This window comes from Tachypleus tridentatus, chromosome 13 (assembly GCF_004210375.1).
Source record: "Tachypleus tridentatus isolate NWPU-2018 chromosome 13, ASM421037v1, whole genome shotgun sequence".
Taxonomy (NCBI): domain Eukaryota; kingdom Metazoa; phylum Arthropoda; class Merostomata; order Xiphosura; family Limulidae; genus Tachypleus; species Tachypleus tridentatus.
Window position 1 is genome coordinate 127,834,778 of NC_134837.1, and position 144,179 is coordinate 127,978,956.

Consider the following 144,179-nt stretch of genomic DNA (forward strand, 5'->3'; position numbering starts at 1 on the left):
AAAGGAAAAGGCGGGGCTTGTTCCAACCAATCAAAACTGTTTATTACGGTTTCTATAAGTCTCAACAGATGGCCCTCCAGTGGCATAGGGGCATGTCTACGAATTCATACCGGTAGAAACCGGGTTACAATTCCCGTTGCGGGCAGAGCACAGATAAATCTGTGGGTAGTTCTATGCTTCATAACAAACAACTTATCAGATGGCCAGTAATTTTTCTTTTTTGGAACCCGTTTAATATTTCCAGTAATTTTGTTGTTAGCTCGAGATAAGTAAATAGCCTGGAACTGAATTTTTTTTTCTAGAAGTTTCTCAATACAGCTGGTTAAACGGATTGATCTGTAGCTTTCGGATCTATTGGATGACTTTCGTTCTTTCAGAAACACTAAGACATGAGCTAGATTCCAAGCTGCTAGTGTGTAGCCTCATTTGAAGGAGAGGTTTGAGATGGCGGCTGAATGCTACAACAATCTCAAAAATACCCCACTGGGACAGCAGTAAGTCTATGAATATACAACGCTAAAATCAAAGGTTCGATTCCCCTCAGTGGACACAGCAGGTAGCCCGATGTGGCTTTGCTTCAAGATAAAAGCACAAACACAAAATCGCAAATTTAAATTAGTACCTATTGTATTTTATATTGTTCTATCTTTTTGAGGATATCTTGCATTTCGCTTGTAGTTAGTTGTTTTATGTTATTTCGACTGTTAAAACTTTTCGGTTGGGTCTCTCGAGTTACGACTACGAAGATAGATGTGTATAAGGCATTATTGTGTTAGCTTGACTGTAGAAATGTGTGTTCATTATTTATTTTGGTGTGTTTTTGTTTATGTCGCGCAAAGCTACACGAGTGCTATTTGCGCTAACCATCCCTAATTTTGCAGAGTAAGACTAGAGGGAAGGCAGCTAGTCATGACCAGCCACCACCCGTCACATTATAACGCCCCCACGGCTAAAAGGACAAGCATGTTTGGTGTGAGAGGAATTCGAACCTATAACCATCAGATTACGAATCGAGCGCCTTAACCACCTGGCCATGCTAGGCTTTTAAATGCATTGTTGTTGTTTGTTATTAAGCACAGAGCTACACAATATTTCTGTTTTGTGTTGACTATGATGTTATTCTATTCAAACTTAGGTGAAGTGATTCTCATAACCACGAAAGGCTCCCAGTCTGATGGATTTCTCACCAGACAAAACAGTGTCAAGTATTCATGAGAATGATTCATTCCAAAATATCCACATGCATGGTGGGTGTTCACTTGATAAATTATTGAGTGCAGCAAAATCACTGTAAACTTGACACAGGAATAAGTTTTACCACATTTTCTGATCATAACAACTAAGGGTCTAAAACTTTGACAGAGCATTTCAACTATCTTAATGTTTTAGTTGCAACACCTTTGATAGTATCATCTGACTATTTTACGTACTAAAGTAAACTGGAAGTAAACAGGTTGAACTTTACTGTGTTATACCAACTGTGATGGTGTGTTGGTAACTTAATATCATAGACTGCATTCTGTTCAACAGGTGTAAAAACAGTAACGTGAGGTGTCCAAACGCCTAGTGCCAAAGATTAATTTTGAAGGAGGAAATATGTCGGAGTAAAGCTCCCTGCTAAAAAGCACACTTGGTATATGTTTGTTTGGTACTATTTTAAGGGGTTGCTTCTAAACGTTAAACTAGTTTCAGTCATCATAAATTAACTAAACTTTCAAACAAAACTGAGAAATAAAAAAAAGCAATATATATTTCCAATAAAGTTAGCTGAAAAAATGCCTTAGCAACGTATTGTGCTAAATTGTATTAAAACAATGGTCGATAAGAGCTACTCGGTACTAGAACTAACTGTTCAGACACTTTTAGGTGGGCAGTTTTTACCATCTACCAACATGGGTGTGAGAAATGCTAAATGAAGTGGAGTTGAACGTAAACAAATGGAAAACTTACTTTATTTTTTACAACAATAGCGTGGTATTAAAGTAAATTGGTGTCCACAGGTAAGACATAGAATTAACAAAACGCAAAATCCAAAGGTATTATGCAGGTAGTTATGATAAATTCCGATAGACAAATGACACAAGTGAACAAATAAAAACACACATTCATCTGACACAGAACTTTCCAACTTTTATTTTCTTTGGGGCTTTTCTCTGGCTTCTGGGGTAAGTGAACATTTTCCAACTGTGTCTGTATAGGACAAGGAAAGAAGCAACATTTATGTAATACTGCACTTTCAAGTAAAACATATGCCCTACTTTAGTATCCCACAATCCTTAGGTTACCCTTCCCAAAATCTATTCCTGATGACATACATTAAGAAGAAAACTTCCAATTCATACAAGTATCTCTGCAACCCTTTGTGTTGGGCTTGCACCAACCACTGTATATGTAACCTATTATGAATAGTATTAGCGTACTTTTACAACATTGTAAACACACCGAAAAACAATATAAATAATCATGTTCGTAACACCTGCAACAACATTTGGAAAATTGCATGAATATACCTTTCTACAGATGTATTCTAATGGAGTTATGGAAAGTTTAAATTAGTGGTTATTTGCACTGTCAGAGTATTATGAAATTTCCTTCCAAACATTTAGAGAAAAACTTGTAACTTATAATTCTTTATGCTGAACTCAGAGATGAACCTTAAAAAATTTGAGTGTTTATTCTCTTGAAATGGCTGTAGGACAACTTTCTCTTTTTCGTAGAAAACTTTTACGCAGGGCAACTGCCTCCCCAAGTCATATCTTCTTTATATAACTTCGCATAGTTTAACATTTTTATTTCTTTTACACCTCCCCCACAGTGGCACATTGATATCTGCGGACTTATACCTCTAGAAGCTGGATTTTTATACCCGTGGTGGACAGAGCACAGATAGCCCTTCGCGTAGCTCTGTGCTTAATAACAAACAAACAAAATTTAACACGAAAACTGTTATTTTCTCCCACTCAAACATGTTGCAGTATTACATAACATTTTTGATTTTATTAAGTTTTAGACAATTCATACTTCTATAAAATACAAGTAATGTTTTTAATCATCTTTACTCAAGTAAAGCCTTTACAAATATAATATAAACCATAAATATTTTAAACAATGACTGAACAAAACTTTGTATCACAAGCATACAAAATCCACATTGGGATTGAACGTAAGTAAAATTTTTAAAAACTCTAAAGCATGAAAACAACAATTTAAATTAAATCATGTAATAAAACTGAACACTTCTTATAATAAACTTAAAAAAAAATTGTACAAACTCAAAATGACATGAATAATGGAATAACTTCCAACATTGTTGAACACAAATGAAATAACTGAATATGCAATAATATATATTGTTTGTTTTGGAATTTCGCACAAAGCTACTCGAGGGCTATCTGTGCTAGCCGTCCCTAATTTAGCAGTGTAAGACTAGAGGGAAGGCAGCTAGTCATCACCACCCACTGCCAACTCTTGGGCTACTCTTTTACCAACGAAAAGTGGGATTGACCGTCACATTATAACGCCCCCACGGCTGGGAGGGCGAGCATGTTTAGCGCGACGCGGGCGCGAACCCGCGACCCTTGGATTACGAGTCGCGCGCCTTACGCGCTTGGCCAATGATATATATGTATATATAACTGTGACTGTTTGGAAGAAAGTCTAGCTTTCCTGGAGAAACCCTCTCAACAGAAACATAAGTTATCAAAGTTAAAGACAAATATAAAGTAATATTACAAGGATGTGACTTCTTGTCTTCAGCTGTGTAAACACCTTGCCTTTCAATGATATCTTTACTACACTAGTGTTAAAAATGTATTAATAAAAACAGTATGATTCTCTGGATATTTTTTACTTTGCATATGTGCATTCAATCTTAACTGTCAACCTTATTTTAGGTATGACACTGGCAACTTTTTGTGAATTTCACTTCCTTCAGACAATCTCATCTATTATGGAATATTTACATTTTATACGATTATAACATTTCTGCAATCCCCTAGTGAAACAAGTCAAACTATATTTTCTTGCTAACATACTGTTAGTCTAACCATTATTCTTATTTCTTCTATGAAAATTCATTACCTGCTGAGCATTTCACAATATCAAAACTGAAACATTCTTTCACAAGGTTTACTAAAAATATGCTTATTTTCATATAAGAATATTAACATCCAGACCAAATCCTCTACTTTGATCAAAGTGCTGTGTTCTCTGTAATTGATTCATTTGTATAATGATGTATTTGTGGGACAAAAATCACACACATACTGCAATATACATGTTTAAGCATTGCCATTACCACATACACCAGTAGCTATTCACAGACTTCATTCATCTTCATGCACTATTAGCATAATAGCCAACTACTTCTGTAAACTATATCTCGATAGCTATGGTATTGTAACATGCTACTATCTGTGAATTGGAAAATTCGAGTCACAATAAATAGTCACTGGAAGAATTCAGCCAAACAAAAAGTTTCCACTTGGAATTCTCAAAGCCATGATCAATATTCAAGCTGTCACTGCCTCATATATTAAGTAGAACCTTATACCAACCTAGGCTAAATAGATTAATCTAAGAAAAGTGAATTTAGTGCCCTAGACAGTTGTCAATACTATACTAGCACTCTAACAGGCAAGATTCTGTATCACTATTTTAAGGAGTTCTATTTTGTCATTGGGTTTGACCTACACTCATTACAAACAGATTTATTACCAGAATATTTTGTTATATGCATTTGTGGATAAGGTTTACCTGCCACTAACTTGAGGAAAGTTACATAAAAAACACTGACACATCTCAAAGACCAGGTAGCATGAAACATTTATTAAATTGAAGAAATTTCAACAACTTACATTCATGAACAATTCCTCTACTATACTTATTAATATCTCTAATGACAATTAGTAAATTGTTAAATAGTTTAGATGTTACTAGACCCTTTATCAGGATACACTGTATACTAATTACATTGCCAAAATAGAAAATGCATTTAAAACTTATGTAAGTTCAAATGGAAAAAAGTTTTTACAGACGTTAAGGCTATCATCTCCTGAGAAGTTTCCTATTTATGCCATCAATTGTTTCATTGTTGCACTAACCCTGCAACTGTTGGAGTGTCTTGCTTGTGCCCCAAACCATGGCTTCCAATACTTAAACAATTAGGTGTTGATATTGTTTCAGGTGTAATCAAAAACCTAACCACACCATGCACTTCTTAACTTTTTTGATTGGTTGTTGATACTGTTCTAAAATGAACCACAACCATAACAACTATTCCTGGGTTCCAATTGGTTATTCCTAAGGTACGAACACAACAGGGAACCTATTAGTCTATCTTGGATGCTCCATTATACAAAATTGAAATGATTAAAAAAAAAAAAATCTTAAATCCAGCCTTTGTCATTCATATACCTCTCATGCTATGGGGCATATTGACAACACATTTTAATTCTCAATTTTATTAGAGTTTGGTGTGTATCCTAACACGTCTGAAGTACAGGTTGCTTTGTCTCCACCCTGTATGTGTTTCCTTCCATACACCCCCCAATCTGTAGGACTCAAGTTAAGCATTTTTATTTCAATATCATCTTCACTCTAAATTCATCCCTGACGTGGTGTGTGATATCCAACAATATCTTTGCAGTACATCCTAGTCTTCATAAACCTTTGCCAACTTATTGATTTAATGGCTTTCTGCTGGTAAAATGAATTGCTGGTTTCTCTCTCTTTTTATCCAATGATACAAGCTTGGAATGTATTTTCCATTTAAGCAAATGTCTCATTGCTCCGAGTTTCTTCATGGCCTTCTTCAGCAACCCAATCAGTTTGCATTTATCAGTTTAAACATTTTTTGTTACTCTGTTTGGTTGACATAAATACTCTAGTTTTCTACAGCATTTTATTCCCTTTTATTATCACCAACCAGATTTTATACTAAACATCTGCCAGGAAAGAATTATTTTCCTATGCATAAGTTGATCCACCTACAACAGTTGGCATTACAGAAAAGAGAGGCAGATCCAATGAAACAAGAACTATTCCAATCAGGTTCACAGCGACTCACTTTACAACGTGTTGATAAAGAACAAACTTGAAATATGCTACGAAATTACAGCAAGTATTCCAAAGATGGTTCTGCAGAATCTTCACCACTTGGCTCTGGTGTTTATCATCAAATATTAGTTGACTACTACACTGGGACAAAAAAAACAAACTGCTTGATAGCTTGGAAAGGAAAGTAACAAAATCCTTCTAGCTAGCTTTCAAACCCTGAGAAAATAATAAATGCCTTCAGTTATACCAAGTTATGATGTTCAAAGTATTACATCCACTAATGTCAGTTGGTCTGTATAACAACTGAACCCTTATCAATCAATATTTGAAGAATAATATATTGCAACATTTCTTGATAGCTCAATGTAAGGGTTACAAAGATAATCAATTGTGTGATCAACAACTTTATTAAAATTTAATTGTGATCAAATGTAGTAGATACAATTTATGATCATCTTTATTTAATGGCTTGGAAATCAAGGAATCCCAATTCCTTTGTCATTGATTTTTCAACCATCAGCTATCCAAAATTATTATTCATTGCATACAGTCACTAATTAAATTCACTACTTGTTGGCTTAATTTTGAAATGTTAAAAATGACTTTCAGTAAATGAGCAGATGCTCAACATGTGATAAGACAATTTGTCCATGTTTTGATGTTGTATTCCTGGATAATGCCATATTACTGTGTCATATTGCTGAAATGTTGCAATCCAACATGCTGTAATCCCTTTTGGATTCTTAAAGCTTAGGTGCCAGTTCAATACTTTTATTGTTATATAGGTAGTGTTGCTGATGCTTTATAAATATAATAACTGCAAGCAATTCTCTCTTTGTCATGTAGTGTTGATACTCAATGTCCACGAATGTAGAGCTCATGTATGTTATTGCATGCCTTGCTCCGTCGTGACACTGCAACCACACTGCTCTGATTCAGTTAGAGCCTTTTTAGTGTGAGCTCTATTATCTTTCCAAAAGTGGTGGAAGCATTACTCAAAACTCATATAGACTATCATGTACTAAAAGCAATTTTGAATCTGATCTCATCATCCAGCTTAAATTCCCTGTATCCAGATAAAAGTCTAAAAGATTCAACCATTTATCACCTTTCAAAACATCCAGATATCCGTAGTTTGTTTTTAGAATTTCGGTGCAAAGATACACGAGAGCTGTCTGCACTAGCCATCCCTAATTTAGCAGAGTAAGACTAGAGGGAAGGCAGCTAGTCATCACCACCCACCACCAACTCTTGGGCTACTCTTTTACCAACAAATAATGGGATTGACAGTCACATAATAACAAGCCATGCCAGGCTTATATACATCCACAGTAATGGGAAAACATTAACATGCATTATGGCAATATCCTGTCAGAATCTAACAAAATCCTTCTTTCTCATAACTATTACCAGAGTGGACCACACTCCCATGCAATTGCATTCTTTAATATCCAATATGTCACAGCACTAGCTACATACCTAGTGCTCCATGGAAACCTACAGAGTAATATTTTATTTATCCTTTCCAGATTCTTAAAGTTCATGATCCATTTCATCATTGGATGGTCCTTCAACAACAAAACAAAAGGTAAACACTCTGCCATTGAGAGTGCTTTACCAAGAACACAACTGCAAGCCATTCCTTTTTCATTGTGCAGTATTGGTACATAGAGATAATGATCATATTGCTTACATGCTTTATAAAACACTCTACTCCATCCTGCAACAACACTGCTCCAATCCCATTGTTGTTGGTTTCAAAATCAAACAATAATTCCCATTCCTGTTATGGTTATACCAGAACAAGAGTTTCCATTAAAGCACATTTTCGGGACAAAAATGGTTACTCCCATTTATTGGTACATACAAAATGTGTATTAAGTTTACTAAGAACAGACAATGGTGTAGTGATTCTGGAAAAACTAGCCTTGGTAATATTAAAAAAAACAACAGAAAATAACATTCCCTTCAATTCATCACAGGTAAAGACCAGTCTCAAACCATTGCAATTTTTGCAAGGTTAGTAAATGGCTTCTCTCCACATAATGTACCTAAGAAATTATATTTGTGCATGCATAAGAACATACATTCTTGCTTTCAACTTCAATCCTGACTCACTCATTCACTGCAGTACCATGGATAGGTTCGCAGCAGCAGATGCAACAGTGGCCAAACAACAAAACATCATCAGCGTGAACCAAGCATCTCCCTATTGCAGATTCTTAAGTATAAAGTTTCCGAAGTGGTGGAAGCAGGCAAAATGGCATGGCTCCAAACTCATGTACTGAAAGTAATTTTGGCACTGCTTTTCTAATCTAGCTAGACATGCCAAAATTTAAAGTACTGAATCACTGGATGCCATTCATTGCATGCATGAGCAGGGTTAACCACCACATTCAGTAGTACAAAACTGTTTGCTACACCTCGTCATGTTACTTGGTAACCACAACTCGTTAACCACCACATTTAGTGGTATAAAACTGATTGCAACACCTCATCAAGTTACTTGGTAACCACAACAAGTTTCTTGAAATGAAGGCAGCTGCAATTACAGCTTGTTCCTGGTCTTCTTCTGCAGTTGGATTTGTCTAGTAGCTCAGGATACCTTGCTGTAGGACAAGAAATGTACAGTTCACCACAAAGTTGCCTTGCAGTCCACACCCAAGTCACGTGCTTTAGTCCTCCTGGGCATAAAAATTACTGACACAAGCATGATGAAACTTGCCCATTTACTGAAAACCAGTATGTATGTGCTGCAGTTTTGAGATATACTGATTGTTACATTGCCTTCACTGGTGCTCAACTCAATGATGAGTACAAGCCCAGCCACTAACTTCTTCTGCTGGTTTTCTTTTCTTTGACCTGTTTAAAGTCACCATTTTACTATATACATTGTCTCAAGGAGAATATCTCTAACTACGTAGCATCTACTGGGGAGGCATTCCAATGCAACTGGTATAGAGTATTGATACAGACATTTAAGTTCTCAGATGAGCCTTTCTTTCAAGCCTTGAACTTAGCTTGATAAACAGCTAAGTCTTACAACAAATAAAAACGGTTGTGCAACTTCACAGTGAATATATTTCAGTCCCAAAGTTGCACTTCACTCAAATGTTAAACAGTGTTTAGGGTTGGACCATCTCATAAATTAATTTGGATTAAGAAGTAACCTGGGTAGGTTTTTTCCTATTCCCTTAGAGGTGGGCTGAGATTTGCTTCAACATGACACTAGCTGTGATTTCAGCACAAGACTCCTTTTCACAGACTCTCAGACACAAGAATGTACACAGGTGTGTGTTTTCTTATAGCAAAGGCACATCAAGCTATCTGCTGTGTTCACGAAGGGGAATCAATCCCTTGAGTTTACCATTTTAAACCAAAGATTTTCTTTTGTCCCAGCAGAAGACTTGTAGACAGAAACACTCAATGTTTAGTTGTTTAAACATAAACTTTGGATAAAGATTTACAGAATTGCTACAAGTTGTTTTGAGACTCCGATCTTGAAATCTCGTTAATGCCTTGTAATCTAAAACAAATTTTCTAAACTGAAATAACTATAAAGAGAAAATAACTTCAACAGTCACAAGGTGTGGATGCAACCCATGTAACTAGAACTCACATTTAAGAATAAGAGCTATTGCTCCCTTGAGGCATCATCCCACTTGCCAACAACAATGGCATGTATTACAGACAACTGTTTTGTCAGCAACTTTATGGGGCATCCTAGTTGAGAAAACCTTAGTTGCTCCCTTGGTGCTATTAGAAGCTAAACATGCACCTTAAGTACAAGAATTTTGAAAATTCTAGATCAAGTTAAGGGTGTTGAAACCACATGGCATGCCTGCATACCACAAATCTATACAACGTCTTGGATTTATTAATTTCTTCTATTTCAATTTACTGAAAACACTTGTAAAAATGCATACAGCAATACAGGAATTGACAACTTTATTACAAAACAATTTTGTGTCCAACCAATCTGCTGAAATGTACAGTAACTGTGCTCATATAAGATAGTTTCCACTGCAAAGTTAAGCAATGTAATATCTGAGGTGTGTTGGCTATCTGCACTAGTCATCTCTAATTTAGTAGTGTTAAACCAGCTAGTTATTACCACCTATCACCAGACAGATAATCATGCAAGTTACTCTGTAAGAAAGATGTAAATTCTAAGGGTAAAAAGCATTTTATTTATGTCAGTTGAATGTTTCAAGACATATTTGTTCACCAACAAATCCTGAATATGAATTGTATTGTAGCAATCAGTTCAAATTAAGATTTTCACTGCAGCTGGAATATATATTTCTCAGTGCAGTGGGAGATGTATGTCCCAACCACAATAAAAGCACAATCCAAATGGTGTTAGAAAAAGGATAAACATCTGAATAAACATATTAGAAAATAACTGTAAAAACTTGATTATTAGTGACAAGTAAACATTAAAGCAAACAATGTTTTATTTGCTCTTGGATTTTGCATTGTTACTTGAGAACAATCTGTGCCCTCAATTTTTGCTAATTTAGACTTGATAGAGGGAAAGCAGCTAGCACTAACTGCTAACTATTTGGCTAATCCTTACCAACAACAAGTGGGATTGGTCTTCACATTACAATACCCCTTGCAATTTAAATGGGAAACACACATTTGGTAATGGGATTCAAATTAAAAACTGTGGCCATTACATATTCAACAGTTAACAGTGAAAAATCCCTCTACCATTATGTATTCAACAGTGAAAATTGTGAAATCCCTTTATTTATTTCTACAATAAGTGTTTATTACAAACACATTTTAATCACCTTATTCATAAAATATTTACAAACTTCTCAAAACATTTAACTATTAAGTTACAAATTACACAAATCAGAGTTCAAAGTAAATGTTTTAATACTAAAGATTTCTCATTTCTTATGTTACTGAAATTTATAATATTTTGTATTTCGAACTAGCAGTTTTTGAAATTTTCTTAAATTTTACATTAACAAAAACAACCTCTGGTTTCTGACAAAGTATTCTCTTCTTAAAATAATCTTTTATGTTATTTACTTACAACAAAATCGATCTTTTTGGTCAACATATTTTTATACCTTGAACCCTAATACTAGTGAAACTAAACACTGTCAGTAGATTTTGCAGTGACCTACCAACATGGAACTATAGCAAACAAACATTTCAAAAAAAGAGAAACTCTTGCCCCATTTGGAACTTTCATGCAACTCTCCCTAATAAAATAATGAAAGAAAACATCTTTTCAGCATGTGATAGTTGTTGATTATATAAATAAATGACAATTTGACTTTAATCATTTAATAACTTAGCACTACCCAATTTGAACTCAGCCTATGTGACTGAATTCTAGCATATACGAGTCGATAATCATGAATGTAATGCTTTCACGTGAAAGTGATGGAGACAACATTTTAAAAGTATTTTCAGTATTTATTTTTCATATTATGCTACAAAATTTACACCACATAACTACTTTTTGCAAAAATTTTAGCAGAAAAAAAAAAGATATCAGAAGACATCTATTACATTTTGTTCTTTGCTTCCAATCTATTTCTTTTTAAAAAGACAAGGATATCCTCCCACCTTCTATACCCTATTTCCTCACTTATACTTTGTTATAAAACTGATCAAGACAGCTAAGTAAGTGTTTAAAATAACTGTAAATACCATTCATTAACTGTAAAACAGTTCTAGTCATGTTTAGCTTAAAATTCTGTAAGCTGAACATTTGCTATAGCCAGTAATGTGTAAACATAGCTCACTATCACAACTTTGTATTAAACAGTAATGTTAATGTTTTCACTGATGTACCATGGTCAGCCATTCTCAAATTTAATGTCACTTGTAGTGTGATGACTTTGAAGTGTTCCAAATCAACACTTTCAACATGTTAAACAACCAGTGCTATCTACATGACAAAAACTAGAATATAGGTGTTTTTGTTCATACTATTTATACCTTTTCTTGATATATTTATACCTTCCAATTTATATGTCCAAAAACCTCTATACCATAACAAATCAGCCAAAAACTTGAGCTTGAAACTGAAGTAACACTAGAAACTTGAAGTGAAACGTCCCTATTTTCTACATTCGATATTTATCAAAATGCAAAAATAATAGATGCATAAGATATTATATTATGTTCTTCAAGTACTGGAATGTCTAATAATTCATCAATTATATACACCTGTACAAAAATGCCCAATAAGCAAGATAGCTGGAAAAATTAATACATAAATATTCCTCACCTAACATTTTAAACAAACATTGTTAGTTCAACAGATTTTGCTCTTCGGTAACCTTGCAGTTTCAAATTACTTTCTGAATACGACCTTCTAGTAAGTCAAAGATCTCACGAAAATTTCAGGCAGCAACTCCAATAGTTAAAAACTAACAAACAAGTTAAGAGCTGCAACTACTTCAGTATGAAAGAACAAAGAAATAAATGTTGGATATAAAAAGTTTGGAAAGATGCAAGTACATGATATATATTTTTGCATTTCTAAAATATTTCACAGTCTTACATGGCTTTAATATGTAATTTGATATGGAAATAATTACTAAAATCAGTGAATGAATGCAGTATTTATCAGAATATAGTAAAGAAAAATTTCTATGTAAAAACAAACAAAACAAACTTATGTTTGTTCATATCATTATCAAACAACAGCCAATTGTTGATTTTTAAATTATTATTACTGATTACCATTAAGCAAATTTGGTAAAAATATTATCTTAAGGATCATGTGTATATATAACACAACAAAAACTGTTAAATAAAAAGTACTTATTATTTATTATTACAAAAATTGTTCAAGCAATGGCATTTGATATTTCTCTAGATTACAGTGTGGTAAATCTTAAATATTTATAACTTGACAAGAATTCTAGCCAGAATGGAGCATGGCCAGAACATACATTTTATACTTTATTGGACTTAAATAAGTAAATTCACAATAAAACTGTACCATCAAGTGACGACCGATGCATTCTGAAGACTTCTTGAAGTAGCTGAAACAGGAAGTGTTTCAGCAGAGGAAAGTGTTCCATCTCCTTGGAAAGATCGAGAAGAGAGTACAGGAGACTGGCCCACAGATGAACTATAAGAAAACCACCTTTCATTTAACATATTGCACATTGTTTGTTTGTTTTTGTGTAACTGTAGCAATCACACAATAAAGAAATTGAAGATTTATGAAACACAGCAAACATATAAATAAAAAACTTGTGTAGTAGATTAAAAATATTTACCCAGGAGAACAAGAAGGATTTAACCAATGGACTGACACCCCTGCTGGAAGTCCACTTTGAGAACTAGTGGTAATCTGTAAAGCAAGTTTCAAATTCAGTATTTAAATTACAGCAAACATAAAACCTCAAAAATATTAATTAATCATACACAGAAATAAATATACCCTCAACCAAGACTTCTATAATTCTTACCTAAATTTTTCCACCATCTCAGACTGGTTGACAACAGAACCATAATCATTCAGCTTCACACACACACACACAAACCAAAAAAACAACTCCAATAATCAATAAATATACAGTTCTGATGATCACAAATTCACCTTTAATTAATAAAGTTTGAAGGCAGCTTCAAAAGTCAATGATGAAAACTTTTCTACAAGGTTCTGTTACCACTTACACCCAATGATAATATTCCAGCCATTTCCAAACTTAAGTGTACAGTTTCTTTTCTCTATTTTTCCCTTACTCTTCCACTTCCCACCCCTTCTTTCCTTTTCTTTCTTCTATGTTTATTTCCCAGTAGTTATCTTTTGCTACTTTTCCAGGACCTAAATACTTTCTGGATTTCTAAAATCTCAAAATTATTCCTGTATCTGTTTCGGTACTTATTTGGATGAAAACAAACAAAAGATAATTAAGCATGTTCTTCCTTATACTCACAATAATTTTAGTTACATAACATTTTTCCTTAATCTGTTAATAAATAACTTCACAGAGAGACATCAGTATTCACATCTCATTCCTCTAACAAAGCAGTTCTACCCCTGAACTGAACTTTACTCTTATAAAAGTTTTGGCTTTTTTTATAGAAAATATAAAACAGAACTTAACATTCATTAAGACAATTCATATATACAATTAGGTGGTACAGCTAAAATATTACAATAGACAGGAGCTAACCCGACTACAGGGACAGTAGTTATCTAGTAGATGTTGGTAAGTATAACACTAAGGTATTATATACTAAAGTGTAATAATAGACAGGAGCTAACCCGACTACAGGAATATCCGTTGTCTAGTTGATGTTGGTAGGCATAACACTAAGGTATTATATACTAAAGAGTAACAACAGACAGGAGCTAACCTGACCACAGTTGTCTAGTAGATGTTGGTAAGTATAACACTAAGGTATCATAGACTAAACAGTAACAACAGACAGGAACTAACCTGACTACAATTGTTTAAATGTTGGTAAGTATAATACTAAGGTATCATAGACTAAACAGTAACAACAGACAGGAGCTAACATGACCACAGTTGCCTTGTTGACATTGGTAAGTATAATACTAAGGTATTATATACTAAACAGTAACAACAGACAGGAGCTAACCTGACCACAGTTATTTAGTAGATGTTGGTAAATATAACACTAAGGTATCATAGACTAAACAGTAACAACAGACATGAGCTAACATGACTACAGTTGTCTAGTAGATGTTGGTAAGTACAACACTAAGGTATCATAGACTAAAGAGTAACAACAGACATGAGCTAACATGACTACAGTTGTTTAGTAGATGTTGGTAAGTATAACACTACTTTGAGTTTGTTCTTTTATAGCATGACTTTTTGTAGTCACTATTTGAAGTTCTTGTCTTTTTTTTTTTATATATATAATAAACATATACTTTCCCCTACACCAGTATTAAAAAAGGTATCCACAATTAGATTCAAGTTAACATTAAATGAACTAATGATAAACCCAGGAATAGCAATAATATAAGTGAATTTCTTTTCAGAAGTCATAAGTGATTATTACTTGTTCTGTTTATACCACACTAATTATATTACCTGTTGTTGTTGGAGAATGGCAAAACACTGTTCTAGACACAAGAGAGTTGCTTGAGATGTAGCTTTGAGTAGTAGAAGATCCTATATAAATAAAAAACATGATACTAACAAGACATAGTGGATATTATGTAAACCATGACTGTTAGTCATTCAGATTACCAGAAACGTACAAGATGAAATGATGGTAATAATTAACCTGATACTAATTTGACAACAGCACGAGAGGTTCCAATTTGCTGTATTACACCAACTATTTTCTGCTTTGAAATGTACATGATTACTTGAATGTTCTGAAAAATACACAGTCCAAGATTAATTAAGATTGTTTAGTTTATTTAAAGATCTACAAATTGTTGCTCTTAAAAAATATTAGTGTTTCATCCAAATGTTTCACGAAATATGTATGTATGAAAAGAAATGTCTTGTAGTGTAACAACAGTTGATTTTGACTGATGAACTTTGTGGTTTAGGTAGGATCATATTATATGATCAATATCAATAGGAATAAACTGCAGATCAACAAAAAGTTTTGAAACATCTCTCTCACTTTGTATTTAAACTACAAGGAGTAATGTTTTTATACTGTACCTTCTCTGTTAGGATGAAAAAATACAATAAGAAACAGTTTTATTTAAAATTATTTACAACATATGTCCATTTATGCTTGACGTAGTGTTGCGTTTAACTGTCATGTTTCTAATTAGAACACTAGTTGATGTGAATTCCAACAAGAATTGCAGTAGTCTCTTATTCTAGTTAGCATGTCAGTTGTCACATATTCTAATTACAATATCAACAGTCATGTACTCTAGTTTGAATGTCAATAGTCAAGTGTTATAGCATAGTCCTGCAGTCTAACTAGATTAACTTTGTATAAGAAACCTATAATAATTCATCAGTCATAATTTCTGGCCATTTTCAGGATTTTTAGGCTTATAAAGAATGTTTTTACTGCAATTTCAAAATATTTTCAATTTCTTAAGACTAAATTAGTACAATAATTATTTGTAAGGACATCAAAGATTAAGTACATCAGTATTGTATATATATAAAAAATAGCTAAAATAATAACAAAGTAAAACATGAACGTAGTAGTTTGAAATAATTAGAATGTGAACACTTGAGTTTGAATGCTTTGTTTTGCTTTTAAAACAATTCAGTTTTACAGAAAAATTAAAGCAATGAAAAGAATAAAAACAATTAAAATTTCAACTCACTCGGTTATATGACTTCACACAACTGACTTTTATTGGTATTTCCTGAAGAATAAAAGAGCAAGCATTTGAGTTATTGCTCATACTGTAAATGAACTATTGCAATGAGGTCAACTACACGAACATAATAAAGCGAGTTAAAAATACATCTCAAAATGGCTGGTATGGGTATTGACACTTATTGATAAGAAGAAAACAACCTAATGATGACTTAAAAAAAGGTTGAAATGTTGTTCCCTCCTTATCATTAAAAGTGTACTGGCCAGAGAGAAAAAAGGAAAACTAATGTCACCTTTTATTCAGTTGGATACTACCTGTTACCAAACACGAGTAACAAAATTGTGTGTAATAACTTCAATGATTAGACATTTCATTCCAAGCTTGAACTCTGACCTTTAACTTATATCATTTGAAGTTTCTCTATCATAAAGCAATTTGAATAAATTTGTTTGTGATTTTTGTTTAGATATATAATATAGTAAAAACATCAAATGTCCTTCTGCAACCTACTTCACATGAAACTTCTGACAAAGATTGAAACACCATATTTCTAAAGACAAAAGATTGCTTCTAAATTTGAGAAACGTATGTTAGTCTCCATTTTCAACTTTCCATTTTGAAAGAGCATTCCTTTGTCATTTACTGACTACAAAATTTTATTGAAGTTTAATACTTTTCTTTTCTTCTTCTTTGGAACTTCACATAAGATTGTAAAAATGATGCTCAATCAAACTGAAATCCTCAATGTAATATTGTAACCAAAATATGAAACATGTCTACATATCACATTATGTTTAGGATAAGGCCACTGAATGACACAAACAATCAAATCTCTTTCCTGTAAATGCATAAATCATCTCTAAAATAAGTAACACGGTGTTAATTCTTCATTTTGGAATAACTTCATCTACACTGCAGCAATATTACCTACTATAAGCATGGTCACCTCACTTTTCAATATTCTATTTGTTTTCTCACTAACTATTTAGTATACCTGTCACAAATACACTTGAAAATTATTTTGTATCATCACATAAGAAACCATCTACACTGCTAAAATGCTCTCAGAATGCAGTCTTTTCTTCCTTGACACTGAGCACGAGGAGTGAAATGCACTAGTTAGTCATGGCATCTTCACCTGTTTTAGACATTTTTGATAAGAGGCCTCAACAACACTGATATTACATGTTTGTAGGAATATGGATAATAAATATTCAACATAAATACAAACACACAAAACAGACAAGCAACAACTCAGTTCCTGTTGTCATACAGGATGACAAGTTTAAGTACAAAGAACTTTTATAACAATGCATTTAACAAAACCAATCTGGTAACAAGAATACAAGACTTCCACACTTTTTACATCTATGCAAACTCTGTTGGAAATTATTTAGTTTTATTGTATTAACCACCACAATGGTTTCACTTTTAATTGCATTAAGCTCTTATTATGAATAATTAATACTGGCTACATAGCTGTTCCATATATACCATATTAGTTACTTTTTGACAAATTATTTTGTCACCACATGCACAGTTGTAACTATCCGTTTTTAGGCTCATAGTTATTTATAGTTTCTTCAGGTTTACTGCATTAACATTTTCACTTCTAAAGAAAATTCAGGTTCATGTATTACCTCTACTGCTTGCTCCACACGTTTTGTTAACTCTTTCAACATGAGCTTTCATCTCTAGGACTAACCAACCTCATAACCATTTTGTGCTTGTTACAGTTTTCAAGCTATAACTTTTAAATTAGTAATGGTATGTTAAAGAATTTTGGTACATTATCAGTAAACACTGAGATGCTTTAATATGTAAAATATATATATATATTTTTTATTAAGTCTTAAGGTTTATTCAGTAATGTTTTTCTTGTACCTTCTCTTTTGTTTTTGAATGTTGCCTATCCAATATAAAAAAGTAACTTTCATTTTAAGATTAAAAATACTTTTATGTATCAAAATTTTCAAATTTCACATTCAGAAACTTTATAATGTTCAGATAGTTATCACACGTTTCTTAAGAAAAAACCAGAAAATTAACAATTTTCTTAATTGTTAATGCAATTTTCATTAACAAATCTCTGTATGGGTTTGGTAGAATTGACTGATCTCACAACCGCCATAAAAATTAGGAAATATAAATTACTTTGTTTTCTTTCTAGAATGACTACAAATTATGACATGAAAACACATGTTTAGTGTAAATAGTTTAAATTTCACAACATTTCAACCATGTCTGGGTACCAATACAGAATTTACAATGATGTTACATACCTGCACTCATTATACTCGATCCAATAATACAAAACTGACCTTTAGTCTTTACAAAATGACACGTCTTGGCTGTGTTTTAGTGGACTGGTATATTATAAGATGCAGTAACATTTCTATTATAAACTGTACATGTATATCAATTATTACTATTTATTATTCTTAAAACACAGAACTGTGAAAAAACAACATAAGCAATTATCTCTTCTAGTTATAACCTTTGCACTTGGTTGTTGCTTCATGTAGGCTGCTAAGACTTAAAATTTTGCTGGTGTAAGAGAGGAAACAACATTGTTTTAAGATTTTCTACATATAGTTAAATGATCCAAAACTTATAAATTACAATATCAATACCATAGAACTCCACCACAATTTATGAAGCTTAGTAATTAAGCTGTATTTCAGTTTAAACAAATGATATTTTGAGTATTATAAATACAACCTACTCTGTTATCATAATACAGCATGTGACAATTTTACTTTAGACACTGCCATTACACACCCTCTATGGTTATACTCACAATCACTCAGTCTAAATTTATCTCTGTCTTACTAACCCAAACCATAATTTAGTACACATTTATGGGCTGACAGAGGTCTTGAACATTCTCCAAACAAGATATTATGATGCAATAGTACTAAGTTGAATTGAGAAGAAAAATTTAGAATTTTCTACTAACATAAAGCAATAACACAAGCACCAATTCACGACAATTGAACTAAACAACATGATTCATAAACAGTTACATAAGCAAACCTGTGATAGACTACCACTTCTAAAAATAACTAAATTTAACACTCATGCTATGCTTAAACCATGTAAATCATAATACCTGCATTAACTTAAACAATCATGAATATTAAACACTGGATCATTTTTGGAAGACGGTCTACCTTGCTTAAACTCAGTACCCATGTTCAACAAAGTCATACATTTTGCATTATTTACTCCCAAAGAGGTCTAAAGTTAGTACTTATCAGAAAAATCAAAGTCCAGTTTTTATTTTAGGTCAGACCACAAAATTTTTGGACAATCCTCATATGTTCTATAAAGACAAGCATACAAAACATTGTTAGCTTACCTCAATAGTTTTGACGAGATCTTGGTGATTATGTTCTGTCTGAAGAAGCAATTCCCTGACAGAGTTAAAAGCATCAGAGACTCTAAATACTGGTGAGATTACAGTAGACACAGAGGTAGAATGAGAAGAACCACATGAAGAGGTGTGCCAAACTGTTTGGGATTTGACAGGGGGTGGATGTGAACTACTTCTCTGTTCTCGTGTCGAGAGAGGAGGATTTTTCTGTCAAGTGACACACAGACAGATATATATGGTATTAACATTGTCTGAACTCCAGAAAGTTTTATTTGTGTGTGTATATGAAGTTATATTGTTAATAGTTCCACATTACAACGTTAGTTAAAACAAAAGAGGTGTGATTTATACGAATATATATTTTATCATAAAGCATGGCATATTCATAAATGTCGAGGACAATCGTTTCTTTTCCTGAAGTACTAAGAATGCTGTTAATGATTGTGATAAAGAATAGTAATCAAAACAAATTTACTTGTAGATACTACAACTTGTTTACTGCTATAACACAAAAAAGCTGCACATATGGTTAAGCACATAAATGTGTTCATACTTGACTGTTCAAACATTCCATCATATTAGTTATTAACTATTTCTCTCCTTTAAAATACATGTATAGGCCACCAAACAAAGAATAAACACTCAAGTACTCTGTTATTAGACTTTTGCACCACCTATTTATATGTGGATTATCATATTTTATGTTAATACTCAGAAATCTACAATCTTGTACAATGTTAAAGACATGCTACTGAAGAAAATGTTAAACTGAACACAAAACTATAGTTTTCATTTAAGCTTATTTTTTAATTTAAGATTTTTCAAATGTTGATTCATTTACCATTATAACTCTATTTTAAGCACAAAATAAAAAATTTATTTATTATGTTTTGATCAATTAATATATTTAATGACCTATTAATATCTTAAACAACAATAGTCCTTACTTCAGCTACATGTTGATTTTGGTTTTCGACAGCAGATCGAAGTCGATTCACCCAAAACTGTCTTTGCTTGGCATCACTAGCTGAAAAAAATTTTCAACATTAATTAATTTCATTTTATTCTGTATACAGAGTTAACACATTTTATAGACAACCATATAGAGGTATATGTCGACAATTAGGGTCAAGAACAGGAACTAGTGTTTCTGGGTTCACTAACTAAAGTATGCTATTTGGTTTATTTATTGCTCTTTTCATTAATAATATTAATAAATTATTTACTGCATCAAATACAATTATTTTTATTTTATTTTAATTTGTTGTTAATTATTAAATTTGTATTATAAAAGCAATGTTACTTTGTTGGCTTATAATTTGCATTTAGTAATAATCTAAGTTTCCTAAACTGATATGATTGGGCTTACATCAAAAAACAGTTAATGTCAAGAAATTTGAATGATAAAACATATTGTAACCTTTTATAAGTACATATATAATTAAAGAATATTTAAATCATTATGTTAATGGCTAGGCTCGTTTCACTTCAAGCATGCAGCGTACTTCAATCAAAAGCTATTATTACTTGGTTTTCACAGAGTTCTTTAGCAATCAACAGTGCCTAACAACCCAAGTGTATTTTGGCTGGAGGATAATCACAAGTTTATATTTGAAAAAGTAGCTTGTATTGTGAAAAGGTTAAAAGATGCAGAACCAAAGACTACATTTTCAAGATGAGAACTTTAAAATTTTACTTGTAAAGAAGAAAAAATATCAAAGCATTTAGAACTCCAGTATGGTTTCAAACTATGCCTCAAACTAATCTGAAAGAACATCAGTCCAAAATGCCATTCTAATGAAGCTGACATATTTACTGGTATTGTTAACAGTCAAAATAACAAAAGAGAAACTTCAATAAATTTATTTGTGAAGCCTTTTTCTTTTTATTAGCTATATTTCTGAGCAGCAGAAATACCAAGTGTGGGATGTGAAAATACCAGATTTTGTTTTATTAGTCATCAGATTCCTTGCAATCCTACCCATAAATCAAAATTCTTTTAGGCAGAATTAATTTGTAAGACCTTGGGCATGATTAAATATACCAAATGAAAGGGATGACCTCCCAAGTCCAAAACTGTAATAAGCTCTTAAATCAAGAGGTTTCAGAGCTATGAGCTAAAAGGTTGTACTTGAAGAAAAAAAAAACTCAGAGCCATTCTATGAGCCAAAACTAATTAACGGATATTTCTTTAAGCAAAAATCTCTACTTCTTTTGTTAATAAAATTCAGTCCCCTCTGACCTTTGTACCCCCAGCTTACTCTTTTCTCACCTTCTGTCTTCAATCTTTATCAACTTACTATAAACACACAACTAAGCCCAAATATGTACCAATAGGGATGTAAGCAGCTAAGAAATTGTTAAAACAATGTTTATTATGCAACGAGAAGTAATTTTCAATAATGAAATAACAATGCTTAATTGTTTACATCTTTCTCTATAAGTTCAACATATTTATAAATAGAATGTTTGCAAGACAAACTCATTTTTTAACTCCAGTATTTCATTTTCATAAAAGAAAGGTGTAAGATCTCCATATTGTAAAGGAATGTAACCTTAGAAAGAAAAAGAAACACATTTAAAGATCTCAAGGAACTAGAATTCTGATAGATCAGACAAAGTGAAATACTCCTTATAAGTCATTCTAGTAACAGATGTTGACAGCATATGTACTTGAAGGATACAATGAACATGGCTTGTTAAAATTACCAGGTTACAATCGAGGAATTACATTAACCAAGAATAATTGTTTTAAAATAGGTGTTCCTAGATCCTTTACATACAGTTTCTAATGTTCAGATCACCACTGCAACTTCAAAACATGACTAGGAGTAAAAGTGCTTCTATTGTGTGGCTTATCTTAGCCACTACTAAACCTTAACACTAACACCATCTTCTGTGTTAGGATTAAGGGAGGGGAAAAAAAGCAACTATTTTATGTTATTATTCACAGCCCAATTTTTTAAACCACTTTAGTTTTTCTCTATTCTTGTTATAATAAGGTAACTGAACAGAGCACTCTATTCAGGAAATCTAACAATAACAGGATACTTATAATTTATAATATCTTAGCTATGAGGTATAACCCCAGTTATAAATTAAACATCTTCAGTTCCTTTATATAAACCCAATGACCCTTCACATGGTTTGAAATATAAATAATACTTCACCTATCTTGCATGAATATCTGTAAAAAGTAGTTTTAGATTTCTTATAGTTTCATTTAATTACGATGTATGCTTACAAACAACAAAAATGGTTTGAGAGCAATGCAGCCAGCTTAAAAGGAGCTGAGGAAAGACACTGAATTGTTAGAAAGGGTTACTAAAATAGTAGCTGGGATAGAAGGGTTGTCAAGTGAAGAAATTAAGATATTTGAAATTAAATTGTTTTCTCTTGAAAAAAAAAAAAAACTTAAAAGATATCTGATTAAGGTATTGGGTAGGGAACTGACAATGTTGATGCGTCATCTTTTTTCCTATTTAACAGTAGGACAAGGGGACACAAATATACATTTTGGCAGGATAAGAGTCATCTTCAGCTAAAATGAGTTCATTTTTCTTACAAGATGATTGGCCTTTTAACAGGGTTGCCTTCAAATGCTGCCAAAGCATTAAATTTAAATGAGTTTATGAAGAAGATTGACTAGTATATAAATGATAATTATTGGCTTTAAATTTGTTGTTGTGTTTTTCAAGTTAATTTAGTTTTAAACTGTGGAATAGCTGAGATGGACCAATGTTATATAAAACTATTTAACAACAGTTACTGAAAACCAATACACAATGGTTCAATATACCTAAACAGCTTCTTTGGATACTAATAACATTGTTCATAAACAGAACACACACTCAAGAAAATGTATTTCGGAATTCCACATAAAAAAAAAAAACTGAAGTAGCACCATCACTTAGAAACATAACACAACTAAAACACAGGATTCAACTTGTATTTATTTTATATCAAGTTGAATTAATGACATTTTCAAGGGTTTTAGAATCCTGTTCTCAGTAATAGCCACACACGCTGTCGATACATTGTACAGATATTGGTTTAAATAACCCAATTTTATCCCCTTACAGCTATTTAGTTTTTAATGAAATTCATTTATACAGGTGGGACTGTAATACAGTAAGTAATACAGGATTCAACTTGTATTTATTTTATATCAAGTTGAATTAATGACATTTTCAAGGGTTTTAGAATCCTGTTCTCAGTAATAGCCACACATGCTGTCGATACATTGTACAGATATTAGTTTAAATAAACCCAATTTTATCCCCTTACAGCTATTTAGTTTTTAATGAAATTCATTTATACAGGTGGGACTTCTTTCTAAAAATATTATAGTGGATGTTTATCTTATTAAAGTGTCTGAACCACTATACCATTGATTTAAAAGCAGTTCCACATCATGATGCTAACACTAAAACATTTGTAACAAGTTTATATCTGCTTGTTGTGATTAACTACCTTCCATCCTTCCAATGATTTGGCATGTAGATCCAGTATCCATGTCTTCTTTAAGAAGCAGTCTTTCTTACAGAACACTATAGAACACCTTTAAACTCTGAATCATTTCTTAGTGACAAATGAATCAATAACAAGGCCCAGCATCACCAGATGGTTAAGGCACTCAACTAGTAATCTGAGGGTTGTGGGTTTGAATTCCCGTCACATGAAACATGCTCACCATTTCAGCCATGAGGACGTTATAATGTGATGGTCAATCCCACTATTCATTGGTAAAAGAGTAGCCTAAGAGTTGGCAGTAGGTGATGTCGGTCTTAAACTGCTACATTAGGGACAGCTAGCACAGATAGCCCTCACGTAGCTTTGCACAAAATTCAAAACAAACAAAACCAATTAAATAATGTAGGAAGTAACACAGATATAAAATTATAAAATCACATTTCTAAATGACTAAATTTTCATCACTACTTGCTATAAGAACTAAAATTCACCACAGGAACACTGAAAATCCAAAAGTTTATAGATGGTACAAGAATTTTCAAAAAATTGTCACAGAAAATGCTCAAATATAGTTCCCACGATTCTCAATCACCATACGAAGTTACAGTGAGCATCATCTGTTCTGGACAATATTCATCAACCTTTGCAATGCCCTGCACCCTGACATACGTGTTAAAGTCAACAGTCTTATACTCTTGTAAAAACACAGAAAGAAAAACAATGCTAATTTGAGTAAAAAGTGATTCAGGTATGCAGTGTAAGATGATTTGGAAATAATAAATAAAATGTCCAAACTTTTCTGAATGATACTATGATTCTCATTAAGCCTCTGATGAAAATCTATTCCTGTAATAGTAACAGTTTGTTTGTTTCTGAATTTCTTGCAAAGCTACACAAGGATTATCTGCACTAGCTGTCCCTAATTTAGCAGTGTAAGATTAGAGGAAAGGCAGCTGCTCATTACCACCCACCACCAACATTTGGACTACTCTTTTGCTAATGAATAGTGGGATTGATCATAATGTTATAACACCCCCACAACTGAAAGGGCAAGCACATTTGGTGGGATGGGGATTCGCACCCATGACCATTGGATTGTGAGATGAGTACCCTAAACACCAGGCCATGTTGAGGCTAGTAATAGTTTCTAAGACAAACATTTTAAATATTGAGTTTCATTTATAATCACTGTGTTGTGTAAGATGGAAGACCAAATATTTGCACTTCACGTGACATTACTGATCATAACATGCTTTGTTCATAGAGTAACAAGCTGAGGCAGTGGTTTGTGTAATTTCATAAGTAGTTTTGCCTTGTTGCAACCAAAACACTACAAATTCCAGTTATCCTTCAATTATTTTGTACAGAGTAATTGGTTTTATCCACCCAAACACTTCTGATGTGAACATAAAATGTAATATTGTTTTAGAATAACAATTAAAAAAGTACAATGTCTGAAGGATTATTGAGAAATATACAGCAGTACTGACAAATGTACTGCAATAGGATGCTACAGTTGGAGAAACTATTTCAGTCAATGCTAGACTAATATGCAAGAAAAAAGAAAATTTGCTTTAATCTTCTTCTATACTGATAATTTTGGACACAGTAAGTAGACACAAGTTGTCTTTAACATACAGAAAAAAAAATTACATTGATGGTACCTTTCTGAAAGGACCAAACCTTACCTCTCAACCTGTAAACCTCTCCACAGACAGCACTGACTGTAAAAGTTTGACTGTCTTCATCACTAGGAGAAATAACTGCTCCCTGAAGGATATTAAAAATTATGGATATAAATAATAACTTCATATTGAATTACATTAAAATTATTTAGATATATCTACCTAATCAAAAAACTCAAGATTATTTTCAATATTGCACTACAAAGTCACTAAGACTCTAAAAAAGGTGTCTTTTCAGCAGAAAATTTATTTAAAAGGATGATAAAGATTAAGGTGTTAATTTATAACACACTGGATTGGAAGAAACAGTTTCAATTGAAGAAGAGACTGTAATTCAATGGAAAATATTTTAAAATCCACTTCCAAAACTGAGTTTCCATTGTGTTTACACACTGTTGATGTATAGTTAAACCAGCAACAGAAACATTTGAACATACTGATACTTCTTATTGACAAGTGATCACTGAGAAAACAAAAAGACAAGACAGTTTAAACACCACAAGCATGTTTGGTAAAAATGCAAGGTCTGAATTTGTTCATTTCTTTTTTGAAAAAAAACACAACAAAAACAGTCTTCAGATATTGTTTTTTAATGTTTTCAATGTAACAAAAATGCATTTCTACAGCTTCTAGCTGACTTGTAACTTTCATTTCTACATGGTTCCATGCATCAATAGAAGTCTAAAATATCTTTATAACCAGAGTTACAATGACAAAAAAAGAAAAGTTGATAGGTAAAACATCTCTCATATGTTAAGACTTCTTGCACAATTTTCTGATTTTTAATGAAGTAAGAAAGCATGCATCTGTAAATTCATACTAAAGAAAACAATTTCCACTCAAGCCACTATGGAAATTGCATGTACGTCTCAATACTGATCACCACATACTATCACAACTACAGTTTGTTGTATTTAAATTCATCTTGACAGGCAGTTACATCTTTTCTAACAACCAGACACAAAACACCCATGAGCTGAAAATAATTTCTACAAATAATTGAAAAATCTTTAAATTTATTTTAAATTTTTTAGGTACAAATTATATACTTTATGAAATGGTCATGAAAACAATAACTAAAACAGTAATTTCTGTGTTTCAAAGTTCAGGTTTAGGGTCCATTATTTTCAACATAATAATAATAATAATAATAAGAGTTCTTGTAAAATATCAGTTTTCTTAAATCTCCTAAACATATAAATTAAAGGATATAACTTGTCTTGATATGTTTAATGTTTTTACAGACTATCCATTTGCTGATAAATGGTACAAAACACTTCATGTTGCAACTTTCTGTTAACTTTTAGCCCTGAAAATACCAATATTCTATACTGTTAGTAGTTTTAGAGAATGTGTGCAATATAAAATGAGCAACAAATTTACTCAAAATACATTTCATCGTTGTCTGTAACTAAATTATTATGGTCAGGAGAGAGCTGTATGATTATTACTTTTGGATCTGTTTACTTATAAACAGTATTTTTTCAAATTATTGCTCATTCTGAAATTCTAGGTACATCTCTAAAACAATTACTCACAGCTAAACGGACGACTCCTCTTGGTCTCTTTTTTATTTCATCGACCTAAAGAATAATGTTTAGATACAATTAGATATCTTAGCAAAAAACAATTTATATAAAAGAATATTTTTTTATTATCTCAGCAGAAACAATTTAATTAAAAGGATATTCCTCATTATCTCATGAAGGAAACTATTTAAAAGAATATTCATAATTATCAACTTAGAAAAAAACTATTTAAAAATATATTCTTTATCATTATCTCAAATGGAAACAATCTATTTGAAAAAAATGATTACTGTCTAAAACTATCAATGTGATGCCAGAATGATAAACATTAGTTTGTAATTTCTGTACAGCAATAAGGACAAGTTTGAAGTAATCCAATCATATTTGCATGTTAAAAACAAAATAAATTCAATGCAAACTTTGATAGACAAAACATGAAGTATTTTGTAGCCAAGTGTAAACTATGAAGATGGTGTTGTTTTTCTTTTATTAAAATCCACCTATTATTTTTAAAATTTATGTATCTAGAAAGATATTGAAAATAGTTAACATGCAACCAAAACATTGATGTGTAACAATAAATACAAAAAAATTTTGGACACCTCATAGCAACCTGAAAATTCGAAAACCTAGATATGAAATTATTTGAACAATCCCTTATACATCCATACCTATTTATGTAAATCAGTGCAGATAACCCTGAGAGTCCCCCAATTCCTCCATTTGAAGGCTTTAATATAAAAATTTTGAAAATGTAAATAGACATGTTAAAGAATTCCTCAGATATTCATGCTAATTTGTGAGTGAATCTTGTTATCCAGTCCTGAGAACCTTAAACACTTCTTTGACATCCATATTAGGGCTCCAATTCTAAAACATTAATTTATTGTTTTGAATGGCTCCTTACATGTTAAAGTTAATTTTCAAGTAAACTGGTTCACCCAAACATGACAGTCCATTAAACTTCTTGCATCTCTAATTTTTGAAGGGTCCTCAGGGTTCTTTCAATTGTTTATCATTTACATTCTCTAAGGGAGAAATTCATAAACCAAAGAAATGGGAATGATACATATATACAATTGTGAAATATTTATATGGTTAGTAATTTAAAATTATTTATACATGCAAATTTAGAAATTTAAAATTGCAAAGATAGGTCTGATATTTAAAAAGTAAATATAAAATCTGTTTTATTAAACCTAGAACTTAGTTCAGTTGAGTATTTAATATTATCATCTATAACTTTACTTAAATGTACAATTAAACCTTCCAAAACTAAGATTGTAGTTCCACTTCATAAATGATACATACTGGTCACACTTTAGACTGACAAATATATATATATATATATAAAAGCCATACATAATGTTAACAATAACAGTCTTTATAATTTATTCTATTAATGAAACCTTTATTGTGCAGCATGTGATAAATTTATGATAGGCAAGTATATCAATGAAGAATGATGTTAGTTACTTTGAATACCCCAGGAAACTGTTAAACTCAGCTCCCAATAACAGTGATCATGCTTGCAAAAAGCATTCCTACATGACACAGATATTTTCAAGTATACATATATACAATATAAAATGTAAATTTTAAGACTTGTCACATGTTGTTGGGCTTACGTGGACCTTGACAGGGGAATGAGGTAATGTTGCAGGTCTTCCAACCAAGACATTCAGATTAAAAATAAAAGGAGCAGAAGAAAAAAATAATAAAGAAACTACAAACCAGACAAACCAATCTTTGTTTTCTTAATTATTTAACTGATCCTTTGTTTCCAAGCTTGCTTACAATTTGTACAAATATACTCTAAACAAAAGAAACGGTAGCACGTGGGAAGAAATTCACTTTGTAATCAACAAAAACATGTTGTAAAAAAATAAAATAAAATAAAATTATTTCTAGTTTCTAAACTCAACATTTGTTTAACTCTCACCATGTAATATTCCAAGAAACCAGCTACTGGGTTAAGGACAAACCAGCGATTCTGCCAACCTTTTACCATGTTGGTGTACTTACTAAGCAGGCCTTCTACCGGCTTCCTGAATAATGGAAAATAAAGATCACAGGTGCTTCTGTACAATTATTAAACAAATTTGTTGGCTACTATACAGTTTACATATATACATGCACTTGAACATTTCACATAAAAGGTGTATCATTGATCAATTTACTTGTACAACTACACTTAAATAGTTTTCCTGTCATTGACATTTGAACAGTTGTACCTGTGAAATTTTAAAAATATATTTAAAGATTTATTTGTGTGTTTCTGCAGTTTTCAAATTGCAATTGAAGATTTAAACTGTTTCATTGCTGCACTTGTATTTTTGAGCAGTTTAACAGTGCATTTGGAAAATTATACATTTTACACTCATTATAATGGTTGTAAAATGCTCATAACACCACCAAGTTATATGATTTCAGATTTCTAAAATGTTTGTTTACTAAAAGAAATGTAAATATGTCTGATTGTATTAAAAGTGTTTTAAAGTATTTCACAAGAAGGTGTAAGATAGGTTTATTTGATAATCTTTACAGTTGATAAAACTTTGTAGAATGGACAGCAACTGCCTGTTGTAGAGACAAGTGTAGAGGGTGACGTTTCAAAAGTCTTCAGTACACTTACGACAGAAAACTTTCATACATTGTCCCCTACACTTGTGTCTCCATAACAGGCAGTTGCCTTCCATTCTACAAATGTTCATCATGAATACTCTTGTCTAAACAATCTATAAAAGAATCCTTACAGTTCTCTGGTTAACTCTCTACCAACCTACTAAAAATGACAAAACATGGTTACTTTTCAAAAATCTTCAACTTTAGGAAAAGTTAACTGCAAAATGTGTCTTGATAACATGAGTTAGAAAACTTTCTTTAAATTATAGACCATCTAGTTATTCAATAAGTGGGCCTAGTGTGAAAATGGAAAATAAAGTTAAATGATAGTTAACAGTGCTGTATTAAAACATTTGGATGTAAGTTATTGAAAGACTAGCAATAACATTATTATAGCAGTCAGACACAATGATAAATAACTTCAGCACAGCCATTATGAACAAGAAATATGTAAATAAAACTTGGGAAATCCTTATCAGTTGGGTTAAAAAAAGTCTTTTTTTTATACAGATATGAAAGGGAAAACAATTTAATAATAAATAATGAACAGCAAGGACACAAAACTTTCTGTTGAAATGAAGTATGTCAATATGAAGTTTATAAAAGCAAATTTTTATGGCTTTTAGATCGAAACTTAAATTGTTAATGGAAAGGTTATACACTTATGCAAATTTAATTCTGTTTTTCTGAAAGCCACAGTTAGGTTTAACGTAAAGGTCCACTAAAAAAAAGTTCCTTTCTAAAGGTATATTAGTGAAAACATTACAAAGAAGTAAGAAATTTGGTTTATAGTATAAAGAAAAGAGCCAAATATGTGGTACTTTTTGGATTAGAAAAAAATTATATAAAGCGATTTCAGAAAAAATCTGTTTTGGGTACTGTATTATTTACATAAACAACAGTTGTTTATGAGCTCTAATGGTGAAATTCTTCAGGAACTTGTGAAATCAAGATACAGTAGACTGTGTTTCTACAACTTAAAACTGGAAAATTAGTTTAAAAACTGCAAAGCATACAGACATATTTAGTTAAGAAATTTATATAAGGTTTTTTTGTAGAAAGAACAAAGGTCTTGAAGTAAAATAATTTAAATGTAATTACTGATAAAATAACCAAACAAGAAACCACAGCCAAGGTATAGTATTATAGTCAGTTATAACCAAACAGTTACATCTAGTTATACTCATCCATTTTAATTATTAAAACTCCTTATTTGGCATTTATTAGCACAAAACTACTGGGCTATGAAAGCCATCTACTTTTGCATACACAAATGTAATTAAAATGTTGACATCAATATATTATTATGAGTAGACTTACTTCACTGTGGTAGGAATTTCATGAAGTTTATTGGTTTTCTTTCACTTACTTTGTTTTGTTTTCTTCTTGAGCTTCAAATTCCTGAAAACGTTTTTCCAGATTATTATTCTAAACTTATTAATAATTTATTCTAAATAACAAAATTATCTACCTTGAGGAACAACTGTGAAAGCCTGAAACATGCATGAAAAAATTTAACAAAATAGACACGTGTCCAATTAATAAATTAGGAAATTTATTGGTGAAAAAGTTCTCTTTGTATCTGTTTTCAATAAAAATGCAATTATTTTCTGAGGTCAATGTTATCATTAACCATATTTTTGTTTTGAACTGACATTTGTGTCACGAGACACAGATATTTAGATACACATATTTGAAGAACAGCAAGAAGTCCCATTCCCATTGTAGCTGTACCCTTCATTTTATGAAATACCCATCTTCCTGTGCCCAGCCCTGACCTCCAACCACACACTGGTATCTCACAAACTCTCCCAATCCTGTAATGTCTGCTATATCTGAAGAGAAATATATCAGAGGCTCCTATACTATTTAAAACATAAAATTGCATAATTTGGAAATGACTTCAACACTTCCAAATCTCAAATCTTTGTCCCCTCAACCTACCACTCTCAGCATTAAACATGAAAAACCAATGGTGCATCAATTCTTTCTGTTATCTTTATAATTTTGAACATTTCAATCAGATTCCTTCTTTTCTCAAGAAGAAATAATTTTAAGGACTTTAAACTCTCTTCATATTTAGTTCCTCCATCCCAGGAATCATCATAGTAAACCCTTTCTAACACCTCACTGTTCTTAAAAGTAACAAGTCAATGTTTGACTAAAGTATTACAAAAAGAGCCCCATTCAGGATCTGAACAAAGAAATGATAACTTTCTTTGACATATATTTAGTATTCCTTCAGATACAATATGCAATCCTATTTGTTTTATGACTGGCAACAATACATTCATTACCTAAGGCTTGGGAAACTAATCAACTGAATAGTGTTATAGAAGCCTCTTTACTATTATGCCAGTTAACTAAGTAGGCCTTTAGAATAAAACCTGTTGTAGTATTTTCTGGGTGTTTCTTACCCTTTCGCTCCTAGAGGCCTACTTAGTTATCTGGCACAATAATAAAGAGACACACGTAGCTTATGACTTGTTAATTTATGATGATTACAATTTTACCTAACCTGTGGAAGCCTATAACTGCTACCTTATAGTCTGACAGTAATTTTTTCTTTTTTTGTGTAGGTGGTGAGTCAGGGCATTCTTGATAGACCAAAAAGCCCTTTGATGTTCCATAATAAATAACTTATAAACATTTAATATTCATGAAACAATAACAAAGAAACCTCTTTTCATATTTCCACATACTAAAGTGTAAGAGCATTATTTGATATTTCTCAACATTCAAACTTGTTTCCAACTTATATATCTTACATACAAGTTCTTATGAATGAAAGATACATTGTTAGCATTAATATTTAGCGTATCAGCCTTTCCCACAAATCGTATTTTTGCTAATACCAAATAATTTTTAAAATACTACAGTCCAATTGGCTATCTAAAATTTTTATCCCAAGCGATATGTCACAAAAACACATGCTAGGAAAAAACAACACAAAAACGTTTTCTTAAACCATTACTATTAACGAGAATTATTTATCAAATATCAACTTGGTTCCCACTGAACTTGAAACAACTCTGTGATAAAGGCAGTACTAAAGTAAAGTCGAGTAAAGTACAACAGTAGAAGTTCAACTTGTTCGAATATTACTACTTTACGGTTTAGTACTTTTCTATTACTGAATTTTAATAATCATATGAAACGCCAAATAAGATCCTATAACCCAAACCTTTGCTTTAACCATTACTGATATTAAATGCTTTCTTTCTTCTTCAGTTAGACCTGGAACACAATTAGAAATATCTAATTGACGTGTACGACTTCCATCCCCTTCTTCAGCCATGACTAAACTAATGATAATAGGGAATGGCTATTTTATTTACAAAATAATATATATAAGAAAAATAATTGTCAACTGAGAAATAGCTAGCTTGTAATCAAGAATGAAAGGATAGCACAATTCCGCTACACTATATTATGAATTATAATTATTTAAAGAGAAGACTTTACCAAGAGCAATTAAGACCAACTTGCATATAAAAATAGAACGAGAAAGTCTGAGAACCATAATAATTTTGATGTTGCATTGCACAGATGTGAAGTATTTTTGCACAGGATTTACTTTAGTTTACCGAATTATTATACTGTTTGCATGTATTTGTTTTAGTGAAAAAGTTTCTTTCTAAAGGTATATTAGTGAAAATGGTACAAAGGAGTAAAAAATTGGGTTTATAATGTAAAGAAAGGAGCTAAAACTTGGCGGAAAATCGAACACCGAAATTTAGTGTTGTAAGTCAGTAACTTAGTGGTGATCCACCCGTGGACGAATTCAAACATAATTTTAGAATTACCTACGGAGTCCATATCCATCGGTTTTTTGTATATTTGTTTTACAAACCTTAAGAGGCGATTTGCTTTGGGGTCCATAACTGAATAGGTTACAAATAGGCCCTTTCAGAGGTTCAGATGGACTGGGGCCACTTCTGTCTTTTGAGGGCCTTGGCTATAATAAAAATAATGACACTTGAAAACAAAATAAGATAATTATTAGCCCAAAAGAAAAGAGAAATCATTTTGAATATTAAATTTGTATACATAACTTGCAACTCTAAGCTGATAGCATTTTGGTCTGATGGGAGGGCACATAAAAAATCGAGCATTTTAAAAAATGCATAAAAATTACGAGTATTTAAACTTGAGGCCCACATTGAGAGGAAGACCCCGGCCAAAATGCCCTCCTGCTCTACTATAATTAGCTCTAGTTACAAGATCTGTCAAACTTGTTACAGATAAACAGGTAAAGAAGAGTAGCGTCAATATTACAATGAATCCTAATTAATAATAAGCATCATCTGTATTTTGAAAATAAAATTAATAGTTTTAACCATTTATCTTATTAAATTATTTATACTTAGTGTTAAACTATGCAAAAATATGAGATTGCTCAATATGTTACTGTGGGAGTGTGCGTTCTTTTCTTTTTCTATTAAAGGCCTGGCATGGCCAAGCGCGCAAGGCGTGCGACTCGTAATCCGAGGGTCGCGGGTTCGCGCCCGCGTCGCGCTAAACATGCTCGCCCTCCCAGCCGTGGGAGTGTATAATGTGACGGTCAATCCCACTATTCGTTGGTAAAAGAGTAGCCCAAGAGTTGGCGGTGGGTGGTGATGACTGCCTTCCTCTAGTCTTACACTGCTAAATTAGGGACGGCTAGCACAGATAGCCCTCGAGTAGCTTTGTGCGAAATTCCAAAAACAAACAAACAAACAAACAATCTTTTCCTATTAAGTAAAATACCTTGTTAGCAAATAAAGCAGGATTACTCCTGTAATAGAGATGCTAGAGTATTCACTTAATATTTGAGAAATTTGGGATTCGGATCCAATCCACGAAAGAAAATGAAATTTCCAGGAAAACATTCCCGTGGAATGCAGACATATCATTCGTTTTTTATCTTTTCAATTTAATACCGATTTTTTTCGCAACATTTTCGTTTATTTATTGTGTTGTTCCCGTTAAAACGACTTTCCAATGGCGTAGTCAATTAGGATTGCTAACTGGAGGTTCGGAAATTACCGGACTACAGAGTATAACAACCTCTCCACTTCAGTGCCATAATTAGATTCAATAGTCTACGTAGGTCAAAGTGAGGTTTTAAGCTATAACGTCCAATTTATGAATGTGTGTGTGTGAGTGAGTGAAGGAGGTCAAAAAACAACAATAGATACAACATTCGTGTCCTCATATCCAGTTACGGTCATGCTCCAGACTACATCCAGGACCGTCTTGGAGAAAGATTTGACACTAATTGTTTCACAAGTTCACAAATATTTATTTACATGAAAACATGATCGCAATTTAATAAAATATGCTTTGAACTAGAACGCAAGAGCAACTGAGCCCATGAACTAATGAGAACTGTCTGAGAAAACCTCTCCATCCAGTGTGTATGTGTATGTGTATGTGTTTTGTTTGTTTTTGAATTTCGTACAAAGTTACACAAGGGCTATCTGCGCTAGCCGTCACTAATTTAGTAGTGTAAGACTAGAGGGTAGGCAGCTAGTCATCACCACCCACTACCACCTGTTGGGCTACTCCAACGAATAGTGGGATTGACCGTCACATTATAACGTTCCACCACTGAAAGGGCGATCATGTTTGGTGAGACGGGAATTTGACCAGTGTATGTGTTCCCCTTTTTATATAAATTAAACTAAATCTTAAAACAAAAATAAAACTGGGTATCCAAATTTATTGTTAAGTATAGTGCTGGGTGGTTTGTTAAATTTTTAGTAAAACTGGTTGTAAAAAATGAGTGTTTTGTATATAAAAAGAAAATTCTTTTAAGGTTTACTTAATGCTTGCCACATTTTGTGAAGATGCAGGTACCATATTAAAATTTATAGTATGAAAACTGTGACAGCTACTTTATGGTTTCTCGATCACTCCAACTGAGCCCAAAACTAGAGGGCTTATTCACTCCATCCATGTACTACTTTGTTCCATTCCTGTCTTATTCTTACACGACATTTTAAGAACAAAATGTGGTTGCTTTCTCTCCAGTCTTTTGTTATTGTGAATATTCACTGCATTGTTTATTGGGTCCTTACTCCCTGAGAATCTTTCGGATGTTGTTATCATTCAGGTTGGTGGATTAGCAAATTCAGTTGTTTAGGAAAAGTGAGAGTGGAACAAACTTGTGTGACTATGTGCGTTGCACTTTGTTTTATCGTTGCTTTGTGTCACATCTTGTGCTCACACTGGTGGAAAAAAGAAGAAATAAGAGAAGGTAAGATATTTGACTTGATCTAAGCAACTGTAAAAGTACTGTGGTGGTTTCAAGTTTACAAAAAGATAGCAAGATTGTTTAGGGTCTTCCTGAAAATAAGTCGTATGACATCCTGCTTCACTTTAAACACTGGTTAAATAAAAGTTAAAGATAAATCAAAATGATAAAACTTATAAACATAACTATCCCTGCTTTATGAAACACTACAGTCAAACGTGTACTTGTGATATACAATTTATATCATGTGTTTTCTCACCATCATTACTGATTTAGAAGTTTTCGAAATTTTGTATATTTTGCTTCAATGTAGTTTTCGCATATAACAGTTTGAAAAACAAACGAACGTACATTTGTCATTTCTAATTGTCTTTTTGCTTTTATCCCTGTTTCCCTCTGAAATCATATAATACTTTTTTTTGTACTTACAAAAATATTGCACTATTATTTTACAGGCTGATGTGGATGATATGAGAGAGTGACCAGTCAAGCAGTGGTCCTATTATAAGAGAAAGAATATTGGTTATTTTGCAAACACAAAAGTTTAATATTTTCTTATTTTTACTTTATTTGTAATGTGCTTACAGAGATCTATCTTGAAAGATAAAACTCTAAAGTTCTAGCCATTGATCCATAAGAAGTGAACATACACTTACCTATGCAAGTGTGCACACTTTCTCGTTTATTACATCATAAAAAATATGATTTCACTTTATATAAAACATTTCCAGTGCTTTTATTTTTCAACGAATATCAAACTTAGCCGAGTTTTCAAATTCAGATTACGCCATAAAATTATTATCCAATCTTCCTATAACACTATGCATTAAAATTTTACTTTTCTTGTTCCTGGGCAGAAAGTGTTATTTCCCAATTGCTTATGCCTAAAGTGAATGAAAAAGACCTATTTTTTCTTCAAATTTTGCTTTTGTGACCTAGGTAATGACATTTTTAAATTTACCCATTTTCCATAACATTTCAGGTAGATTCAGTGCTGAATAGCTGATAGAGAACTTTCTCGAACTTACAATAATTTTCAAGAACTTTCTAGAATGTTGTAGAGCTTCCAAGAATTTTCATGAATTTTCTAGAATGTTTTAGAACTTACAAGAATATTCAAAAATCTTTTAGAATCTTTTAGAACTTTCCATAGTAATATATATACAGGGGCTCACCACTCATCACTTCAACTTAGTTCTAGCTGAGGCCCGGCATGGCCAGGTGGGTTAAGGCGTTCGACTTGTAATTTGAGGGTCGCGGGTTCGAGTCCCCGTTGCACCAAACATGCTCGCCCTTTCAGCTGTGGGGGCGTTATAATGTAACGGTCAGTCCCACTATTCATTGATAAAAGATAAGTCCAAGAGTTTGCGGTGGGTGGTGATGACTAGCTGCCTTCCCTCTAGTCTTACACTGCAAGATGAGGGATGGCTAGCGCAAATAGCCCTCGCGTAGCTTTGCGCGAAGTTCCAAAAAAACAACAACAAAGTTCTTGCTGCATAAGTGAACACATAGACTTATCTGATTTTATCAGAGATGGCATCAAGAAGCTGCAAGCATTCTCCAGGCGCATTCTGCTATGTATGTGGCCAATTTATCAAGACAAGAGTGAAAAAGTACTCTGTGACACTATCTGTTAAAATGTGTGAAGCATACAAGACATATTTCAGCATGTCTGTCAAGGATCAAGACAAACCCTGGGCACCTCATTTTACCTGTGAGCACTGCAAAAAAACTCTAGAAGGTAAGACGGACAATTTTTTCTTGCTTGAAAAGTAATATTTTATATTATACAAATTTTAGACCTTTTAAAATTTGAATATATTTTAATTTCCAATATTATAGCAAAAATATCACATATAAAATATTTTGCATGAACTTCTACACATTAGTTCTACACATTACAAATAACAATTTTATTTTGCTTTTTTGAAGGATGGCACAGAGGGGAAAAGAGACCCATGAAGTTAGCTATTCCAAAAATTTGGCTGAAACCCACTGACCACTCAAGCAATTGTTACTTTTGCATGGTGGACCTAGCAAACGACGCGCTGGCAAGAATGCATCTGCTATCACGTATCCGGACCTTCCATCATCCATCGCCCAGTACCACACTGTTCTGAACTCCCTGTACCCATTTCACCAGAGGGAAAGTAGCCATCTTCAGAAGAGAGCAGCAAATCAGAAGAGGAGGTAGACGTTGAAGGTCCAGATTACAATTTTAGAGATGCAGCTGATGAGGAAAACTAATGCTACCCCAACCAAAGAGACCTCAATGACTTGATCAGAGATCTTGATCTAACAAAGTCGAATGCCGAGCTTTTAATATCTAGTCTCAATGAATGGGATTTGTTAGATGAAAGTGTGCAAGTCACAAATCAGAGGAAGCGTCACCGACATTTTTCAAGCTTCTTCACTCGTCAAGGTGGGCTCTGCTTCTGCCACAATTTATCTGGCCTGTAAGAAGCAATTGGAATTGCCTGTAACCTGAACGATTGGCGCCTTTCATTGATAGCTTATCCAGAAGCCTCAAAGCTGTGCTGCTCTATAAATAGGAATAAGTATCCGTCTCTTTACCTGACTCATTCGGTGAACCTCAAAGAGCAAGGCGAGCGCTTTCACCAAAATATACGCGACTTTGAACGCCGCTTCCAAGGAGCGTATAACGAAAACATGATGCGAGACTATATTTGGGGGCTGATTTGTGAAAGTGATTTACATTACAGTCGCAAATCTCGAAAAATTACTCACTTGTAAATATTTTTGTATAACGTTAGTATAAATACATATAAATCATGATTTATATGTTGTTTTATTCAGACCTTATGTAAATAAAAATGTGCAAATTTGCCCATTTTTACACAGAAAATAGGTTAATTTCATTATCCAGGCAACAAAAGCAAAGTTTGAAGGGAAACACACCTCACGTTAAAAACCTAACCCCACTTTAGATTGAGCTTTAAAGCATGGTTGTCTCTGACCCTTATCTGATTTGTCGACAGGAAAGGTAGCTTTTAATTTCTGGATATCTTGTACTGTCTTGTCTAAAAGAAAGTTGGCTAATTGCCAATCAGTTAAGTCACATCTTACATGTTTTCAGAACAGAGAAAGTTAAAGTATTGCTTAAAGATATACTTGTATCCAAGCTAAGGCCTCTAAAAAGGAATTTTGAAAAATATTGCATATTAATTAAGAGGATAGTAGACTAATAGTACCGTTTTGTAATATCATGTCAAATTTCTGCAGTTTTTACATAATAGTTGATCAAGAAAGCTGTTGCGTAAATTCACTCTATTATGTGTTTCTATCGTATCTTATTATATTATTTATTCTGAATCTGACCTCCCAGTAGTACAACGGTATGTCCGCAGACTTACAACACAAGGAACTGGGTTGCGATACCTGTGGTAGGCATCTCACACATAGTTCATTGTGTAGCTTTGTGCTTAATTACAAACAAAACACGATGTATTCTGAATTTATAATTTATTTCTGAAAATGTGCAGGTTTCATATGATGGAAAAATCTGTTAAGTTTAAAATGTTCTCACTGTCTCTACTCCTTTGTTATTCTTTAGGAGATAATTCTTGTCCTGTCCATTAAAGTAATGCTATAATGTTGCATGCTGTGCAATAGTAGATAAGATGGTAATTTCAGGTTACAGCTTCACTTATGTTTAATTAGAATGACCAGTAATGTGATAGTAATTGTCACCCAAAGTAAATGTAACATTTCTTGCAAAGTGAGGAATATTGGATTTAAACTACTTGATAAGAATATTCGTATGTAAGCAGTATGGAGAAAAACACAGAGAATTTAGTAAAGGATCATAAAAGCAAGTACCAAGTAAAGCTTGACTATTTACATGGATTACCTGCACCATTTACATAGCAAGGCTTGCAATAGCCATAGTGGTGTGTTAGGATATTTTTATTGACAAGTTCGTGTAAGGGCTACTCAGTGAAATGATGTAGAAGCACTTAGTTGTAAGAGATATTCTCACCATAATTGGAGTAGTCTCTGTCCCAGTAGGGTACCAAGTGATAACTTCAAACTGGTGACAAGAGAAGAAGAAGCTTATAGCATCAGCGATATCATCTCAGAAAGACCGTCTTGTAGAGACACCTACGAGAGGTGGACAAAGAAAACCGCCCCCTGAAAATGCTGTTAATTTGTTATATATTTTATTACATAAAACGTACAAAAACTACATGTTTTTAGAACGCAGTCGACAATATCTGTTTAAATATGATCTCAAATTGTAATGTTGACACTGAATTTCGTAATTACCTGAACTTTTCATGATTTTAGTTACTTATTCTCATAGTGTTGTGCACCTGTTGTAGTTTCTTAGATCTTCTAATTCCAATTAACCTACAAAATGATCCCACAAGTTTTCTGCAATGATCAAATGCAAAATGTAAACTAAAAATAATACAAACAAGTTTCACAAGTTAATATTTAGTCGGCATTCCCATGGATTTCAGATGTCACATCAATGTGACATGCTTTCAATGAGTTTATACAAATATACCTGACCGACTAACTGCCATCCTTCTTTAAGTAGTTCAAAAACTCTTCCGTGTTTGGCTTGTGATATTTTGTTAATCGGTTTAATTCAGCCCTTAAATATTGTCAATCCTACAACGAGATTGTGAGTTCTTGTTAAACACCAGTATCTGTGATAGAGGAATCAAAACATTGTTATTGAAGACACCGAATCAGCCCATGATTAATCATTAAGCAAAATAAGCATGTGCTTAGAGCACCAAGGGAAGGGGACATTACATAGTTTTTCCTCCAGCTATCATGCCCTTAACTCTTTCACTGTTACACTCAACTGTAGTTGATATTTTTGTAATTGTCTTTATCTGTCGTGTTCGACGTTGCTCTGCATTTTAAAAGAAAAAGGTTTCTTTGGCTCGGTGAGTGACTAAAGTTTCGAGAAACTACTAAACTATGTATCTGAAGTAAGAAGTCATAGATTTGTGAAATATTACTGCAAAGAGCAGTACAAAATGTAGATAAAACTTCAAGTAAGAGATGATCGTAAATTATGATGTCTGACCTTGAAGATGAAATATTTTTCTCAATTATTTTTTCTGTTGTGGCTATTTATAATAAATTGTAGGCAGTGGAAATGTTTTGTTTTGCCTTTTACTGTTTTGTTCAGTAACATCTACAGAAAAATAAGAGAATAATGCCACAGAAACGTAAGTCAAACGAAATGGTAACAGATGTGTACAGAGACGTGGCCAGTTTTATTTTTTTCGGCTTCTGTTTTCGTACGTTATATTGGGGTTATTGTCTCGTTTTTTAAAGTTTTATTTGCGTCAGTATTATATTATTCATGTGTGTTTTGTAATATTTTTAACAGTGTGTTTCTCCCTGAAGCTTTTCTTAGACGTAATTTTTTTGGCTTCAAACAACTTGCTCTAAAACCTCCTTTGTTTGTGAGTACGTGTTGAAACTTATCATACCAAGAAAATAATTTAGAAAGGAATGCCACCGTTCATAGATTACATGTAACCTACAAGAGTATTTGAGCATGTGTGTATTCTCTTGTGATTATGTAATAATATAAACAGGTCTGAAGCTGAGATTTACTTAAGAGATAAATAGCCAACAAAAGTTTGTCAAATGTGACATTTATAAGACCCCAAAATGGAGATCACAATTATATTCTCTTTACTTCTTCCTTAATCCCGCACCCCGCTAGTACAGCGGTATGTCTCGGAATTTACAACGCTAAAATCAGGGGTTCGATTCCCCTCGGTGGGCTGAGCAGATAGCCCGATGTGGCTTTACTATAAGAAAAACATCCTATCCTTAATCCTATCTTGAAGTTATAATGCCCCGACGCGGCCTGGCCCTCTGGTGATATTTTTATGAGATGAACGAACAATCCGAGATAGAAACACTAAAATAACGACAACAAACTTTTAGATGTAATTCAAATAATTTGCGACTACAAATTCAGATCAGTATGTGTTCTACTACATTTCTGAAAAGTTGGAAAAACGATTTTAGGTCAAATTGCGTAAAACTTCGACATGTACGACAACATGATTCTTAACGCTGTTATGTATACACTGTACACCAGGGGTAGCCAAAACGCGGCTCTTTGTCATGCAATGTCAAATATATATTTGACATATATTTGTTGAGCTAATATTTGCATCACAGTTAATATAAAACGTAAATAAAATTTTTCAAACTTTTTAATTATTTACTGGGTATAAACTGAGAGTCCACTGGATTAAAACGTAAGTTTAATGTTTATAGTGAGTAAATATAATTAATAATTTAAATCCTAATTTTAATGCTAGATTTGAGTCAGGGATTAAAGAAATTTCGGATCAGCAAGGATTACAGAGATATTGTACTGGAGAATCAGTAATCTTACAAGCCGGTGCTGACAATGTTTGTTTTAGTGGGCGTAACTTGCAATCGTGTGATTGTGGCGTGTGTGGCTGTGTTGCGGGAAGTGAATTTAGCTGTGTATTATTGTAATACTAGACGCTGTAGAGTTTGGTTGCTTTGCGCGTCTTGGAACTTATTGTTTCTTTTCATTTTGTGAAAGAAGATGGCGCCATCAAATTGTAAGAAGCGAAAGTATGAAGATGAAAACAGACATTTCAAGCAAGAGTGGGAGGAATATTTTGCATTCACCGTTAAAGGAAGTAAACCTTTATGTCTTATCTGCAATGTGTTACTCAGTCGTTACAAAGCCAGTAACTTGAAACGCCACTGTTAAACAAATCACAAAAACGTTTCGCCTGATTATTTACCTAAATAAGAATTACGGAAAAACAAGTTAACTGTGTTAAAATCATCACTAAATAGCCAGCAGACACTGTTGACAACATTCAGTAAGCAAGTTGATACAACAACTGAAGCTAGTTTTATTATATCAAGGATTTTTTCTCGTGCTTAACGCCTATATTCTGATGGCAAAATTGCTGAGAAGAATAGGGCTAAAGTTGTTGCAGTTTTAGATCCAAATAGCACAAAATTTCAGTGACTAATAGCACAAACACCAGCTTCACGCCACACTAAAAAACGTATCTCCCAGATCAGTGCTGATCATATTTCGCCTGCAAGAAATGCAAAATGATTTAAAGAATTCCCTTGCATTCAGCTTAGCCCTTGACAAATCTACAGACATACAATACAACCCACAGCTGGCGGTATTTGTTCGTTATGTTTCCTCTGACGTAACTGTGAAAGAAGAGATGTTGGACTTAGTGGCACTAAAAGAAACAACTCGTGGTGCTGATATTAAAAATTCGCTTGACAGAGCCTTAACAAACACTGATATCCCACTGAATAAACTCGTCAGCGTTGCAACAGTTAGAGCATCTGCAATGGTGGGGAAAAATGCAAGATTAATTGCACTTATGAAAAGTGATCCCAGCTTTCCAGAGTTTCTCCATGTTCATTGCATTATTCATCGTGAACACCTGGCGGCCAGGAACTTTAAGTATGAAGATGTTATGAAATTTGTTCTTGAAATTGTCAGTTTCATACGCTTAAATAGGAAGGCCCACTGACAGTTCAAAAAAATTATTGAAGAACTGGAACTTGAAGATAAACTCAGTGATGTCTCTTTCTACTTCATTGTGAGGTAGCTGTCAAACAGCAGTATCTTAAATAGGCTTGTGGATCTGTTGGAGCCTATTATTACTTCTCTTGAAGAAAAGGAAAGATTCTATCCTCAACTGGGAAATGATGAATGTATGCAAGATCTAATGTTCCGTAGTGATATAATGAATCATCTACAAACTCTCAACTTGTCATTGCAGGGGAGGAAAAAGATTGTTTCTGATCTTACTCAGACAGTTTTCAGCTTTCAGAATGAAATAAGACTATTTCAAAGAGACATATTGTCAAGAAACTTCAGTTACTTTCCCAATCTCAGAAGGAGACTAAATATATTCCCTGGTATTGAAATAAAAAGACTACAAATTGAAAGAATGCGAAGATAAATTACAAGGACTGCTTAATAGTTTCCTAGACAGGCTTGAGGACGTCCAAAAGCTGAAGCCCTGCTTTACCATTCTTGTAAATCCATTCATGGTTGATATGATCAATGATGGTTGTCCAATTATTAAACTTCTGGTTACAGAATCATCTGCTTTGGAAATGGAACTAATAAAACTACAGGAGAATCTGGGTCTAAAGATGATCCATAAATCCCATTCTACAATTAAGTTCTGGAAGCAAGTTCCAAAAATAAAATATCCTGAACTGAAGAAAACCAGTGTGCAACTCATCTCAATTTTCAGCACAACATACTGCTGTGAATCACTGTACTCTGTAATGACGTTTGTGAAGTTGAAGCATTGTGCAGTGCTTACAAATCAACACCTGACGGAGTTGACTCGTACAGCCTAGACAACACATCAGCCAGAATTTCAACGACTTACAACCAAGATGGAAACTCACAGACCTCTACTAGCAGTAAATAGCCTGATAATTGTATTAATGTCTGTTTGTGTCAGAAGAATGTTATGATAAGACTAAATTTTTTCAAGTGATATCTAATTAAAATCTCTATAATTTTATTGTTTTATATATTTTCCTGCATGTTTTGACCAGATATTTACTAAGACAAATAAATATCACTAAAAATATCTGTTTTTACCCCTTTTATTTTTATTTTTGTCAGTCTCATTTAATGTTAATGAAATGCAAATTTGCATATTTTTCTTAGATGTTTTCGTATTTCATTACCGTATCAAATACGCTCAATATAGTTTAAACAATAATCAGCTAGGATTCTGAAAACATTTGGCATATATATGTTTACTTTGTGATTATTGAAACTAATACAAATTAACAGTTTAAAAACTACATACATGAATAAATATTATTACATCTATGTATTTGTTAATATTTATATAAATTTTATGTAACAAAATGTGCATATAACAATAAAAACGTGTGTGAAATATTTGTTCATGTCTTAAGGCCAGGGCCAGATTAAGGGCAAATGATACCCTAAGCACAGCCTAACAATGGTGTCCCCTCTCAGCCCCATCCATTGCTTAACTAACAAAACATTAAGACTCAATAAGTGCTGAAAGTGAAATGAAAGTTTGAAAATTTATAACTCTTCTTTAGTTTTCTTCCAGGTCAGTCCCCATATTAAATAAAAACTTTTTTATTTTACTTATTTAACAGATTTGGGATGGATCAAAATCAAACAATGACTGAGGCCTTTTATTTAGAAATGATGAGGGAACTCACTTTTTTGATTAATGATAATTAAAAAGAATTATTTTTACTGTATATTTGCTTTCCTTTTGAGTTAACAATTGTCACTTTGATGTTAACAAATTCACACTTTGATGTTAAAAATTCTCATTTTGATGTTAACAAAAATGAAAAATTTACTCAAAACCCTTTTATTAAAAAAAATTCTCACTTTGATGTTAACAATTTCTCGCTTTGAACTTAAAACCCTGTAAGCAAATTATTTACTTATACCTTAATATTTATTTAAATTTTAAAAAGTTTTTCCAGATTTTTGTAATTGCAGTCTTTGATGAAGTCCTTAAAACTAATTTGAGTTGAGAAAATGAGTGCTCAGCTGTGCAATTTGTGACCATTAATGCTAAAAATATATTCAATGCAATGTCTACGTTTGGAAACGCACACTCAATTTTGTCTTCTGAAATTATTTTATAAAGTTCAGCATGATTGAATCTGTTTTTTACAGTTTTTGTCGCACTTAAATTATGGCGCACATATGAGTGAAACTGCTGAAGCACTGGGTAAGCATCAATTACCTTTTGAGAACACTGAGAATACCTTTCAGTTTCAGCAGATGAAGTGACATCATTTGGTTCATTTTCTTAACTCAAGCATATTAAAAATGCCAACAGAACAACTATGCGATAAGACAGGCTGAATGCCTTGTCTCTGCTAAGTGTAGATTGTTGTTATTGTTTTGAATTAAGCACAAAGCTACACAATGGGCTATCTGTGCTCTGCCCACTACGGGTATCGAAACCCGGATTTAAACGTTGTAAGTCCGCAGACATACCGCTGAGCCACTGGGGGGCCTGCTAAGTATAGAAGCAGATTTGCTACACCAAATTAGTTTTAAGGACTTGACCAAAGACTCTGCAATTAGAAAATCTGGAAGAAAACGTTTCAAAATTTAAATAAATATTATGCTTTAAGTAAATAATTTGCTTATAGTGTTCAAAATAAGGAATTGTTAACATCAAAGTGAGAATTTTTTGAATAAAAGGGTTTATAGTAATTTTTTATTTTTATTAACATCAAAGTGAGAATTTTTTGAATAAAAGGGTTTATAGTAATTTTTTTATTTTTGTTAACATCAAAGTGAGAATTGTTAACTCAGAGTGACTTCCCTCATAATTTCTAAATGAAGGCCATAGTCATTGCTTGATTTTGATCCATGCTCAGTCTGTTAAACAAATTAAATAGAAAAGTTTTTATTTAATATAGTTGTGTGCTTCTGACCTGGAAGAAAACTGAAGAAGAGTTATACATTTCCAAACTTTTATTTCACTTTTAGCACATATTGAGTCTCAATTAATGTCTTGTCAGTTAAGCAATGGAGGGGCCGAGGGGGGCACCATTGTTGGCCTGTGCTTAGGGCATCAGTTGCCCTTAATCCGACCTTGCACCGAATGGAAGAGAACGTGTAGTTGTATAAATAAATTGTATGTTTCTACAATAAACAAAGAGCTGCTTGCATTATTGGTCTTCACAAAACACTTCATATACCAAGACTTCATACGATGCTCAGTTTTAATGTTCCGTTAAATAGAACAAAAATTCCATTTGCTCTTGTGGTATTTGAATATGCCACGAGTTTTTGTTTTATCATAGTATTAACGTATATATTTTGAACTTATTCTTTCTTTTGTTTATGTATCATTTATAGTAAAGAAAACCCAAATACCAAGATGATTTTCTTATAAAATGCGTAGTTTGGTGTATCAAAGAACTAAACTAAATGAAACCCCAGCGGTCCGGCATGGCCAGGTGGGTTAAGGCGTTCGACTCGTAATCTGAAGGTCGCGGGTTTGAATTCCCATCGCACCAAACATGCTCGCTCTTTCAGCCATGAGGGTGTTATAAATTGAGGGTCAATCTTACTATTAGTTGATAAAAGAGTAGCCCAAGAGTTGGCGGTGGGTGGTGATGACTAGCTGCTTTCTCTCTAGTTTTATACTACTAAATTAGGGACGGCTAGTGCAGATAGCTCTCGTGTAGCTTTGTTCGAAATTAAAAAAGAAACTCTAGTAGGTTTGAAAAGTGGCAGGGATAAATATTTATTTGTCGAAAGCTCTGAGGTTTCTTATTTTTGTAAATGTGATTTACTATACAATGTATATTTAGTGCAGTAATACTTTGCCGTAATATAGAATATACATTGTACAGTTTTATTACTACTCTTATTTTTTTACAGTACTATTTTATAAAAATAATTTGTATTTATGTGTAAACTAAACAGGGCGGACTACCGATCATTTATTATACGTACAGCATTATCTCAGATAATGACTTTCTGTTTCAATTTTATTTTATTACGCCACCTGTTGATACTGGATTTATATGGCCTTGTTTTTTAAGTTTTTGTTATGGCAAATTTTGTTGACATTTTTCACAAAGGAAAAGTGAGTTAAAAGCTTTGTTTTTACTTTATCTCGTTCAAATTTTACCATTTATAACTATTATATTCAGAAACTAAGAGTTTGTGGAAGGATTTTAATGAAAGGTAGGAGATTTACGACTAAAGAACAGTGTCAACTTCCACTTTCACACTTAAAAACTTAAAGTTTGAACCAGTGTACTGAGAAATTGAGTAAAGTAATTAAACTGTGACAGGATTTTTTGCTTAAAAATTATAAAAGTAGAGATACCTGAGGCTGTTACGTGGCAATGTACAGAGTTAGTCTTAATATTTGAATGTGAATTTCTTTAAAAGATTTTCCAAAAAAATAAATAATTAAAAGAAGACTGCAAGTTTGTTGCATGTTATGAAATATTTACTTAAGTTAAATTCATATGCATTCTGGTTGGTGTAGAACATGGAAGTGATGAATTTTAGTTTCCTTATAAATACAAATGTGTGGCATTTTAATTACCTCAGTGTTTTCTCGTTTCAATTTTCTTGCCCACTGTCAAACCTGAAGTAACTTGTAAGTTTTACGAGGCATCATGCTTTAATATTATGCTTGCTAAGTACTGTTACTGTGTTAGACTTGGAGATAATTTACTATAAATGCCCATAAAAATTATGTTTTAAAATATTATAAGCTTAAAGTGTGTAAAATTTTAAACCATTTTGTATTATAAATTAATCAAAATTTTAACCAAACTTTGAGGTTTCACTTTCTCTGTAAGTTTGTTTCATTTGCAAGTTATACTTTATTACTGCATGGGATTAGGCTATGTTACATTGGAAACTTTGTTTAATAAATGCCTGATGATTATATATTATGGAACATCAAAAGGCCTGTAGTCCCTTAAGAATATCTTAACTCCAAACTCCCCTTAACAAATAGAAAATCAATCCATTCTGCACCCACAAGTAATTATTATATCCTGTTTTTTCTAATTACTGTGAGTTAATATATTTCTTTTGCTTGTTGTTAAGTGTAAAGCTGCATAGCATACTATCTGTGCTATATATATATGTATAGAGCAGTCTGTTTCATAGGTTTTGGAGAAATTGTATGACTGGAAGTATGTTTGAACTTTCCAAGTCTTAAAATTAGGAAGCCCTGTTTTATTGCCTTTAGTATTTAACACAATAATATCTAAGGCCTTTTAAATTTCTTCAATAACTTTTGAATACTTACATTTCTTTATCTCTGACCCATTTCTTTTCAAAAGATAATGAATTTAGATATCTTAAACTATCTCTATCTAGCAAGGCAAACTAACAGCCTATTTTTAAACTCTCCTTAACAGCTTTGTGTCTTTCCAAGATAAAGTAACCAGAACTGTACACATTACTTAATAAAAACATCTATGATCCTATTTTATAGTGTGAAGTATATAACTTAAAAAAGTGTAAAAAGAGAAAGTCTTATGTTGCCTTGGGAGAAAAAGAACATTAAAACAGATGCATTTATTTTCTCTATGAACATGATAATAAAAGAGGGAAAATGTTGCTTACTGACATATTTTGTAGGCCATGCGATCAATGCTGATAGGATTATATACACACAAATTAATTATACTCTCAGTAGTAACAGGCAAACTAACTATGAGAGACTACTTTTAAGAGTTAAAATTGATAATAATCTCTTTATGCCAATCACTAGTTAAGGCTCATTTGGAATATTGTATACCAGGGAGATCACTTCATGAATTTTAGTAAGTTATTGCAGACTACAGATCTTTATTGTATCAATTAAATTACCTCATTTACAGTTGCATAAAGACTCCATCATGTTCTTTCCACATTTGCCAGGAGTCACGATAGGCATTACAGAAATGTTAGATGTGCTGGTTCCAACCCATGGAATGTATTTTTCCTGCTCTGCTGCATACATTTTTGGTCTCCTTATTTAAAAAAGGAAAACTACTTTGGGTAAAGATTCATTGGAAGATTACTAGAATGTTTTTGCGAATAGAAGGGTTATTATTAAAGAGAGATGGAATAAGAGATCTGTTTTATTTTTATTGAGAAAAGGAAGGAAAAGGTGATATTATACAAGCATATTGAGAGGATTGACAGAATGAAGTCTTCTGATTTCCTTGTGTTGTATCCTGAATGTAATAGCATTAGATGATTCAGGATTTGAAAAAAGACTGGTTAGGTTCCAAGTTAGGCAGGTGATTTACTTATGGAATAAATTCATGTTGTTAGCAGTGTAAATAATTCTTTACTGAAGTTTAATAAGAGTGTAATCAGTAATTGTCTGAAAAGTAAAGGGTGGGATCAAATTTTTCTTTGTTCAAGGGCAACCTTGAAGAACCAAATGACCTTATTGTTTTCTTAAGGTTATACTGATTAGACTACAATGAGGCTGAAAATCTGCTTAAGGTTGAAAAAAAAAAAAGAGGTTTAGCAGTTGAAATCTAAGAGCAATAATACACAAACATTATTTCTGACATGTTATTTGGATGAAAGAAAAATTGTTGACTTGTATATTTTTAATTTTGAAAAGCTTTTGATAATGTGTAACACAAAACATTAGCTGAGAAAATCACATTACTATGATTAGGGAAAGACATTTTAATTGTACTGTAAGGTAGTCAGATAGGAGAAAGAAAAATGGCATTATTGAGTTCAGTCAAACTGGACTCTTGTTAGGGCCATACCATGTGTAGTGTGAGGGGTGCATTCACAGTGAGTTCCAGCTTAAAGGGGGGTGTTAATTGCTTAATTGATAAACACAACTAATGGATTGGGTTGTGGGATGATGAGTTTATACATTGCACAGGATATTATTAAACATCCTAATTATTAGTGGAGTATGGCATACTTCTTGGACTTTTACTCTTTCTTGCATACATTAGTGTTATTGATATGAAATTACTTAGTAAATTACTAATGTTTGCTCTTAGGTATATTTTAGCTGTATTGAGAGCACTGAGGTTTTGCAGAATGACTTGGATCAATTGGTAAAGTGAAAAAAAAAAATTTGACAAATGAACTTTAGTTATAGTAATTGCATTTGAATTATCACAGCTAAAGGTGGATGGGAATTAACCAATTGGCATAACTGAAGAAAGTGTCTTGACACAGCAGTTATTAAGCCATTCCAATTGTTAAAGCATTTCTCTGTTGCTAGTGGTAAACCTAAAATAATTTTGGGTTGATTTTATAAATGTGCTGATTACAAGTCAAAAGAGTAATTAACTTTCCCTACACATGACTAGTTAGGCCTCACTTTGAATACTGTGTACAGTTGTGTTCTTCAAATCTAAGATAGACCATTGGCTTATTGGAAAGGATTCAGAGAGGGGCACTAGGTTGATTTGAGGGATGAAAGGATTATCTCAGAAGGATAGGTTAAGACCTCTGACTTGAGAAAAAAAGGATATGAGATAATGTTACTTAATATTACCAGAATATCCAGTGGATCAATAGAATAACACATTTGATTTCTTTGTACTGTATTCTGAGGATGACTGTACAAGAGTACATGAGTCAGATTTAAAGAATGTAAGCTTGGCTCCAGATAAGGTAATTAAATTTGTAGCAGTTTTAGAAACTTATGAAATGAATTGCTATCAACACATTAAATGAGCTTAGGGTGATTTGTGGTTTCTTAAAAAGTTAGAGTAGGTTTGAAGGTGATCTTATGGATGGGTATGCAAAGACAGTCTTGAAACACCAAAAGGATGCTTTGATTTCCATAGATTATGTCATTGAAAGAGTGTTCAAAATGTGCTTTTGGAATGATTTTTGGTTTATACTGTTAGTGGGGCCTAGTGACAGATGATGAGATGAAGTTTATTTACTGTATAACTTGACTATTGAATATTTCCTGCAATTTCATATAATTATTTTTCCAAGCCACCATTTTGGTTTTCGCGAATGTGACATACACACTTTTGTTTGATATATCTTGGAAATATATTCCATTCCTTCTGTTCATCATATTGTTTAACAGTTTGGAGGTAGAGGTTCATTTTTTTATGAATTACTGGTGTTTTGATGATCAGGCAAATAATTCATAGCTGAGTAATAAATAACAAAAATTTCACAAGGGCATTTTTTTTGGTCTGCCCCTCCCATCTGAGTTGTGCCTTCCAAGAACATGTTTTATAAATGTCCATTTTGAGGCTACACGTTTGAAAAGCTAGTAGATGCAAGTTACTAGTACTGTGAGGTGGAATTCTTTCATTTGTTTTTGTTTTCCATATTAATATTCTAACAGAACATAAAATTTAAAGAATAACAAGAATAAAGTCTCATAAACTAGTCAGTTAATCAAAATTATGGTTAAATTAATTATTTGAAATCAATATTCCAATACAATGCTTTCCTCCATTCACAAGATTAGCACTTTTTGTTCATTGCTCCCCCTAGATGCAAACACTTACTTCATGCATGCTACAAGTCATCTGTTTCACCCTATTGGAATGAAGTGATTCTGACATGTTTTTGTGTAAATCACATCTCCATCAAAAGGAGCACAATATACTCGTGATGCATGTGACTTTCTCTATGCACCTCCACTGAACTACCAGTAAATCACATCTCCATCAAAAGGAGCACAATATACTCGTGATGCATGTGACTTTCTCTATGCACCTCCACTGAACTACCAGTAAATCACATCTCCATCAAAAGGAGCATAATATACTCATGATGCATGTGACTTTCTCTATGCACCTCCACTGAACTACCAGTAAATCACATCTCCATCAAAAGGAGCACAATATACTCATGATGCATGTGACTTTCTCCACTGAACTATCACTTCTCCTTTGGCAGAGCTTATGTGTTTCTTTTCTGACTCTATTTAAGTTTGGGATACTGTTTCTTCACAAAGAGGTTGTACTTTATAAACTATCCAGTTTTTGTTGGAATCATCTTCATTCTGCCTCATTATGGTTATCTTTATACATACATTCTCCTTTTTTAATTCTGTTTTATCCACTAAAATATATATACACACCAGGCCGTTTCTTAAATTGACTGCATTTGTCTCATCTGAAGACACCTTATTTTAAAGGCCAAACACCTTGTTACAAAATTAAAAAAGTTTATACCAAAGAAGTTTTCCATTCTACATGAGTTTGGTCCACTTATCCTGTCACTTTAACAGCCAATAGCATCAGTTCCATTAAAAAACTGTTTTTTCAAGAGCAAACTTTTTAGTATCTTAGACTGTTTTCATATGACAACCATTCTGCCTCAGATATTACAGTTGTTCTCCTTTGAACAACTTCTAACAATTCATTGTCCTTCTGAAGGTAAGGTGCTTAGGATTATACAATTCTGTAAATCAGGCTTAACTGGTAACCTATACAGAAAAATGAAATAATTTATTTAGCTTTTTGAAATTGGGTTAGAGCTTACAGGTGTTGTGAGTTATAACTGATAATTTATAACACTGTGACTTTGGTTATTTTTCCTAATTAAAGGTTATATTGTTCAGTTAAATGTGAGAAACAGTTGTTGTATATGTGTGAACTTGAGAATTTTTTAACTGTGAGTATGATACTATTTAACTTGTGAAAGTTTCATTAAATACTTTTTTAAAACATTCAGATACTGCCAGTTTAATTATTCATGGTATAGATTTATTACATGTGTTTATTAAAAACTGATAAAAGTGAGATGGTGATACGTTTGTATGTATACTCACTTGTATCGAGTTGTGTGCCTTATGTTACATTAAGGTGGCAGCATTACATTTAGTTTCTTGTATTGACTTCTGTGTGGAGTGTCAAAAATAGTTTTACTGCAATTAAAACTACATTTTTTTAGACTTTCAAGCCCAGGAAGAAGTTTGAGCCTGGAACCTTAAAGTATTCTCTTCACAAGCGTGCACAGGCATCACTGAACTCGGGAATAGACTTAAAACATGTAGTCAGGCTTCCCCCTAGAGAACACTTGAATGACTGGGTGGCAGTCCATGGTAAGAATTGTGGTATCAGATTAAAGTTAAATTAGTTAATGAGAATATTAACATTTCAATTTGTGTAATATAATAAAATAAAGAGAGTGACTGTAATTAATTTTAACATCTGAAGAGCAATTGAAGTTTTGTATCAGTAGAATGAATCTAGACAGAAAATACAAGTAACATAAATATAACTCTCTTCAGAGCTAAGTTGGTTCACAAAAGATTTCTTTAAACTGCTTTAAAAAGTACAGAATTTCATAATTTTTCACATGCAGTATCTCAAGCATAAAACATTTTAAGATATTTTAGGAAAAAAGTAATTGTAAAAAACAAATTTACTAAAGGGAATTTCTTCTATTAGGTGTATATATCAGAAATAGTTAATCAGTGAAGTGAATGATTTATCTTTTATTTCTAGTTGTCGATTTCTTCAATCGTATCAACCTAATCTATGGGTCTGTCACAGATTTTTGCCGGGAAGATACTTGTCCTACAATGTCAGGAGGACCAAAGTAAGAAAAAAAGTGTACACTGCAATGCCATAAACATTTTATATACATATATACATGGAATCAAAATGAGTTAATACTTACAAAACAGTTTTCTGTTTAATGTGGCATTAAGGAAAAAAAAGGAAATAGATAGTTAGTGTGCTTATTTCTTGGATAAGTTGTTCAGTGAAAGGTAAACATTATAGTTTATAAAATATGTCATTTTGTTAACCACAGTATAAAAGAGTGTTAGATAAAACACAAACTTGTAGTTTGATCTAACGAATATATTATATAACAAAGTACAAACACATAGTTTGGGCTGAATGACTATATTTCATTACAAAACAAAATCATAGTTTGTAAATGACCATATTACATAAAACACAAACACAGTTTTGTCGTAAATGACTATATTACATTACAAAGTACAAACATATAGATTGGTCTAACGAATGTATTACATAATAAAGTATAAATTCAGTTTGCTATTAATGAGTATATTACATTACAAAACAAAATCATAGTTTGTAAATAACTATATTACATTACAAAGTACAAATTCATAGTTTGTTTAACAAATATAGTAAATTACAAAGTACAAACACAGATTGGTCTGAACTGTATAACAAGACAAAGCACACACTTGTAGTTCAGTATAAAAGACTGCCTTACAAGACTTGGACCATACATTTAGTATAAAGTATAAGTCATTAGTGTCAGTGTATTTCAAGGTGTGGTGATGATAAAACACATGTAATGACTAACATTGTGCTATGATAATTGAAGGCAAGCAAAATCATCAAATGTAATCTTCAGAACTGTGATTACTTTTACCTTATTTCACTTTATGGCCCTTAAATAATTTTATATGGTGGTGTAATATTAAGTTTATATAACTTGTTTTAAGGGTCTCAAATATATTTGAGGATTGTTATTGCATATATATATATATAGTATTCTGTTTTGGATTTTGGAACTAGCATATAGCCCATCAAAAATCATGGGGTAAGTACGACCCCCCAAATCTTGTAATATACCTTAACATCACAATTGATAGCTAAGTTTTGAGAAATCAAACTTGATCAACAAAGAGGCAGAAAAATCCAGTAGAGATGGTCACACCTCAGTAAGTTCCTTTGTGAAACAATCAAAATTGAGAATTCACAAAATGGATTTGTGATGTATTAATATAATAATTATTGATAAAAATCAATTTGATTAACAACTTCTAATACATAGAAAAACCAGTGCATTTTGGTAATGCTATATTCCAACATTGGCTTCTATATTATGTTGCTTAGCAACAAAACTATGACTTAATATTGCTGTTAGTCTGTGTACCGAAAGTATAAAACAAAATGTATAGATAATAAAACTGGAAACATGTTTGTTGATTTCTTAATTTAAAGTTTTCTTTGATTAATGAGTTTTTATTAAAAATGTTGGTGATAGGAAACAACTTCAATTTAAAATTGATTCAGTATTTCTACTTCCATTATAATTTTTTTGCACTTTAGTCTTATTATACTAACACTCACTACACATAAGGTTTCATGGCATCTTCCTCCTCACAGCCCCCTTGCAGTTTTATCACAAAAATCATAATGGGCAGACAGTAATCATATTATCTGGATAAATATGTTCTAGTTTTTGTGACTACTCCTATTTTGAGAAATCAAGTAAAACATGCCATACACTAGGTTTTATGCAGATTAGATGTGATCCTTTAATAGATCTATTTACTTGTTCATAGGCCTTTTGTTGCACAGTGATATATTTATGGGCTTATAGTGCTAGAAAGTGGGTTTCAATACTTGTAAAGGGCACAGCACAGATAGCCCTTTGTGAAGCTTTGTGCTTAATGACAAACAACTACTATAACTTGTTTGTAACTACTTTTATGTCTTTAAAAATTTTGTAAGCAGTCACATACAAATATGTTTCACCTTAAATATTTCAGGTCATAAGTGCATTACCTCATGCTTCTTTCTCAGTAGTTTAACCAATTTTTCAAATAATTTCCTTCAAACTTTGTTTTGCTCCCAACTGAAGGGCACATATAGAAATCCAGTTGTTTGTAATCAGATCCATTTGACAGTTAATGAGATTTTATTTTTAGTTAAGCTATAGTTGAACAACCGCCATGAAAGTGTGTTCATGGCTGTTTATTATTGTAGCAATTGGAAATATACCACTTAGTTTTTAATAGGGCCTGTCAAGTCTTCTTAATGGCTTTTTTACATGTGACATTGACTTAAAAAGGCCTAATATTAGTTGCTACACTGTAGTTCTCAGTTAGGGATAGTTTTTAATTGTAAGCTTGCAATTTTTCTTTAAGAAGTGTAGATTATAACAGTGAATGACTTGTTAGGTACCTTTGATGTATGAGAAGATAGATGATTACATAGTATTTTATTTGCGAGCTGTTACAAGACATTATTTATTCCATGCCTGTGGTATGTTTATCTGTAACTGCCTGCCAGTTTGCTTTTTCATGATGACATGGCAAGAACTTATTAATATATTAATGTACTTGTAAAGGAACTCTTAACATGGCTTTTGGAAACAAGTATGTTACACGAGCATCATTTGTATATAATAATTTCAAAGGTGGAGCAGTAAAGAATTAGCTTATTGTATGAATTTTAAACAAATACGTAAGAATAAGAACCAGCGATGTAATTTCAAATTGACTATAGTGGTACCGAAGGCTGTGTAAACAGTTATTATAGAATTGGTGATACTAAAAGTGTAACTAAGGTAAAAAGGTTACATAACTCATTAATGTTCAGTCTGCTGAAAGCACTAGTTTTATTTTTGTTAATTTGATATAAAAGACATACATAACTGTGATTGTAGTAAAGGTTATACTGAACCCTTTAAAGAAACTGTAACTATTAATAAAGCATGTGTCTAACCATTGCTCTTGGAATACCATGTCTGTAACTGTATCTAAATGTTGTACTGTGACTGTTGTAAAGATTGTACCAAATCATTTGAAAAAACTGTAACTGTAGTTTGTGTCTAGCCATGGCTGTTAAGTTTTTACTGTAACTGTAGTAATTATAGTACTACACCATTTAAAACTATTACTGTAGTTTGTGTCTAACTATGGTTGTTGGAAGACTGTAACAAACCATTTAAAGAATCTGTAACTGCTGCTATAGCTTGTGTCTAACCATAGCTGTTGGAAAACTATTTGTGATCTTATCTAAAGTTTCTAACTGTGACTATGTTAAACACCTCTATTAAAAATAATAAGAATTTTCATATTTGCCTAACAATTAAAACTCCTGGTTTCTTTATTTTAATTTTGTTTCAGATAATTTTTGTTAATTTGGTTCAATTTGTGGACTCAAGTTTTCTCTCTGTGAAGCATCAATTGTGTTCAAAAATCACTATTTTAAGTTGTTGGAAATAAATTAACCCTTTTGAACTGTACTGATTACAAAAGCTCCTGTATGTTAGAATGATAAATTGATTGTATTTGTTTGTGGTGAACTTATTTTTAGGTTTGAATACCTGTGGGCTGACAGGAGTAAGTACAAGAAACCAACTCCTCTTCCAGCACCACAGTACATTGCTTTGCTAATGGACTGGGTGGAGGAACAGATAAACAATGAAGACGTATTCCCTGTCACATTTGGTAAGTTATGGTATCTATGTTGGTATAACAAATATTCTGAAATACTTTTAAATTTGTACTTCAATGGTTTATGTTCATAGGAATGGATGTAGGACTTGATTTAAGTGTTCTGATCATTTTTAAGTCATATCAGTTTCAAGAGTTTAGTAAAGCAACACTGACTTTTGATACAGGTTTAGAAATAAAAATTCCAAAATTAGAACTGTCCTCTTTCACACTGAATAAGTATATTCCTACTTAGGTTAAGTGCTCTGCCAGAGAAATTTGCAACCCACCAGCCTTATGATATCTCCCACCTAATTGCATACAAATTCATGGGAATTTACACCACTGCAGCAGAATCCTCCATCAGTCGGTGTGCAACATGCCTCCATGTGCAATGACTCCCCCTATGTTTTGTGCTTGTAAATTCTCATACTTCTCCTTGATACTGTAGTGACCAGTCTGAGTGAAAAGTGATTTCATATTATGATTAAAAAAACTATTCTTTGTCAAAAAAATCTCAAATATTATTTGAGTAATCTCTAAAACCTCCTAAATCCATTTAGAACATTTGTTTTCAGTAAGACTTTGTTATTTTCTATACTCTAACTATGTGGGGTCTATCACTTTATCAATCTTACAACCATCATAAAAAAATTAGGAAACAATTGACTTGACAATGTCCATCCTTCTTCCAGAATGTCATTACTGTCTCTCAAACCAAATCTCCCTCTTCTTCAGTGATTTACTCTCATATTGGGATACTTTTTTTTTGTGGGACAGGTCTTTCTTTCTTTGTATATTAGACCAATGTCCACTCCCCATCAGTGTGCTCAGTCATCTCTTTCTTTGTTAGGCATGTTCCCATTCTTGCTTCTACTAGCAGTTCCCTAGTTGGTGTTCCACTCAATCTTCTCCACACCATTTTATTGTTCTAACCCTTCTTGTGGCTCCTGTTCCAGAGCCTTTTTAGTTTTTAGCCATTATTTGTATAATTACATGTTCATTTACATCATTTATTGGTAGTTTCTGTTATGTTGGCTAGCTTCCTCTCTTGACCAGTCCTTTTTTTGTCAATGTAGTAGCCTCTTCACCTCTATTTCTTTCATAGCAATTACTCCTGTTTAGACAGTTGCTACTGTTACCTGTTCTGGGCTTCCTTTTTTAAAGTCCTCTTTTCGTCTTCTTTCAGTCCTTCCTGTTGTTTTTGTTAACCAGGCCTGGTCTTACTGCTTTCTCCTTACCCTACTCCCTTATTAAGCTCATCCTTCTGGACCTTAGATATACTACTGTCCTTCTTGGGTTCATTTGTTGGTGCCTCTTAGACAACCTTAGCCTTGATATGCTCATTAAAGAAACCTCTCTCTTAATTTACACTATCACACTTCTATTTATTAAGGGTTACCTACCCTTATGGGTGGAATTTGTATGGTCTGTCATACATCAGACTGGACTCTCCACTGCTGTTGTATTATTGTCATCATGTTCTTATTCTTCCACTGTATTTGACTATCACCATCAGTAGTGAGTCTTTTGTAACTAATTCTGTTGCTACCATTTTACCCCAAGCAGTAATGTTATGCACCACTTATGTACCATCCTGTTGAAATGAGGATTCTTGGGCTAAGCCCTTCTTAGTTGTTGACTAGTTTTTCTCACTTCCCAGTACCAAGATGCATTTCTTACTCTGTTGTTTTCATTCTGTTCTACTTCTTTGCTTTCCTCTGTCCTCCTCTGACTACTAACTTCTTAGGGCTTTATGTGGGAACACAAGAGCGTTAATAGGTACATTGCATACTACAAATTCCATCAGCTAGAGACTGATGTGGCTACATAGTTAATACTTTGAATATTGAAGACTGTGTAACTCATATATAGGCTAGGCATTCATGACAGGGTACAAAATATCTTCAGTTGTATAAAAATGAAATAAAATAATTTTTTTTTATCATAGTATGGCTGATGAGTCCTATAAAGTTCCAGCTGATTATAGATACGGACCACCTCGTTATGTCTATCAGTTTCTCATACAAATATGTGAATCAACTGTTTTTTAAGCAGTAGTAGGAGTAGCAAACATCTTTGATCACTTATTGTTGGGATAGCATTACACAGCAAGAAAAAGTTCACAAACAAAGCCAGGTGGGATAGAGAACTTTTTTTTGCATATGACACAAAACTTGGTAGCTGGCAATGATAGCACCATTCATCAAATTAAGCTTGCATTGGTAATAACAATGTTCATATATCATCAAAAGGATTAGATATTGAGATATGCTTTACTTGAATGTTCCATTGAGCTGCTGGGAAGGTTTTGCATATAAGGGGTAATTATTTAGTTGAAAATAACCTTGATGAACCATGCCTAACAGACCAGCAAATATGATGGCTGTTAATTGCTTTATAATGTGCAAAACATGAATGGTAAACTGCCTACTGTCAAGTTCTAATTTAATCTCAAATTTTTTTTATTAACAAGTTTTCTATTATGAGACCTCATTAGTGACAAGTGACCCATGCATTTTAATACCGAACACAGTTTTTAATTTTTTGCTTGTGTTAATGTAAATAAAATTATTTGAACTATAAATAAAGTGTCTTGTTATAATATATACTTTTATTCTCAATTTATTTCCTTACCTATCATGTTGTAATTATGAATATTATTCTTAAAAGGTGATGATTTGGCAGAAGGCAATGAAAAGGTGCTTCAAGATTTGTCTGATACATTCTTCATTTTCTGCCCATATGGATCTTTAATAAAATACTCTAATTCAGTCAAAGTGTAAAAAGGTTCTTTGCCAGATACAAACAGTTAGTTTTAACACAGATTGGTTCTAATGAGGTTGTATGTCCTCCAATTGGACAGCAGTAAGTCTTTAGATTACAATCAGGGTTTTGATTCCCCTCTGTGGACACAGTAGATTGGCTTGAGTGGCTTTGTGACGATAAACAACACGTGAGCTGCTATAATAATAAAAAGGAAAATGTTAAACATTACAAGTATTAGTTTCTATTTATTTCAGGTAATATTTTCTAAATTCCCTTACTGGGTTTTTGGAAATAATAATAGTAATAGTAAAAAAGAAAAAAAACACAAGAGTTCATATCTTGCTTATCTTGGTATACACATTGCCTAACTGAGAAAATGTGAATGCAGAACATTATGTATCTTAACCCAGATGTAGTCGGATGAATTTAATTGTCCATACAACAATAAAACTGGAATAGTGTTGTTGTTCTACTTTCTTACAACAATCAAACTGGAACAATACTGTTAATCTTAAGTGTCCTTACAACAATAAAACTTACAAATAATGTCATTCTTTTACTTTCTTACAACAATAAAACTAGAACAATACTGTTATTCTTAACTGTCCTTACAACAACAATAAAACTAACAAATAATGTTCTTTTACATTCTTACAACAATCAAACTATAACAATACTTTTATTCTTAACTGTCCTTACAACAATAAAAGTAACAAATAGTTTCATTCTTCTACATTCTTACAACAATAAAACTAACAAGTAGTGTCATTCTTCTACATTCTTGCAACAGTCAAACTAGAACAATACTGTTTTTCTTAACTGTCTTTACAACAATAAAACTAGAAAAAATAGTGTCTTTTTTGCAACAATAAGAAAAGAACAATATCCTTATTTTTAAATGTATTTATAAATTTTATAAAGATTTTTAAAGGGGAAAAATATTTGTTGTAAGCATGAAACATACCATAAGTGATAATTGTTCTTCATATGGTGTTATAAAGTAAAAGTTGTTTTACCTTAATGTAAATCTACAATACCAGATAAATCTGTAAAATTTAAACGCTTTCAGGGGTGAAGAATTATGAATAGTTAGGGCTTGCTTTCATCAATGTTTTAATTTCAAAAACCTTTTTATAAATAAATTGTTTCTTCAAGCCTTGGATATTGATTTCTCTGTTCAGATGTTCCCTTCCCTAAGAATTTCATTCCTACTTGTAAGAAGATTCTTACACGGTTGTTCAGAGTGTTTGTCCATGTCTACATACATCACTTTGAGAGCCTGGTGGCCATTGGAGCTGTAAGTACCTTTTTATGTTTGTGTGTAGTTCTTTGTTTTTTAATTATTATTAGAAATAAACAGAGTGAATAAAAATTTGAAACCCCCAGATTTTATACAGGGTTTTAGTCCCACAGTGTGTTTTCTGTTTGTGATTAAGTGCATTTCACAAATTCCTGCAGTGTTTGAATCCTTCATAGAACAAAGGACTTCAGAGTTTTCCAGACATCATCTTTCCATACACTTAGTGACAACAATAAATTTAGTTTTAGAAGTGAGTTTTGTATATTATGTTTTCTTACATAGAACAAAGGACTTCAGAGTTTTCCAGACATCATCTTTCCATACACTTAGTGACAACAATAAATTTAGTTTTAGAAGTGAGTTTTGTATATTATGTTTTCTTACATAGAACAAAGGACTTCAGAGTTTTCCAGACATCATCTTTCCATACACTTAGTGACAACAATAAATTTAGTTTTAGAAGTGAGTTTTGTATATTATGTTTTCTTACATTAAAAACATTTTCTAAGAACTATAGGGATGCACATACTACAGATAACTGAATCGATTTGTTTTGTCCATGGTTGTAAAGAATAACCATATTAAAGACACTTTGAAACAAATCAGAGTTTCTGACAAAAATGTTATTGCTTTCTTTATCAGTTTGTAGCACCAATAAAACGATCAGATAAAGTAACTGTAAAATGAATGAGAGATAGAGCCATCTTATAAGTCTTAAAATATAAAGTGAAAGAATATTTAATAAAATCATGCCACAATTATTATAGGAACTTCAGACTAGAAGGAAGAGTGTAATAAAATGTCAGACATTGTTAGTTATATTACATCTACTGTATCTAATAATTAGTGTATTATGAAGTTTTCCATAATTTAACAGATGTATGTAATTCACATACCTATTACAGCATGTACCACTCTTTTGGAAAGTCAGCATGTAGACATAGTATTATATACAGTGTTTTAAATTCTAAATATGAAGATCAACTCATTGTTTCAAGAAGTTTGTTCAAAAATCTTTCAACTTGCACTATGTTATTTGAAGTAACTCTCTTTTTATTGTGTTATCATTGTGATATTTTCATGTTTGAAAGCTTTTCCATACAGCTTCTTTGAAGACCTGTGGCTATTTGCTATGTTGTTTTGTTCTAATGTTATTAAATGCCATTATGACCTCCAGCTGTATATTTGTTGTAAGTGGGACTGGTGCTCAACTGTGATTGTGTTATGTATTTTGTTGCAGGAAGCTCATGTGAACACTTGTTACAAACATTTCTACTATTTTATCAGAGAGTTTGGCCTGGTGAGCCAGCGAGAACTAGAACCACTGGTAAGCAAATAATAAAAGTCCTGCTATTTGTCACAAAAAAACCTGGAATGCAAAGTTTTTTGGTTGTATTTTGATTTGTTCTCCCTTGTCTTCTGTATCTATGCAGCTATGCAAAAGTTATTGCAAAACAATGTTATGTAACCATATAGATATTTATTTTTATCAGACTAAAATTTTCATTAGATAAAAATTTAAATGTTTTGTGTTTTAAAATGTATTTTTGACAATCTTGTTTTTCATGTAACTACCTTGCCATGTTATACCACTCAATTTGCTGTTGTTTGCATTCAATGCCACAAACTTGATATGGAAATAGATATTCTTTAACAATAATTATGTTACAATGTCTTATTGTTTACTTATTTGCATAAGAATACAAATTGTAAGTACTTCTGATATAGTACTTGCCTCCACTCACAAGATTAGCAATTCTCATTCAGTGCTTCTCTTTGTGTGTAAACTTTTTCTTAATGGTGCCACAAGCCTTCCTTTACCCCCATGTTGGAATTACTATATTCCAATATGTCTTTCATGTAAATTATCATACATCTCTTAACCAATAGTATCATGATATTCTCATGTGATGCATGTGATTTCCTCGCACCCCTATACCAAATCTTCACTTCTTGTTTGGCAGTGTTTAAATTCAAACATACTCTCCTGTGTGTCTAGTGCTTCCAGTGTAACAAACAAATTTTCTTTTTTCATGTAGTTTTTTACAACTATTTATTTTATACCAATTCATTGTTGTCTTACTATTACTACACCTAATCTTTGTTAACTGTTTTTTGTGTTATAAATTATGAAGTTCATGTTACCACTTTGGGGTTCACACCAACAACCAGTGTTTTTTTCAGGCTTTGGGCATGGGCAAACTGATGGTGGATCCCTCTGATTTTATATGTCAGAAGATTAAGCACTATATGGGTCAGCCTTTCTTCTCAGATGTTGCCCAAGCTCCTACTGAGTTGGTTGATTGTAGTCAGAATGACTAGAACTTTGATTGGCCTTTTTCCACCTCCCAAGTTTGCTGTTCCTTCCCATTTAGTCTGAAGAATCACCCAGACCAAATTTGGTATATACAGATTTTGTGTCTTAGGTTTATGATGTTTTGTCTTTTCCTATCTCTTATTCCCCTCATCCTTGTTACATGAAGAAGTTCCTACACATTTTTTTCCTCCTTTACATGATATTAGGTACATGTGGATCAATTTATCTGATAATTAAGTGAGGGGATTAGCATGCTGCACCCCCTGAGGACTTTTGATCAGTTTGACTTTTCCTACTACATGTGGACTAACCATTTTTAGATCAGCAGTTAGGTTCATTATTACATATTTGAAGGGGGGGGTTAAGATCTTGCATCAAATCTGACATGGTGCCTAATCTAATGTTAGTCTTATCTATGCCCAGTATTCTCACCTACATTTTACCCTAACCAACCTTGTATCTTTTTTCCAAGCATTTTCTATCTGAGGCTCTCCACAGAAATTTTGAATGTTTTTTTTGCAGATACCGTTACGCTTCTCTCCCTCACTTTACCTTGCATTTCTTCTTTGGTTCTGTTGCTACATATTGTTTATATGTCAGGACACAGTTTTGGCTCAGATCAGTTTACCCTCAACCTATCTCAGGGAATTACGTTTAGCACCTTTGCTGAGAAATTATGCCATTGGTACAACCCCAGAAACTATAAAGTTTCAGATGAGATCAGTCTGCCAGCAATCAACCATTATGGCTTTTGTAGCCAATTTTTCATCTCAGTCAGAGCTCCATATGCCACCTATTCCTGTTTCTTGTCCTTTATCTTTCAAATCCTTAACTATTCCTTCTAACTGGGATACTTCTCATTGATTCCTCAACAATAGAACCCCCATTGTGAACAGTGGTTGTTACATCCCTGTGGGTTCAAGTCTGGTGGGAGCTTGGCTATTAGAGTTTCTTCTTTGTTGGAATTTCCTTGGAGATGATCTATGAGTAATATGGGTTCTGACAGAATGATTTATTATTCAGTTTCTTTCTCCACCTCCTGTTTCTCCTTGCTCCATTTCCTTCCTTCCTTCTTGAGATCCTATGATCTACCAGCATCTGTCAGTTCACCATCCTTTCTGGTGATTTTATTCCCACTGTTTCATTGTTCCCAAGAAAACTAAGGATTGGCAGCCAGTTGTTGATTCATCTTGCTTCAAGCATTTCATCATTTTCCCAAAGTTCACCCTGCAGTCTTTTTTCACCTTGAGATGGGTGTTTTCCCCAGGGTTTTGGTGATGAAGATGGATGTCTCCATGCTTACCTCCATATCTTGATAGCACTTCAGCCACAACATTATAATTTGTCTTTCTATTTGTTCATCTTGGCATAGTGTGCCAGTTTTAACCATTCCCCTTCAGATTTGCCTCAGCTCTCCTTGTGTTTTGTCATATAGTTTGACCTTTTGCACATTTTTTCCACATCTGAGGATATGATTTCATTGTAACATAGATGACTGGTTTCTTCTGAGCAGGAATCAGCCACTTGTACTCACCAAAGCTTTTTTGTGGCAGCTCAGGTGGGCTGGTTCTTCAAATTGAAGAAATCGTTCCTTTGACCTACTCAATATCTAGTCCATTTCAGTGTCTTTACTTTGACATGAATATCAATCATGCTCTGCTTTCTCCTTTATGTCTTTGTTCAAGGGTATTTTTGGTTGACCATGCTCTCTTGGCTCAGTTACTTACTGCTTTTTGGGATGTGGTCCTTCATGATGGCACTAGTCTCCCTAGGTCAAGCCCACATGAGATCCCTCCAGTGAGCACTTCAAAAATGATGAAAACTTCTTGAGATTCTCTTCCCACCACCATTTCTCTTCCTTCCTTCCTATGAAACAATCTATGGCTGGATAAAGCCTATGTGTTGGTAGGCATGTGTTTTCCTGCCTTACATCCATATTTACATCTTTACACAAATACATCCCTTTATGAATGGGTGAATGTGGGTCAATTGTCAGGAAGCTCCATGTCATTTGACTGCAGACAAAACCATCTTGCTCATCAACATTCTTGAACTTCTTGTACTATGTTGGGTGTTAAATCACTTCCTCCTCCTTGCCTATCATTGCCTGGGGAAGGTTCATTTGGACAATTCTATGGTGGTAGCACATATCAATCACTAAGGGAGCACCTGGTCCGGAGATCTGTGTTTTCATACGTTGGATCTATTATATATTTTGCCCATGCAAGTCACATTTGTTTTATCACAAGTCATGAGCTGGGAGCTGTCAATCTCATCAAATCATCTGTGGTGTTTGAACCAAGTATATACAGTTGAATTGGCATTAGAGTTACTTGTTCATAGGAATCTTTACTGTGGGCTTCAATACCAATCTGTCACCTACACACATTCACAGGCTTTTGCAATAGATACCTTCATCCAGTATTGGACATACAATATTTTTATGTGTATCCTCCAATCTGACTGCATCATCAAGTGATTTCTCTTGTTCATTCTACACCTTGTTGTCTGGTTCTCCTAATTGCTCTTTATTATAACCACCTGTCCCTCTTTCACTTCCTCCTTTCCTTGTTTGTCAACTTTGGTCCTACATTCCATATCCCAGGCTCCACTTTCTGCATTTTCTTTGCTGGCTTTTGTTTGTTCCTTGGCAAGATGATGTAGTTTCATCTGTTGAGTCACCTCCTTGTTAGCTCATTCCATATGGCCATCTTCCATGGAAGTATAACAATGCAAGTGGAAGGTATTCTGCTTTTTGTCTGCTAACCAGGAGGGTTTCCTGCTGACAAGCCTTCTGTGGCTCATTTAGCAGAATTTCTCGCCTTGTTCATTGACTGTTGGCCTTTGGTCTCTTTGCTTTCTGGATATCAGGCAGCCCTATCCCATACTCCCTGTGTTCCCAATACTATAAGGTTTTTATTTTTTCCATTATTGCCATGCTCATGTGTTCCTTCTGGATACATTGACCTCCCAAATGTCCATCCCTTTCAGACTGGAATATTAATGTGGTCCTCCATGTCCTTTGTTTACCTCCATTTGAACCACTTTCCTTATGTTCTTTTGTTTCATCTATCCCATGAAACATTGTTCTTCCCTCTGTTAGTCTACATTTGTCAAAGGTTAGATTTGTATATCATTGACATTTCATGCAACCCATTATTCCTATCCTATCTCTCCTCTCCCCCCGATTGTTCCTGTCTCCATAAGATTTTAGCAGCTTAGGAAAGTTGTTCATCCTCTTCTTCTATTTCCTTTCCTTATATATTGCATCTTTATTCTGGACCAGATATAGTTAGGCTTCTGTGTTCAGTCAGTCTTTTGTTATTATGTGGCATATACTACTTACTTTGAGGGTACATGCAGCACAACCATCTTTTTATCCCATGGCAATTCCCTTCCTTTTGTGATCTTTCACCTTATATCTTTATTAACTAGGTCTGCCTTTTGGTTTGTTTGGTCTTACCTTCTTCCTCTCATATCTAATTCTGGGTTTCCTCCCATCAGATCTGACATCTCACTTTTTCCCTTGCTTCACATGTTCCTGTCTAATGGAGGAGATTCTACAGTCTGGCATGTGGATCATTCCCAGTACATTTTTCTCTGTCTTCATTATGTCATGTTCTTTTTTTTGTCAAGGTTTCATCTTCCACCTGTGGCAACTCTCCAGACTGTGGTTTTATTCATTCTTTCTTTCTTTTCATCACACGAATCCTGCTCTTTGGCGAATGGTGCCTGACCAGGTATTCTTTAACTGTATATCTGCGATGACAGCCATTTGACTTCTGCTTTTTTTTTTATACGTGGCTTCTCATGCTTACCATTAAGATTGAATATTGCATGATATCACTTAACAGTGAATTACCTCACAATATTTTGCTTTGTAAAAATGCCTGTCCTGGACCATACCACCCATGGACTACATTGGTAAAGCAGAATGGGATTGCTGCCCATCCCTGCCATGCCTTGAGGGAATAACTTAGAGTGGTCTGCTTTTCAAAATAAAGTTTTGTGGTTACCCATTGCACTGTCTCTGGTGATGACATTCTTCCAGATTCTCCACTGCATTGTTACCTTCCTTTCCTTGAGTGGAGTATAGGAGTCCTTACCACTTTCCAATTCCAAGCTGCTGGGGGCAACTGACCATGAAGGAACCCTCCTGAATGAGTTTCACAAAGAAAGGATGAGAACCCATTCAGTTGAGAGTGGGGCAGTGGTGTTCTGCAGGCATAGGTTAAATGTAGCCTCCAAAGGGGTTGAGCCATCACTTTGCTGGTTGACGTGGCCTTCTGACTTCTGATACCAGTTCCACAAATGCAAAGGTTGAGCCATCACCTTATGGGTTGAAGTGGTCTCTGATTCCATTTATATAAATACTGAAGTTGAGCTATCAAAATTGCAGTTCAACTCTTTAATTGGGTGATCTCATCCTACCTTACCATGGATACTGGTGTCCTGCTAAGAGGTTTTGGATTAGAGTGAACCAATCACCACAAGCCCTCACGTGAGTTTATTCCATGTGATTGACATTCTTTTGATACCAGATGTCAATTCCAGATCGATAGATCAACAGTGTTTTTTGTGTCAAACCCAGAAATTGATGCAGCCCATAATACCCAATTCTTGGATTTGAGGTAAAAACAGTATGATCTCATTCTTCTCTTGTGTGTATGGTATCTTAGTAGGAGGTTTTTGATGGAGTTGACTTACTGAGTATGGACTGTTGTGTCTTAGACACTCTACATTCTACTGTTGCTTAAGAGAAGATGTATGGTAATTTACATGAGAGACATACTGGAACACAGGAACTCTAACAGGGTGGGAATGGAAGGCTTGTGGCATGCAAAAAGAAAAATTTGCACGTTGAGGACAGCACTAATATGAGGATAGCTAATATTGTGAGAGGAGGTAAGTACCTACAAGAAATAAATTTTCAGTATAGGAAAATTATAACATATGAGCTTTATAGTTGTTAATACTATTGAGTAGTTTATTCTAACCAAGTCCTTATGCAATTTCTAATATTTATATAATATTAGATATAAGTGGCATCTTTTATACCCTGTCTGGCTTGTTTATAATTACTGAGTTTATTTGTAGAGTATGCTAAAGTGGGTTTTGTCACACATGCTAGACTGGGGAAGGTGGTAGAAAAAAATATTTGATTATAGATGATAAAGTTTATGTTTGATTATGTGTGATAAAGTTTATATTTTTTTATATTTTTGGGTGTTAGTGATAAGATTAAAACTTTCTCAATATTTCTTTGACTAATTGTGTTTTGTGTGAGTAAATGCCAGAGTTCATTACTTTTATTTCTACAGTTATTTTAGAACAAAAACTTTAATATGTAAATTGTTTTTGTGCAACAAACTGACAAATAACTTCAGACACACATTTTGAGTTTTAAACAGTCTTATCCAGCTTAATTACATAGAACGTGCCAAACAAATTACATAATTATGGCATTTACATGGAGAAGGATATTAAATGTGATAGTTTTGAGCCAGTTTTTCTTTGTTTTTTGGATTTTTTTTGACAGAGAAGTATTCCACAGTACTGTACTGAGGTTCTGGAGCACACAATTCTTATTTGTTTGGTAATGAACTTAGTCTGAAATAAGCATAATTAAGTTTTAATTTTATTTGACTTCCGATAAGAAATTGCTGGCTTTTATATCCTACAGTAGTGTGTTTAAGTTTCAAAACTAATTATAACTGCAGTTTAACTTTCTCATGATTTTTATTTCCTTTTTGGCCCATTTGTATTCTCAAAATGGCTGGTATGGGTATTAGCACTTTAATTAAAATAAAATACAGAATAATGTTTTGTAGGTCATCTTCAGGTTCAGGTTAACCTGAAGATGTTGTAGGAAGGTTGAAATGTTGTTCTGTACTTTACTTAAATTAAAATACTAATATTCATACCAACCATTTTGAGAATACATTTTTACTTCAAGTAGGTTTCTAATCATCACAGATTTTGGCCCATTTGTTTTCCAAACTTTGACTGTGGCCAGGGGATGGTAACTTGTCAAAGATAAAATAGTTAAATTCTTAACTAATATGTTCAGTATGCCTACATAGAAAATTACAAAGTAGCAGAAACAAATCACTTGCTGTAACCAGTCAGTTTCTGTAACAATGCTTCTTTGTATTGAGGACTTTGGAAAGCTTGCTTTCAAACTTTTCACATTTTGTTTTCTCTGCTAGTTTATTTCATGCAGATGTTTCAAAAGTACAATAGCCATTACAGCTGGGCACTTAGAGAAATTTGATAATCAGCATGCTCATTAGTAGATACATTCAACAAATTGATTATTCTCACAAGACTTGGATAGTTGGAATAATTGACAATTGTAACAGCCAGAATCACTGATCTTTATTAGTTGTTTTTTTCATGAACCGTGACACTAATTACCAAGTCAAACAACACTGAGTTAAATTGAAAATGATAATGAAAAATCATGATGGCAATATTGTGATTAATTCAACAAATGGAATAATCAGAAGCATTACTTACATGACGTTAATTATTCTACATGATTCTAATCAATGCAGTCAAAGCTTACGGGTAATTGATTATCAGAAACGGTAATGGCATTTATATGGTTATTTACATGATATAAATTGATTATTTCGTATGAACTAATCCATGCAATTAAAGCTTGTGGATAATTGATTTAATTGCCCATCTCTGGTAAAAATGTCATATCTAAACCAGGTTCATTTCTTATATGCATAACCCTTTTTCTTTATCTGTGTAATTTTGTGAATTACTTGAATATACTGCTCTATATTTTATAAATTACTAAAAATGTCCATGAGAAATAAACAGATCCTAATTTAGAAATTAAAATTGGTTTTATAATGAAAGCTACTATTTATTTGTTTTGTAGAGATATATTTTTTGTATCTTTAGATCTGTGTTTGTTTTTTTTGGTTGATTAAGTGGAGTTCTTTATCATTTTTATAGGCAGAAATGACGAAAAGAATTTGTAAAGATTATATTCAAAATAGATGAGTGGATGTGGAAGAGATGAAGATAGTCCTGGGGTCAACGATCATTCTCAAATTGGAACACTCTATGTAAACTTTACCCCCAGGTTGCATGATGGTATATGTTTAACTTGAATAGCCCCTAAGTTATTAACAAAATTGTATTTTAAGAGTTAGTCATGAACTTGGTTATGGTCAGAGAAATGATATTTCGGAATATCTAATCTTAAATGTTGATAAATTATGTTAAAATGCAGTTTGAGAAATTAATATTTCTTTTCTAGTCGTGTTCTTATAACTCACCTCAGACATAATAATGTCTATAGATATAAAGCACCCTTTAGGAGCCGAATTAGCTAGTGGTTATAACTTATTGTCAGAATGAAACAGGTTGGTAACCATTTTTCCATGGCGCATGGATTTGTGTTCATCGCAAGAAGATATTTTTTTTATCTTTTGATGATGGTTTTATGAAAAATAGATTGATATATATTTTTATACCTTCTAATTACAGTATTAACTTTAGTAGAATGGAAATGTAAAATTATTTGTAACCAAGTGGTTGATCTTCAGATTTAAAAATCATGCCATCTGTGGACAGTTGACAACAAATATAGTCAATAATATCTGATAATAAAGTCATCAATAAATAAATCAAACTTATTTTTTAGCTGTTGATTTCCAAGAAGGTTAGGGTCTTGTGGTTTCAGTTGCAGAGTAAAGCTTTAGTTGTTTTGTACATGAATATAGGAAGAGGAATGTGTCTTGTGGATTTCTTACTTAAATAGGTCTACCTTTCACAAAATACATTTTTGTGAAATATAGTTGGTAATTTATGAATGGATATGATACCTACAAGTCACTATTTGGTTTAGAAACCAACAAAAATAATTGTATGGTTTATTTAGAGTTTTACTTGAAAGTAAGAGTATTTACGTACAGATAGATTTGTTATTTGTACATAATGTTGTAGAATAGAGTTAGCTATGTATTGGTTATTTAAAGCTGTAGATTTTGCTTATACTGCCATTAAGGAAAATTTAGTTAGTTTAAATGATACGTTTAAGATTAGCTATTAAGGTTATTTGGTAGAGTTTCCACTTTTTTTTTTTTTTCCTGGGATGTCAAAAGTCATTGGTGTAATCACTTGTCCTGTTTTGGTAGGCCTAATTCACAAAGCATATTTAGTAGTTTTATATTTAAAAACAGTAGCTCTGAACTCTTAGTGTGATTAGCAAAGAAGGTATCCAAAACAATGAATAATAACATCAGAAATAGTTGAAATAGAATGTGATACAAGTGTTTGTTAATATTGAAATAGAATGTGATGCAAGTGTTTGTTAATATTGAAATAGAATGTGATGCAAGTGTTTGTTAATATTGAAATAGAATGCGATGCAAGTGTTTGTTAATATTGAAATAGAATGCAATGCAAGTGTTTGTTAATATTGAAATAGAATGCAATGCAAGTGTTTGTTAATATTGAAATAGAATGCGATGCAAGTGTTTGTTAATATTGAAATAGAATGCGATGCAAGTGTTTGTTAATATTGAAATAGAATGTGATGCAAGTGTTTGTTAATATTGAAATAGAATGCGATGCAAGTGTTTGTTAATATTGAAATAGAATGCGATGCAAGTGTTTGTTAATATTGAAATAGAATGCGATGCAAGTGTTTGTTAATATTGAAATAGAATGCGATGCAAGTGTTTGTTAATATTGAAATAGAATGCGATGCAAGTGTTTGTTAATATTGAAATAGAATGCGATGCAAGTGTTTGTTTTTCAACATATTCCAGTTTAGTTGTTGTTTTAGTTTTCTTCAACGAGTTGGTATTTTTCTCAAACTAATTTTCTTATTAAAAATAACAAAAACATCATGTTCACTTTTTCTCAACTAGATAAACAAAACTAACTTTCTAATTCTGTCTAATAAAATTCCATTTCTGTTCAACAGTTACTTGATACTGCAGTGATTGGTGACAGTTACTGTAAATTAAGCTTCAGAACAATATAAGTATTTGGTGTTTAATACCTTTGTAACCTGATGGCAGCATACTGCTGTGTCAGAATTTACATTTTTTTAGGATTAAGAAGTCAAATATTATCATGGAGCAGAATTATTAAAACCTAAATGCTTTCATAGATAATTATGGATCATGAAATATGTGGCTTTAAAAGGATAAAAATGATCAATGCTTGTATAATTATTTTAAAATATTTATTTTTATTTAATTTGTTTCTGAACAAGGTCATACACTGTCATATGTTATATTTCCAGATTTATTGTTTAGGCTGTTATCTTCATGATACAACTTGATAATTCTTGAAATCCATGATTAATGTAAACACAACTTCGTAAGACCTAACACAAATTTTACTTACGTGTACATTAGTTACTTTTTTTTTGTTTTAAAGTCCTGGCCTAAATTTCCTTCAATTAGAATGTTTTGTACCTGTTTCTGTATGTGTTCTGTCTGACATGTTGCATGTTTTAATTCTATGAACTGCTCATCTTCAGAATAAAAGTTGATACTTTTAGCCAAGAAATTAAGTAACAAAACAACAAACTGTGACATACATAGGCTCTAATGTGGAATTCTAAACTTGCCTGTGTTAAGTAACCAACCCACGTATGTAAGGAAATTTGGTTGCTTAAAATGGAAGAACTTTTCTCCTCTTACTCGTTTTTACCAAGTAAATACCACACTTCTAAATGGTCATGAAAATCACAGTCATGGGATATTTAAAATAGCGTGTTTCCACAGGGCTTCGTCCTTACTTTTGGTGGAAGAGTTAGTTGAATGAGGATATGAAACATGCTTACCCAAAAGACATTGCTTACAATGACAGATGTGTCACAGTCTGTTCTTACTTTAAAGGGTTGAACACAACTTGGTGGTTAGCACGTTGATATAAGGTTCTGTGGTCCATATCCCATTACCTAAAAAACAAACAAAAATTGTGTTCCTACTCTGCATTCTGATAAGGCTTTTGGCTAGATGTTTTCTATCTAGTCTATTAATTCAAAATTAGAAATTCCAAGGATGGATAGCTGTTACATAGATTTGTACAAAATTTAACAAAGAAACAAACAGATTTCAGTATTTTACTTGACCGTCAATATTTGGCAGGTAGTTGCCTTATTTACTCTTGTTAGATTGTAGGATCACAATCAAGTTCAAATGCTGCTTTAATTGTTAATGAGTTAAAATTGAACATTTTTGAACTGTTCTTGTATTGCTGAATTACTATAAAGACAATATATTTTTGTTACATCAAGTATCTAGTGCAGCATCAGAAGAGTGAGAAATAGCTGTTGTTTGGTCAACTCAGGAAATTATTATTGTTTTGGATAGTTTATATTAGGATAGAGTTAGTGGTGTGAAACTTTATTACGACACTACAGCAATTTAAATTTTTTTCTTAAAAATGTACATGCTTTAATTAGGATTATTTCTTTGTATTGAAGATGACCATGAACTTAAAAATGTGTAATTGGTTTTAATTACCTATAATGTTTTTTACAGTGTGTATTGATACACAATTAATTTTCAGGTCTTAAACTCTGCAAGTTGCCATATTCCATGATTTCAGACAATAAAAAAAAAAGTTTCTTTTTGAATACAAGTAGTTTTGGCAATTTAGTTTCCTTGATGAAGGAGTATCTTGCGTTGTTTTCACCTAATTTTCAGTAGGTGGTGAGCAACCTGGTAACGCATTATAGTTTTTTTTGTACAATTTTTTCTTCTCTCAAAGTTTTAGAATTCTTCAGCAGTCACTGCTGTATTGATTAATTATGTTTTTATTGATTAAAAATAATCAATGTTCATCATGCTGCTGATAGTCTTGTCAAAATCATAAATTTTACACCAGTATTATTTGATTGGGATTTTGAATACTGTTCTTGTATCTTATGGAAAAGTTGTACATTTACGTCAAAAGAAGTAGTAATTAATAACTTTTGTTGGTAATTTTGTTTTTGTTTTTTTTGTAAAGCAATTTAACCCTAATACTTGTGCAATATTTCCTCTTCATGTAATATAATACAAGTTGTGCCTCCTCAACTATTCATGAGATGAATATCACTCCTGTACTTTGTCTCTAATTTTTGTATACATTCTGTCTACTTAATTTCAACATAGTGTGAAACTTGGATAGACAATCAAAGACTAAATTTCAGTTCATTGTTAGTAGTTTTTAACACCTCAACAGTATTCAGGCATGATATTTGGATAGCTTCCTATTGAATTGGCAAAATAGGTTAGTGTACAAGAGCTGCAGAAGACAATTTTGAAAGTTACTAAGTTATTGTTTTAAAAATATAAAAAGATACTGTTGGAATATAGTATTGTGGTTATGTTTATATATATTCTGCTAGTGAGTAATACTTAAGCACATGCAGCATGTTAAAAACAAGTATATAAGCATGAATTAATTCTTTTTATTATGTCTTTAAAAATAAATTATAATGATCATATTGTTGTAATAAAGTTACTACGTTTTTTTTGGGTTTTTTTTGCTTTCCAATAATACTTTACATTTTTCTTTAGCTGCTAATGGTACTTCACATTTGATACAATCATACTAGCTTAACAAATGGTGAAACGGATTGATCCAAGTTAAGCCTAATAAATAACTGTTGTAGGACTTTTTATGTCCATGATTCCTAAGTGGCCATTTTATATTAGAAAAGACCATTTGGGGTATTTCAACCATGGTGTTTGTGTGCTGAATAAAACCACTAACTTGTTTTTATTAGTTTTTACACTTACACTGGAGTTAGCGTAGTATATTCAGTTCTGTACTTTTACGTTTCTGGGCAGATGAGATTGTTCTCCTATATTTCATGTATTTTTGCAATTGATATAAAGAAAATTCTAACTTGTCATGTTTGTGGAACAGATAGAGTAATATGTAGTAGGTTTAAAAGAAATGCTGTGAGAAGATACTTTTAAACTATCGAGTGTTTAGTATTATTTGTGAAACAAAAAAGTTTATTTATTTTAGGTAATTTATCAGTATACATAACATATCAATATTATTGTTCTAAAATATGTGGCTTCCAAAAATTTGAATAAATTTTATAAATACGAAATTAGTGTAAACAAAAAGGTAATTAGATAACTGCTGTTCTTAGAAAAAACTTAATTGTTTTTCCATTGTCTCCTAGGTACTCTAGGTACTTTCATTGTAGTAGGTCGCTTAAAGTTTTAAATTTATAAAGAGTTTTTATTTGGTGAATAAAATCGGAGAGGCCCGTATATATATTTTTTTTATATTTTGTTTTTAGTGCTCAGTTGTTTGATGTGGAAAATATTGACTCGTTGTTACAAAGATAGTTTCTCTTATTACATGAGGCCTGGCATGGCCAGGTGGTTAAGGCATTCGACTCGTAATCTAAGAGTCGCGGGTTCGAATCTTCACACCAAATATGCTCGCCCTCTCAGCCGTGGGGACGTTATAATATTACGGTCAATCCCACTATTCGTTGGTAAAAGAGTATCCCAAGAGTTGGCGGTGGGTGGTGATGACTACCATCTAGTTTTACACTGCTAAATTAGGGACGGCTAGCGCAGATAACCATCGTGTAAACAAACTTATTACATGCTTCTTTTTTCTTTTTTTTTTACCTCCAATAGGCTTAACTATGACCTAAAGAATTAGAAGAAACTAAACATTCCATAAGTGCTATATATATACAAAAGTGCGTGTGTACACCAGAAAGTTATTTATTGGTTATCACTAGACAAATTTTATGTACATACTAAGTTAATTTTCTATATGTTCTTAAACGTTATTTTCAAATAAAGGAATATATTTTGATTAAATGAATAAAACTTTGGGAAATATCCAAGACCCACTTGTATGTAAAGGTACATTTTATGTGATGTGAACACTTCACATCAAACATTAAAAGCAGTGTGGTGTTAAAGCTGTGTCATGGCTTTTCTATAAGTAGATGTCACTTCGGTAATGCCAGTTAGTCTCTTGGGTGGATCAACCAAGTGACATCTGCAAGTGGATCCCAAGTACCACTGCTTTACCGAAATAAGTTCTTGATTAGAAACATGCATTTACAATGATGTGAAGTGTTTTATCAAGTTTTGTTAAATCATGTTATAAACATTGGATATTGTTGGGTTTGTGCCATGTACGTCACAGTTTTATGACTAATTTGGTGTATCGTAATATACAGGCATGTTTATGTATTTTTAAGGATATTCGGATATCATTATTTCAGTTATGCAGCATTATTTAGCTAAATATATTATACAGTTTATATATATGTGTGTGTGTGTCTTTCAATGTTTCTTCTAAGCCAAACGGCTGCACAACAACCAATCAAGTGTCGCGCACACCCTTAGTAACGGTGAGAAATCGGCTTTAATGACTAGCAGTTGATAGGCCTAAAGCTCAAATAATCAACTTGTAAAATAGCAAGAGGTCTAATTATCTGTACATGGAATAAAAAAAATTACAGGGATCATTGATAAGTATATGTGTTCTATTTTGATAAATTTAAATTAGTTAAAAGCAGTGTTAATAACAATACCAACCTTTAAAAGAAACATCATATCAAAGCCTAGTTTACCTTCCATGTGTTCACCATTACACCTATTTACTTTCTTTCACAAAAAGATTAGAATTTAGATTATATAACCTTGTGTAAAATGTTTTAACTATTTGGACAAAAGGAATGGTTTATTGTTGTACATGTATGTATAATAATCGTTTGTTACATTTCACTGAATAAAAATTTATAAAAAATAGGTCTCTAAGGTGTTTATTTTAAAATGAATAGTAATTGTCACATTACCAAAGTTGCTTTAAATACTTTACGTGGTTGTTCAAAAGTTCAGGGGAATTGGAAAAGAAGGGCAAAAGCCTCCCCCAAAAATTTCAGTCGGTTATTTCTTGAAATTGAATTCACTATATTAGATGAAGATAAAACCAAAAATTAGATTAGGGTTAAACATTGTAAAAATGTAACTTTTTTTTCATTAATTTCACTTTTTCCTCCTGATTTCTATAATATTTTGATCCACATTGCATAAAAAATAACCCAAAATTGGCGCTTTAATTGTAAACTATTCTTCGAAGTTTTTGTATGATAAATTTGAAGGACTTAAGAGAGGGCCAATAACACATCATAAAAAAAAAATGTTCTAGGTCCTGTATTTTCTTGAAGTCATGCTTCGTGTGATGAATATCATCATGCACCGTTGTGTGATGCTACAGTTTCAATTTTAGAGGAAAATTGTGAGAGTATATACAAGAGCACCCACTTTAGAAATTTTTCCACAAATGCTATCGAAGATCTTCACAGATCAAGAGAAAGTCCCTAATTTTAACTGAAAACACTGGGCTTGTGATACTTCAAAAACTCAAATTCTTGTTTATCGTTTTGTAAATGGTAGTAGGAAATAGGCCTTGATGTACATCAAAGTATTTACTGTTAGGGAATTGCAACAGATTGGCCTTTTGCTTTTCTAAGAACTCTCTTCAAAATATTGTAAATTTATTTCGTTATTAGTATTAACTTTTGTTCAGAGTAAGCTATGAGATAAAAATCATCCTAACAATTAATATGCGTAATTAAATATACTTTTTTTTTTTACCTTTGATATTATGATGCATTGTTTAGTTAGCTACACCCTCGCTGTCAGTGATATTTTTGGCCGTAAGCCCAATTGTAGATAAGGGGAATCGGCCAGCTTGTTTGCTTCCTAGTAAGCATAAAGCTAAATAATGGGCTATCCAACCTGTGCCCACACGGATATCGTAGCCCGGTTGTTAGCGTTAGATTAGTCCTAAATAAATATTACAATCTTTCAAACTTGTTTCTGAGCCACTGTGGTGACTGACAATGTCAAATAATGTATGATGAAATTATAACCTAATAAAAAATGGATTTTTGTTCAATATTATGCACTCGAATTACGAGGATTTTGGGATTTCTTGAAACCTTGGTCCTGGAAATTTTTACTTGGTATCCACGGACTTGGCCATGGCTTGCTTCATTTTTAACCTGTGCATTTCACAATTCCAGCTTTTTTTTTAAGTTCTGACCCATATATCTTTCATTTAAGAGTTGTTCCACAAATTTTCTTTGTTATCCTCAGTATAATAAATAGGTACAAAAACAAACTCAGCAACTTTCAAGAAAATTAAACGTTTTATCGCAATACGAGACTTGTTATTATTAGCGGAACAACCTTTTACCAGTTAAAGTCTTTGCTATGACTGTGGTATTCCGTAGGTAGAAACATAAAACACTGATATTTGATCTGTGCAATTATTATTAACAGAAAAGATGTAACGAATTTATTATCACACATTTATTTTAGTATCCATCTTTGTTTCAGTTTGATATGGCCAGGTGGTTAAGACACTCTACTCGCAATCCAACGGTTACGGATTCGAATCCCCGTCACACCAAACATGCTCGCCCTTTCAGCCGCGGGGCGTTATAATGTTATGGTCAATTCCAAACAAATAAACAGTTTGATATATATTTGAAAATGCATATACCTTACATTGTTAAATGTGTATTGCTAAAGTCCCGCCTATTCAATTAATTTGTAGAATATCCTCGAGTGTAAGAATCAATAATATGTTTTACAAAAGCACTAGCGTACCTTCAAATATTGTTACCAACTGAACTTTCGTTAACATAACCTAAAAGTTTGTAAATCGACGTGCCAAGAGACAGTTTAGTACCCCATTAACCTAGGGGTTTACAACTCTAAGGTAAGGGGTTCGATTCCTCTTGGTAGACACAACAGATAGGCTGATGTGGCTTTACTGTAATAAAAACATAGTTTAATTTTGTTAGTTTGCTACAGTTAGTATACTATAAACCTCGGAAACTATAAATGTGATAAAAAAACGATTATTAATTGGAAAACTACAGATATTTAATCATGAATGTTTACATATTTCGAATATTACAAACCGTTTAACTTCAGTAAATTAACTTCAAACGTCGATATTTGTACGAAAACATCATCGCACAACTTCAGCGGGAAAAACGTGTAAAGCGATAGCTCGCTTGCGTTAAGTGATGTATATTTGTGTATGAACACTCATCGTGAACAGAACACGTTGATGAAATATTTCGTTCCAGACCAGATAGAAGACTCATTACTGTTTGTAAAACTTTTTGTGTATAAATCATTATTTGTAATAACCGTTATTATACATTGTGTTGTTGTTTGTAAATTAAAATATATTTGTGGTAAGAAAGAAAATTGTGTTTATCAGTCTTGTTTTAATAGATATCGACATTCAGTTAACTTCTAAATTAAAATTAAAATTTCAGGCAATTTCAAACTGTAATACGTAATAAATCGAAAAGTCTTCACAGATAAGTTATAATACGTAACAAAGATAATTACATTTTACCATTAAAATATTTGATATGATATCATGCAGGGGCGTAGATTTTTTACACCCGATAGGGGGGATGATTTGGGCCACCACTTATGTGGAGTGTTCAATTTGCAAATTGGTAATCTCTGATTACGTGGACCTGAAAGCTGTAAACATGCAGTTACAATTTTGTTGCCACGATACTTCAAGGTTTCCATGTAGGTTTGTATAAGTGAGGTGTTGTGAACAGTTTTCAAAATGTTAATAGAATAAAGACAAATGTGTCACAAATTAGCTGCCACATGAATTTATTCCTGCGCACTGCACAGTATAAAAGATGGCCATTATACTTGACAAGGTTACTAATAACTTTCATTGCATGAATTATGTTTTCAAATATTAATAAAATTAGTAATTACCCTTGATAAGTTTATATCTACTGAAAAACTGTTCATGTTGTTTGATAAAAATAATTAAAATGTCTTTGCGAACTCTTGAAAATTACACATCAATACAATGTAGCACATAATTATTCATACTTTTTTATTGAAGTAAGATTTATTTAGTCCTCTAGTCTACATGTTCCCAAACGTAGATATCCGATCGGTTTATGAATTCTTTCATAAGCTCTTTTATAGTTGTCTTATCGACCTCATCTTTGTGAGTGTGACAAACTGCCACATGGTTGAGGCGGCACTGAGACATAGTTGACCTTAACCACGTCTTCAACCGTCTTAATGCAGAAAAGCTGCGTTCACATTTGCAGCTGGATACTGGACATACAAGCAAAATTTTCATGAAAAGAAACACTTCACTAAACATCTGCTGGTTTGTTTCATGCATTTTACAGAAAGCATCCTTCGCACCTTTCAGAGATACTGCTTTTGTTGTTCCTTTGAACATGGGCAACTGAAACTCGAGCCGTTGTGCAGAGATTTCTGGATAGAAGTTTATAACAGTTGTCAATCTTGCCAGATGTGATCATGTTCTCAAGTGCCAGATATTGCCTCAAGTCATTGTTGTCTGCATTGAATCTAGTGATCAGATGTTCTATGACTATGTTCACAAATTTAAAATATTGGCTTCTGTAGTAATCTCTAGCTGTTGCAGAATGGTGTGCTGAGCCATCACCTGTAATTCTTCTGGGGGGTCTGCGAATTCGTGGTAGTTCAATAGGCACCAGATCTAGGGAAGTTACCTTTTTCTCAGCTTCATTAAATATCTTGTTGCAGTTTTCCTCTGTTCGCACTACCCGCAATTGCTCAACTGTCATTGCAGATGCTTCAATCATGCCAGATACTGTCGCTGATTGTGCTTGGAATGCACGGTTTAGTTCCTCTAATGCAGCTAATGGATGCTGAGCCATCAACAATCCTAAAACTGTCTTTCCTTCGTCAAATCTGTCCAGCAGACCTCGTGCTTTCACTACTACATTTGATTTTTCATTTGCTAATTCGGACAAAGAATCAACAATGTCACTGTAGTGATCATTAGCACATGTAATTGCAGATAGGCGGCACAACCAGCGTGTTGGACACAGTGGGCGGATGTATTTAACTGGACCATTGTGGCTGTCTGACGATACAATATTTTCAAAGATTGTCTTGTATTTGCCTGACCTCTGAAGCAAGACACCAATTTCATGTACCCACTGGACAGAATGGGCCTGGCATGGCCAAGCGCGTAAGGCGTGCGACTCGCAATCCGAGGGTCGCGGGTTCGCGCCCGCGTCGCGCTAAACATGCTTGCCCTCCCAGAAAACGTGGTCGCTCTTTCAGCCGTGAGAACGTTATAATGTGACGGTCAATCCGTCAATTCGTTGGTACAAAAGTAGCCCAAGAGTTGGCGGTGGGTGGTGATGACTAGCTGCCTTCCCTCTAGTCTTACACTACTAAATTAGGGACGGCTCGGTGCAGCGGGCTAACAACCTACTCACTTAAATACCTGTTGAAGAATCCGCAAGCGATTGCGGCCCTATGTTCCTTGATAGAATCTCATAGTGATAACTAACTAACTGGATGGAATCTCGAACACATTCAGAAGCTTCAACTGAATGTTGCATTATTAAATTAGCCTTGTGTGCTCCGCAGTGAAAAAACAAAGCTGACGGTTGCTTCTCTTTTATTTTTGCCTGGCATCCACTGTACACACCACTCATGTTAGCGGCTCCATCATAAGTTTGTGCTCTCAATCCTGACAGTGGTAAATTGAGTCTAGTCAGTACATCAACTATAGTCGAGGATATTGTTTCACCAATTGTATTGGAAACATTGTACAAACAAAGAAATGTCTCATGGACCTCAAGGTTCTCATCTACGTATCGTACACATATTGCTTACTGTTCGGCACCTGTAACATCTTGAGTGCCGTCAACCATTAGTGCAAAGATTTTACTTTGCTGCACTTCGTGTGCTATGTTCCTCAGTATTTGATGGCTGAACATCTCCATTATTTCATTCTGAGCCTGGGGTGATGTGAATGTGGATTTCTTTGACAAGTAGGCCGTCAACTCAGGATCTTCCTCTTCCAGGAGCTTCATTAACTGCAGGAAGTTCCCCTCCGTATCAGTATGTTCACGTAATGCTAAACCTTGACGCAGTAAGAAATGTAAACTTCTGAGCATTTTGGCAAGAATTCTTTTGCATTCTTCCTGCTGCTTCCTTTTTCCATCATGTAGCTGGGCAGTCACTGGAGTTACATCAAGTGAGCATTCTGGAGATATAGCGAATCTGTGCTGAGAGGAGGATTGGTGTTCGTTGAATTTCTGTTTTGCCTTTTTTCAGTTGCAAAAACCAGTGGATATGTAGGTATACTCCACTGGCCTCTCCAATTTCCCTGTAAAAAGACCTCTATTTTCCGCCTTGGCACAATGAAAGCATATGACTTTTTGAGTCTGATTGTCGAAGTGCAGCCATGGGAACTCATCAAACTACTTGCCCTGAAAGTTGATATTTTGAGATTTTGCTTTCTGTCGTGGTGTTAGTTGTGTGTCTGGATGATATGGCTTTCCACACTGTATCTGTGGAGTGTCAGATTTTTCATTATCGCACAAACTTATTTCACAACTATCTGGTGGTTCATGATGTGCAATAGTTGCACAAGCATTTTCAGACTCGTCCTCTGATGAACATGGTATTTCCTCTGTATGGTAAGTTTCTATTCTTTTGCTTGAGGTTGTTGGATTATCTGCATCTGCATTGTCACTTGTAGTACTAGTAACTGGCTTGCAGAACTGTCTAATATCGGAAAGTTTCAGACGCTTGCTTGTCACAATTGGAATCTGTTTCCCAGATGACTCAACAGGCTAAAATACAGTCTTTATTGAAAAACTCTAACGTACAACGAACGAAGATAGAACAGAATGGATGTAGGACTGAACTGTACAATGTATTTAAGTCGAACGCGCGAACCTCACAGTGGGCATCGCTGGGACAATATTGAGTGCTAGTTACAACACAAGTAATTGCAAGTTTCTCGAAAAATACTTAAACAGTCACAAATATATTATATTCCTGTTAAAGGTCATCAAAAGGCAAACACGTTGTGATATAATGTCTATAAGCACGTCTATTAAATAAAAACACCTAAACAAAACTAGCAATACAATTCGAGTAGAGGCTTCAGACTGTTGAAATCGCTCCTTTTGTATTCTAATTATACAAAAAATACAATATTTTTACTATCTATGATAATAGAATATATTGTTCTTTTACCATAAAGCACCAGCACTTTAATAGAGGGCGGTGATAATCTGAAATTTCATGGATTAATGAGGGCCACAAACACAGGTCTAATGAGCCTTGTTGTAAAATCGAGGCTCAGACTAAAGGGAGCGGAGGGGTGATGTAGAGCGCGTCTGGATCCGAGCGGCCTGAACCTGTCGTTAACTGTACACTAAATGTACTCTATGGTCAGCGACTTCGGCAGCTAAGGAGAGTAAGACGTTCGACAATAAAATCAGCTAGACAAGCATAAGAACAAATGGCGTAGGAAAACCGCACAATATACACATAAGATTGATGCAACTACAAGCTACAAATAGCCTGCCAGATCTAGATTACAGGAGTTTACGCTTGGTGGTAATATTTTCGAATTTCATGCTCTGTTCAATCTGTTGTGATGAAAATTTTACTTAATCTTACACTACGTAAGATTACGGTAGATTCTGTGATAGTGCTTGCAAACCTTGCATGTATACTTAGGCCTACTGACTGATACTTACGAACTATTGCTTAGATCGAAAAGCTTAAAAGCACGCCTATATTAAAGATGTACATTTCGACTACTGAAAAAGCCTACATCTAGGCCTAATTATGTAATTCGATTGGTAAGAACACGAGAATCACAAGAACAAACACACAATTTGTAGGCCTGTGATGCAATAAAACAATTCAACAGACCAAATTGTAGGGGGGATGATTGTACGTACCATACCCCCACCTAAAATGAAGGTGTATGTATCCCCCAACCCCCAGGATCTACGCCCCTGGTGGTATGCCGAGGGCAGGAAATTAAAACAAATAGACATTATATCACCGTAGTAACAGAGGCTTAAGGATACAAGTTATGAAATATAATTAAATTATTGTCCGCAAAACGAAACAAGTGTGACCTGTACAAAAACAAGCACGATATATTCTTACTAACGATGTTGTTCTTTGTTATTAAGCGCAAAGCTACACAAAAGTCTACCTGTTATCTGCCCACTACGGGTATCAAAACTCGGTTTCTTGAAGTATAAGTCCGTAGATGTACCGCTGTGCCACTGGGGTAGTTTTTGCTAACGAACTAGATGAAAATAAATATCTGACAAGTGAACAGAGAAGAATGAACAACGAATTCTGTAACCAAGAATTTATAAATTAGATCTGCTATGATTGCCAACTAATGATGTATTAAAAAAACACAATATTGTTGAAGTTATGGTGATAAAATAAAATATATTCAATATTATTCAAACAAACCATTATTTATTATTTAAAATACGTTTTTTAAAATGTTCTTTTTTTATTTTTTGTACACTAGTGTAGGCCCAACATGGGCAGGTGGTTAATGCGTTATAATGTGACGGTAAAAGAGTAGCCAAAGAGTTGGCGGTGGGTGGTGATGACTAGGTGCCTTCCCTCTAGTCTTACACTGTTAAAGTAGGGACGGCTAGCACAGATAGCCCTCGAGTAGCTTTGTGCGAAATTCCAAAAACCAAAAACCAAACAATCGGTTAATCTCGTTCAGGCCCAGTATGGCTAGGTGGGTTAAGGCGTTACCTCGTATTCTGAGGGTCGCAGGTTCGACTCCCCGTCGCACCAAACATGCTCGCCCTCCCAGCCGTGGGGGCGTTATAATGTGACGGTCAATCCCACTATTCGTTGGTAAAAGAGTATCCCAAGAGTTGACGGTGGGTGGTGATGACTAGGTGCCTTCCCTCTAGTCTTACACTACTAAATTAGAGACGGCTAGCACAGATAGCCCTCGAGTAGCTTTGTGCGAAATTCCAAAAAAACAAAACAAAAACAAACTTTATTTCTTTTCACCGTACATACTACAGTACCATGATGTTTTGAACCCCGCCAGTACAGCGGTAAGTCTACGGATTTACAACGCTAAAATCTGGTGTTTGATTCCCCTTGGTGGGCTCAGTAGATAGCCCGATGTGGTTTTGCTGTAAGAAAAACACACACACACCGTGATGTTCCGAAGAGGGACAATATTTGTTTTCCCAGAGTTTATACCATTTTCCAAATGGGTCGAATACATTGTTTAAAGAATTTCGAGAAAATGGTAGTTCCTATACAAGTGACAATTATTAAAAAGGAAAAGAAAAGAAACTTGACGTAAATATGTAAAACTTGAACTAATTTCCAAAGTCCACTTAGCTAAGTTAGTAAATATCTATATCACATCAGTAGTTTGTAATTACGTGCCTTTCTTGTAAACACGCTTTTTACGTTCGTTTTATTGAAGTATGTGTTTTCCTTATAGCAAAGCCACAAAGGGCTATCTGCTCAGCCCACCGAGGGGAATCGAACCCCTGATTTTAGCGTTGTAAATCCGGAGACTTATTGAAGTAAGCTGTCATAATTCTTTTCGTTACTGGCTTTTTTGTTTAATCTCGTTCAGGCCCAGTATGGCTAGGTGGGTTATGGCGTTGCCTCGTAATCTGAGGGTCGCAGGTTCGAATCCCCGTCGCACCAAACATGCTCGCCCTCCCAGCCGTGGGGGCGTTATAATGTGACGGTCAATCCCACTATTCGTTGGTAAAAGAGAAGCCCAAGAGTTGGCGGTGGGTAGTGATGACTAGCTGCCTTCCCTCTAGTCTTACACTGCTAAATTAGGGACGGCTAGCACAGATAGCCCTCGAGTAGCTTTGTGCGAAATTCCAAAAACCAAAAACCAACCAATCGTTTAATCTCGTTCAGGCCCAGTATGGCTAGGTGGGTTAAGGCGTTGCCTCGTAATCTGAGGGTCGCAGGTTCGAATCCCCGTCGCACCAAACATGCTCGCCCTCCCAGCCGTGGGGGCGTTATAATGTGACGGTCAATCCCACTATTCGTTGGTAAAAGAGTATCCCAAGAGTTGACGGTGGGTGGTGATGACTAGGTGCCTTCCCCCTGGTCTTACACTGCTAAATTAAAGACGGCTAGCGCAGACTGCCCTTGTTTAGCTTTGCGCGAAATTCCAAACCAAAATCAAACTATTCTCGTTCATTATAGACGATAACGTTGCTGAAGTACATGTACGATATAGTATGTGTCTCGTGGATTTTCTAAAATACGTTACCAAGAGCGCAGAGAATTAGTGAAGGAGAAATGCATTCGTTGTACAGTCAGAGAAACGATAGAGTATGACGACATTAAACGGTCCAAACTGCACGAGTTGAACACATGCACAAATAATAAGCTTCGGGCGAGGTTTCGCAATATGATATTTCCATATTAATAGAAGCTACACATTTAATGTATAAATGTATACATGTAGGGGATGTATGTGTCACGTAGGTAAACTTTAATGTGTGGTGAAAGAACGTATGTTGAAATGGTATGACTTATCTAGACCAAGCGGAAGGTACGTGCCCAAGGCTGGTGTTTCACTACGTACCTATGGATGTGACATCTGATTTGAGCTGCACACGTTAATACATTATGCTTTTCATTTATTCTTTTGATTTAAATGTTTTTAAAGCAAATAAGAGAAAAGGGTTATTTTCCATAATGATATGTTATTGTGTGGTACCATGTTTTACTAACGGGACTATACAGGTTTTTCCTACCAGTTACACAAGTGATGATAATCGTGCTATTATTGCTTAAGGGCAGAAGAACACACCAACCAATCAACGCTCCCTATGCTATGGGAAATCCCTCGCTTTCTAATCGCCGCTTTTGTAGAGAGAAAAGTAGACAAACCTCTTTTATTTGGTTCTCAGATATCTAGGGATTTATTTAAGGTTATCTCAATTTCAGCGTATGTGTTATAAGGTTTAGTTGTGTTTAGATTAAAGACCCAGGTATGTATACTTGTTTTAGATCGTAAATTTTAGACAGAAGTATCATTATAAGTTTCAATGCAGTGCTATAGCATAATAACCTGCTTCTGTTCGATAAATACGAGCTTAGAATAAGTAGACTTAGACCTGTAGTATATTAATCAGTTTAACAAATATTGCATTAAATCAGGGAGACTTAAGCCTACAGCATGTCAGCGAAGTATTCTCAATGTAAACTAATTTGTTAAACTGAATTGCGTAATGATAGTTTGTTGTGGATCTAAAACTGTTTGACTTTAGCTAATATTTTAGTTATTGCATTACAAAAGTTTTATGGTTCGCTATTCGAAAACGCCCTAGTTTTGGGTCTCGTTTGAAAGCAATTACTTTTCCGAGTTACTTTTAGTTAATATATTTTAAAATTATTTAGTTATGTTTGTTAAAGTAAATTCTTTAGAGATTCCAGTTAAGATTCTTAATTCATTGTGAAAAAAGTGGGGGCTTAGAGTAAACTTTGTCTAAACATATTTTAAGATGTACATAAAAGTCATGTCACTGAGTCTAGTTGCTAAGTTATTTCCGCTTTCACCCTAAATCAGAAATTGGCGAAAGTTTAAAGAAAAAGTAAACTTGATACTGGTTTTTGGTTTTTATGGGTGGTTGAGCGTTGATGCTTGGGTTGTTATGATGTATGGTATATGCTAATTCTCAAACTCGTTTTGTTTTATCTTTCCATGACGTAAGCTAGTATTTTTTACCATTTGTTAATATGAAAACTTGTTAAAATGTTATAGACCTGGGTCAACCCGGTGTAAACTGGTATTTGTTATATAGAAACAAGTTAATATGCTATAGGCCTAGATAGGTGTTCTTGATTCAAACGATTATTTGTTAAACTGGAACTATTTAATATGTTGTTGTAGACCTATGTCTTCCTGACTTAAGCCAGTACTTATAAATGTGAAAGTGGTTGTAATATAGGACTTTCAGGCCTAGTTTAAGCCAACATTTGTGAAATTAAATTTTGGGAATTCTTATAAAAATCAAGAATTAGCTGTTAATATTTAGCTCAAGTAATATTACGCACAGTATTATCTAGTGGCGTCATCTGTAGATCTTTTTACATATTACATAAATCTTAAAATAATAGTAAATGAGAGAGAACAAAGTAGAGAATATTTATTAATTTTGAGAGAGTTTAAAGCTCGGGTATTAAACGTAAAGTTGAAAATCTAAACCTATATCTGTTTAAAATATGAAAAAATAAAAGTTTGTGCAATCTCTGTAAACACTATTACAAAAATTGGGAAACATTTTTTGAAGTTTTTAGTGGATATAATTAAAATCTTAGAGTATGCTGTGGAATAAAACACTTGTTTTATTTCTTAATAAATAGCTTTTAGGTACATAGATTTATAGAGTCCTTGACTTGGTAGTTAGTGCTTAGCATGTGAATCCAAGGATTCATGGCTCGGCTCCGTTGCTACTAAATCGCACTTCGCACTAGAGAACGGCGGGCGCACTATAAGAGTGACAGTTAAATCTAACTGTGTAGTCAGAAAAAGATCTGATTGAGGGTTTATTTGACATGTTTCTTCGTGCGTAATCTATCGGCTATGAGCGGTCAGCTTTAGTAGCTTAGCATGTAGTATTTTTTTTTGGGGGGGGGCGTAAGTGTGTCTTCTGATCTCTGGATCGGGAGCTTATGATGCGTGTTTGAAATGTTAGTTTTAAAATTAAAAATGTAAAACAGAGATACTTCTCATAGATTAAAATTTGAAACCAAGAAATTGATACATTAAAAAAAGTTTGGATATGTTACGTTGTTAGAGATATTTTGACTTAACTAACATGCAGCATAAAGTAGAAAAAAAATGCTTTTAATGTACGTTTCCATGTCATGAGAGGAACTTCTTAAAACATAACTGGCAATACTAGTGATCAGAAAATCTCATTGGTCTTTTCATTATTTATTTAAATACCACTTTTCAGTTTAATGGGGTAAGAGAAACAAAATAATGGAAGTTAAATATTGTCCGTTGTATTAGAACATGGTTTTTGCATATTTAAATAAGGTGATTATAAATGGTCATTTTAACATGGTTAATAGCCCTAACTCTAAGAATATACATTAATTCCACGTAGAGGATGATTATATTTGAATATTATTTTGTGGCAGTATTATTCCCGAAAAAATCTACAACTTCTGAAAGTGAAATAATAAAGCTAGAATTTTCTCATTTGCTACATTCATATTTTTGAGTGTTCAAATGGCTTTTAGCACAAATGTATTTTCATGCTGTCCTTCGTGGCGTAAACATATCTGAACAATAAATTTGAGTAAAGGTAAAAATAAGGGGTAAAGGTCAACGTGAGCAAAACGAGGCTAAACGAGATAATAACTGAATGATTTATTCTTATGTTGTGCGTTATATGAAATGAATTCTTGTAGTCTAAATTTACCTTTTCTGTATCATATTGATAGTACAATATTGTATTACTTTATTATACTTTGTTTTATTTACCTTCGTTTTTTAACCTTTTCTTGCACCTGCATTGTTGATACGTTTACTATGCCATGACGTATTGCGTGAATATTCTTTCACGTTAGAAAATAGTTATGGTAAATTATGAGTAAATTGCGTACTTTTAAGTAGTACTTTCCTATTTTCAGTTACAAATAATGCTTTGGAAACTAAAAAAAGTTAAAGGGAATTTTAATCAAAACGAAATTATTGTAGTTAAAGAGGCGGAATGAATTGCATTCTGAAGCATCCATTGTGGACGGAATGTAAACTTCAGCCATTTTATTTCCGATGGCATCCATTGACCTAAAATCAGTGTCCGTTTTTTCTGTATATTTGAGTGAGATAGTCTTGAAAACCAACTGTGGTAACTTGTTTGTCACTGCTGTTCCCATTCTTTCTTTTAACTTTAAAGAAATCGAACCTCAGGAGTTTTTTTTTTTCTTTTAAACATTAAATTTGAAAAATTGGAAATGTTTTAAATACACCAGTTTCACCCTTAAATTAAAGACATTGGGAATTCGAGGAGCAGTTACTTGGATTAATCACAGTATTGATTATATTAAAAACAAATCAAACGATTTGGTGTATAACTAGTTTAAAAATTCCATCGGCAGTTCTGTCGTTAAAAGCTAAAAGTTTCTTTTACATACAATAACTTATCATTTGGTTATGTTTTTATAAGTTGAATATCACCAATGTTCATTTCGAGAAAGCTTGCTTAGGTCAACGAATGTAAAATTAGGACGACTTTAAAGTGGCCTTTTCAAAATATTTTATACCCTGTGACTTGAACGTTTCTCAATTTGAGAGAACGAGGTTACATGTAACAATATACGTCACACGCATTAAACTGAAACGAACATATATATTAAAATAAATGTATGACAGTAAATCCGTTACAAACGGTAGTAAATTTAATGAAAGCCTCAGATTCGAAATTGTATTTAATGTTGATTCTGTTTTGTGTGAGGTTAATTTGAATTGCTTGTTTGAATACCTTATCATTTGTGTTCTGAAATAACTGTCTTTGGCTCAATTTATATACGAAGATATCTAGAAATCTTTTCAGCAATACGCAATGAAGTAATGAAACCAGCAATGGCGGATTACAGGTTGTGTGGGCCTAGGTGCTAATATTTGTTTGTTTTTGAATTTCGCACAAAGCTACTCGAAGGCTATCCGTGCTAGCCGTCCCTAATTTAGCAGTGTAAGACTAGAGGGAAGGCAGCTAGTCATCACCACCCACCGCCAACTCTTGGGCTACTCTTTTACCAACGAATAGTGGGATTGACCGTAATATTATTACGCCCCCACGGCTGGGAGGGCGAGCATGTTTGGCGCGACCGGGATGCGACCCCGCGACCCCCAGATTACGAATCGCATGCCTTAACACGCTTGGCCATGCCGGGCCACTGGTATTTGTTGTCCCTCTCTAGCCCCTGCTTAAATACGCTACTGGGAATCAAGATTCTTCTTTTCACATGTGTATCTTGCGCAAACAGAAATTAATTTTTGTTCTTCAAGTACACTTAGCACTGAAACAGAAATGAGCTATAAGAAACTCATGAGGTAATTACGTTGTCCAAAGCTGTACCTTAAGTTTGTGGATGCAGTTTAAACGTTGTAACGCCTAATCAGACGGTTCGTTGTTTTTGTTTTCTCGCTACAGATACGTAGAAGCGTATATAAGAGCATGAAAAAATTATGGGTAAGGTTACACCTATGAGTTGAGTGTTACGTAATATTGCAAAGCCCTGATGTTTTTTAAAGTGGACAGCGTCCAACTTTCTGTCCCAATGTAATATCTACAGACGTTCTAGTTTTCAATAGGTTATAATAAAACTTTTATTGCCCGTAATGGGCTAGTTGTTATTATAGTACCTGTTATTGTATTTCAGTAATAATAGTGGTTTTGAGGTTGTTCCTCGTCGAGAATCGGAACAAACTTCCTTCTCTATCTTTTACAAAATTGTGTAGGGTTTTTTGGTGTGCTTTTTTAATAGAAATTAAGAGTAATAAACCTGAACCCTAGAGTAAATGCAAAGAGGCATAACTTTGGTAATTATATACTAGCACGTAATTACAAGTCGTTTATTACCTCTTATTATCTAAAAAAAATTTTGGGTGATGCGAGTCAACTGGTAAGACTGTAACAACTCGTAGGCCTGTAGCAATACCATGCACGTGTAGCTACAACTGAGTTTTGCTGTATGCATGTAACTGCGACTTACTTTGTTTTAGGATCAGTATCAGACGTCACTGTAAATTTATACCTGCAGGCAGTTGTCATTACCTATATAGTTTACGAAAATAGTTTTCCAGCCTCCGTTTCAACAGTTCAATTGCACATAAATCTATTGGCGACTTGAACAGCTTGAATATTTGTTTCGTTGTCGAACTTTTTAAGGCATGCGAAGGTGAAACAGATATGTGGTTGAAGCAATTCAAGTACACGCAAGTAAAATCGCATTTCCAGGCGAAAATCCTTCCCTATTAAGTTTAGTACTATTACCTGTAGCACGTGAATGACTTTTTATTTTTTTTGCCACGGTCTTCTGCGTTTACGTATTCTCGCCTGTTTTGAGGCATTGCACAATGTTTACCACAGCTGGTTCAGTTTGTTTTCTTTTTGGATGGTATTGGTGTACCAGGATGATACATTCCCATTTACTTTCCAATGCCATTAAGTGCAATCAATATCCTCAACTTCATGTATGAAACACGAAACGTTATCAAAACGTGATTCTAGTGAATTCTGGTCCACTTTGACTATATTGGCTTTCTTTTTTTTACGTGACTTATTGACTTGCATATTCAAAGTCATTTTAATATATTATACTCGCCACTACTGGTGGCCTTTTCAACTCTTAAGTGTTTTGTTCAACTCAACTTTGTTAGGCCAAATGTGAGGTTTGATTTACGTGGGGAAAGGCGTATTACTGCTTTCAGATAATGGTTATCTTCAAGAAAACATCTTTATGGTTAAGTATAAAATTAAAAACACGTTGTTGCTATCTGTATGACAAAGCAAGGTCATTTAAACATCGGCTGAGACAGTGAAGAAACCCTGAAATATGCCAGGCTGATCTTCTCTACAAAGAGTTTTTATAAACATGAATGATTTTTTTTTATAAAAAGCAATTTAAAATTACAAAGAAACAAATTCCTTTCAAATGTCAAGGCCAACAATCAGGAGAATGTATTAGTAATATAGCCAAAACAGGTTTTGTATCTGTTCTAGTTAAATGGATACCTTACATTTAACTTGAACTTTGTGGTGATATGAAAAAAATATTTGAAAAAAAAAAATTTAACTTCATTTCACTTTTAGAATACTTCGTAAAATATTTTCTAAACTTGTCCAATCTTGTTGTTTACAATAAAATTTAAAGTTGAATTTCTGTCAAAGGTATTTCAAAGATCTCTGATAGTCGCTTACTTAAAAAGAAAACAGCCAGTCAACACCAACTCTTGGACTCCTCTTTCCCAACATATACTGAAATTGACTGTCGAATTATAACGTTCCCACGGCTAATAGTGCGAGTATGTTTAATGATGGGATTCGAATTCGCTCGTATGCATCTCGAGCGTCTTGACCACCAGGCCAAGATGATGGGAAGTGAACAACTTGCTTTCTTTTCTATAAGCCCTTGTACTGGCAATATTTTCTTGGAAGAAATACTTTTATGTTCAATAAGTCAAAGGTAAAATTAAAGTGGAGGGAAGAGTTACCAAGAACTCAATCCGTGTATTACAAATGGTAGAACACGCTCATTTTAGTAATTTATTTTCAAACAAACGTATTTACCGTTGAGAAACTATCTAAATTTTAACAACTAAGAAAAACAAAATGGATGACATGGAAAGCTTGCCAAAAAGCGGCGAACCGAATTCCGACCTTCCAATTCCGAAGGATGCTGTGATTTCTTATGATATTAGCTATCAAAGTTTGTCAGAAATTGGAAGGTAATGTAAAGAGCATTGTATTTAAACTGTGGATTGTAAATAACAATAGGGCTAATGGGACTTTAGGTAAAATATGTAGAAATATTGAATACCGGACAAGGGATATTATTGTTTCGCTGTATAGGTCATTTGTAAGGCTTTATTTAGATTAATGTGAACAGTTATGGGCTTCCTTCCTCAGGAAGAACATTGACTTGTTGAAGATTCATAAAGTCACTAGGATGGTACTTAGGATGATTGTTTGTTTGTTTTTTTTAACTTCGCGCAAAGTTACTCATGGGCTATCTGCGCTAGCCGTCCCTAATTTAGCAGTGTAAGATTAGAGGGAAGGCAGCTAGTCATCATCACCGTCAACTCTTGTGCTACTATTTTACCAACGAATAATGAGATTGACCGTCACATTATAACGCTCCCACGGCTGAAAGAGCGAGCATGTTTGCGACGGGGATTCGAACATTACCTAGAATGAAAGGATTGTCTTATGACGAATGGCTAAAACTTCCAAGCTTGTTTTCTCAATAGAGTAGAAGGATCAGACGAGATTTGATTGAGATATTTAAGATTATTAAGGACATCGATGTATAGATCCATCAAATTTATTTGTGTTTAGTAGTGAAAAACAATAGGACAAGGGGTCATAAATTAAAAGTTTGGTAATACTATGAGCCATCTGCAGTTTATTATTTTTCAAACATGGTGGTTGGCTTTTGAAATGAGCTGCCTCTGAGGGCGGTGGATGTGTAAAATTCAATAGAGTTCAATAAAAGATTGGATGGAATACATGAGTAGTAAGGGGTGGTTATAGTTGGGAGCAGGAAGAAACATCTTTGGACTAATAAGGTTTTTTTGTCCTTTAACTGTTTTTATGAATATCATTAAACCTCCCCAGTTTAGTAATCAAGTTTGTCATAAGTCTTGTTAATGTTTGTATGTTATCAAAACATTTGATGATAAATTGTAATTTTTGTTTATAATTATGCAAAAAGAAATTCCCATTTAGTGGCATACGGCTTATTTGGTGCTGTTCAGTTGGGCTGATGGGTACATCTTTTAGTTAATCAATGTTCTGTTAGTGTTATCCTTACTTATAGAAAAAGCCAAATGTTTTCCATAATACATTCAGTTGAAAGCCCTTTGTCCTTATGATTCTGTCTGCATTATTGGGTATTTCAATAGTTATTATTTGTGTGTGTGAAAATGTTTATGTTCTGCAGCGAGTTTCGTTGTGTGGTCATTTCGGCATACATAAACAGCGACGGCTGATTTGTCTTTTTCCAAATGGCAACCGTGATTTCCCTGTTCCTTTATTCTTACGTTTAACAACAGTTTTAGTTTAACCTGTACAAAGCTTACTTGCACGAGCATCGGATCGAATGCATCGGAAAGAAAAAAAAAACAACCTGAGAAATCAATACTTGTCTTGGCCATGTTGTTATTCTGTACCTCAGGGTCAACGTAGTTACCAAATTTAGAATTTCACTCGGGGTCAATACCAATTTTAGATTTTCTCGAATTTCCTTGCTCTCAACAAACTTGTTTGTGGGTCTTTTCTGTGAAGAAAACAATGTTTTATTATTTCCAATTTGTCTTACCAGCCATGTTTTAATGAAATTCAATAACTGTTAGCAAGATAAATTAAACAGTTTTTTTCTTTTGTTCCTCATTTTATTAATTATTGCTTAGTTCATATATCTTGATATTTAAAGCTATTTAGTAATGCACTGTAGGTTGTTCTATGTTCTTCTTCTGGCTCAAATGGCTAGGTGGTTAGAGGGCGCTTGAGTCCGCAATTTGAGGTTCGCAGGTTCGAATCCCCGTCACACGAAACATGCTTGACTTTTCAGCCGTGGGGGCCGTTATAGTGTAACAGTCAAGCCCACCATTCGTTGGTAAAAGAGTAGCCCAAGCGTTGGCGGTGGGTAATGATGACTAGCTGCTATCCCTTCAGTGTTACTGCTAATTAGGGAGGGCTAGCGCAGATAGCCATCGTGTAGTTTTGCGCGAAATTTCGGGAACAAACGAATGAATGACCTATGACATAAATTCATTAGACTGCCATGAAAGTTTCTTGATATTCAAAAACAAAATGAGGATTAACACAGCTTTTGGTGGGGAATAGTCTTTGTATTGCTTCATATTGAGTAATTTTAGGTTTCTTGCATGTTACAGAACTCGGTGTAAAGAAAAGATTAAAATTGCGGATACGAGAAATAATGAGATTTAATTGTAGTAATTTTATTTGAAATGTTTTAGTGTGATTCGTGTACTTGATACTTCGTAACCAAGGAATAACTGACCCCTCCCCCAAGTAATTTGTTGACTTAAAAAGTTTTGAGAAACAAACAAATGTTATAAGACTGGTGGATTCTTATTACTCTAGTGATTCTAGGGTTAAAAAAGCCAAGAACATTGTGAAAGGTTTCACAAGTTGGATATCCTTACATTGTGACTCACTCGTTAGTTTGAGGCATGTTAAACACCTGCTGAAACAAGGCATGCTAAAAAAACTACCGGTGTCGCCATCTTTTTTAGCAACTTCCATAATAGCAACATTTTTAGTTCCTCAGTAGATTACTCCGTTCTCAAAACATTCTGAAAACTTTGGAATTATTGTTATAACTCGCTAGGGATGTTTATTTATGAATTAAGCACAAAACTACACAAAGGGCTATCCGTGGTTTGCCCACAACGGGTATCCAAATCCGGTTTCTTGCGGCGTGAGTCCGTAGACATACAGCTGTGCCACTGGGGGCTGCTGGGGGATGTATGAAAGATGTAGAAAAATATACTAATGGTAGCATTGGTTACCTGCGGTTATCAGTTGTCACTGTGTCTTGTTTGTTTGCAGTTAAGCACAAAACTATGCAATGGGCTATCTGTACTCTGCCCATCACGTGTCAAAAACCGGTTTATAGCGTTGCAAGTCCGCAGACACGCCGCTGTGCCTCTGGCGAGCAGGTGTCACCGAACGATAATGTTATTTACTGTGGGTTAATATGTAATGATATATGCAGTAAAACGCGCTGCGCGTGCATCCATGTCTACGTACACGTTGAGGAATGCATGAACTGGCTTGTTTATAACTAATTGTGTACACGGACTTAAATCATTTTTTGATTTTGTATTTTAAACATGTATTTGTTTTAAATAAATGAATTATTTCCAAAGTTTATGGTGGCATGGTCAAGCGTGTTAAGGCGTGCGACTCGTAATCTGAGTGTCGCGGGTTCGCATCCCCGTCGCGCCAAACATGCTCGCCCTTTCAATCGTGAGGGTGTTATATTGTAACGATCAATCCCACTATTCTTGGTAAAAGAGTAGCCCAAGAGTTGGCGGTGGGTGGTGATGACTAGCTGCCTTTCCTCTGGTCTTACACTGCTAAATTAGGGACGGCTAGCACAGATAGCCCTCGAGTAGCTTTACGCGAAATTCAAAAATAAACAAACCAAAGTTTATGGACATCATTGAACATTTGGTTTCAATATTACTTTTTAAGGAGGAAGTTGCTGTAGAAAATTAGCTGTAAGGGGATATGCATTTTGTGTTCAAAAAGATAAACAATAACTCCTGAAATTATTTGTAAACTTGTGTAAGATGTAAAATTTACGTAAGTAAATAACTTATTTTTTATTAGAGAATAAGTTGACTTTATGAATAGTAGTTATGAAAACTCCAAAGTCAGAAACGGTAATCGCTGCTGATAAAGTTCTTTAACCTGAATTTTGTAAGAAATGTAACTTCTTGGCTCGCAGTTTTACCCTTTGGAAATGAAGCGCTACCTTAGCCACCAGACCGTGGTTGAGTAAACTATTACGGATGTGAAATGGCTGTATTCACTGACCAGTAACACAACTGTCTGGAAGTAGTCTAGTCCGGGTTCTATTTGATCCACATTGTTTGATGGAAGATGTTTTGGGGCAATTGAATTTTCATAATAGAAGGATGAATGTATGAGATGTTCCTCCTAAACCACATCTAGATTAATGACGCTTAAAAAAAAAAAAAAAAAGAGGTCGAGGCATAGCCAGACTAAACCACTGACGCCTCGGTGGCTGTGGTCACTTGGAATTTTCATTATTGACCTTTTTAGTTCTAAAAACATTTCATTCTGGGACAATGGCAATTTTACTCGTGATTGTCAAAGGCCTAGATTGTAAATTCTAACTCGTATGGAGGGTGTCACCTTACTTGCTACTAGGGATTAATAGCTTCATTTATCTCTGTCTCCATGAGCCTTTCAATACTACAGAAGGAGTGGATTAACTGTCCCTTGTCCTCGTTCTTGCGTTGGTAATACTCGTGGAAAATGCTATCCATAGCAGCATCAAAGCTACAATTTAGGAAGCCTTTTATAGACAGTTCCAGTTTAAAATACTTTATTTGATCTATGTGATTTTTTTTTTATTCAACGTCTTTTCTTTTACTTTCTTTAAGTATATCACCAAGTAGTGAGTTTATGATTTATCGTTTTTAAACATGATCCAATGACTTAACCTAGTTCTGTTTAATTGCACGAGTTAGTAATTTGATTGACTAATGTTTGGTGGTCTTCCAAATTATACTTATCCAGTTAACTATTTAACAGTCAGCAGTTCAGTTTTTTCTTCTGTTAGATTGTACTTCGCTTAATTAACTTCACATTTTAATTCTACTTTTATTTTTAAGTTCATTTTCTTAAATCGATAATTCTATTTATTTGACTCTTCAGGGACTTTGAGATAAATTTGAGGGCTCGCACTGTTAAAAACTGGGTTTCGATACTCGTGGTAGAAGTAATACATAATGTGTGATATATGCCAAGCTGTGTAAGTTTGTGCTTAGAAACAAAAACCTACGTTTATTTAATTTGATATCACATTAATCTTTATTAATTGTTTCGTTTATATATTTTTCCTTCAGTTTATATGGTTTTTCAGCCAGCCTCACCAATGTTGGTTTCTGTTTACTTTTAGGAATAGCATACAACTTTTAACTGAGAACGACTGGTATGGGTATTAACTTATTGATAAGCAGAGAACAACATTTCTACCTTCCTAGGTCATCTTCAGGTTAACAAAGAGGATTTCTCGTCACCAAGCATACAACTTTGTTCGTGTACTGACTGTTATCTTGAAAAAAATTCAATTCTAATTCTGCACGTGGGTGCTTTATCATATATATATTTATTTTCGTTCTCATTATATCTTGAATTTTTTCAGCTCAAAAAAAATAATACAAATTTATTTAGATATAATCACGTAGAACTTTCGGTCTCGGATGGTCTGTGGATTAATGTGCTGCACTCGCAGTCTGCGAGTTGCAGTCCGGAACAGTAATCCAAGTCTCAAATTAATTTTTATTTATTTTTAGTACAAAATACTCCAGTGACCGACCTTACAACTACATGGGATTAGAATCGAACGAAGAGAAACATTCGTTCTAATTTTCCAACTTTTTTCGAGCACTTTTTACATTTAGCTGAAATTTTTATAAACGAGACGTACGAGATAAAATACTTATTAATTAATACAAATATATTTTCCGCAAAGAAATTAAATCCCATGCTCGAGTAAAACTAATCGGCTGATGGAGTTAAGATCATTTTATTTTTCCTGTGAATTTCTGCATAAAAAAAAAAAATAAAAACAACTTATCGGGTATATCACGCTTATTACTGCTAAAAACATGGTTTTAGATACGCGTGGTGTGGACATCGCAGATAGCCAGCCATTTGTGTAGCTTTGCGCTTTACAACAAACAATAAAAATGGCGTAACGTTACTTATTTGACCGTCATGTTTCTTTGTTTTTCAGTTCCTTTATCAAACTGATAATCTCATGTCTACATTTTCAAAAACTAATTTGTTTTAAATTATTCTGATCCCCAATTTGTGCTATTTTGAAATATCTTTGTTCTTCGTTACTTAACTTTATTGCACATTCTAATGCACAGATAACACATTTATCTGTGTTGCTTAATATAAATACCATTCCCTTAACTCTGCAGTTGAATGATTGTTTATTATTAAATAAAACCGTGGAATTATTATTGTTGACTTCTAAAATAGTGTTACTGTTGGGTAATGCTTTCTCCTATAACTTACCATATCACATTTTGTGTGAAATATATCTGTGTAAGAAACACAAAGAAAACATTTTCTTTATATGGTATTTTATAATGCTTTACAGTAAATACTGAACTGTTTGCTTATTGTGAATTTTGCGCAAAGCTGCACGAGTTCTTTTTGCTCTAGCCGTTTCAAATTTGGCAGTGTAAAACTAGAGGGAAGGCAGCGAGTCATCACTACCAGTCACCAACTAGTAGGCTACTCTTTTACCGAAGAATAGTGGTATTGACTGTCACGTTATAACACCCCCAAAGCTGAAAGGGGCGAGCATGTTTTGTGGGATGAGGATTCGAACCCGCGACCCTCAAATTACTAGTTAAGCGCGCAGATGGTTAATAACTCAACATGAGTATGTGTTCAAACAAAGCTACACGAGGGCTATCTGTTTTAGTCGTCCGATAATTCGGAAGTGATAGGCCAAAGGAAAGGCAGCTAGTCAACACTATTCACCGCCAACTCTTGGGCTGCTCAAATCGAGTAACCACTCGGGGTTGATCCCTATACGTGATGAGGAGATCTTCAAGAGAAGGTTCTGTTCTTTCAGTTTACCTCTTCTGGGATCTAAACATCCACCCACGTGTAAAGTGAGGGAAAGATTTTGACACTTGGAAATATTTGTCTAAGATTTGAAAGAGTCAGGACTGACCTGAGCGTGCTGTGTCGTTGTTCATTCTTCTCTGTTCACTCGTCAGATATTTATTTTCATCTAGTTCGTTAGCAAGAACCATCCCAGTGGCGCAGCGGTACATCTGCGGACTTATACTTCTAGAAACCGAGTTTTGATACCCGTAGTGGGCAGAAGACAGGTAGACTTTTGTGTAGCTTTGCGCTTAATAACAAAGAACAACATCGTTAGTAAGAATATATCGTGCTTGTTTTTGTACAGGTCACACTCGTTTAGTTTCGCGGACAATAATTTAATTATATTTCATAACTTGTATCCTTGAGCCTCTGTTACTACGGTGATATAATACCTATGTGTTTTAATTTCCTGCCCTCGGCATACCACCAGGGGCGTAGATTCTGGGGGGATGGGGGATACATCCCCCCTTCATTTTAGGTGGATGGTATGATGCATATAATAATCCCCCCTACAGTTTGGTCTGTTGAATTGTTTTATTGCATCACAGGCCCACAAATTGTGTGTTTGTTCTTGTGATTCTCGTGTTCTTACCAATCGAATTACATAATTAGGCCTAGGTGTAGGCTTTTTCAGTAGCCGAAATGTACATCTTCCATATAGGCGTGCTTCTAAGCTTTTCGATCTAAGCGATAGTTCGTAAGTATCAGTCAGTAGGCCTAAGTATACATGCGAGTATCGTGGCAACAAGATTATTCTGTGAGCATTTTTACGGCTCTCAGGTTCACGTAATCAGATATTACCAATTTGCAAGTTGAACAGTCTACATATGCGGTTGCAAAAATCATCCCCTCCTCCATCGGGTGTAGAAAATCTACGCCCCTGTTCGTAGGTGTCCCACACTTAAACCCAATTGCTTTTCAATGGGTCCATGCACGTGCTCGACAGGTGTGACATCAAAATCAGAAGGAATTTTGAATTAAGTACACAATTAGCATCTCATCTATTGCTAGTTCCAAAGTCATATTGCACAAGATTCGGAATGTCAGTGGGCAGTATGCTTCGATCCCATTTCAGTTTTGCTCTTTGATGGCCAGGAGTTTTCTGATGTATAGAGCATCGCTGATCCTTGTGCACCGAGCACTTCTGCTTTGTCCCCGACCTTCTTGGCCATCAAGACTTGGGCAGAGTGATCATCTCTTTCGTTTTGGGCTGATCGTCTCTATACATTAGTGGACCTCATCGGTCTGGCAGTACATCAGTTGGACCTGACGATATTAACTACGAGAGACTGCATCATCTTTCTCCTGCCTTTTGCTACTCTTCTGGTTGTTTTTAGCCAGATCTGACAAGAGTTTTTCCTAATGCTCGACACTGGGCTGTTGTCTTCCCTTTTTTCAAGCCTGGGAAGGATCTCAAGACTCCTTCAAACTACCATACAGTTGCTATGATGAGCTTCTCTGTAAAATCTTTTGAGAGGATGGTTTGGTTCTGTGTTTTTCTGCTTTTTTAATTAGAATTTTGCGATATGTAACTTTTATGAGTGGAAATGGATGAAACGTAAACAGACTATAGGGCGACAAGTTGCTTATTATTTTTTCTTCTCATCGTTGAAATAGTTAGATGCAAAAATACTTGTTCTCGAGTTGAAAATAAAAAGTAAAGACAAGCGCGAAGTGTACTTAGGTTTCCTAATTTATGAATTAAACAACTGTCTTATTCCCGTTACGCAGTTGTATGTCTTCAAACTTAACGCTAGAAATCGTGTACAATTTTCTGCTCAACGTAAAAAAATAAATGGCTGCACAACCAAACAGTCGCCCTTTTATAGGTTTCATTATTTTTAATAAGCAAGAAGAGAGTTCTGATTTAGCAGTACACGTAACAAACATTTACTGTTTCCTTTAGCAGTTTTAATAGTCTTCGCAAGGGCCAAGTAATTTAACGTGTAAAATGTCTGTCTCTCTGTGTTTATTTACTGCTTTCAATATATAATATACAACTGGCTTCACTTGTTTTTTTCCTGTTTTCACCCAAGGACCTAATCTACATACCAGACAAGAGCAACAGGCTTGTTCAGTCAAATCGCTAGAGATACACGTGAATCATCTTGGGATTTTTCACACACCTTTACCGTAATAATACGTTCATTTTGCAATATGGTTGCCATTAGGGCTATGATACTTGGCTGCTTTATTGAATGAAAAGTTGAGATTGCTGTTAATTTTATTTTGTAATAATGAGGGGGTAGTAACAAACGATTTTTTATGATCATTATCTCTCCAGATATTTGAGTATTTCGTGAATTAAGTTCTTACGTAAGACGCACTTCGTGATTCGTGTTTGTTTATCTACTTTTAAAAGAGGAAATTAAGATAATATTCATTTTTTATATTATTTTATTTTTGCTGTTAGTCATAACTATACACAATGTGCCATCTGTTTGCTTCTCACCGCAGTCATCCAAACCCGATATTTACCCTTATAAGCCTTCGGACTTATCATTACCCCGAATTTCCCAAAAATTACTTATTAAACTGTTTTCTGTGTAAAAACAAATAACAATTTAATTTTGCTATGCCCGTGTAAAATAAAACCGAATTCTTTTAATTACTGTTATTCACCAATAATTTGTATACGTGTACATCTCACGAACCCGTGTGATGGCGCTAGAGTCTACTATGACGTAACACTCACTTTTAAGCTCAGACTATACCAACTCGCAAAGGTAAGTTTGAAAGTCGTGACGTAGGTCATATTTTAAACATTTAGATATAGTCTGTAACAGTGAATCCATAACACGAAATTCACATACGGACATTATATATAACAACTACGCTACAACAGAACAACTTGTTTATTTGTCTAGTATTAGAATAATATGATTAATAACGAATGAACGTTTACCAGGTAACGGAGACTCGCGTTATATTAAGTTTTCAAGGTCCTTGCCGAGTTTTCACAGTTCTTCACGGATTCTTAAATAATTTTTAATCGTGAGAGACATAAAGATATTTCGGTAACGTACTAGCAAAACTGCACAGGCTATTTGAAACGTTTGTAAGTGGAGGAGATGCAACCTCGGATCAGGCTAAGCCTTTTTATTAACTCTTATATTATTGATCGTGCTGGTGTTTGTCGCTAGGAGCGAAATATGCCGAGTTACGTACGTGGAGAATACGATTAACAAACGATTCGTTTCCTAGATACCTTAGAGTACTATTAACTTTCTAAAAACGTTTGTGTTTTGTTTTGTTTTTTAATTTCGCGCAAAGCTATATGAAGGTTATCTCCGCTAGTTGTCCCTAATTTAGCAGCTCTTGGGCTACTCTTTTACTAGAGAATAGTGAGATTAACTTTGAACTTTATAACGTCCCCACAGTTGAAAGGGTGAGCATGTTTGGTGGAACGACGATTCGAACTCGCGACCCTCAGATTGCTAGTTAAGCATCTTAACCACCTGGCTCTCAAAAGAGAGCATATGTTTGTTCGTTCGAATTTCAAACAAAGCTACTCTAGGGATATCTGTGATGGCCGTCCCTAATTTAGCAGTGTAAGACTAGAGGGTAAAAGAGTTGGTGGTGGGTGAAAGTTGTCTTTCCTCTAGTCTAAATTAGGGACTGCTAGTACAGATAGCCTTCAAGTAGCTTTGCGCAAAATTCAAAACAAAACAGCAGTTCGGGTGAAGCGTTTTGAATCGCGTCCCGGATGATGTTTGATTGCAATGCTTAGGTTTAAGTGAGTTTTATTTTACCTATTAAAAATTATCTAAAATAGTTTCTTTTTTTTCAGTTTTTTAGGTGTTTTGAAGAGAAATGAAGATTCTAGGAGTCATACTCTTTCTTGTCACGTGCCCTTTCGGTTTATTGTTTGAGTTTTATCATTCTGATGTTCAAAAGAAGGAATTACTGGAAAAGCTCGGTGACACCGGCGTTCACATAGATAGCTTAGCTGGAGCCATCAAGGTCACCAATGCCAGCAACAGCTTCGGATTGGCACTTTATCATGCTTTGTCTGAGTCGGGCAATCTTTTTATCTCTCCCTTCAGCTTGTTCAACACACTGAACATGGTGTACTTAGGTGCCCGGCAATCTACTGCTGAACAGATGAGCTCTGTGCTTGGCTACTCTCGTGTTGGATTGGACACCAAGAGTGTTCTAAGTGGGTTGCAGCAGACCAACGACCTGCTGAACAGTCAGAGAACTGACTATGATCTGGAAGCTGCCAATGCAGTTCTAATTCAACGAGGTTTGGGTCTTTTGGCCAGTTATCAACAGGCACTTACACGAAACTTGAGCGCTTCTCTGCGAGAAGTGGACTTCGCAACTGAAGGGCAGAAGGTCCAACACGAAATCAACAGTTGGGCTTCACGGAAAACAAGAAATAAGATTCCGAACCTCTTAACTAAACCACTTCCAAGTGACAGTCGCCTGGCTTTGTTAAATGCAGTATATTTTAAAGGCACGTGGCAAACTATGTTTGACCAGATGTTGACCCAGTCTGAAACATTTTACAATAACGGACGCACCCCAGTCAGAGTCGACATGATGCACTCGAAATCCAAGTTTCCCTTTTCATACGATTCTCAACTTAGGGTGTATGCCCTAGAGATGCCCTACAGAGGTAGTCACATTTCCATGTTGGTTCTTCTTCCAGAGGAGAGGAACGGACTACGAGCCCTGGAAGGTGCGCTTTCCAACTCTTATTTACAGAGTACGTACAATAGACTTCTCGAGAGGAGGGTTGAGGTTGCAATGCCCCGATTTAAGCTGGAGGCAAAGTACGAAGATGGTCTCATGAGAACGCTGCAGGACATGGGGATGTCGGACGTTTTTGATTCTGGCAGAGCCAATCTTGCTGGGATAACTGGACAGCCCGATCTCTACCTGACAAAGGTCATCCACAAGGCCTACGTAGAAGTCAATGAAGAGGGAAGTGAGGCCGCTGCAGTGAGTGTGGTGGTAGGGGTAGAACGAATGGGTGGTGGTAACAATGAACGTTTCATCGCAAACCATCCCTTCATATTCTTGATACGAGACCGCCGCACTGGATTGATTCTTTTCGTGGGTCGCGTGAACGAACTATAAATGCCAAGTGTGGTCGAACATGTATAAGAATATTGATCGCTTCCCTTTTGAATAGATGATACGCTGTAAACAAAGGGTTTATCATTTCATATCGAAGTTTAAACATAGAATATTTTAAATTGCAAAATGTGATTTTTTCTTGTTTTTATTTCAAACGCAACATCTTCAAAATTTATTAAAGGGGCTTTCAGGCACGATTCTAATCCAAAATTACGAACACCAAACATTTCGGACACAGTGTTTATTACAACTCGTGGTTATGTGAAACTTGTGTTTTATGAGTTACTTTAATGTTTCTTTAAATGAGTTTGTTCATAGTGCTTTCTTATAACAAACTAGAACAGTTTACAGTAGTTAAAAACTTAAGTATAAGAGAAACTAGTTATATAACTTCCTTTAAAATGGAGACAAAATATACAGGTTTACCATTTTGATCTCGTTTAATTACATCATAAGACAATATTTAGAATGCACGTAACGTATTCGCAATAGTTGTTTTAAATACATTTAAAGTACTACCATTGAAATTGTATGGAGTCTGTTTATTCACTTCAACATTACGCCTAAAGCACATCAACCTTTTATGAAACATTCAAGTCTTAACATGTCTAAACAGTGCTATCTTTCCTTCTAATCAGTAATACTTTTAATAGTCGAGTTTCTTCTATTCTGTGATTAGACAGATTAAAGTGTTTACCTCTGACTAACAAATATTTTGATTGTTTAAGATTTTGTTATTGGCTGTCTACGAAATTGATACTTTAAATATAAACTGTTATCGTGATGCGATATATTTACGCTTAAATAAACTATTTTTTATATACATAAGGTGACTTCTGGATAAGGAAACAGTTACACGAAACTTGCTCGTTTCCATTCAGACTAGGCCCGGCATGGCCAAGCGCGTAAGGCGTGCGACTCGTAATCTGAGGGTCGCGGGTTCGCGCCCGCGTCGCGCTAAACATGCTCGCCCTCCCAGCCGTGGGGGCGTATAATGTTACGGTCAATCTCACTATTCGTTGGTAAAAGAGTAGCCCAAGAGTTGGCGGTGGGTGGTTATGACTAGCTGCCTTCCCTCTAGTCTTACACTGCTAAATTAGGGACGGCCAGCACAGATAGCCCTCGAGTAGCTTTGTGCGAAATTCCAAAACAAACAAACAAAACCATTCAGACTATTTAGAGTCGCGACCAACACCAGGTTATAATTGTGTGCGTTTGTTTTTGAATTTCGAGCAAAGTTATACGAGGACTAATTGCGCTAGCCATCCCTAATTTAGCAGTGTAAGACTGGAGAGAAAGCAGCTAGTCATCACCACCCACCGCCAATTGTTGAGATACTCCACCTATAAGTGGGATTGATCGTAATATCATAACGCCCCCATGGATGAAAGGGCGAGCATGTTTGTTGCGACGGAGATTTGAACCCGCAACCCTCGGAATACGAGTAGAGTTCCTTAACCACTTGGCCATGTTGTACCACGGTGTGTTTGTTTCCGTCATAATGACCGGAAAAGTAACACTATACTTGAACAATAATAGTAATGGTAAAAAGAACACGAAAAAAGTATAAGAAATTTCATTGTTCATTTAAAATAAAAAAAAAAAACCTTTTACGTCATCATTCGTAACAACTGTAACATTTTTCTTTGAATTTCGCGCAAAGCTACTAGAGGGCTTACAAATTGAATAAATTGAAACGTCGCTGACCTTAGTTTTAACAGCTTGTATGACCGATGAGGCTTTTCTGTATGATTGAAATAAAACACGAGACTGGTCAGGAGGTTAGAGACGCATGACTCGCAATCTGAGGGTTACGGGTTCAAACCCCTGTTTCATCACGCATGCTTGCTTTTTTAGCCGTGGGGGCGTGTTTGTTTTTTGTTTTTCTTATAGCAAAGCCACATCGGGTTATCTGCTGTGTCCACCGAGGGTAACCGAACCCATAATTTTAGTGTTGTAAATCCAAACACCGCTGTTCGGGGGGCGTTATTATGTGACTGTCATTCCCATTATAGTAGCCCAAAAATTGGTGTTGGGTGATGATGACTAGCTGTCTTCTCTCTAGTTTCTCACTGCAAAATTAGGGGTTAGCACAGATAGCTTTTGTGTAGTTTCTCTCGAATTTCAAACGATTAACAAGATAGTTTAATAGTTGAGTATTTATTATTGTAAATGGAATGATCATGAAACATATTTCGTAACTACATAAAATGAAATCCAACTCTAAAGTAGAAGTTTTGAAAGTCTGAAGCTACGAAAGTCGGGACTTTCCAATTCTGTATCTTTTAACCAGAAGAAAACAGCGCACTCAGTGTTATCATCTTAGTATTTATTTGGTGTTATAGCAATAATAAAATAAAGTTTTTTACTTTGACAAACTGTCTGTCACGTGATGATACTCCCCTTCACACCAAACATGCCCTTTCAGCCATGAGGGGGTGGGATATAATTTGACTACCGACGAATAGTGGAATTCACAAAAGAGTAGCATAATAGTTGGCGGTGGGTGGTGATGACAAACTGCCTTCCCTCTAGTCTTACACTGCTACATTTGGGACGGCTAGAGCAAATAGTGGCTCGGGATGGCCAGGTGGGTTAAGGCGTTCGACTCGTAATGTGAGGGTGGCGAGTTCGAACCCCGGTCACACCAAACATGCTCGCCCTTTCAGCTATGGAGGCGTTATAATGTGATGGCCAATCCCAATGTTCGTTGGTAAAAGAGTAACTCAAGAGTTGGCGGTGGGTGGTGATGACTAGCTGCCTTCCTTCTAGTCTTACACTGCTAAATTAGGGACGGCTAGCGCAGATATCCCTCGAGTAGCTTTGCGCGAAAATTAAAAAAAAAACAGAGCAGATAGCTCTCGTATAGGTTTACGCGAAATCTAAACAAGTAAAATGTGATATTGTTTAAGTTATCTCAACTATTAAACAATTCGAATAGACTAAGTACGTGAACAGAAAGCTTTTTTTTTTTTACAGACTGTGTATAAACAGGAAATTTTACGTACACAGATCTGATTGACGTCCTATTTTGACCACCGAGGTCACATATAAAGGTCTAAAATCATGAGATGGCCTGAATGGTTAGGATGTTCGATGCGCAATGTGGGTGTGGTGGGTCCGAATCTTGACGTGATCGCCTCTTTAACCGTTATATTGTATTAATATAACGGTCAATTCTACTGTTCGTTGGTAAAGCGTTGGCGGCGGGTGATATTTGCTTGATGATTGTCAGTACAAAATTAGGGACGACTAGAGCAGACAACTCACGAGGAACTTCGCAGGTAAATAATACAAAAACCTTCTAAAATAAACGTTTATACATAAATATACAAACGAACATAATATACAACAAATGTGAAACAAACGTACAGGGAGTTATTAATTTCGCGAAATGATGAAGTTGAATGTTTGTTTTTAAATTTCGCGCAAAGCTACACGAGGGTTATCTGTGCTAGCCGTCCCTAACTTAGTCATGTAACACTAGAGGGAAGGCAGCTAGTCATCACCACCCATCGCCAACTCTTGGGCTACTCTTTTTACCAACGAATAATGAGATTGACCGTAACATTATAACGCCCCCACGGCTGAAAGGGCGAGCATGTTTGGTGTGGCGGGGATTTGAACCCGCGACCCTCAGATTACGAGTGGAATGCTTTAACCCACCTGCCCAGGCCGGGCCCTTGTTGAATGTTAAATAACAAATATTATTTTGAACAGAACTCTGACAACCTTTCAATCCAAGTAACTGGTGTAGTCAAAATAATGTATAAACTATAGCTTCAGTGAGCTAATTATTTTAATGGGTTTAGCATTGATGGTTGGTGTTAGCTAAAAACTTAAAGGATTCGAATTCAACATAAGGTTTTTGGACGACATAGAACCTGTTGGTCCAATTCCGCTGTCCCACCCTCTAATATAAATTAATATAAAACCTTTTAAAGCCAGTCCTTATCATTTATTTACTTATCAAGCTTTTTCTTAAACTCGCTTAAATTTGCTGTCTCTACCACATCTGAAGGCAATCCATTTCAATGGCCAAACATCTTATAAGAGTAATAAGGTTAACTTAGTTGAAGATGACTCCAAAGCTGCGAGCCAGAGTTTTATCCTTTTTTAAAAACACACGCATAAAAAAGATGGTGCATCGAGAGTGTTAGTTCCATTAATAATCTTTAACTCTTCAATCAGACTTCCTCTAACTCTTCTTTTTTCAAAGAGAAAAATTCACGTATTTTGAGTTATCCTCATATGGCCATCTTTTCATTTTAGATGTCAGCTTAGCAACTCTCTTCTCAACTCTTACCAACAATTCAGTGTTCTTCATAAGGTTAGGTACTTATGACTGAAAGCGACATTCTAAATGTGGGCGAACCAGTGACCTATACAACGAAATTATAACCTATTTGGAATTGTGTTCAATATTTTTTTATAGATATAACCAAAAATCTTATTTGCCTTGCGACTAGAAACAACCCATTGTTTGGATGATGACTTGAAGAGACTGATCAACCAGCACACCAAGATCTTTTACTGCCATAAAACTTAATTAAGGTTGTTGCCATCAAAGTTATACTGATAGTGACAAAAGAAAGACAAGAAAGAGGGGCTGCACTGATCAAATTGGCCATATAAAGACTTGTGTGACACTCTGGTGGCGAAATTTACAAGCTTCGAAAACGCGTTATAAGGATGCTGCTAAACTGGCGAAGCATTATCTGTTGGTTGGCATTATCAGAATTCGACTATTAATGCTTCTAGCCACGTTTTTCTTAACTGGCCCATTAAGGTTCCGAGCAGTAAGAGAATATAATAGCATTTTGACCTCACATTTGTTATATTATTTTCTTCTAATACGCTAGATATGCGCATAAATGGGTATTATTTTCAAGAGCAATAGTAGAACATTGAAATTAATCGTAAAAAGAAGCTTCCATATGAAAATATCCCCAAACTTAAGTTCTCCATCTCTTCCTCGAAAACTAAAAAAAAAAAACTTAAATAAATCTGCAAGTTTATATAATTCAAAGTGCCTGTCTTTTGGTCTAACATAATAACCTCTTAATCTTTTTGGCCTGGCATGGCCAAGCGTGTTAAGGCGTGCGATTCGTAATCTGAGGGTTCGCATCCCTGTCGCGCCAAACATGCTCGCCCTTTCATTCGGGGGGCGTTATAATGTGACGGTCAATCCCACTATTCGTTGGTAAAAGAGTAGCCCAAGAGTTGGCGGTGGGTGGTGATGACTAGCTGCCTTCCCTCTAGTTTTACACTACTAAATTAGGGACGGCTAGCACAGATAGCTCTCGAGTAGCTTTGTGCGAAATTTAGAAAACAAACAAACTTAATCTTTTTAAATAAATACCATAAACTTTCTTGGATGTCCACCTGTTAGTCTCATTCTAAAACACTTATTTTGCGCAAGAACGGTATTTGGATGGTCATTTAATTGTTTTTGGAAACTATGATTAAGATCGAGATAAGTAGTGATGGTATTAGACTTGACTTCTTACGTCACAGAGGTCATTTTGAGATAAGTAGTAATGAGGTTAGGCTAGAACAATTTGAAAAATATATATGTAAAAACGGCTCGTTTGGGTTGAGAAAATATTTTACGTAGAGGAGCGAACAATGTTATAGAACAATGTCTGATGTCATAGAGATCACTTCTGGTTGACCTTTAGAAGACGCCTCACAAACTGAAGCTATAATGGATAACGCCTTAAATTAATAATACTTCATAACTTTCTTATCGATATTGATAATAAATTCAATTGTTAATTACCAACTATCTTTCAGGCACTAAGCTAAAACAGACATGTTGAATGAACTGATTACTAGCAACTTATCACTTCTGTGGAACCATAATACACCTGGATACACCATTAGTAGCCACTGTATCATATCACCCTCATGCATACGAAGAACACTGCATGGAAAAGACCGCCCTAGCTCGTTGGGTTCTAAAATTAAAACAATAGTGAAAACTCAGCACCAGTTCAGGCTAGCTGAACATGCGAATTACACTAGGCATATTATCTCATGGAAACAAACTGTTTTAACCGAATGATATAACGACTACAAACGTTAGAGAAACCATAGAAATAATGTATCACAGAATAACTAATATCATTTTAAATAAAGACGAAAGGTTAGAAAATCAGAAAGTCGATATATTGCGTGACAGTTTTTAAATATGTAAACTAATAGTCACAAATCCGCGCTGTTTTTTTACTTACACCTTGCACAGCTGTTGTTTTCACACTTTTTAGGACGACGTAAATAACGTCGAAACGTGCAGACTTTTTTTTTAACGATCGTCGATCGGCTTCTAACTCAAATTTAATTTCATATTATACAACGTTGATTGTTGAGTGTTTTGATACATTTTAAACACTTGTATAAGTTTCCTTGAATTTTATCCATTATGGGTATCCTCCCACCAGTGGCTCAGCGGTAAGTCTGTGGACTTAAAACGATAGAAATAAAAAGGTTTCGGTACTCGTAGTGGGCAGAGCACAGATAGTCCATTATGTAGCTTTGTGCTTAATTACAATTAACCAAGTTACCTAAGAGAGGTAGAACAGTTATGATATATTAACGACTCGTGAGGTCATCCAGTATTTCATTTTAAGCATCCGGACAAAGCTCTATTAAAAGACGTCATTTTAGGGGCACCTGGAAATCAGACTTTTGACACATATGCAGTTAAACTGAACAATCATGATCCCGCTTTCCTCGGTTACATTGCTCGTAAAAAGGCTATTGATTTTGATGTGTTTTTTTCTGGAAGATTTTGAACCTCTTGTACACGAATCTTCATGAACTTCAAAACTCTGATTTTTATCTTGCCGACTGTAGCAAAAAAAGAAAAACGACGGTCAACGTCACTGTAATGGGTTGGAGGGTTCTCTTTCGTAACTCTAGCTGTAAGGTTTTGGTTCAGGGTTTTAGTACTTACTGGCTTTGGTTGGCATAAAGGATGGTTAACGTCATTCTAATGGGTTGAAAGTTTCTTTGTCGTAACCGTAGGATTAGGTTTAGGTTCAGGTTGTAAGTACTTATTCGATTGGGATATTTTCATGCTTCCATAGAAAATACGAAAGTGTTTTTCTTTAGAAAGTTATTTGTCTCTAGAGTGCATGGAAACTTTGGAAAGAATTGTCACTTACACTTCAAATGACTGGTAAAGTTTATGGGAAGTGTTTTTTCAAGCCTGTTTAACACGGGTTGGTTTTATTCGAAGGTGAGATGCTATTATATCTATGATGGAACGTGAACTGAGGGGTCAGAGTTAAGTTTACTCAAATCACTCAAACTCAACTCATCGTGCAGCTTTGCGCTAAAACAACAACTGTGGCGTGTCTATATAGTTAAAGCTTCATTTCGATACTCGAAATATGTCTTTATTTACATACAATGCCACATCTGTAAACTTGTCTCTGTACTTGATAAGTTTCAAACGACGTTGTTGGAAGTTATTTTTTCTGGTTTTAAGTATTTGTTTGTTGTGTTTGGTTTTAACTTCGCACAAAGCTGTTCGAGGGCTATCTACACTAGCCGTCCCTAATTTAGCAGTGTAAGACTAGAGGGAAGGCAACTAGTCATCACCGCCCACAGCCAACTCTTGGGCTACTCCTTTACCAACGAATAGTTGGATTGACCGTCACATTATAACGCCTCCATAGTTGAAAGGGCGAGCATGTTTGGTACAACCAGGATTCGAACTCGTGACCCTCAGATTACGAGTCGAACGCCTTAACCCACCTGGCCATGCCGGGCAGGTTTTAGGTAAAATCTGAGTTAACTTTTTAAAGTTTAACACATCAACTAATAGAGTTAACTGTGTCTATAAAATCAGATTTTTACAAAGTGACTATCTTCTTCTGTAGTCACGTAGTGTTTAACTACAAACAAACGTGCAGTAAACAAAAACAAAAGTGGTGTGATACATGTACGATGTCTAAAAACATGTGATATACTACACATAAAATGTTCTGTTTTTGGCAAATGAGGCGCGAGTCCTAAACTACAGCTACATTAGAAACACAGAAATTGCGCAGACAGAGGGAGGAAAGCAAAACGGTTGTAACGAAACCGGTTCCAGTAAGTCTGCAACCGTAAAATTGATATTACAAAATAAATATTTTGGTTGTTATCGTAAGTATTGCACGTGACATGAAAACTCCATTTGTAAACAATTTATCAAACGTTCGGTTCCCTGTTTCGAAACAAGGATATTTGTTGTTGTTGTTGGTTTGCGTTGAGTTTATGACAATAAAAATAACAATATTGAATGGATACATTCAGAAATCGTATGTTACTAGAAGCGTTGGAAGATTTCGATTTGTTGAGTGTGAAACAAAACTATTATAACACTTACATTTTGTATACAGCTCGGAATATATATATAAACACGTGCTTATAAAATGATGGTAACGAATTATTACTGAAAATGAAGACTTAACAGTTCTCCGAAAACTAAGAAATTAAAATATAATAAATTCTTACGTGCTTACGAGGCTACAAAACATTTTCGAAATCGTGTCGGAGACCTTAACTCACAACATGATTTTACTCCGAGGGAAACCCCATATACTTGAAGAAGTAATTATGTTATTAAAAACTGGCGGTATTTCCTTCTATTTTCATTCTTATCTTCAAGACCAATAACTAAGGAACGAAATACGCTGTTCGTGTAAGATTTCTTACATTTTGATTCCATAGAAACAACTTAAATTGTATATTTATCATACAGTTCAAACTACAATTATTTTCAAAGTAGGCCAGTTGATAGTTATAACTTTGAACGATTACTTTATCGTAAATAACGTTGGTTTAAAAAATACGCCGCCATTTTCAAACGCTAAATGGCCAGATATGGTCAGGTGGTTAAGGCACTCGACTCGTAATCTCTAGTCTTACACTACTAAATTAGGGACGGCTAGCGTAGATAGCCCTTGTGTAGCTTTGCGCGAAATTCAAAACAATGTAAACCAAACCATAAGACAAATAAAAAACAAGAGAGACATCTATTACTAACAATTCAGTTTTAAGAGTTTGAAAACTACATAGAGAAACAAACCTAAAATAGAGCAGATATTAAAATTATTTAGTTTGTATGAACTTGCTGCTTTGTTTCACGGGGAAATTCCTTTAATTAATAAATTAATTAATAGTTCTTTGTTGAAATGATAAGTTTAAAAAATCGCTATTAATACGTAATTTCTTGTTTCCGATTGTAAATTAAATCTCCCGATGTTTATGGATTCTCACATTGAAGAGTGTTGTTTCGTTTTAAACACCGCTTGGCATTTAATACGTATAAACAACCCGGTTTTTAAAAATGAAAACATCGTTATTAAAGGGAAGTCTTAAACATAATTTCAGGTTTAAGAGAGAAGGAAATCTATATAATAAGTTAAAAGTTTTTGTTTTTTTATCTCTCCTTTACTCATTCCAAAGACCTTTATAATGTCTTCCATATACTATAGCTATGTTTCTTATAAACTTTTAAAACTTTTAAAAGAACTATTCTGATTCTAAAACGTTCATATATGTTTACTTTTGTTATTTATCTGTATTATTCATCTGTAAATAGACAGGGTAATTATTACACCTGTGTTATTCATCTGTAAATAAATATAATGAATATTTATTTATTATTTAACTGTGTTATATATCTTTAAATAAACATGTTACTTGTCATATTCAAGGGGAGAAACATGTATTTTCGTTAACAATCAAATAAAGTTATTAGTGAATTAAAGTTGTTTGAATTTTGTCAAATATAGAGATTAGTTCAAGTTAGGTATTACGAATCATTTAAGATATACAATACGTGTATAATTATGCATCTAAAATTAACAATAATTATAAAATCATTTATTACTATGACCAGCGGATCGACTCCTTCGTCACTACACCCCCAGCGACGATGAATATTTCAGAAGAAACTCCTGTTCGACTAGCCAGCTAAAGACAATTTACAGACTTTTACGCTTGTTATTCGTTTCTTCTTTATGACGCTCTGATAGCACTCAAACTTAATCGGGTACTGATCAGTGAAAGTGGGGTACTCATCCCCACGGCTAAGTCTCTAGGCATTGGATGTTTAGATCTCCCACCCACCCGAAGAACCATAAGTTCATATAATGGCGATTGGGTAGAAGTAAAAACTTTCCATGTTCCCAAACCTTCCCGCGCTTAGTCCCTCACTTCCATTCCAGGGGAATGGAGAGTAGCGATAGCTTCTGAGCAACAGCGGTTGTCCCTCGAGTCCCCTCTTCCCTCTGGCAAATCTAAATAAAAAACACTGTCAAAGCCAAGCTCAACAACAAGAAACGTATAGCACTACACACAAAGAACGAATCTTTACACTTGTCATATCGAAACAGAGACAAACTACACCAAATACAAACGCAAATCCACAAACGAAACACACTATTGAAAGAGTTTTTGGAACACATCAACAGCCACAATTAGCAGTTGAATTAGTAAGTTGCAAGCTAGATGTCAGTTTGAACCTGACCCTGTCATGTCTACAGTTGTATCTCAGCTCTTCTTAAAGTTAGCATTGAAACTTTACAGTAGTGTTAACCTTATCTTAAGACTGGTTAATAGTGAGGTTAATTCTTGTAGTTACTTTTAGGACCAATCTTACGTAACACCAGTTTGTAACAGTGAGGTTAATTCTAGTTATTACATTCAGTATCAACCTTATGTAACAACAGTTTGTAACAGTGAGGTTAATTTTCGTCATTGCTTTCAGGATCCAACTTATGTAACAACAATTTGTAACACCAAATTGAAATCAAGTCGGAGTATTCTTGAAACACAAACTGAGCAACAATTATAGACAACAGTAAGCCTATTAATAGCTTACTGAACGTGTAGTCTACATTGTGAAACTTCAATTATTACGTAAGTAGCTTTGATCTATTCATTTCCTTTAATGGAACTTGATAAAGTACGTTTTGTCAACCTTCTAATAAAGTAAGATCTCTCAAAATACTGAAAACTGTTCTCTAATAAAATCAGCTCATTAACAGCGTTGACAACAGATGTCTAAAAACATAAGGACTCTCAAACAAATACACTAGTGTTGAAACACTACAAAAGCCATTTATTTTAACCATTACCCTGATTGTTGTGTTTCAGCCAGTCTGATGAGCTGTGGATTGAGCGAAATGCGTCGTTAGCAATGAATATGGCGAAAATAGTGTGTTTCAAATATTATTTATTATTATTATACATTCCTCTAGCTATCCAAAATTCCTAAGGGATTAGATAAAGACTGTGATGTTAAAAAGTATACAAGTTTTAATACTAATATCTTGTCACTAAATATGGCGGTGCATTGTATTTATGGATGAACCGAGATAACACTGGCCGTCGGATTCAATCTATTACACTATGATGCTTACAAATAACTGCCTAAGCTGAGTTAAAACATTATTTGAGCAATTAATTGTCACTATCGAGTGTTTCACAGCTTTTATAACATTAACATTAATCTGTTTATCTACTACACGTATTTTTGTAGGGGTAATTAATAAAAAAAATTGCTTAACAGCGAGTTCAGTTTGTAAGCATTTATTTTGTCCATGTGTTAGAAATAATAGTTTTATATTTGATCGCTAGATGGCAGCAAAACTTTCTTATATAGCAGCTGTTTGAAACTATTCATTGCACAAACATATCTGCCAAAGACTGATCTAGATTAGTATCAAGAACATCAAATGTTTATTCAACTTACAGATCTGTGAACACGTTACTGTCGTCTGAGATTAAAAACACGTGCTTCTTACTCATCAAAACAATGCGTTATATAGCAGTCTACTTTCCTTCAAATTTTCATTGTGGCTGAGTCTGGCAGCTGTATGTGTTTTCATAGTATAGTGCTTCCTGAACTGGGATCTGTATGATGTCATCCATATTAAATGACATATGTATGTGGAAGAGTCGATTATGTGTATATGTAGTGAGTTGGGTAAAGCTGGAAAGTGTGGTTTATGTAAATATAGCCTTAACGTTGGTCCAGTGCTCTGGTGTACTTTTACTGCTCTGGAGTAAACCTTTTTGTTTCACTAACCTCCAAGGTAATCCAAAATTATAGAAACTGTCAAAATTAATATGATATCAACAATATATGCATTGTCATTGAATGACAGAAATGACACTTCAATGTAATTGCTTTTACAAAAAAAGAAGGGAAAAAGTGACAAAAATGTGTAAAACATTAATTGTGGTGTAGAGATGGTAGAAAGTAAAAAAACCAAACAAGGTGTGGATGAATACATAAAAACCACACAAAAATCGTACCTAAGTAGCCAATAAGTACTGAGTCGATTTTATAAGCCTGTGATTATTTACTACTGGAAGACTGTAAATCACTATTCAGTTTAAATACTTTTATTCAGACCTGAATTCATGCAACTGACAAGAATTCCACATTATAGTGTGATGTAGGTTTGCAATAGGGGTTACGATTTTCCGTCTTCGTTTCTCGCCAAGAAGAACTTTATTTTTTTCATTCTCAGGTTGCAGATATGACGTCATGAATACGTCACACGCGGATCTAGTGCACTGGCGCCACAGGTAATCAGCTAGTCATACTTAATTTTTGTAATTTTTTTATCACTTGTGACAAGTATGATTAATTAGAATGAAGTTTCTCCAGTTTGGACAACGCCCGCACACTATCAGGAACGTCTAGTGGTTGTTTTTGGAATTTTCGATATAAACAGTTCAATAATTCACTAAAGCATCAGTAAAATAATATGTAGCTTATCAACAATAAAGTGTGTGTGTTTTCTTATAGCAAGTCCATATCGGGCTGTCTGCTGAGTCCACCGACGGGAATTGAACCCCTGATTTCAGCCTTGTAAATCCATAGACCACAATAAGATAAAGTACACTCATAATTATTTGTATAATGTTCCTGAGTTCATGTATTCAGTTAATTAAAATAACTTATTTTAGCGTAAATATACACTCCGTCCATCTCAGAGAACCGAACCTCGGATCTTACAATTGTAACTGTGTAAACTTACCGCTCATCCAGCAAAGGATAATTAAAAGAAACATCATTCGAAAACTGATTGTCGATAATGTTAAACTTGGTCATTAAACTCTATTTATTTATTTGCTATTATATATCCGATACTTGAATTTCGTAAAGTAAGTTACAACCAAATTAGATAAGTACACTGAAATACATAAAAATACTATATTTAGTTTAATACTGGATCGATGTGGTCAAAGGTTGCTCTCCGAAGAGAGTATAGTAGTATAATATATATTGTTGGAAACTTGAGTAATGAAGCCAAAGTTAGTGTAATATTTATATGTTTTGGGACTGAAGATGGTATATGCAGCACTTCTAGTGAGTGCTTTACCATCTGAACTCTAGTTTCAACCGATGTTCACAAAACACTTTTTAAGAACTCAGAGTAATTTCCACAGCTCACAAAGACGGTTTAACATAAGGTGAGGTACTGATGTTGAAAACGTTGTTCAAACAAAACTGTGGAGACTGATTGTTTCGGTGTATCAGATGCATTAAGATAAAAGAAACCACAAATTCGACAGTCAATATGCTAACGTTTATTTCTTTGGTGACCTCATAACATAAATTTCACTAGAATTTTTTTTTTTGATTTGTCAACTAGCTGAACACACTGGGTGCCTGGCATAACCACAGTACAGAGAACACACGTGATTCATAGTTTAGTATTTAACTTGCATAATGACCAGTATAAAGCATGTACTGACAACAGGAATTATAAAGCACATCGCTCCGCCTACTCTCTCAGGGAGTACTACAAACTTAACACTCCTACGAAAAGTGGGGCCTAATAGGCCCCAGAGCAACTTGAAAGGTTATTAATATTAGGCTAATAATTTTGTATTTAAATGAAATTGCCATTTAAATTCATTAATGAATGGATTAACGAGATTCCCACTGTCCCTATCTACTATCTAGCGAAACCACAGCCAGGGGAACGGGCTTGGAGAAATCAGGACTAGAAACGTCTTTTCGTAGGAGTGTTAAGTATCATTACAATAGTGTAGGGATAAAAAATCAAAACGAGGCTGATAGAACACTGTGATAGTGGACAGCTAATCTAGTAAGTCTGTATTATTTGAACAAGTATTTTCTGCAGAGACTAATACTCATACGCGTCAACGTTGAGACATTTTTGTTTGACGTACAAGAAAACCGATACCAAGTAACCCCAGCAAAGATAATGTGGTATAAAGTAAATTTTAGTTTACGTTGACAGGAGTTATGAGATACGTATAATATGTGTAGGAAAAGAGGAATTATTAAAAACTACGAGATGAAAGTGAAGGGACACAGTTTCTTTTTCAAACACTTCGAATGAAGATGTTTACTTTGCATTATTTAATTATGAACTTATAGACTGCTCTTTCTCATTTTCTATGACGATTTGTCTCCGCTTAGAAATGAGATGAAATGACTGAAACTGAGATTTTTATATGAGCGTCTCTCACGGAACTAAGGGTGTGACGTCATGGACAGACAGCTTGGAGCGTAACACTTGAATTAGAAACTGAAACAGCTCATGGAGATAACCTTCAATTTTACGATGGGTTAATTTAGTAACTGGTTCTCCTCCAATAACAGAATAGTCCTGTTAAACTAACTTAGGACTTAGAAATCCATACCAAGAAAAACTGTAAGACAGTTCTATTTCACCATAACAGATATTCCAGTTTTACCACACCTAACATGTGGAACTTAACTGTGTTAAGACAACATAACGATGAAGATTGTCGACTAAGTTAATAGTCTTAAGTTAGAAAAATATATATACAGTTTTAAGCATATCTGTGTCAAACAATCATAATTTATTATATATTAAAATACTGTGTCACCGATTGTTGGTTTGTCGGTTAGTGGGATCAAAGTTCCCATAAAGAAACACCTTTGTGTCAAACAGTCTAAATTTATCATATATATATACTGTGTCACTGAGTATTTGTTTATCGGTTAGTGAGATCAGAGTTTCCATAAAGAAACATTTTTGAGTTTATTAAACTCGTTGCACATTTACAATGATAGCACGTTACACAAAGAAGGTCCAAGTATACTGTACATTATAATATTTAACAAGTTGTAATACAGCATTAACAGTATCTTTGAAGTTCCTAAAGAAGACACACGTGTCGCCGTAGTCGTAAACGTTTTTTTTTTTTTTTACAACACAGTGACAACAGACAATTTGAATGAAAACACACAGGAACATACAAATATATTGCTTTAAGAATGGTCATGACTAGGAATTGTGAAAACAAGGTTTTGGGATTGGCATAAAACACTGACTAGTTTATAAAAATATATAGCAGCTTTCGAACTGGTTACGTATCACGTGAATAAGACTGTGCGACTATTCTGTGAAGGTTGGATGTTTCTATCGCCAGGGTGATAACCACTTAGTCGAAGCTTTGGATTGTTTATTTCTTTGTTTTGAATTTCACGCAAAGGTATACGAGGGCTATCTGATCCGAAACCTTGGAAACCAAACATATATACATCCACTATATCTATTAAAGGTTTGGTGATACAGTGATACGATGGCGTCGATACATATTCCGATACGATACGATTTCATGTATTTTCACGAAATTTGGTAACCTTCTAGTATATATTATGTATTTTGTACAAAAAAAAATAAATTTCTAATCATATATTTTTTCCAAAATAAACGGTTCAATAAACAAAAATGAGTATTGAGTACTACGTGTTGTCTTCCTTTCTTTCATCAACAACGTTACATGCAACGTAACATAAATTAGATAGGCAGATATTAACTGTTCAAAAACAAACTTTTCTTTACATCTGCTATTTAGTTGATCAAACCTGAGAATTCAAAATTCAATGTAATGTGTGAAATACGTAAATAAGACAATGTTAGCAATATAGATAATAAATTACAGACAAGATTGTCAAACTGTGTAACAAATCGTTCGTAAAACTTCTATATCTAGATACGTATTGTATCGACTACTATGATGAGATGCGCCCCCTAATAAGTACGGTGACGACATTAATGTTAACAGTCAGCTCACTGACGTTTTGAACAGTCACGGACACTAACGAAAAGCTACAAGTCACCAGTATTTTCAATAAATTGTAAAAATAATGTATACATTTTTAAATGTCTAACATTATCCCACAAATTCCGAAACCTATGGACTCAGCTGATAAACTCAATTGGATCAAATATGAACCACTAAACAGTTGATAGTAGAACAGTCTAAGTTACTATAATCACCACAAATATATTTGATTTGTTTGTTTGTTTTTGAATTTCGCGCAAAGCTACACGAGGGCTATCTGCGCTAGCCTTCCATAATTTAGCAGTGTAAGTCATCACAACCCACCACCAACTCTTGGGCTACTCTTTTACCAATGAATAGTGAGATCGACCGTCACATTATAACTCCCCCATGGCTGAAAAGGCGAGCATGTTTGGTGCGACCGGGATTCGAACCTGTAACCCTTAAATTACAAGTTGAACGCCTTAACCCACCTTGTTATGCCAGGCCAATGTATTTGAACTTTGAAATGTCATTTATTAATCATATGTCACAAAAAAAGTTATATTGTTTGTGTAGACTTATTGCTCTTTTTCGATAAACGTCTGCTTTATTATAATACTAAACTAATTGTATGCTTTCTTTAGAAATATGCGTTAGTTTTATAAACACAGTCAACGTTTGCTAACACTAATTGAAAAGAATGCCACAAGTGTGTTTTAAATGTATGTATGTGTAAGTTAGCCTAACCCAATACCATCACAGTAAACCCTCTGTTAGTTTGTTTGTTTTTGTTTTGTTTTTTGAATTTCGCACAAAGCTACTCGAGGGCTATCTGTGCTAGCCGTCCCTAATTTAGCAGTGTAAGACTAGAGGGAAGGCAAATAGTCATCACCACCCACCGCCAACTCTTGGGCTACTCTTTTACCAACGAATAGTGGGATTGACCGTCACATTATACACCCCCACGGCTGGGAGGGCGAGCATGTTTAGCGCGACGCGGGCCCGCGACCCTCGGATTACGAGTCGCACGCCTTACGCGCTCGGCCATCCCTCTGTTAGAGCACGTAAAATATTTTATTAACTTACACGTTATTTTTCACACAGTAATACCAAAGATTAAGCAAGTTGCTGGCCTCTGTATATGTTTTTGTTTTTCTTTATTAAGCCCACTGCTTTATGTCAGTAAGTGTTAACCAGTGAGATGTAATTTAACCCCTTTTTGTTCTTAATCCATGATAAAGTGATTTTTAAAATCAAGGTAATGACTGATTTTATTAAACTATTTTTAAACTACTTCATATTATAGTGTTTCGTAGTAAGCGATTATGCACATATACATTCATTTTGTTTCAAGTACAAACGTCTCAGAGAAATTCCGGACGTAATCCGGTAGTAGGTGCCAGACTGCGGATCGGAAGATCCAATGTCTGAGCTGAGCAAGCTTTGCATTTTCAGCTGCAGGAATATTATAACTAAGACGGCCAATAACATTATTTCGTTAAGAGTAGCCTATAGGCGATGAGCGGTTCTGACTGACCACCTACCTGTCTTCCTTTGGTCATTAGCTATAAATTATGAATGGCCGCACCTGAGCCTAATAGTCTGATCTTACCATTTAGCTCATGGACCGCATAAGGTGTATTACAGGTTTAAAATACCAAATCTTGGATAAAGTATCATTATTATCAGCGTTTGTAAAGGAAAGAATATGTCGTGATGCAGGAAAAGTTGAAGTTTGGAATTTAAGCCTACAACTGGAAAGTGTAAGAACATAAGAGTAACCGTTTACACGAAGAGCCAGTTATAAACAAAAAATTAAATTTAAAGGTTTGTACCAAGAAATTTACATTTTACAATAATGTAACCTTTACGTGTTAAACTAGAATAAAATGCGTCCAGTTTTAATTGCGCATTATAATTCTAAAAACCTTAGATGCACACACTGTACTGTAACATATTTAACGACGAACACATTCGCTCTCAAATTAAGGCATCGCTATAGCACGAGGAAAAATAAAACAGAGAAAACTTAAAAACTAATTTACACTTCGTGATAAATTTACAGATTCACCGAAGAGCTACGAACTCGAAATTTTATCATCTTTCTGACAGTGACGTTGATGGTTCCCAAATGACGTATTCGTACATTTAAGTAATAACTTACTTTACTCATATGTTTTACACTATAATAACAATTTTTAACAGGCCCCTCACGAGTCAGTGGGGAACAATTTGTTGGAAAAAAAACCCTACCCAATCCGATTATTTTTAATTTGTATTGGAACATTTTTGGACATTTTTATGGGCTACAAAGAAAGCATTCCCTCACTCTTTTAGTGATGTGAAAAAGGTAAAAGTGGTAAAGTGGCTGAAATTCTTCAGCGCACCACGAGCTTAACGACCAAGCACAAGAGTGTGAAAGTTTCCAACTAACACTTAGGTTTCTGTAGCTGCTTTCAAAGTGTTCCTGTCTGCTTATTCTACTGCTAACTATCGTGATACTTCGACCTTCCTTACCGAATTATAGGTGAAATCGTTTGTATTTCAGTTGAAAGCTAAACTTAAAAAGATGATAGCAGAAGCACAAATGATTGGCCATTGCTTAATTGATGATGTTAAGAATGTGGCTTTATTAATATACAGTATTTACTACCAGTGTGTAGACCTTAGTACTAGCTAGTATGAAGACCAGTGGACCAGTGTATTGCAGGTAAAAAAATATTATCTAAGAAAGGAATACTTGTCTCGAAAAAATACGTCCAAATCCACCCTCTTTGGGAGTTTTCGGATTGAACTTACTTCTAATATTCAACTAAGACTCCACTTGGCTCCTGAGGGACGTTTTAAAAACAGACCTTGATTACAGAGATGAAATCGAGGGTTCGATTCCCCTCGTTGGGCTCAGCAGATAGCCCGATGTGGATTTGCTATAAGAACATACACACACATACATACACTGATTATGGGGAAACGGAACATACTTATACATATTTAATCTATCAGTACACACACATTTTAAATAACTGTGTCTGGCATAGAAAAGAATGTACCCTATAGTTAAATATAATATAAAACTATATTAAACGTAAAACTCAACACGAGTAAAAAACTAGAAATAGAAGAAAAAAAGACAAAATTAATCGGCGAGCTCATACTTTATGAGCGGAAAAATGATTCACCTTAACCCTTTTGACACTAATAAAAACTACGTGGGAGAGAAATTTTTGTATTTTAATAAGGCTTAATCGTATTGCAAACTTGACATTCAACTAGTGTCAGATTAGAGTTCGTGTACTTCTTTCTTCAAGAGTAACCTGTTGAAACTAAAGTAAATTTGTTTTTACTTAACTATACATGTATATATATACAGAAGAAGAAGTATATTTCTATACCTTAACTCTTGTATTGAACAAATGACGTACTTATCACTAAACAATGTAATAGTGCTAAAATCGCCACAGTTACTACTCACTACAAACGTGCAAGTTATATCGATACCACGGTATCTCTAATATTATTTTGACTGCTTCTGACTTTAGTGGTCGTAAGTTAATCAGAATAGGTCAAATACTGACCAAAAGCCTCCTCAGTATGCCTATAATACGACACTCGCTGATTTAACTGGAATTTCTGAGTATTAAACGCTTTATAACTGAGGATCCTTTTATCACGCACAAGTTAACTTGAGATGACTTTTTTCAATGCAAACAGATAACGAAATCTTGTAAACTACAGAGAAAACTATAAACATGCATGCTGTACTCACGTAATGAAACTAACTGTCATGCGATGTTTTGCTCCGTATGTGGGATGCTTTGATACTTGATAACTTGAATACCTAGCCAGCTAGTTAAATAAATATTTACAAATATAAATAATTAAAAAATCGTATGTTACTTATTTCAGATATCACGAGATCAAATAATGGAATGTAATTTTTTCCTTCCTGTGGAAAGTGGGAATTATATTGTAGTTAATAGAGATTTTGTGAAACAAATTTTATAAACAACAATAACAAAAAAGATAAGTTATTCACTTTAACAGCGTAACAAAATGCGTAAACTACTTTTATAAAATAATTATATCAATTTATATATTATGAAATCTAATTTTTAAGTATTAAATCCATTGGTGCGATTATTTTGATGTACAAATTATTGCCAATTCTTTACGACCAATAGTCGACAAAGATAAGCTACAAAAGTATACATCTATCTTCATTGTGCAATGACTTCAGGAATGTTAAGACGCGACAAAGACGATTATATACTGTTGAGCTTTGATTGGGTATTGTTTGTGACGTCAGTGCTGTAACTTAACAACGTAAGTGCATGGTTTTATTCGTCAAAAATCAACAAGAGGCAATAAGTAATAACCAATCACATCACCAGTCTCCATTCAGACTGTTCTGTGTATCACAAAAAAATGTTTTCTTGCATGATGTAAACAGTTGACGTTTGATGGCGCTGCATGAATGAGCATAATTAGGGAGTTGTTGAATTACCGACCGAGACTGTTGAAAGAGTTGGTGAAGCAGAGCTTGTTGAAGGCGACAGTGGCGATGGGGCGCTGCTACTGATGACTGTCACACAAGACACATTGATACTGCTGACCCCAGAGTTATTTTGTGGTTGAGGCTTTTCTTCTTCAATCCATTTGTCTTGAGAGCGCCGCCTGGCGTTCATGAAGAAGTTTCCTACTGTGGTTAAATCAAGCCCTAGTTGTTGCCCTATGGTAATTTGCATTTCTTTCGAAGGTCGCTTGGTCTCCTTGAAGATAGCTTGTAAAGTCCGCCGCTGGAGATCGGTAAAGACAAGACGGGGCTTCTTAGGTTGGCTGTGGTTCTTCTGTAGAGGGGCTTCTTCCTTTCGCTTACAGGCTAAGGAAAGATGAAATATAAACAATGAAATACAAAACACACAACAAACATGCCTGAGATGATATTAGTTAGAAAACGGAAACGATTTTAATCAACATTATATTCTATACAATTTTTAGAAGCGAGCTAAATTATTAATTCGGTCAACAGGAGGGGGGTGTATATTTAACTCTAACTGACTTAAACATCCAAGACACCTTAATCAAACCAAAATCACTTCTGTATCGAGAGATGGACATCACGTGCCCATTCTTTATAAACACTGCTGTTTTATAAAAGAGAGGTATACAGTTATAATTCTGGTTAACGGGTGATGTACAGACACTCACCAACATGGCGGTACAAAATAAAAAAAAACACACTAAGATAAATACGTTTTCCTTACAGCCGTTGCTGAAAACTTGTATACAAAGAAAAGCAGTAAATTAAAAATAAAATACATCAAGTGGAGTCTCATATGAACGCGTGTGGATATTTTCAGCCAAAAGAATGTAACAAGCTTTCGCTTAAAGAAAAATATAATTCTCAGAAACTAAAAACAAGGGTTAATTTACTCATGGAATAAATTAATAAATCTGTACTCTCTATACAGTGGAGATTCGGTAAAGCAGGATGCCTGAAATTCATTTTATTATAGTCATTTGACCTTTACACTTGAAAAGATAATAGTTAAGTTACTATAATAAAATTAATTTCAGATTGTAACATATAACAATGATCAACATTGATTATTAGATTGCAGCTTTGAGGTCAATAAGTTATAGCTTTGAAGTCAACATATTATAGCTGTGAGGTTAATGACAACAGTCCAGTTGGCTATGAACCTATTGATTTAAAAATCCTTAATCTTCAAGCTCCTGAATGAAGGTCATTCTGTAGATACAGAATCCAGTCAAAACGGCTGAAATAGTTGACGTTATTGCAAGAAGTAACTAGGAAATTAGATGAGCTGTATGGCAATAATCGGTTAATTATCTAATATATCTGAAAGCTGAAAGAAGAAATGCTGTTTACTTTCTGATTATTCGAATAATAATTTTGACGGTAAACGCGGGCAACGTTTTACGCGATAGACCATTTAAGAACCTTTGTGTACTTATTATATCTACACGTATAACTGTTTTTAAACAGCACAATATCTTCCTAATGGTTGTAGTGCATATATTTGTCAATAGATAGCAGCACAATAGCAATGAGTGTCACAACAACAGTTGATTGTTTTTTTAAATTCGCACAAAGCTACTCCAGGGCTATCTGTGCTAGCCGTCCCTAATTTAGAAGTGTAAGACTAGAGGAAAGGCAGCTAGTCATCACCGCCCACCGCCAACTCTTGGGCTACTCTTTTACCAACGAATAGTGAGATTGACCGTCACATTATATCGCCCCCAAGGCTGAAAGGGCGAGCATGTTTGGCGCGACGGGGGTGCGAACCTCAGATTACGAGTCGCACGCCTTAACACGCTTGGCTATGCCGGGCCTACAATAGTTGAGCGTTAAATGAGTAAAGTATTTAACTGCTTCATATCGTATGTTTTGTTTTGGTTTGTATGTATATTGGTATATATGCTACAGTGGATAGTAACATTATTGATCGAACTTTCGTGAATTACATTTGAAAAGTCTTATTTTTCAGGAACATTACGACGACGACAGAGGAGGGCGCTATAGGAAGAAATTACAGGTGGGCGACCAACTGTGAGAATAAAGAATGCCTGCTGCATTTGTCGCTTTTCAAGCCTGAACATTTAATTAATGTGACAAAATTGTATATGGCCATACGACAATAGACATGTTGCAATATTAAACATAAAATGTTCATGTTCCTTTTGTATCATGTACGCGAATATCTATTTATCAAGAGTACTGTTCTAAGAATACGCATGAGTGAAAGTAAAAAAAACAACAAACGGCATATATCAATACGTTAACCACACCGCGTCTCTTACATCCAGTACCGACAAGTACTTTCATTACCCAAATAAAAGACAAGGATACAACAAACACGGTGATGGACTGGCTGGTTATTTGCTTAGTTCTTCAGTTTATTTTTGGTTTTGGTGTTTTAAATTTCTCGCAAAACTACACGAGAGCTATCTGCGCTAACTGTCCTTAATTTAGCAGTGTAAGACCAGAGGGAAGGCAGCTAGTCATCACCACCCACCGCCAACTTTTAGGCTACTCTTTTACCAACGAATAGTGGGATTCACCGTAACATTATAACGTCCCCACGGCTAAAAGGGCAAGCATGTTTGGTGGAACAGGAATTCGAACCCGCGACCCTCAGCTTACGAGCCGAGTGCCGTAGCCACCTGGCCATGCCAAGCCTGACCCTGAAGAAGAAAGGACTACCTTTCTTTATCAAAGCGACGAATAACAGACGACTTTGACACGCTAATTGTTTTATCGAAAAGCATGGACGACAATGGTTACACTTCACCAAGATTAAGTTGGCGGAGTGTATTTTTTATTAATTTTATACATGTCACAATAAGAGCAAGGATTAATAGCACACTATTATTTGTTCGTTTTAACACGTGTTAGTCGTCGTAAATAAATTAAGTCATAGCATTGATATATGTGTCTCCTGGTGAAATAAAGAAACGCCTACTGATTTACCGTGCCACAGTCAGGGCTTCGATTCCCCTCAGTGGGCATAGTAAATAGCCCAGAGTGGTTCAACCATGAAAAAACACATACATGTACACACTGTTATAGTAGTCTAATTAGAGATAAGATCAGTTTTTTCTCTTTGTTCGTCCAAGTCAGGTGATGTCTCTAACCAACATACTGGTTTTTGTATCCACTTTTCAGCTTTGAAATTAGTGCTTTACCACAGCAACTAAACAATGGTAGAAGACCTCACGTGCAGTAATAGGGTAAATGTGCCAGCTTCTAGTAACTTCAGTAAATAGTCAATGGCCAAGCAAGAACCAGGTGACAGTTGTTACTCCTTTAAGAAACTTGAGTTGACTGGCATATTCATATGCGCTAGGAAACCAATTCCTTTGGCATAGGGTATTTGCTGCACCATTGCAGAAGTAGCGACACCTACTCTGTTTCATTTGTTGACGTACAGTTTTACAGTTTCGCTAAGTATCATTCAGTTGTGGTCAACTGGTATATGATCTAACCATGACAATATTTCTGACCAAAAACACCTAACGTTTTCTATCTCAACCATAGCTATAAATATCCACTTTCTTATCCATGTTGGACATACGTTGTTTTTTTTCAATTAATAAGTCTGGATATCTCGTCTGAGGAAGCTAGACTACTAGATTAGGAGTTTTACCGAATACTTCATCACACGACCTCTTCCACTGATCCAGATGAGGAAAGAAAGAGCCAGTTAAGAGGTCCCACTAGTTCTGAAGTCTCCAAACACACATGTAACAACGTCCTTACATATTTGTTGGGGCAAAAACTCTACAGACCCAAGAACATCTGCGCAGGTTTAAATCTCACGAAAATAGTTTCTGCAATCATTATTTTCGAGTGAACTAAGCCTAACCGACATGTTACCTAAACTGTAAGAGACTTGTTGAGCATAGTTGTACACTTGGCATGGTGGCTAGGAAGCTCGACTTGCAACCTGCGGATCACGGGTTCTAATCCTTGTCACTGAACATGCTCTCACCTTCCGTTGAGGGGGGTGTCATAATGTAACGGCCTATTCAAGTAATTCTTGTTAAAACAATATCCCAAGAGTTGACATTAGATGGTGTTGATTAGCCGCTTTCCCTCTAGTTAATCTTACACTGCTAAATTAGGGACGGCTAACGCCGATAGTCCTCGAGTAGTTTTGCGCGAAATAAAAAAAAGCAAACCCAAATAAACAACATAGTTATATTTAAGTTTAAATAAATTCTAATAATTTCGTTTTGTGATCGTTCAGTGAAGCTATTACAATAAACTTGGTATGCGTTCAATGTAATGATCAGAACAGATTTCAAGTAAAGTTATTAGAATAAAGTTGGTGCTTATTCACTGAAATTATCAGTAAAAGTTTGGTATTAGTCTAGTGACGTTCGTTTTCTTATTTGGTAGCTATTTATATAAAAACCCAACTTGAAGATATAAAGTCGTCAGAATATTTGTCAACATAAAAGTTCACATCACAGATTCTTTTATTTATTTTGTTTTTTGTCTTGTTTACTCAATAAAAGTGTTTCATTTATATAACGTTTGTTTCAGTCTTAAACATTCTTTTGTTAATTTAAACTTTATTATAACTAAACTAAACAAATATTAACGAACCTTTCGTTTTTCTGAAAATACAACGCTGTCAAAAAAGAAAGAAAAGAGTTTCGATTGTATACGTTTACCAAAATTTTCACAAAACTGGACTTGTATTGATTAAAATATAAAAACAAAACGTTCTTTGTCATTTTAGGGTTCGAATAATATAACACCATAAGAGACTGACGTAAACTATTATTCCAACTTTTCTTACTTAGCAACGGTGATCAGAGAAGAATGACAGACAAAACAAAATACACTTAACATGACGTAACGTAATGTTTAGAGACCTATTGTCCAATTTCGGCTGCCCCATTCCCTCAGCTAAACGAAAGATATTAATAATAATAGAAAAATATTAACGCCAGCCTTTATTAAACATATATTCATAAAGTTTTTCTTAAACGCTCCCCCCCCAGTAGCACAGCAGAATGTCTGCGGACTTACCACGCTAGAAACAAGGTTTTGATACCCGTGGTGAGCAGAACACAAATAGCTCATTGTGTGCTTTTGTGCATAACTTCAAATAAACCAATAAATTCTCTCAAACTCAACTTAAATTTACCGCTTTCACAACATCTGAAGTCAACCCATTCCAAAGGCCAGCCACCTTGTTAGAAAAATAAAAATTGTCTTAACTGAAAATGATTCATACCTTGCTAAAATTTATTTTTGTGTCCTTTAGTTCTACTACTGGTACTGCTAAATATGTAAAAAATGATCCATCAACACTCTCAATTCCATTTACTATCTTAAACATTTCAATCAAACTTCTACAACTCTTCTTTCGTTTTGTTTTTCTTAAGATAAAACAATTTGAGAGGTTTCAGCCTCTCTTCGTATAACAATTTCTTCATCCAAGGCAACATTCTAGTAACCCTTCTTTGAATCTTTTCCAATAATTCAATGTTTTTCTTAAGGTGAAAGTCCAAGATTGAACACAATACTCCAAATCTGGCCTAACCAGTGACTTGTACGATGAAATGTTACACACTCTTTCAATATCTTGCTTTCTCATGACTTATCTTAAAGTTGTTAATTTACAACTTATTTTTATGCCAAGAGATGTTTGTTGGTTGCCATGGGAGCTAGCACGTTTTGATATACTATCACGCGTCTGCCGTGATCTTCACGTGCTGTGAAGGGCCTCCAGTACTTTCAGACATGTATGTGTTGTACATTTGACGGCATGTAGAAGAGTTGCACTGATTCCATGAGGCAACGTACAAGCATATCATTACGTCGCTCTTGATTTGCGAGAACAGACAAATATTTTGCACAATGGTCGAAACACTGGACGAACGTAACACGTTCAGCAACGTATAGGCCTACAGACCAAAGTGATTTACTACCAAGTTGAAACTAGGTTAAAGTCTATACAATTATAGGCTTACGACACAATGTGGTCTTGATTTCGAATGTAAACCAAGGTAAAGATCTAAAAAGGTCAGATTTAAGCATGTATGTGTATTTTTATTATAAAGATGAACTAGGGTTAAAAACTAAAAATGAAAAGTTTTAGTATATAGGGCCCGTTTTACTAAGAAAGTAAACTGGGATAAAAACAAAAATATGAAAGGTGTAAAAATCTGGGATTTTCATTTTTATTATTGCAAAGATGAACTAGGGTAAAAACCTAAAAAGGAAATGTATGTTTTTATTACGAAGGTTAACAAGGATAAAAAATTACAATAAAGAAATTTGGTGAATATACACTCGTTTGTTTAAGTGAATCTTATTGTCTTATTTTATGGTAACCACCACGTCCACATGGAGTCACTAATTAACACATCCATAAAGTGGTACTTTGAATTACCGGTACTGCCGTTTCAGAGCTTCTCGACAGGACGTCTGCAAATTAAACACCCAATCTGTGATAGAGTAAGACGTGATAGTTTAATTTACCGGTCAATATTGTATCATAAGGGGTCGCTAAATTACGACTGCTAACGAATAAACCCATCATTTCTGGAATGTTCAAAGATCAATTGGAAACAGATAAATATTACAACTCGAAACAAAAATAAAATGAACAAAAAAACAACAAACGCTGCACTAATTGAAAAGATCCCAGGGTACAAACTTTAACTTATAGATATACAGATGATTTAATTAGTATAAATAATCATGAAATAATGTAATTAACACTATCTGTCAAGCAGAATTAAAAATTGAAAATACTTCAATATCTAATACAGAAATACATTATTTGGATTTAGAAATTGGATTTTGTAAAATTTGTAGTAAATTATAACATTTTATCAGCAATGTTGAAATACTAATACAAAAATTAATAGTTAATGGATTTAATAAAGAAACTTTAAATAAAATTATTGAACTATTCTGTAATAAATACAATAACGAAGTAAGTAAATATGAGGAAATAAAAATTAGAGAAACTTCACTTAGAATTTCTAATAACTATATTTACTTATGAATAAGCTCACTTAAGAACTTGGCACTACTTTATGCGGATGTACATCTTGCCATATATAAAGGCTTGTTTAGAGCATGATAGTCACGGTAGACTTAATAAATGGGTGGTGGTTGGGAGCTATACTAGTTTGTTTAGATAACTGAATGAGACGCTTCATACTAGCGTCATTCGTTTTCTGTGCTATCAGTGCCTTTCTACCATATTAGAAGCTGGAATGCTAACATCAAGAGGTAAGTTTTCAACTTACTTGCTCCCCAACTGGTAGTACCTTATTTTCATTTCAATTAATTTTTCCTTCTTTACTTTGAAGAATAGTCACTTTCCTACAACTGTCTGCAGACAGTGAAGGGAGATATAGATGAGGAACGTTGTGAGCTTGAGCACCCACATCTCGCTCTCCTAATTTCTATTTCTATATTTATTGCTACTGTTTTATTTCGTATGTGAGACTGGCGAATGGAGGTTAAGACTGATAGACGGCGTATCCCCACCGCAATGCGGGTCCTTCTTCCTCAGTCACCTCCCAAACCTAGGGTACATTTTATAATCCGACATTATAGTTTGTACCATGATATCTTTTCAAGTAATGCAGCGTTTTTGTTTAACTTATTTTTGTTTCAGCTTGTTTTTAGGTAATAACAAACTAATATAATTAGTAAGAGGTTTGGATTTGATGTTTCTAACGTAGTCCTTCCTTTTGACTTTGTTTACTTAACTTTATCAAAATGTATTAATTTTCTGTAAAATATATATATACACACGCATTAAAAATGTGGGTAGCAAGGTATATAACCATATTATAATCTTCAGATAACAAGGTATATAATCTATAATCACATTAAAACCTTCGGGTAATGAGGTATATAAACACATAAATTTTGTTGTTGTTTAGAACTGAACTCAAAGCTACATAGTGAGCTATAAGTTTTCTACTCACCACGGATATTGAAACCCATTTTTCTAGCGGTGTAAGCCAGCAGACATACCGCTGTGCCACTTGGGAGGTTGCTCATAAAAACCAACAGGTAGCAAGGTATATAAACACTTTAAAACTTTCAGGAAACGATATATGGTAAGCTTAGTGTAATTAGGCATTAAAAACCTTCCCGTTACGTGGTATATAAAGTGATTGAAATAGTCGAGTAACGATGTATATAAACACACTAAAAAGTTATACAAACACACTTAACTGCTTTGGTTACTTATTTACACTAAAACTTTCAGGTAACGAGGTTCGTAAACACATTAAAACCTACGGTTAACAAGATAAACAAGGACAGTGAAAACTTCCGGTAACGAGGTATATAAAGTCATTGAAACCGTCGAGTATTGAGATATACAACCTATTAAAACCTTTAGATAACAAAATATATAAACACATAAAACCTCCCAGTAATGAGGTTATATAATGTTTTCGAGACCTTCGAGTAATGAGGTATACAACACATTAAAACCTTCGGGTAAAGAATTAAATAAATATATTAAAACTTTCTGATAACGACATGTATAAACGTTTTAAAAATTCCGAGTGAGGAGGTACATAACACCTTAATATATGAAGACAAATAAACAATTATAATAACATAAAAAACCTTCGGATAACAAGATGGATAAATACATGTATGTTACACCCCTATACTCACACTGTAAAATATTGATTTGTGTCTATAGATTCCAGCATTAAAAACAACGGTATCATAGTATGCTTAAAACAAAATTCCAATTTCCAAGTTTTTCTAATACTTAAAAAGACAAATTATGGACAGATCATATCACTTAACATATTAAAACAAACCCAACTAAATCAACAAGTCCCGGTGATAAAACTAATTTCAAAATTTAACGTGTACAGTACGCGTTCAGTATTTTAAAACAGAAGAACATGTGCTGTGCTACGTCTGCATCTCTTTGCTCTCCTCCACGAGAGCTCATACCAACTTACGTCATCACTAGGAGTTAACACGAGCCACGTGTATCAACAAATGCACGTGCTTCATCCTCCGTGTTTCAACAGGCATCGTCTCAAGAAACAAAGCACAGTCTTCAAGAACTTCTCATTCCTACGTCTTATTTGAAGAGCTCCTCACACCTTCTCCTAATGTTTTATGACAATCTCACCAGCTAGAATAATATTAAATTTTATTTTATTGTATTATAAGATTTTCAAAGCCAGGCGCCATGTACTCTCAAATACCGCACTGTGGTGAAAAGAAAAAATATTTTGACCATACCTGGTTATATTTCGTTCCCCTTGGATGTGTGAAATATATTTTAACGTAAATTCCCACCATGTTTGGATTAAACTGGATGGGGCAAGTAGGTATATAAACAAATCAATACCTTCGTGGAAAGAATTGTACAAACATATTCAAACATTCACGCGACGAAGGATATAAACACATTAAAACATTCACGCGACGAAGGATATAAACACATTAAAACATTCATACAACGAGGTATATATACTAATTAAAACATTCATATAACGAGGTATATATACTAATTAAAACATTCATATAACGAAGTATATATATATATATACTCATTAAAACATTCATATAATGAAGTATATATATACTCATTAAAACATTCACCTAACGAGGTATATATATACTAATTAAAATATTCACCTAACGAGGTATATATACTCATTAAAACCTTGTGGTACAGTGATGTATGGACACCTTAAGACAGTTAAGAAAATAGTTTTATAAACAATTGAAACTTCCAAGTAAGCAGTATATAAGCATATTAAATCCTTTAACTGACAAAGTATATAAAATTATTAAAACCTTCAGGTAACGAGATGTTTAAGCACATCAAAACCTTTGGATAACAAGGTACATAAACACCTTAAAACTTTAGGATAACATGGCATATAAACATATTAAAATATTCGGGCAAGAAAATACATAAACAGATTAAGAGCTTAATGTAAAGATGTCTGAATAAATTAAAACTTTCGGATAAGGAGATGTAAACACTTTAAAACTTTTAGGGTCCTATGTATAAGTGTGATAAGGATTCTTTTATAGTAGGTTTCAGTGATATATGGGCGATGAATTCGACAATAAACGGGCAGTGCATATTCCATTTGGTTTAAAATAATATATTCAAGTCGAACTATGTACACAGATTCTTCACATTATCGATATCACAGTTGTATCTCAAACACTAAATAGTTCTCTCTTTCTTGTCAAAAGTCCACCTAGACTGATTCAATTACTTTAGAATACAATTAGCAAGGCAATTTATTTTTCTCTGCTTTTATCACAATAGTATCAGTGATACTACAGCTGTATCTCAAACTTTAAATAGTTATCTCATTTTCGTCAAAATCCACACGGACAGGTCCAGTTCTTTTAGAACAACTTCTGACAAGACAAATTATTCTCCTTATATCTATTAAATTGTGAAACTCTCTTTGAACTATCCCTTGTTATGGGTGACCACTCACACGCTGGTTAACTTAAAATTTTCTAGCCTTTCTCTGGCTGGTTTTTCCTTTTCACTTCACTTGATTTGCACTCGTTTGGTCGCCGCTATATGTTGTTCACTGAAGCCTCTGGAATCTTCACTAAACTATAAGACATGACGATTAAACAATATTCAGTTAAGGTAACGAGAGAAATATTGAAGGGTTGAGTAGCGTGACGTCAATAATATTAGTTAAGCCTCGATGAAAATGTACGATTCTTACCGAGTGATGTCACCAAACTTATCATACCTGTCGCCTTGACAACGACTAACTTTTAACCCTCTTGTTATAGAAAACTAAACAATAATTAAATATGAGCTCATAAAGTAAATAATAATGTCTATAATAAACACCCTCTTATATCCATTAAAAACCTTATTGTAAGGAGATATATAAACACATTAAAACCTTCGGATAACGAAGTGTATAATCACACTTAAACCTTCAAATAACAAGGTAAATAAACACATTAAAGCTATCCTGTAACGAGGTGTATAAACACTTTAAAACTATTGAGAAAGAGGGTATGTAAATAAACATATTGAAACTTCCGTGTAAGAAGGTATATAAATAAACATATTGAAACTTCCGTGTCAGAGGGTATATAAATAAACATATTGAAACTTCCGTGTAAGAAGGTATATAAATAAACATATTGAAACTTCCGTGTAAGAATAAACATATTGAAACTTCCGTGTAAGAAGGTATATAAATAAACATATTGAAACTTCCGTGTAAGAGGGTATGTAAATAAACATATTGAAACTTCCGTGTAAGAAGGTATATAAATAAACATATTGAAACTTCCGTGTAAGAAGGTATGTAAATAAACATATTGAAACTTCCGTGTAAGAAGGTATGTAAATAAACATATTGAAACTTCCGTGTAAGAAGGTATGTAAATAAACATATTGAAACTTCCGTGTAAGAGGGTATGTAAATAAACATATTGAAACTTCCGTGTAAGAAGGTATATAAATAAACATATTGAAACTTCCGTGTAAGAAGGTATGTAAATAAACATATTGAAACTTCCGTGTAAGAAGGTATGTAAATAAACATATTGAAACTTCCGTGTAAGAGGGTATGTAAATAAACATATTGAAACTTCCGTGTAAGAAGGTATATAAATAAACATATTGAAACTTCCGTGTAAGAAGGTATGTAAATAAACATATTGAAACTTCCGTGTAAGAGGGTATGTAAATAAACATATTGAAACTTCCGTGTAAGAAGGTATATAAATAAACATATTGAAACTTCCGTGTAAGAAGGTATATAAAAACGTTAAAACCTTTGGATTATATAAGGTATATACACATATTAAAACTTTAGAGAAAATAGGTATATAAACATATTAAAATATTTGGATTGTTTTATCACAGCCTCTCCTAAACAGTGTTGTTAAACTAGAAGGGCTACCAGACTGTCTTCAACATTTAATCGTAATAACTCCGTAGCTTTAGAAGGTTTTATTTTCTTTAAATCGATCAATCTCTCACAACATGTCTACAATAAAAAGCTACAATGTAGCTTTTATTACAAAAGACTTAGATGGAAGATTGTCATGTCCAAAGTACGCCACTTCTCCATGCAGACTTTCAATTATCCACCCAGTTTCACGAAGATACCTTTTTTTTTTTTCAAGCATCTGTTTCAACAGCTAAATCACACAGAAATCCAAAGCCAACTTAACTGGCATGTCATCTTAAAGAATAACAGTAATAATCGTCTCATTCTCTAGCTATTTGAGGTATGGAATGGTTAAATGATATATATCGTGGAAGTAACATGTGTATACGTGACTTATATCACTTTTCCACTCTCTTAGATTATGTTGCTTACTGGTGTTTCGAACATATGGATAGTTTGTATCCATAAAACTTCACCTGCTACAAGACTCAGTATTTTGCTTATCACAGCTAGCGTAGGACTCGTTGCAATTTTTTTTGGATGGTCCTGAAACCCCGAGTTGATACGTACATATTTTTTCCAATGCGTTTTATATATTCTTCTCCTATAAACGATCAATTTTTGTTGGAATCACACTATATACATGACGACACACCAAACATTGCCAAAATGTAGTTTTTATACATTCCGTTCCATCACAACTTGATATCGCCTGCGATTGTTATATTTCTTTCACGTATAGACATTTACATTTATTTTAAATTAGGGTACCCAACCCTGTATAATAGGAGTTTGAGCAGACCAAAATTGTTTTTAAAAGTTTTTTGTCATTGACGTCTTTCTATGAAGGACAAACACACACAGAATAGTATTTCGAGATATTCTCAAATACCTTTTACAATTTCCATAAACTGTGCTTAGGACGGAATCTAGTTAACCAAATATGGTATTTGAAAGAAAGTGTGGGTTGAATACAAGATCTATACACTGTAACAGAGATAAAATATCTATTTGAAGATAGTAATATCACCTTGTTAAAAAGGAGATGTTATAATACTTTTTCCTAAGAATAAGAAATTGTTATTATTGTATATGTATTGTTTGTCCTACTAGTGTTTTCTATTAATTTGAATGTATGTAATGTTTGTCCTGCTGGTGTTTCTCATTAGTTGAAGATAGGTAATGTTTTACGTGCTTGTCATTTCTATCATTTAAATTAAGTAACGTTTGTGTGGCTGCTGTTTTCTATTACTTGAAACTAAGTTGTGAGAGTCCTACTGGTGTTTTCTAGTACTTGAAACTGTGTGTGTTTTTCTTTTAGCAAAGCCACAAAGGCTATCTGCTCAGCCCACCGAGGGGAATCGAACCCCTGATTTTAGCGTTGTAAAATCCGGAGACATACCGCTGTACTAGCGGGGGGTTACTTGAAACTCACTTGTGAGTGTCCTACTGGTGTTTTCTATTACTCAAAACCTGGTCATGTTTGTCCTGGTGGTATCTTCTATTATTTGAATATGGGTAACGTTTGTACTGTTGGCGTTTCTATTACTAGAAAATACGTAATGTTTGTGTTTGTCCTGCTGGTGTTTTATATTAAATGAATACAAGCAGTGTTTATCCTAATATTACTGTCTATTGTTTTGAAAAAGTTGTAATGTTTATTCTGCTGCTATATTCTATTAATTGAATATGAGAATTGTTTGTCCTTTTGGTGTTTTATATTAAATGAATATAGGTGATCTGTGTCCTGTTGATGCTTTCCAAGTTTATTATACACTTCAGTAAAGGAAACTGCAAGTTAGGATCTTCTGTGCTACTGGAACGCCCTCTATTAGTCTGCATATGCTGAAACACGGATTATATCAAATATCTCGATAAAATATTTCGTAATGATAATGTTAAAATAACTGTTATGACGTAAGTGAAGATAATGTAGATAAATTAAGGAACAGAACTATAAAAACAGAGCCTTATAACAACACAGAGCCTTATAGCAGGTGTAACCCTTAAAAAAGGTTAACAGCTAAGTATTAATACTGAAATAAAACATGTACACACAGTTTCCCTAAGAAAGTCCAGTCTGCGCTACGTACTCTGAAGAGAGAAAAGTATATTTTTAATTATTTTATGAGCACATTATTTAGATTGATTTTATCACTTCTTTTGCAATCCGTTTTCTTTTCAGTATTGGACGTTCCCTTCCTGCTTTGTGGTCTGCAACTAATCCCATAGAGCGTCAGTGGCAAGTCATCGAAACGCTAAAATATACAGAGTTCAATCGCTCCATAGCGGACAGAGCGTAGAAAGCGTCTGTTATTTTTCACTGTTATTAATTTGCTTATTGTTACAACACAACGAAAATAAAAGTATATTGTTGATAAAGAAAGGGGTCTTTAGAATTAGTTGTTCTAGCAGTTTGGGATTCTTCGTTTTTATTTTCGTATCTAACGAACGACAACGAAGTCAGTTTTAACTAATTTACATGCTCCTTCAATTTACAATAACTTAAATCTTAGAGCCTATCTTGTTTGTTCGACTTGTAATCTGAGGGTCGCGGGTTCGAATCCCCGTCGCACCAAACATGCTTACCCTTTCAGACGTTGGGGCGTTATAACGTGACGGTCAGTCCCACTATTCCTTGGCAAAAGAGTAGCCCAAGTGTTCGCGGTGGGTGGTGATGACTGGTTGCCTTCCCTCTAGTCTTACACTGCTAAATTAGGACGGCTAGCGCAGATAGGCCTTAAGAAGCTGTGCGCGATATTCAAAAACAAACAATCTTGTTTGATTATGTTCGATTGGTGCTGTTTTCGTCACCCTAACAACTGTTCAAGAAACTTTTCGCTTACATTCCGCACTGACCTCAGTACCTTCCGCCCTTTGTTTATATTATAAACTACTGGTTTTAAACTAATCCCCCATTTAATCACGCCATTAATATATCTTACTCTAGTTTAATAGCGTAACTTTCATTTAGCCTAAATTATTTCAGTCTACATTGTTTCTGTGTTTTTGCCTAGTTTCAGATTTTAGGGACAACAACGAAATTATTTTAAAATAAAATTACAGTTATAGATAAAAAATTGTTCCTCTATATATTTCTCAGCTATACGATTAGAAATGAAATGAAATGAAAATGAAATCATTTCTTTGATAGAAATAGAGACATTTGTTCCTCATTACTTTTTTGGTGTTGTTATCGGTGATACTGTTTACTTGTCAAGAATATAAGAGTGAAAACTTGTAGTAATATAGAATATTTCACTGTTAAAATTAAGTGTTAAGGGCGCTTAACATTGCTAGGCACGTCGTTCCAGTACGTAATATATTCCAAAACGTTAAGATAAACGGCAAACAACTTAGCACGTGATACGGTGCTGTTAAACGAGGCTAAGACAGATGGTGGTGCTCCGAGAGTACATGTAAATTTTATACCATTTCTGAATGTTTCACGAGCCTAAACGTTGCACGTACGTTTTTATAAGAACATCAGTTTGTGGAACATTCGGTTGGTAGCATAACACAGGACTAGTTACGAAATCGTCCCTTTCTCGTGTGAATTTTGTTATAAGCACTCGAGGTCGAGCCACGTTCTTTACACAATTATTTACTTTTGTGTGCGAATTTTCTTAAAAGTAATCGAGGTGTAACTGACGTAATTCACACAATTAGAAACTGAAAATTTCACATACTCAGTAACTTAAGTACTTATGTTTGTTGTTAAGCACAAAGCTACACAGTAGGTTATTTGTGATGTACCTACCACGAGTATCGGAAATCAGAATTTACTGTTGTATATCTACAGACTTATCGCAAGTACAAGAAACACTTACGTCTGTTACAAAATCGGAGTTTCCCACTGATTCCTCCAGGAGCGTAACGTCTTCATCAAATTATTTGTGAGTACGGGAGTGCATGTTTTAATGATACAGGGATTTAAGTTAGAGTATATATCATTGAAAGCGTGTGTTTTTTTTCTTATAGCAAACAAACATCAGACTATTTGTCCACCTAGGGGAATCGAACCCTGATTTTAGCGTCGTAAATCCGTAGACTTACCGCTGTTCTAGCGGGGGAATTCATCGAAATCAACGGTAAGGAAAACCGAATCGAATAACTTTTAGACGTAGTAAATGTGATAATAGAAAGCACAACTGTGAGATGGTGACCACTAGAAGAAACATAATAAAAGTCCCTCGTGTTGAAAAACCAGCCTATATTTATTAATAGATAGATTCCAAGGAGTAGCATGCTTTATATATGACCAAAGAAAAATGGCCACTAAACTCAACATGAGCAATATCTTTGGTTTGGGCAAATATATATTATACTGAACATGCAACAAGCATGTATACACTATAATAAAGTAGTATTGATTATGCAACATGGTGTTACGTGTCATAATAAGGGCAAATTATTACTGGATAAAACGATGTAACTTTAGGGGGAGCAGTCACTTAGTGAGTCAGCGATAAAGGCCTAACGAAGCCAAAATTCGAAGTTTGATGCACAGAACGCCTGTTGCATAGCCTTTCGCCAAGAAACCTAAGCCAAAAACCGAATCCTAACTAGCATTTCAAATATAACTGCATGGTAGTTTAATAAAAATATAGTACATGTCATCTAAGTTATGTTACCTTCCAATGTTAACTAACAGTTTAAATATCATCATATGATGACTTCATACATGCGGTCTTCTATTTCATAATCAAAGTGGTGTAGGCTATCGTTAAAGTATTATAATATATTTATAGGACGTAACAGATGTTTGCTGATATTTGACTTTAAAACCGTCCTATGATGTATAATCGAAGAACGTTTTTTCCTAGTGCAATGCTGTTGAATATGCCTCACGGATTTTCTAACGACATATGTCCCCTTAACGGTAGTTATTCATATTGATAACAAACTTCATCACTTTTATATGAGAAAAAAACAAATTGTAAGGTTAACCGTGGCCCATATCTACGTAAAATATCGATTTAAAATAATCTATATTGAATTTTAAACACCTACTCAATTCTGTTAAAAATACGTAATAATTTGTTTTCCCCTAGCGGCCTAAATACAGAACGAATCCTGCAGTTTCTTGCGTATACAAGTAACAAATAAACGTAAACAAATTATCGAACCACTGAAAACAGAAATCAAGTTTGTCTAGGTCGGAAAATGAGTTTTATGATGATACGTAATTAGTAGTAGGC

General features: G+C 34.1%; 3 protein-coding genes and 1 pseudogene across 7 annotated transcripts in view; 2 read left to right on the top strand and 2 right to left on the bottom strand.

The window, feature by feature from the left end:
• Positions 1-2,113: 2,113 nt before the first annotated feature.
• On the bottom strand, positions 2,114-33,341 carry LOC143240840 (oxysterol-binding protein-related protein 11-like). 3 transcript variants are annotated; one of them, XM_076484007.1, is made up of 12 exons: positions 33,200-33,341; positions 31,385-31,416; positions 29,333-29,438; positions 27,400-27,444; positions 25,865-25,946; positions 20,651-20,730; positions 19,689-19,910; positions 16,331-16,372; positions 15,114-15,194; positions 13,320-13,393; positions 13,037-13,168; positions 2,114-2,190 (listed from the first exon to the last, which is right to left on the bottom strand). In XM_076484007.1, exons 1-11 carry the CDS (start codon positions 33,311-33,313, stop codon positions 13,039-13,041), a joined length of 1,008 nt encoding a protein of 335 aa, XP_076340122.1. In that variant the 5' UTR covers positions 33,314-33,341; the 3' UTR covers positions 2,114-2,190; positions 13,037-13,038. The 3 variants fall into 3 exon arrangements, with proteins under 3 accessions (XP_076340122.1, XP_076340123.1, XP_076340124.1); XM_076484008.1 differs by lacking the exon at positions 2,114-2,190 and adding an exon at positions 11,141-11,279; XM_076484009.1 differs by lacking the exon at positions 2,114-2,190 and having other exon boundaries at positions 11,476-13,168; positions 31,336-31,416; positions 33,200-33,323.
• A 14,426-nt stretch (positions 33,342-47,767) lies between these two features.
• Positions 47,768-78,112, top strand: LOC143236941 (MOB kinase activator-like 3). The gene is made up of 7 exons (XM_076475654.1): positions 47,768-47,910; positions 53,694-53,844; positions 54,251-54,344; positions 57,839-57,972; positions 61,908-62,023; positions 63,267-63,353; positions 71,316-78,112. The coding sequence occupies exons 1-7, from the start codon at positions 47,875-47,877 to the stop codon at positions 71,361-71,363; spliced, it is 666 nt and encodes a 221-aa protein (XP_076331769.1). The 5' UTR covers positions 47,768-47,874; the 3' UTR covers positions 71,364-78,112.
• A 9,947-nt stretch (positions 78,113-88,059) lies between these two features.
• LOC143240128 (intracellular coagulation inhibitor 1 pseudogene) lies at positions 88,060-106,991 on the top strand (annotated as a pseudogene). 2 transcript variants are annotated; one of them, XR_013021584.1, is made up of 2 exons: positions 88,060-88,218; positions 105,170-106,991. The product of XR_013021584.1 is annotated as an intracellular coagulation inhibitor 1 pseudogene, transcript variant X1 (transcript). The 2 variants fall into 2 exon arrangements; XR_013021585.1 differs by lacking the exon at positions 88,060-88,218 and adding an exon at positions 104,077-104,105.
• A 19,603-nt stretch (positions 106,992-126,594) lies between these two features.
• Positions 126,595-144,179, bottom strand: part of LOC143238498 (one cut domain family member 2-like) — a 62,342-nt gene continuing 44,757 nt past the window's right edge. The window contains exon 2 of the mRNA XM_076478785.1: positions 126,595-127,411. Coding sequence (XP_076334900.1) covers positions 127,017-127,411 — 395 coding nt within the window. The 3' untranslated portion in view covers positions 126,595-127,016. The remainder of the gene's footprint in view (positions 127,412-144,179) is intronic.

What these genes read in the sequence shown, in the direction of transcription:
- LOC143240840 (XM_076484007.1), bottom strand. Translation starts at nt 33,313, where the DNA reads ATGGCTGAAGAAGGGGATGGAAGTCGTACACGTCAATTAGATATTTCT. An exon ending in CAAGAAGAAAACAAAACAAA is followed by an intron (nt 29,439 to 31,384) that starts GTAAGTGAAAGA and finishes TCCATTATTCAG; the next exon opens with GAAGCCGGTAGAAGGCCTGC. An exon ending in GTGTGAAGTCATATAACCGA is followed by an intron (nt 15,195 to 16,330) that starts GTGAGTTGAAAT and finishes TTATTTATATAG; the next exon opens with GATCTTCTACTACTCAAAGC.
- LOC143236941 (XM_076475654.1), top strand. Translation starts at nt 47,875, where the DNA reads ATGGCAAATTTTGTTGACATTTTTCACAAAGGAAAA. An exon ending in ACAATGTCAGGAGGACCAAA is followed by an intron (nt 54,345 to 57,838) that starts GTAAGAAAAAAA and finishes ACTTATTTTTAG; the next exon opens with GTTTGAATACCTGTGGGCTG. An exon ending in CGTATTCCCTGTCACATTTG is followed by an intron (nt 57,973 to 61,907) that starts GTAAGTTATGGT and finishes TTCTCTGTTCAG; the next exon opens with ATGTTCCCTTCCCTAAGAAT.